General features: G+C 42.6%; 1 protein-coding gene across 34 annotated transcripts; it reads right to left on the reverse strand.

The window, feature by feature from the left end:
* Positions 1 to 14,554: 14,554 nt before the first annotated feature.
* LOC139376504 (transcription factor 7-like 2) lies at positions 14,555 to 115,636 on the reverse strand. 34 transcript variants are annotated; one of them, XM_071119186.1, is made up of 16 exons: positions 115,147 to 115,634; positions 114,933 to 114,999; positions 114,667 to 114,791; positions 78,167 to 78,268; positions 69,730 to 69,789; positions 32,758 to 32,890; positions 29,942 to 30,044; positions 28,474 to 28,560; positions 23,994 to 24,131; positions 23,666 to 23,852; positions 23,359 to 23,467; positions 22,735 to 22,797; positions 21,945 to 21,995; positions 20,479 to 20,551; positions 19,883 to 19,955; positions 16,634 to 16,833 (listed from the first exon to the last, which is right to left on the reverse strand). In XM_071119186.1, the coding sequence occupies exons 1-15, from the start codon at positions 115,333 to 115,335 to the stop codon at positions 19,913 to 19,915; spliced, it is 1,530 nt and encodes a 509-aa protein (XP_070975287.1). In that variant the 5' UTR covers positions 115,336 to 115,634; the 3' UTR covers positions 16,634 to 16,833; positions 19,883 to 19,912. The 34 variants fall into 34 exon arrangements, with proteins under 34 accessions (XP_070975270.1, XP_070975264.1, XP_070975278.1 ...); XM_071119189.1 differs by lacking the exon at positions 19,883 to 19,955 and adding an exon at positions 19,198 to 19,222 and having other exon boundaries at positions 16,719 to 16,833; XM_071119187.1 differs by lacking the exon at positions 19,883 to 19,955 and adding an exon at positions 19,198 to 19,258 and having other exon boundaries at positions 16,719 to 16,833.
* Positions 115,637 to 144,179: the final 28,543 nt, after the last annotated feature.

A 144,179-nucleotide genomic window follows, 5' to 3' on the forward strand; every position in this document is an offset into this window, starting at 1 on the left:
CTGTACTTATTAGAATAGTAACCAATATGAAGAGTAATACCCAAACAATTAAAAGAGGATATTTCATTTTTCTACCTTTGTGTACCGATTCAGGATAAATCACCATGAAGATTGTGCATAATTATGCATTTCTGTATGGGACCCATGATGTCATTCTGTTACCACCACTCTGTTACCATTAGTTAATCCACTTCACTTACTGTAGTTCAATAACCAAAATATATATTTTTCTCAATCTCAAGGTGTCATACGGTGTCATTGCTGATACCCCATTCATTCTGCAGACATCTTTTGAATTCTTAGTTCAGAGTAGATATTTAACAGAGTTTTGGGGAAAACATTGACATGTAAAATATTTTACCATCCTTCTATTACCAAACTTTATATCTGCACTGTTCTTGGAGTACATTTTTTGTTGTTGTAAAATGTTCAATAGAAATTGTTAGAGCTAGTCCATATATAGTTGTATGGTTTGTTTAACTTTGCAATCAGTGGTTTAAAGTGGAAAAAGCTGAGTCTCAGCACCATTCTGTTACCGTGGAGTTGGCCATAACTGCTGTTCTTGTGATTCTATGAAGCACAAAAATGGCCAGCCCCAGTGTCTATCTACAGTCATAGAAACAGCAAAGAATGGCATATCATTATATTTCTCCCTCCTAACTCAGGTACTGATGAACATGACCGTAGATATGACATCAAGTCATCACTATATTGCAACAGTGTATGCTTTGAAACCCGTTACAAGCCAGTACTAAGCAAGCATCAGCCCTACAGTACATGCTAATGATTTGAAAGGGAAGGTCGGTTTTTAACCAACAGACTGTTATTTTCCTTTCAGCAACAAGAAGCTCCCTTCTCCTATCCCTGTAATGTCACTGTCAGACTGTAATGTTATCAAGCCGTCCTTTCCATCCTTTCTCATTTAAACACAGTCCCATTCACCGCACCATCACAACACCGCGGACACAAATACAGCAGGAGGAGGAATAGCCCGGAGGGTCGGGGACATTAAACTCTGTAAGTAGTCAATAACGCTTAGTCCGTCACTAGCTGAGTAGCGGTGGGGGAGTGCAGGCTTTAACATGACTGAGGAGCGCAGTGGAAAACCGCAGGCCCCCAGGGAATATGTTATTGACTGCTGAACAGCCCAAATTAATTTTCAACAGCACTCTACAGTTTGACAATAGCGCTGGATTATGGTTGTAAAGCGCCCTCGCATTGTTAACTCCAGGCCCTCCTCTGTAGATAGCGCTTGCTTTCACGTCTCTGTGTGCTTTTTCCGTGAATGGAAACGGTTCTCTGTAGCGATAGCTCTCACATTGAAGCATAGTATTTGGGGTGGTGATATTTTGTATTACTTACAACTGACTTACTGGGGTGTTGTTGACAGGAAATATCGTAAATTGCTTTTTGTTTTCACTCAGCTACATCCTTATTCAGAGGACACTAATTGCATTAGATGTATTCTACGCATGATATAGATATGAATGCGTCTGTTTAGATTGTGTAATGCAGAGGCACCGGGAGGAAGTCAGGAAGCAGGAAGCAGAGTTGAACAAGCTGCATTGTTCATTTGAGCATCCTGGCTTATTAGTTCGGGTTTTGATCTGTTTCAAGTGGTTGGGTGTCATCGCAGCTCTTGTTCCCTCTCCCACTTTGAGTCGTACAAGTGACAAAGCCCCCCCCCCCCCACACACACACACACGGTGGAGTCGGTGTGATCGCTCGCACAAAGAGACACGGGAAATGTCAGCACTAATCTCCTTTAAAATGGCTCTCTTGTCTGCTCCAACACTCACCGTAGCGTGAACGCTGACTCTCTCTAATTATCTCCTCTCTGGTATACTTTCTGTTGCCATCATAGATTCATGCTACGCCTCAGTGAAATTACAGCAAATCTACCGCTCTCAACTAAAGAGGAGAGCAACAAAGTGAGAGAAAAAACCGTGTGGTTTTTAAGTAACGATAATAGGTATCAGATTATGGTTAAGAATAAAAGATATGGCTCTTGGTTAAAGTGACCTGAGCGGAGTTAAAGTGGACCTAGTAATATGACTGATATCGGTAGATGACGGAATAACAGGGAATAACATTAAAAATGGTGTAATAACAGATTCACACTGCCTCTGCTTGTTTAATGACACTTATGTGAAGTATTGGTTTTGATGTGAACCAATACTATGAAACCAGCCCAGATATAAACAAACTCCCTGAGTAAAAGCAGAATCAAACAACTTCTGATGTCTGTCATCATTATTTCTCTGTTTGAGCCGGAATATATTTGATTTTTAATCATCTCCTTTCAGCATATATGACTATTTTTTTGTTGCTTTGTCACATTCTCAGGCCCTTGCTCTATTGTACAATGTACTGTATGGTGCATGTTAAAGCCAGAACAGATGTTCCGAGGTAACAGTGAAATTACTTTGTTACAACAACAGATAGGTCAACGTCGGTGGAGTAGTACAACCTCCTGTCTGACAGAGTAAGGGGGTTGGTGAGGGTAGACAACTCCACCAGTATCTTCTAAGATGAAAATAACTCTGGCGGTGGAAAACCCTTGTAAATGTCTACTCACAATCCCTAAATGGGGAACTTTTGTTGCGTAGTTCCCAGAGAAGTTGTGACAGATAGGAGAGGAGCCGTGTCTGAGGTTTCTCAAGCTCACAGATCAGATGATGAGGAGCAGTACTGGCTCAGTACATCTGGACACTATTATATCACATTGGAATGTATTCCTCTGTCTCCCCTACTATCTTTGGGCGGTGGGAGAGACAGACCGGACGTGTCCAGATACCCGTACTTGCGTCCTCAATAGTAGGCCATTTGGGTATGTGAAAATAGAACGTTTTATAATATGTGACATTTCCAAAATGTAGTATGCTTGAAATTAAGCCTGACGACTCACACTAAATTCTTAGTCGGAGACTGCCATCATCGAAGTCGTTTGTGGTGATGAGGGGCACAAGAGGCGTTGTACAAAACAAAGCAATGTGATTGGATCGTCTCGAAAACATCAACGCCAATGACAAATTTTTGCTGCTTTACACACGTGTTCTGGCTCTGGCCCAACACAACAGTTTCTGGCCCAATCAGACGGCCCTGAATGTGTTCGCATTCGGGGAAGTGTTGGAAAGGTACTCAGATCCACGTAACCCCCAATACCCCCCCATTACCCCACGCCCCTACCATCTTCCCCATATGCCCTCATCCACCCCCCCCCCCACCTCCCCGCCTCACTCGTCTTCAATTTTGCAGATGAAATCAAAGAGACTAGTTTTCGCCTGTACGACTGAAGCTGTGCACTCGACCGTGTGGCTAAGGGGGAAATCAATGTGTCCAAAAGTATAAGATCAAACTCAACATGTACGTTTGGATTGGGCGACAGCGTCTTCGTTTACAACCAAATAAATCTGTATGTATTTGAGCGGGGGTTGTTCACGATTTATTTGTGCAGGTTTGTCTGAGATGTATCTAGACTACAACTTACAATAACAAGAAGCTATCTCTATTCCTTCCAGTCTACATTGTGTTCTAGGACACGTGGCACATTTGTTGGTGGTAAATGGCTGAGGTGATTATAGTTTGCAACACCTGATGTTACGTAATGGCTCACCGTGTCATAATTGCATCATCCACATCTGCAGGACATCGCTAGAAGTGATGGTGTCGTGTGATTATAATAACCTCCATTGACGCCAGCCTTGTACATTTGTCATTGTGTCCTTAGACTACTTACCACATTTAGTACAAATCAAAGAGAGGTCATTGGTGAAGTGTAAATGAAACATGTGCATGTAACGTATACAAAAAAAATGGAATACATTTTTTGGGGAGTGATTCGAGGTGTTATATCTGGACCTTTTATAGAGATGCACAATTTATTTATTTGTTAAAGTTGGATTTACCCTGAGAATTCTGAAGGTGACAAACAACATATCCATTTTTTTTCCCCTGCGAGACGACCATTCAAAACCACCGCGCCAAGGATTGTATTATACTGTCTCAGAATGTCACAGAGTTCCAACACCTGCTTAATGAGGTAGTGTGGCAAACTTTCAGGCAGCTATGAATTATTTGTCATTGAGAGTGTGTATGTGTTCCTGTCTTTTGAGTGGGCCGGTGTAACACAGGATGAAGGAAGGCCTTGACGGAGAGATGTGGCACTAGCCTGGGGGCTCGCTCCACTGTGAGGGTAGTTAGCTCACTATAGGCTACACACCGCCATCATTAGGGACTGTGGCAGGGAGAGGAAGGTGACACGCACACACATACACAGTCGCATGCGCACACACACACAGGCACCAATACGGCGCACAAGCGCAAGCGCACACATTCTGTTTGTGTATATGTTGTGTATGTGTGTGTGTGCGTGTTTGTGTGTCTGTTTGTCAGTCGAATACTTATCAAATAACACTTTATTGTTGTGCGTATTAACATGTCCTTGTAAAAGACAGACTGTAGGATACTCTGTGCAAGCATTGTGTACTATATTGTTCCAAATCTCCTATTGTCTTGGGCGGTCAGTATTTTCTAGATTGAAAAATAGTTTTTCAAAATGTAAAAACCTTCTACCATATTCATATTTTGTGTGCAGCGTGTTTCCCAAAGTTGTAAGATAGTTGCCTCCTTACAAAATACCATAGAATGATTTCTCTTGTCTGAATAGAAGTATCTTTGTTGAGAGAGAAATCTTCCGAAAACATTCAGACACCTCCCCACATCACCGTAACAAGAACCAGAACAGTGTAGATACATGAACGAAAACAGATTCAATTCGCACCTAATCTAACATAAGAGAAGAAAAAACAGTCCAGTAACCTTCCAATTCAAATAACTGTTCCAATGATGCTCTTCAATTACAGTTGCTCTCAAATGTTTTGGCACCCTTGCACTTTACAATGAAGTAGAAATTGCAGGTGTAAAGCACCTGCAATTTACCACAGGTCAGATCAATTACACAGTAAACAAGAATCACCTGCCTCCAACCAAATTAATTTGAATTCTTCTGAATTCTAAATATTTTAGTCCAGGATTTTTAAAGTGAGAGGGGAAGAAGAATAAATAGGGAATTATAAAAAATAAAAATGTTCAAAGGTGGCAACAGACAGTATGTGAGTGCAAATGTACAGGCCAAGCAAAAGAAAAGTCGTGAGAGAATTTCACATATTAACATCTCCAGAAATGATTATAGATTAGATGAAATATATGGAATTAAGATGGGACAGGCACTTCTAATGTTTGTACATACTAAAGCCCTCACTACCAAACATTCACCCCACCATACACGCCGCACACACTCCACTAGTGAAGAGTTCTACAGCTGTCACACGATTCCTCAATGGCACAGCAGTTGTCTCCAATCAAAGTCAAGTCGTCTAGGACTCTTGGGCTACCAGCGAAGGCATTGCTCAAATCATTAGAAAGCTACACAGCGTCTCCATGGGATTTCTACCTTGTCTCGTCCTCTCTCTCTTCCATCCTCTTGAGATTCATATTCACGCTCTCTCTCTTTCTCTTTCTCTCTCTCTCTAGCTCTCTCTCACACACACACACACACACACACACACACACACACACACACACACACACACACACACACACACACACACACACACACACACACACACACACACACACACACACACACACACACACACACACACACACACACACACACAAAGTAGGATGCAGCCATGATCATACTGTACCATCTGCCTTTCCCTTCCCCTTCGTTTCTCATCTTCTTCATTTCTGTTCCCTCTTCATGATCCAGTTGTCATTGATATGGACTAAGGTGCCACCTGTCTACCAGGAAAGCTAAGTGGGTGCAGACTAGGTGAGAAAGTTCACTTTCTCTTTACAACGGCCACAGAAACACACCACTGTCTCTTCCAAGAGTCAGTCAACCTCGATTCTACTGTAACTTTGGAATTAATTAACGATTGTAGCAATGTCACAATATGCCACACAACAAGCAACCACATTTTTTGTTGTTGAAAATATTCTGCATTGTCAGGGGGTCCAATTAGTTAGAATGAATATCAGTATTTGAGACAATCTGTGGTTATATGTGATCCATTTCTCACTTTTGCAGCCATAGATACACGCACAGCTAGCTACAAGCTTTGCCGTCCCACTTGAATAGGGGTCACACAAGACCCGATTCAGCTCGTTTTAATAACTCAGGACAGACAACAATACATTTCTCAGTCCCTGTAGGTCAGGGGATATACTTTAGTTAGATTTAAGCAGGCTCTATGCTATTTGTATATTTGCCTGCAGCATGGACCTACCCTACATTGTCAGTCAGTTCATTCCACACCAGCTTACTTTAAAAGACACAATTTTCTTTACTCGGGTACACATAGCTTTTTATCCTGTAAATCTAAGTAAACGTCTACACAGATGTGTTAAGTAACTAATTTCAACAAAAAAACATAATTCTGTCCTGTGGTTGTTTGTCGTTAACTATTACGTGGGCACCTGCAATTTACCACAGGCAAAATCAAAATGTATTTTGATAATTAATTTAGTCCAGGCCATTTGACTTTGAAGTGAAACATTTTAATTTCAGTTTAAAAATATATATATATTGGCCCTGTGCAATTGTAAATCAAAGAAATACATATATGAACATACACATTCTTTCTCTTTAGTGCATTTTAATTTATGTATTTTAAAACAGGCAAGGATGCCGGCATATTTGAACACAACTGTAATCATCTTGATCCACTGAAGTTAGACTGATATTCATATACCAAAGCAGGACAAAAGCATGAAAATAAAAAGCATTTTTTTTTTACAATATCAATACCAAGAACTGCAATAAGGCAAAATACCGATGAAATAGCAGTGAAAGGAATTGGATAAAATAATAAGAATCAAATCAAAGGTTGAATCAATGGTCCCCTCAAGGTCAAGAGTGAGTTTCAGTCAAGAGACATTCTGAATGGAATGTGAATAATATACACTGAGTGTACAAAACATTAGGAACACCTGCTCTTTCCATGACATGGACTGACCAGGTAAATCCAGGTGAAAGCTACGATCCTTTATCGATGTTACCGGTTAAATCCACTTCAATCAGGGTAGATGAAGGCGAGGAGACAGTTTATAGAAGGATTTTTAAGCCTTGAGATAATTGAGACACGGATTGTGTGTGTGTGCCATTCAGAAGGTGAATGGGAAAAAAAAAGATTTAAGTGCCTTTGAATGGGGTATGGTAGTTAGGTGCCAGGCGCACCGGTTTGAGCGTGTCAAGAACTGCGACACTGCTGGGTTTTTCAAGCTCAACAGTTTCCCGTGTGTATCAATAATGTTCCACCACCCTAAGGACATCCAGCCGACGGCAGGCCAGTGGTCGAAAATGGATTATTAATGAAGGAGGACAAAGGAGGCTGACACAAATTCGGCAGAGCAACAGACGGGCTACAGATAGTCAACTGACAGTCCAGTACAACATTCGTGCCCAAAGACCATCAAATAGTGCACAACACGGCAGCAGACAACCTTACAGAGAGTTCCACTTCTTTCAGCAAAAAACAAGAAACTGTGGTTGGAGTGGGAATAAGGAATAAAAACACTGGACACTGGAGAATTGGAAAAACATAGCCTGGTCTGATGAATCCCGGTTCATACTGTTTCACGGTGATGGGAGGACAAGGGTATGGAGAGAACCACAGGAGTACATGTACCCATTGTGCCGCGTGTCACGGTGAGGCTTGTGTTCACATGGCACACGTTGGGCCATCATTGCCAATCAGGTGCATCCCTTCATGGCAGCAGTGCATACATCTGCGAATGGCTTTCCTAATGTTCCAAATGTTTTGTACACTGTGTGTGTGTGTGTGTGTGTGTGTGTGTGTGTGTGTGTGTGTGTGTGTGTGTGTGTGTGTGTGTGTGTATGTATGTGTGTGTGTGTGTGTGTGTGTGTGTGTGTGTGTGTGTGTGTGTGTGTGTGTGTGTGTGTGTGTGTGTGTGTGTGTGTGTGTGTGTGTGTGTGTGTGTGTGTGTGTGTGTGTCTAAAGATACAGTAGTATAATGGCTAGCTAAATTCAGGACATTGTAAATCATTTCAAGGAACAGACAGACTGACAACATACACAACCCCCCCCCCCCCCCCCCCCCCAATGACAGAAGGACTGTGACTATGTTAAGTGGCCATGGATGAAGGGGCTTTGTTAACCGGCAAACAGACCACACTCCTCTGAGCCTTTACTTACTGATGAGATACACTCCCCTACGTATGTATTTGGACAGTGAAGCTAAAACTTAACTTGGCTCTATACTCCAGCATTTTGGATTTAAGATTAAATATTTCATATCAGGCGACAGAACAGAATGTCACCTTTTATTTGACGGTATTTTCATACCTTATCTTTTTTATCGTTTAGAAATTAAAAGCTCTTCATGTATCTAGTCCCCACATTTGAAGGCGTCAGAAGTATTTGGACAAATTCACTTATACAGAGCATTCGGAAAGTATTCAGACCCCTTAACTTCCTCCACATTTTGTTACGTTACAGCCTTATTCTAAAATGGATGAAATAAAAAAAATATTTGACAAATCTCCTGGCATATCCTTTACAGTCCTTGTCATATGAAGAGAACTCACAGATGAAACTTAGCGGTGCTCATCGCCCATTGAACATAAACATTACACAACACGTTGGAAATAGCTAATTCAACAATGAGTGGTTTGGAAGGAATCAGTGGCAAACCATGAATCCAGAGAATGACAGTCTTTGATGACAAAGTTTAATGACAAAATTTGCCCACAAGAAGGAACGTCACACCACCTTCCTGTCCAAAAATGTCTTGTATGCTGCTGCATGAATGATGTAACATGCCAGATAGATATGTATACTGTAGCTAAGAAAGTAATACTAAGTGTAAATTGTGTAGTGAGCTGTTAGTAGCCCATGTGCCTCACCCTCTTTCCCCCCCTCATAACTTAGCCTACTGTTCTGACTTGGTGGTGCACATGTAGCCTATACTAGCCTGTTTTAATGTTTTAATGTTTTAATGTCATCCTCAAATATTGTAAGAGCTGTCATTGTCAGTGACTCAGACCGCTGCACCACTTGGGAGACTGTAGGCCTACGCGTAACAAGTGGTTTTGGTACTGAAAGGAAGTGGAAGGTATAGAGGAAGAGTTGAATGAGAATGTACTTCAGGCGAAAGAAATAAACAAGAGAAACATAACAATATACACCGCTCTTCCTGACATGGTGTGATGTATAATTATTACTGGTACATGGGATATTGTTGTGTATGGGTGCCTAACAAATAAGTACACATACAAAAATGGACCGTCGGACAAACAGTTCAAACTTGGCTTTGTGCACGTCTTTTTAGCTATCACTGAATAAAGCCACTTCCCGAGACTTGGAGGAGAGAATACTGTCTCCGGTGAAAATGTTATTTGATCCAACTGCGCTAATTCTTTCTTGTCATTTCAAACTGAGCTCAAGGAGTTATCGCCCTTGGCCCAAGGTGTCATGGTAAGGGAAGGCAGCCATTGAGACATTTGAGGTGGTTTCATCCAATTCACAATCCATCTGTGTCTCTTTAAGATGCCTTGATGTATTTAATTGTGTCTTTCAAAACATTTCCTCACTGATATATTCTTAAAAGCATTATAAATATTTGTGTATGGCCTGTCGTTTCTCTTTGCTTATTTCAGCTGTTCCTGCCATAATAAGGACTTGGTCTTTTACCAAATATGGCTATCGTCTGTATACCACCCCAAACAAGTCACAACACAACTGATTGGCTCAAGTGCATTAAGAAGAAAATAAATTCCACCAATTAACAAGGCACACCTGTTAATTGAAATGGTGGTTGAGAGAATGCCAAGAGTGTGCAAAGTTGTCATGAAGGCCAAGGGTGGCAACTTTGAAGAATCTCAAATATAAAATATATTTAGATTTGTTTTACACTTTTTTGGTTACTGCATGATTCCACATGTGCTACTTCATAGCTTGATGTCTTCACTATTATTCTCCAATGAAGAAAATAGTAAAAATAAAGAAAAACCATGGAATGAGTAGGTGTGTCCAAACTTTCAACAGGCACTGTGTATCTTTATATATAAATAAACGTCCCTTTTTCAGGACCCTGTCTTTCATAATTAGTAAAAATCCAAATAACTTCACAGAAAATTAATTGTAAAGGATTTAAACACTGTTTCCCATGCTTGTTCAATGAACCATAAACAATTAATGAACTTGCACCTGTGGAACGGTCTTTAAGACACCAACAGCTTACAGTCGATAGGCAATTAAGGTCACAGTTATGAACATTTAGGACACTAAAGAGGCCTTTCTACTGACTGAAAAACACCAAAAGAAAGATGCCCACAGTCCCTGCTCATCTCTGTGAACGTGCCTTAGGCATACTGCAAGGAGGCATGAGGACTGCAGATGTGGCCAGGGCAATAAATTGCAATGTCCATACTGTGAGATGCCTAAGACAGCGCTACAGGGAGACAGGACGGACAGCTGATCGCCCTCGCAGTGGCAGACCATGTGTAACAACACCTACACAGGATTGGTACATCCGAACATCACACCTGCGGGACAGGTACAGGATGGCAACAACAACTGCCTGTGTTACACCAGGAATGCACAATCCCTCCATCAGTGCTCAGACTGTCTGCAATAGGCTGAGAGAGGCTGGACTGATGGCTTGTAGGCCTGTTGTAAAGGCAGGTCTTCACCAGACGTCACCGGCAACAACGTCGCCTATGGGCACAATCCCACTGTCGCTGGACCAGACAGGACTGGCAAAAAGTGCTCTTCACTGACGAGTCATGGTTTTGTCTCACCAGTGGTGATGGTCGGATTCGCGTTTATCGTTGTAGGAATGAGCATTACACCGAGGCCTGTACCCTGGAGCGGGATCGATTTGGAGATGGAGGGTCCGTCATGGTCTGGGGCAGGGTGTGTGACAGCAACACCGGACTGAGCTTGTTGTCATTGCAGGAAATCTCAACGCTGTGTGTTACAGGGAAGACATCCTCCTTCCTCATGTGGTACCCTTCCTGCAGGCTCATCCTGACATGGCCGTCTAGCATGACAATGCCACCAGTCATACTGCTCTTTCTGTGTGTGATTCCCTGCAAGACAGGAATGTCAGTGTTCTGCCATGGCCAGTGAAGACCCCGGATCTGTAAACAACAGCTGGTGCACGAAATCTAAGGAAGTCTCTAGATTTTGCTTGCCTGAAGTAGAGTATATTGTGATAAACTGCAGGCCACACTACTTTCCTAGAGAGTTCTCAGCTATACTTTTCGTGGCTGTTTATTTACCATCACAGACAGATGCTGGCACTAAGACCGCACTCAGTCAGCCCTATAAGGAAATAAGCAAACAGGAAACCACTCACCCTGAGGCGGCGCTCCTAGTGGCCGGAGACTTTGATGCAGGGAAACTTAAATCAGTTCTACCAAATCTCTATCAACATGTTAAATGTGCAGCCAGAGGGAAAAATATTTGAATTTACCAAATGGAGGGCGAGGGAGAGCTTTGTACGTGTCTCTGTGTGTGGAGTACAGGTGATCTAGAATATTTTTCCCTCTGGCTGCACATTTAACATGTTGATAGAGATTTGGTAGAACTGATTTAAGTTTCCCTGCATCAAAGTCTCCGGCCACTCAATCCTCCTGATTCCTGCTTACAAGCAAAAATTAAAGCAGGAAGCACCAGTGACTCGGTCTGTAAAGAAATGGTCAGATGAAGCAGATGCTAAACTACAGGACTGCTTTGCTATCACAGACTGGAACATGTTCCGGGATTCTTCCGATGACATTGAGGAATACACCACATCAGTCACTGGCTTTATCAATAAGTGCATTGAGGACGTCGTCCCCACAGTGACTGTACGTACATACCCCAACCAGAAGCCATGGATTACAGACAACATTTGCACTGAGTTAAAGGGTAGAGCTGCCGCTTTCAAGGTGCGGGACTATAACCCGGAAGCTTACAAGAAAGCCCGCTATGCCCTGCCACAAACCATCAAACAAGCAAAGCGTCAATACAGGGCTAAGATTGAATCATACTACACCGGCTATGACGCTCGTTGGATGTGGCAGGGCTTGCAAACTATTGCAGACTACAAAATGAAGCACAGCCGTGAGCTGCCCAGAGACACGAGCCTACCAGACGAGCTATATCACTTCTATGCTTGCTTCGAGGCAAGCAACACTGAGGCATGCATGAGAGCATCAGCTGTTACGGACGACTGTGTGATCACGCAACCCCTCTTTTTACGGTCCTGCTACTCTCTGTTCATCATATATGCATAGTCACTTTAACGATGCCTACATGTACATACTACCTCAATAAGCCTGAAGTGTCTGTATATAGCCTTGCTACTCTTTTTTTCAAATGTCTTTTTACTGTTGCTTTATTTCTTTACTTACCTACACACACACACACACACACACATACCTTTTTTCCCCGCACCATTGGTTAGAGCCTGTAAGTAAGCATTTCACTGTAAGGTCTACCTACATCTGTTGTATTCGGCGCACGTGACAAATAAACTTTGATTTGATTTGATCTCAATCCCATTGAGCACGTCTGGGACCTGTTGGATCGGAGGGTGAGGGCTAGTGCCATTCCCCTTAGAAATGTCTGGGAACTTGCCTTGGTGGAAGAGTGGGGTAACATCTCACAGCAAGAACTGGCAAATCTGGTGCAGTCCATGAGCAGTAGATGCACTGCAGTACTTAATGCAGCTGGTGGCCACACCAGATACTGACTGTTACTTTTGATTTTGACCCCCCCTTTGTTCAGGGATACATTATTCCATTTCTGTTAGTCACATGTCTGTGGAACTTGTTCAGTTTATGTCTCACTTGTTGAATCTTGTTATGTTCATACAATTATTTACACAAGTTAAGTTTTCCTCTGTCCAGTGTCTGTGTTCTTTTGCCCATCTTAATCTTTTCTTTTTATTGGTCAGTCTGTGATATGGCTTTTTCTTTGCAACTCTGCCTAGGAGGCCAGCATCCTGGAGTCGCTTCTTCACTGTTGACGTTGAGACTGGGGTTTTACGGGTACTATTTAATGAAGCTGCCAGTTGAGGACTTGTGAAGTGTCTGTTTCTCAAACTAGATACTCTAATGTACTGCGGTTGTGAGGCCAGTTGGATGTACTACCAAATTCTCTAAAACAACGTTGGAGGTAGAGAAATGAATATTAAATTCTCTGGCAAAAGCTCTGGTAGACATTCCTGCAGTCAGCATGCCAATTGCATGCTCCCTCAACACTTGAGACATCTGTGGCATTGTGTTGTGACACAACTAACATTTTAGAGTAGCCTTTTATTGTCCCCAGCGCAAGGTGCACCTGTGTAATTATCATGCTGTTTAACCTGTCAAATGGATGGATATCTTGGCAAAGGAGAAATGCTCACTAACAGGGATGTAAACAAATATGTGCACAACATTTGAGAGAAATTAACTTTTTGTGCTCTTGGAAAACGTCTGTCATTGTTTTGTTCATGAAACATACAACCAACACTACATGTTGAGTTTATATTTTTTATTCAGTGTAGTTTGGGGGTGGGGGTGCAGCAACTTTTTTGCCGACAGTGGGATGCAGACAAAAATGTTGCCCGTGCTGACGATATCTATATAGGTCCGTTTATATTGGACTAGCACACTTTGGCATTGAATGAGTAGGTTTGTCCAAATTTTGACTGGTACTGTATGTTTTTCCAGTTTCTTGAAATACTTTGCAAATGCAACTTATTTCAATGTACAACTGAAATGGTCTATTCATTCCTTTTCCCTTTTAGTAGACTCTCTTATCCAGAGCTATTTACAGTAGTGAGTGCATACATTTTCATACTGGTCACCATGTGGTTATCAAACCCACAACCCTAGCATTGCAAGCGCCATGCTTTACCAACTGAGCTACATCATCACAAACCACTTGATGTCTCAAAGTACCTTTCATGGTGATGGAAAGTCTACAGGTACAAACCTAGATGACCAGCCTATGTACAATACACTACACTAATGTACTTTGACATTAAGTGGTTTGTAAGGATGGTAAATTAAAACTGCACAAAAAGTGGTTGTTTTCCATGTTTTTTGATCAAGAAAAAGATTTAATTTGATGTGGATGTTTTGTGTGTTTGCCCATAACGTTGCACCTTTTGATGTAAATGTTTGAGGACAGGGTTTTGTTTGTTCTGGATTCCATTAAAATGACAATTGCAGAGAAAGGGACAGGGCAACAACTCTTACAATTCCAACTATTGAATCCTGCAAGTTACTGTACTTTATACTACTTTTTTATACTACTTTTTTTGCCATAACGGACATGCAAAACAATAAAAAATGGCCCACGCTACAGTAAAGGCCCAGTGCAACAAAAAAAAGGTACATTTCTTTATATATTTTCTATTATGATTTTTTAGGGGGTGCTACTGCACCCTCAGCACCCCTAATTCCCCGCGGCTATGCCTTTACACTATTGCGATCTCTCATTTTGTTGCTGCACTCACATATTCTATCACAAAAGTTAGACACAGATTTATCTGCACATACTAAGTCGCTTTTATTAATACAGAACTGCATGCTACAGAGACTGTACAGCATAAACATTTATTCATTACAAAAACATGGTTTTGGAACCATTTAAAATAACAGGGAAAAAAACAAAAAATTAAACAAAAGATAAGAGCATAAAATAGAACAGGAACATCACAGCCGTTAAGGAAACATTCAAACTATTCATCATTAGCATCTTAATAAACCAGAGAAGAAATCGACAGGTTACAGTCGCGTCATGTCAACTACAATGGTACCGAGTGGATGATTCTCTTGTAGCTTTTTTTACAGCCTCTTGCAACATCAACATGCCTATTTTTTCTATCTACCTATATGTAGCTGTGTACTTAAAAGTGGCAGTTTGTGTATTTTTTTGTAGTTATTTCATAGTTTTTTATGAACCTCCTAATATACATAATTTGGCCCTTGTGGGTTTATACAGTATGATGTCCGTCTTTTTAATCATTAAATTGTAATATTTGACAATCTGCTACCAAACACATTTGTTATAGCAACATTTATACTACATACATAGCAATCTATGTAACGTCACAGCAAAGTATGGTTTTAAAAAACAAAAAACAATCAACAACAGAAAAACCCTACAGCGTGGTTAGAGGGGGGAGAGAAAATTATCACAAAATTTGGCACGGAAAATCTGTACACAAATCTACAGTCTGGTAGAGATGAGACTGTGCAATAAAAAAGAAGGGCTTTGACACTTTCCCAAACTACTGAAGACACGGTACCCACTGTCCCTTGGTGTTTCAAGTTTCTTTTCTTCTTTTGTAAAATGGCTTATAGACGCATTTCTTGAAATGAAGTTGTGCATACCTCTGTTCGTGAAATCTGCACAGTACATTGGGTGGAATCCAGGTTGTCAACAACAACAAAAAGATTTACCTTTAAAACCTCCTTGTAAAAATGGATCATTTCATATATAAGTTGCTTACGTTAAGAAAAAATATTTATACAATGTATTAAGAAAAGAAAATATTTAAAAAGGGACAACATACAAGATACAACAAGCAATCTCTAAAGCAATAAATACTACTGGTCCTAGCGTTGTGACATTTTGTATTGAATAGCGCAACCCCCCCACCCACCTCAATAGCCCTCCCCTGTCTCCCCTCCAAGTCCAACCACCCCACCTGACTCCACCCCCAAAGGTAAACAACAACAAAAAAGACAACGTAATGGAACAATGCACATTAAAACAATACCCCCCCACACACACCAATATTTCTGTACATTTAAAGAAGAACAAGTAACATCACAATTAAAGTTGTTCCTCAGTAAGAGAGGTGTCTCCACGATCCTCATGCCCTCCAGGGTTTGTACGGGTGTCAAATGATTGGTTCGCAAGCTCGTATTTAATACAAATAATGAAGGAGAACCAACTCTTTCAAGAAAAGGGCTCATTGAATAATCATCTAACCTACCTTTTTATATCTGTCATTTAAACATGTTTAAGTGGAACTACATAACAATTTTCTGTTGCACTGTTTAACACTACAAAATAAAAAATAATACAAATAAAAAGTTAAGAAAATGTTGGCAAATTCCCAAAGCTATACTCTACAGCTCTTTGTATTATTCATTCATTATAATAATTATATATATTTTTTGATAATGATGGGTCAAATATTGACCAATGAACTTTGATAAAACAATAACTAATTTTCAAAGCCTTATGGCACAGAAATAGACAAAAAGATAGAAAAGAAAGAGGGCCCGAATAGAGGTGTGCAGAGCTAGAAAAATAGGAAGGAAGGACAGGAGTGAATAAGGAGGGAGGCTACTCTATAGACTTGGTCACGAGCGACAGAGGCTGAGGGGCCGTGGAGTTGGGGTGTAGCGAGTGGGAATGACACAGCGATGCTGCCGAGGGCCTGGCAAGGGAGGCGCCTGAGGAGCCCGGTTGCCGCGAGGACGAGACATTGCCGTGGTCATGGGCTCCATTGTGGGCTGCGCCAGGCATTTTACCCGCTGCAGCAGCAGAGTTTTCCAGCAGAACCAAAGATGGCGGAGGAGGATGCCCAGCCAGGAGGTGCGGGTGGTGGAGAGGCTGGTGGGCCGGTTTCATAGTCAGTGAGAGAGGTTGCATTTGTTCAGTCTGAGGTTTGGACTCTTTCGAGGAGGGGGAGGGAGCCACCGAGGAGGGGGAGGATGGGGGGGAGTCTAGTAAGCTTCCGTCCGAAGAGGGAGGACTGGCACAGCTGCCTTCACCTTGGATGTAGCGAATGCACTTTTTTTTTCTCCTGGAGATGGGGGACAGAGAAAGACGCTTTTTAGCATGACATCCCAGAACTGACAGCAATCTGCTGGGCAATAGCTGAGCCTTAGCAGTCAACTTAAATGCACCATCTTTTTTAATTTGCATAATATCAGTGTCTTAAAGATTCAATCTAAAACCTATTTCTGGGCCTTAAATGATTGTTGTTTTCTGGTGCATTTAAGTGGTTGCCACCACTACAGCCTAGCTGAGGAGTAAGGCTACAAGTGGCCTTCTCAGATTCCCAGGACATATACAGTACAACACAGTACACCAAACAGACAGACAGGATAATGAAATAGGAGAAGCAGCAGGATGATGAAAATGATGGATGAGAAATAGATGAAGAATAAAGAAGGATGAAGAATGGTTTTCATGGCAAATCTATAACAGCTCACTTTCCTTTCTTCTATTTTAAAAAGTATTTTAATCTTACAAAAGCTCTGACGAAGGCCTTAAGGCAGATAGGCTTATTAAAGAGCAGTGTGCGGGATTCTTCTTTTTTCTCAAACGTTTCCTCACAGACTTCTGATCTTGACTGAAACAAAGAGCTGGCCCTGGTGAAGAGCTAGCGCCAGGGATCACCCTGCTCTTCTGAAATACTAGTCCTCCCTCCCTCTCTCCTCCCTTCCCTTCACTATCCTGACCTCTCTCTCTCTCTCCTTTCCTTAGAGGGGAGAGTTTGGATGCAGAGGTAAGAGTTCAGGGGCATGAACACTACGCTGCACCTGCCCCTAAGACATATGTGTGAGTATGAAGGGTAACGGCGTCATGTTTGCATTTCTGCTCGGGTTTGGACCCTCCCCTGTCTGGCGTGCCTGCAGCGTGTGTGTGTGTGTGTGTGTGTTTGTATCTGAGATGGCAGTGTGTGTGCTATGTTCAATTGGGGTGGAGGAAGGCTGGGAGGGAGGGGAGCCTCTGCCCACCTCGTCTTACCCTGACCTCTACAACAACTCCTTATCACAAGGACTGTGCTTGCCTGAAGGGCAAATACACTGTGGTTCAGACTGTGTTGCTAGCTCACAGGGACAATGAGCAAGGAGAAAGAACAGAATTCGTAGGTGTGGAGGGAGGGAAGGAGAAGGGCAGAAGTGACTGAAATAAATGATGCTTTGGTTCAGCTAGCCTTTGAGAAATGTCAGCATCTCTGTTCTATTGTTCAATCAAGGTATGGCCTGTTTGTCAAGTCATACCCTGTCTGTACAAACAGTGTGCGAGAGAGAAAGAGATGGAAAAAAGAGAGGGAGATCGATCAGTGAGAACTGATAAAACAGAGGAATGAAGAAAAAGGGAGAATGGGGAAAGAAAAGCAGACATTTGGACAGCCACATATACCTTACACTGATAGCATGCTGAACAAAAAAGGCAAGCACTTCTGTGACTGAACAATTACACAAAGAGGACAGGCACACAACATGGACACACAAGAAAGAGTGAACCACGGAAAATGTCAACTGAAAAGCAAGGAAAGGGAGTTGGGTTGAGTTGTCTGCTTGGCTGTCAAAGACCCTGTATGAGTATTGTGTGGTATTGACTGTTAGCTACCATCGTAAAATGCTATTATTCTGCCAGTGCTAGGCTGTCTCTTCCTCTGTCAAGGCTAAACTGATAACTGCCTGTCAAACCGCTACAAATGAGCTAATATCCATTTTTTAACAGACATATCGATTGATAGTATGTGCCTGTGTAACATATTGATTTCTCAGTCTCCAGGGGAATTACGCCAGATGCATCTTTCAGGAAATGGATCCCAGTGAGGTCTGTTAACCTCTCGGCTCCTTAAACGAAGCAGGAATTATCCCTGGCTATTCCCAAGCCTGGCCCTCTGGCACCCCGTTGCTGCCTCGCTCATCATTTACCCGTTACGTTCATGGACTAGATCAGGAAATACTGTGAGAATATCATCCCTTTCTCAATGTGATCAACCGTGTACGTCTTAATTAAAATCTACAGTAAAAGTACTTGTTACTGTTAAAACTGAGTGTGGAGCATTTCTAAAAGAGTTCATCTGTATGAACGTCTTTGTGGATTACTTTAATTGAATGCCATGTGAATTCAACGTTTATAACCACTCATAAAATGTGAGGGGAAAAGTGACTCGGTAAGATCACTCAATATCCTGTTTTCTTTGAGGCAATGACAAAATGGCAGAAATCTTTCTGGAGTAATAACTCCAGATCAATATTGAAAACAAAATAAGGAAAATGAAATGCGTTGATAGGTCGCATGCCTTGGGTTGACCAGTGATACACAGTACCAAACGGCATGTCACAATGGTCAGGGTAGAGGTGGGGACACAGTGCAAGCCAGACACAGAGAGGGGTATTACTTAGCAGAAACAAATACCTACCATGAAAATATTCCCAATTCAAAGACTGCTTGTGTCAGAACAGAAAGACAACATGTAGGGACTAAGTACGGGTTATCAGAGAGGAGTTTGGAGGAAGAAGAAGAGGAGGAGGAGGAAGAGGGCATAGAAGAAAGTCACTCTGGTGCCCTCTGAGAAGCAGGGCCAAGTCTTAGCATGACAAGGTTATCAAGAGGGCCAATTCAGACAGACACTTAAGACAGTTAGAATGTCAGGCACTTACATACAGCCTGGATAGAAAATGGATTTCAACCTTTCAACTTGACACAATATTGGTATCAGAAACCATTAATGTGTTTTAAAAAATTACATTACAACAAAAATACCCAAAGGTCTCCTAAATGTGATTATTTACAATGTTGCAACCGGGACCTTTCTTTACAATGTTATTGTTATCGCTGAGGTAGTGTACAAATAACAATGCTAGTAAATCCATTTTCTGCCACTGGGCTTTTAGTTTTCAAAGAAAATAAGTAAAATGACTTGCTTAGAGAAGCTATAGCAAAAAATTCCACAATCAGGAAAAGGAACAGATAAAAGAAGGCCATCAATTAACACATTGAAGAAAACATAATACATATATTTTCGAGGGATGTCTTGAGAAGACGTAAGAGAAGGAAGTGGTTGTCTATACGGTTGTCCTCCCATAGATACTACAGGGGTATACCTGCATGGTTTGCACCATAAACTCAGCTGGTCAAGCCCGAACAAGGCACGACACTTCTTTGGGGTATTTGCATCTGTTAGCCAAAGAGGTAGACACACAAACAATACAAAAACACAGAAAATGGACACGTCATTGGACAGACAACACATGTAGGCAGGGCTTAGGTTTGGGCTGTCAACACTGGGACTTCCTCCACACAGACCAGGCCATCACGTCTCCAACTCCTCTCAGACCCAGTCTACCATCTGATGAGTCCTGCCCCTCATTGTGGCTAATTCATAAAGAGAATACCCCCTATTGGACCCGCCCAACCCCACATCTATATGTAGAGAATCTAGAGTTATATACAAACACCACTCAAACAAACACACGCACACACATTGACGCATACCCTGTTAACCCTGTTCCCAAACACCAATAAAACTAGTGGATAGAGGCAGGCCAAACTGGCAGGGCTGGGTTGGAGGAAGAATTGTGAGGTGGCGAAAGCCTGGCGAAGGAAGGAGAGAGGGAGTCGGGGAGGGAAGGAGGAAGTCCCAGCTCAGAGAACAGCCGTCACCTGGCCCTGGCGTTCATGCCACACACACCATACACACCTGCACGGGCCACACCAGTTATTCTGCTGATCGAGCCCAAAGCGCGCTCGACACTTCTTAGGAGCGCTCAGGTCTGATTCCACAACAGGGAGGGAAGCCAGCAGAGAGGAGGAAGAAAAACCAAAAAGGAGGGAAGAGAAAGAGGAGGAAAATAAAGGAGAAAAATCGTAAACCAGTGAGGCTGCGAGTCTCGAAATCGTGGCATATTTAGCTTATTTCCCAACCTAATTAAAAAGATGCAAGTAATTGTGCAGTATGCCTTTATAGAAAAGGACTGTCAGAAGACACGGTTAGTGTTTCAGACATTAGTCAAATCAAACCACAAGCAAAAAGTAAACAAATGCATAAATGTGCAAGGATTAAGTATAAAAAAGCAAATAAAAAGATAATAGGTATTTGTTTAAGGTAGAGAATACGATGGGGGAAATAATGCAGACATGATTACATTTCTGCTAAGTGCCATTCATAGTTATCTTTTTATCAGCATATTTGAAAAGGAGAGGGTATAGGTGGTAGGTGAAAGAGGCAGCAGTATCAGACTGTTAAAATAAGGGAAGGTTTGGGTTAGTCCCTGCCAGCGAAAGCATTAAAGGGTTGAACCCTACTGAATGCAGCAAGGGCACTTCTACTTAGACCTGAATTCAACCACCTGACACAATGTTTTCCTTTACCTTGACCTGTCAACAAACAATTTGTTGTGTAATCTTCTAGAACTCTACCATGGGCTCTACACAGCCAGCCCAATTCCCCCCTTCGAATTTTGACCAATCAGATCAGCACTGAATATGTGAAAAAATCTGATGTGGTCAAAAGACCAATTAGTGGGAAAAAATATCAGAATTTGGCTACCTGTGTAAATGCAGCCATAATGGCTTAATAATCATATGTAGAGCAAAGTTTACACTTGGGTCAAAGGAGGAATCCTGTGGTGAGTTGTTTGAATCCAGGCCCTAGTTTGAGCAGAGACAGCATAGAAGGGGAATAGGCCCAACTCATGCTGGCCCAGGGAAAGGAACAGGTGCAGCTACTGAAGCAAATAGATTAAGGAGGTTTACCCTGACCGACATCAAATCTCTAGGTCATAACTCAACATTAAGATTCTGTAACTTTTACAGTCACTGCTAGAAATATATACTACATATTGATTTGGCCAAATGGGGAAGATTGATCTGGAATGAATTACTTTAACATAGAAGCATCATTAAATAAATGTGTAAGTATATCAAATGAAGCATACTTTTGCTAGTATAATAAATAAAATGGTCAAATAAATAAACATAATCAACATTTTAAGAAATAAAGCAGCAAACAAAGTCAATAACATCCTTCAAAATATTGTATTTAGCTTAGTAAAACTACTTTTAAATAGAATATAATACACATACATAGATAAATAAATACATGATAAACCAAAAAGAGAAAAAAATAACAAGTTAGTAATTTAAGACTCAAAATGACATTAGCACCTGTAATCGGAGGGAGTGAAAGGCAAGGGTTTGGAAAATATTCTCTGTGTTCTGAAAAAAAGAACAGATAGAGAGGCCTTCAAGAGGGGATCCTTCACGTAAACGAGCGTAAAATACAGTTTAATATGCCGCATTTCTCCTTCTCAACTCACAATATGGATTATCAGAAGAATATGAATAATAAGAATATAAAATGAAGAAATAATAGAATTAGCAAACCTCCTTAATTTCAAGAAGTGGGTGATTTTTGTTTGTTTGTGTGCATGCATGCAGACAAGCAGGGGCAGCCCATGTTACACACACACACACACACATGCACCCACACACGCACAGACAGACATACACACAAGCACAGTCTATCTGCAGGGCACAGGCATTATAACACACAGACACACACAACACTGGCAAAGTTAATGGCTCTCACAACGCTTAAATTTCACATTCTCAAAACACACATCACAGTATCATAAATGCTGGGGGGCAAAGTGGAGAGGGGTGATGTTGGCGGGGGTGAGGAGGAGGGATGAGGCTGGTGGGGGGGTCATGCATATTCAATGTTATTAGCTTGGGAAGGCTAGGGGAGGGGATGGGGAATGGAAGGAGGGGAAGAACAAGCAAGTCTACCATTTAAATATTGCATTGGGTAGCATAACTATGTACAAAGAAACGAGCCAGGCACAACAACACAAAAATAAAAAAAAAACGGGCTAGACTTTTATCTTGTGAGATGTCACACAGTCCTGACACATGATGGGGCTCCTCTAATAGGAGGTAATTGGCGCTCACTTACCATTGCCCTCTCCTGGCTGCTTATCCCTTTTTCTCTTCTTCTTTTTGCCCTGTTGGTTACCCGCCAAAAGAAGAGAAATAGACAGGAACCTTAGTTATTATATTGCAGAAGACCCGAGACATGAAATAAAAACGGGGCCCATATTTCTGTTTATTTATTCATTCATTCTCTCGCTCTCTCTGCCCGCTGGTTTTAACTGCCACTGCAGGCCATAACAGAATTTTCCCTTCTCACTTTTTGTACTTTTTCCCCCTTCTTTTATTTTGCTGCATTTTATATAGAGGCTTTGTTGGTTTGTAGTGAGGGAGTCAGATTTGTGCACAATGCTTTGGGCAGGCTGAGAGGAGTCAGAGTTTCACTGGTCAATCTGTACTGCTGGACACACCAACGCTGGGAGAGAAACTTCCTTCAGCATCAGCATTTCAGGGCTTTTAAATAGCCCAACATGTCTACTGTAAAGTATATTGGAGATTCCATCGACTAAGGTGTTTAGGGAAACAGACAGCAGGCATTGCTAAGGAGGTGAGCTCTCAGCTCAGACAGAACAGCAAGAGCACTCATCCAGGGACATGTTCTTGTGAGGGGAGAAATACAGGATGTACATGTTGAAAACTTAAAAACTTACATAGTTATCTCGTGCTGACCAGCCTGGGTAGAGCTGCATGTGAAGCTGTCGCTCTTTCCGGGCCAGCTCGTAGTATTTCGCCTGCTCCTCTCGTGTTAGGGCATGCCACTATAGACAGACACACAGAAAAAGAGAGAGGGAGGGGAAGAGAGAGGGACAGGACATAATACAAAGAGGTGAGTGCAAGGCGAGAAGACTATAATCGTCAACAGTAAACATGACCATGTTCAGCCAAGAGCCGTGAGAGGTAAAGACAAAATAAGATATAGTGAGTGAGCCTCTGTATAGTGGTGTTGTCTCTCTCACCCTTCGTCCCAGGATCTGGTTGATGGCAGCGCTCTCTTTCAACGTGCACTCGGCCACCACCTTGGCCCTCATCTCCTTCATGTAGAGCATGAAGGCGTTCAGCGGCTTCTTTATGTGGGGCTGCTTCTTCTTCTCGTCCTCCTTTTTCGAGTCCTGGTGTTTCCTGTGGAGTGTGTACAGTATAGTACTGTATGGTTGGCAAATACCCAGAATTGGTATTAAACAGATTATTGTAATGGTAGAATTTAGAACAACAAGACCAGTGCCAATTTTGACTACACTGCTGTTTAGTTTACAATGGTGAAAACAACCAGGTATGTGTACTCACGAGCTGTTGAGGCCTATGTCGCTGTGGGAGGACTCCTGCTTGACGTTGGGCGTGACGATGGCAGGGTGGGGGATGCCGGTCTGGTGCAAACTGTGGTGAGGGGGGACCATGTGGTGAGGGAACCTGGAGGACAGAAAACTGTGTAAATCGTCAGAGTGGACACGTGTGAAATGGAAGATGGACACATATTAGACACAAACAGAGACAGAATATGCTCACTCGACATTAATACAGATGTGCATATATACAGGGCCGAATCCTACCTTGAGGTCCGAGCATGAAAGTCAGATTGTCACGCAAATCTCTCATTGACGTCCAATGCATGACTTAACACAAAAGCTTGAGTTTCGCACGGGTATATCAAGAAAGGATTCGGCCCATAAGTATCACAAAATTTAGATCTCACAATCACATCGAAACTGTTACACAGCAAACACACGCTACACATCATAATGAGTCATATTTCATACAGTATATTCATTTTAAAAAGAGAGTCCGTTTGTGTTGGAGTGGGAAGAGTGTTAAATAGAAAGACAGGGCAGCCATTGCACTGAAGGTTTATCTTTGACAAGCCAAAATGGTCCATACAGACACTTCAACTACACGTGTCCTTGTAATGGATTCTATAAAATCCTCACTTGCTTCCATAACCGAGACAAAATAGTGACTTGGCTCCCCTTTTCTCCAAGGTGAATTCAGTGTTTAGTGCTACCACCCCTCTCTCCGGACTGTGGATGACAAATACAGGTCCAAGGATGTCTTGCCCCACTTTACAATGTGACAAACTACAGGTCTATGGAGTCTTGTGCCAAACCGCTGTGTGAGCTGATGTCAAATCCCAGTCCCAGTGCACCACTTTATCTTTAACCATTGGCAAGGCACCTTTTTCTGTGCATCACTGTGTTAGGCCTATTCTATCTGTCCTCATGCTTGATCCAAATTATTAATGGTGTTACCATTCTTTATCTCCCCCCTCTACATCTTCATAATACTGGTAGAATAATTTCATCATCTCCCACAGCTACAGTGATTGAGGGCAATAGCCAGCATCTATTGAGCAGTGTGTGTGTGTGTGAGAGTGAGAGAGAGAGAGAGAGAGAGAGAGAGAGAGAGAGAGTAAATGTGTGTGTGTGCAAGATTATTTGTATGAGTGTGTCTGTGTCTGTGTGTGCACAGTATATATCTCAGCTATGCATGACTGTTCACAAATCATAGAAAAAGAGTGGAGGATGAAGAAGGGCAAAAAAGGAGGAATATTATATATATTTTTTAAACAGCTCATTATCTGGCTATGTCTGGCTGCATGGCTCGGAGCCAGAATATAATGATGAGCATAAACTCGCCAGGAACAACTCGTTTCTGTTGCAGGCGATCTCTGGGGAGTGTTCCCTCTCTCCCTCCTCCCTCTCTCTTGCTCTCTCTTCTCCTCCACTGCTCTTCTCTCTTCCCTTTATCATTGACACGTTTGTGTTTGCGCCATGTCATATGCTGAGGCGACCGTGGCAGTGGCTGCGGATCACTCATCATTAGCCCGCCACACTTCCTCTTCTCTCTCTCTTCCTCTTTCTCTCTCTTTTTCCTTCCTTCTCGCCTTCTTTCTCTCTCTCTTGGTGCTCTTGTTAAGTTCTCTGTTCCAGCATCCAATTTTTTTCTCTTCTTCCTTCTCTACACTCCTCCTCCTCCTGCTCCCTGTCCCCTTACCACATCCACATTCCCCCTCCCTCGCCCCAGCTGCCACCGCGCGGCCCAGGTTATGGTTTAAACATGACGGCCATCCCTTTGATGTGCGGGGGCATCATCATCTTGCCTCATCAGCACAGAACAGAACAGCGCCTTGGACCAATTTAGCCAACCCCCAGGCTCCTATGTCTCAATCTGAAAGGCAAGGATGGGGGGTGGGTCATTGGCTGCAACGCAGGCCCAGTGTTAGCCAGTGCCATTTAATTGCCAATGTGAGGAAGTACCCCTGTGCCTGGTTAATGTACAGGATAACGAACTCGGCCGGCGCGCTTTCCCTTCCGGCAGGAAAAAAGAGGGGTAGCGAGGGAGGAAGGGAGAGAGAGCGATGAGGGGGGAACATATCAAAGCGCAGGCGTTGGGGAGGGGGGCGAGGGGTTTACACTTCTCCCCACCTGTCACATACAGGGCCCGTCAGAGATAATGGACCTGTACGGTTCCAATCCCATTATCAAAATAATGTCTCTCATTTGCTCCGTTCGACTGACTCTGCTCTCTCTTGCCTGCCTTTTTTCCCCCTTCCAGAGAATGTATTTTTTAAACAGGACCTAGGTGTAAGGTGCTCATTGAGTGGGTGCAAGGTACGAGAGCCAGACTTGCTCTCGCCATTCTAATTGGGCCGGTATGTGGCACTAGGGGCTAGTACTGAAGCACTAGTTCTCTTGTTAAGATCTGGCTAGCCAGTAAAATACAGGATCAGGACATCTCAATGTAATTATTAGACACAGACTGGATGTCCGTGTCTAACTACTGGATGTCTTGTGCCATATTTAAGCAAGAAAATACCTTTTAAAGACGAGACAATGTTTTGCTTCCGAAACCCTGTCATATACACGATTATCCAAACCTTCCCACTCTGTGCCATTTCTCTACGCCGTTGAAAACCCAATCGGACGTCTTTTATTTTTTTGTCAATTCCCCAGTGGAAGTTATAACAAGGACATGCTAAAGCCCCTTTCTCCAGAGAGATGGAGACCTCCACCTATTCAGCTATGCTAATTCAATTAGGGCTCATCAGAACGCATTAGCTCTCCCCAGCCCCACAGCCCAGCCAATCCCCCATCCAGTAGATTCAATTAGCCTTGCTGGAAATAAGATGATCACAATGTAGAGGCCGTCATTAGGGGTGAATTAGCTGTCACTTAAAACACAGGTCCACTAGATGCTGCCAGGTCCTGCTTAGTCTGGCTGCCTGTGCTCTACCAGACACCAGACGCACCCTGCCTGTACCTGAGAGCAAGGCAACCAGGGCTAGGATTGGGAGAGGGGGTAGGGCAAGGTCTGCTTCATGGGGGTTGCTATGGGTGGAAGAGGGACACAATAGGGATAGAGAGGAGAAATTAGCGGCATCTTAACCCTGCTACATAGATGACACCCACATATGGAAAACAAGACTGTGCTACAGTGAACTGTGAAGATGGTTGGGTCTGTTCCTAAAGCCACAAGGGAGTCTGGGTCAAGGGGTGGCCAACAATGATATAAACTATCAACCTAAGTATATAGGTAATGTGTATTAATGAAGAATACACGTGAAGGTATATCGTTTCAATGTAAGGCTAACCAAGAAAAAGGACAAACAAAGAGCTATTGGCTCACCTAGCCTCTCTTTTTAACAGAAAGTGTGAAGTCAATCTGCTTTTCTGCTTTTAATTAAAAGAAGTGTACCAAGAGGCCATGTCAGAGTGTGTGTGCGTGTATGTGTGTGTGTGAGGGAGAGAGAGAGAGGGTGGGGATAAGGAACCCGAGTGCACACGTGTTCAATGTCAAAGTTCTGAGGGTGTCAGGTACTATTTCACAACATTAACCTTTCCATATCCCATTCGAGGCCTCCCTCTCTCTTCTTCCCTTCTTTTGCATTCTCTCTCCTTTCCTCCCTCGCTCACACTTATCCATCAACGTCACAGAGGTCTGAACTGTCGAATCTCAGGAGCTGCTTTTCCAATCAGCACGTAATTAAACTGAAGTTTGGCCTGTTCCCCATACTCCCTAGGCCTCTGCCTCTCCCCCCCTCCCCTCAAAACTATAAACCATCCCCGTTCCAAACTCTCCAGCTGCCTGCAATGAAATGCCTGTTAATACTGTTCTGGGCTCAGGGAGAGGGACAGGGGAAAAGGGAAAGGGAGGGGCGGCCATATGGAATTGTTTGTTTTTGTTGTTGTCGTTTTTCGAAAAGACTCTGAACCTACAAATCATAGGGTACTTGTCATCCACAGTTAACTCTTCCCTCTTCCCACACAATGCAGAGAATTATAGCACAGCCCCCAGGGGAGCCATGCCCAGTTAAAGACACATAATACAACAACAACAAACATATGTGCCCCCCTGGGTCCACTTGAGTCCAGAACTCTCCTCTTGAGCTGGACCCTAATGGACCCAACAAAGCATTAGCCAAGTGTCAAGCCCGAGTCTACATCATTCTCTCCTTTTAAGTGTCTATATGTTTATTTATCAATGTGTCTGGTGGCTAAAAACTAGGACATACCCCGTCCATTACAGATGTGGCTGACATACAGCTAGGGTAAATGTTCTTCAGGGGCCTCATTAGAAAGTGATAAATATAATTAATATTTCAACACATAGTGGGGACACTGGAGGATTGGCCTTTTGAGCACGGAGACGAGAGTGTGCACTTTCCTTAAGGGATAAGTTTACGCAGACTGTGTGTGACGCCTGTGTGTGCACCCGCGCCATGGCCTCCTCCTGTGTGTGTGTATGCCTGTTTATCTCCCAAGGCTCAACTCACCTTTGCATGGATGCATTGACAGTGAGTGCAGTCGGGTAGGGGTGTCTAAAACCCCCTGTTGTGATTGGGTAAACAGGTTGACCTTGCCTAGGAGAAGGAAAAAGAACAAAGGGAAGAGAGGGAGGTAAAGAAACAGGGTTGATGGAAGGAGAGGAGGTAAAGCCCTCTCCCTCTCTCCCCGATCGCAGGTCTCTTTATTCTCATTTGATCAGGACTAAAATCTAGGGGATTGCAGAGTGCGGATCAAAGGAGAGGCAAACTCCGAACAATTTGAATACCACAAATTTGATAGGAATGGCTAATTAAATTTCATAACCCTTCGCTCGGTGTCGACGGAGAGGGAGCCCCTTCCTCCCCGAGCTGGAACTAGGTGTTTTGTTGTGATAATTAAAGACGAAGCGCGGGACTCTTTAATGGAGCCATCACGCTAATTGAGGTCTACACATCCAAAGACAACCAATAATGAATGTAAATTTATACCAAAATAAAGTGCAGCAAATCAAAGGGTGCCGTGGCTGCGCTCGGGGCCTCTTCCGGTATTTACATCGCGGTGAGAAAACATTAAATTAACAGAGCTTAATTTGTAGCCTTTTGTCATATTAACAAGTGTTGACAAGAGTTACCAGGGGAGAGCCCCCGTGTGGAATTCTGGGTAAAATACGGGCAATCACGGTTCATTAATCTAATTGGACAATACAGAGAAATGCAAAAATGCATTTGCCACAAAGAAGCAAGTTGGGGCTGGAGCAAAGGGGGGGGTTAGGAAACCGCAGTGTGCTTCTAAGGCCCAGTAGTTGGTCCATTGCCAGAATGTATGAACTGGAGACAGTGGTCAGCCAGGAGTCAAATCAGTGCTTGATCAAAACTGAGAGGGCCCAGTTTGAGATAAGTGGATACCGAGCTTTCCCTATGTGCTCTGCTTATGATGTTACCAGTCAGGAAAATACAGAAACCAAGCTCTTAGAAAACCCAACAAAACCAGAAGACATTGCCTCTGACGGAGAACCATTTGACATTATAAACTGGGTGGTTCTAACCCTGAATGCTGATTGGCTGATAGCCGTGGTATATATACCACGGGTATGACAAAACATGTATTTTTAATACTCTAATTACGTTGTTAGCCAGTTTATAATAGCAATAAGGTACCTCAGGGGGTTTGTGATATATGGCCAATATACCACGGCTAAGGGCTGTATCCAGGCACTCGGCGTTGCGTCGTGAATAAGAACAGCTGTTAGCCGTGGTATATTGGCCATATACCACACCTCCTCGGGCCTTATTGCTAAATTACATCATCTACATTAGGGATGCTGATTTTATACCGTAACGATATACTTAATGATCCAAACCGCTAAATAGATCTACATATAGACATAGTTATCAACATTGTAGCCAGCACATGCGTGGAGCAATAAAAAACATGCTTGATGACAGTGGAGAAAGAGGATAATAAAATGTTGCTTACTGTGGTACTAACCAGCCTAGCGGATGGGGGAGCTGCCCTACAGAGCCAGGCGATAGAGGGTAATAGGGAGATATGTCTGGGTGTTGTGGAGGCCTTGGAATTCCTGGAGAGAAAGAGAGAGAAAGGGTAGAGAGAGAAAGGGTAGAGGGACAAATAAAGAGGGAGAGAGAGATGGACCCCGAAACATCAGTCAGTGTTAAATTCCTCCTTTGTGTGTTTCATAATGAACAGAGTCGACATCACAGGAAGCTGGGTGGGTGGAGAGGAGGAGGAGGAGGAGGAAGAGCGGTTGCGCTCACATGTACACAGTGCTAAATCACACGTCCTGATCAAAGCTGTTTGAGTCTGGCGGTACGGTGTCATAACGTGCTGAGAGAAAGGGGGGGGATAAACAGGGTTCGACTTCATATAAACCTAATAAGTTCTCTTACTGTCATAAGCATGAATGAAGGGATGTTATAAACCGTCTCTGCAAGTTATTAATGGCCAGCTTGTTTCATAGCTAATATACTGGATGACACTACAGTGTTGTATTTGCCTAGCAGTCTTTATCTGACATAGGCTCTTACAAGCATTTCGCTACACCCACAATAACATCTGCTAAATATGTGTATGTGACCAATACAATGTGATTTGATTTATGACTTTCGATAACATCTATGACATGCTTATGACATTGTAAAGTAGGCCTTATAAATAGGGTCCCTTGGGTTTCCAGCTTCTTTTAACCAGAATTAGTTCATCCTATTCCTCCTAACGTTTTTAACAGAGACAGAAATAATGTAGTTTTCTCATCTGATACAGTGACAGAGATGTCCTACAGAGGACACTGCGAAACAATCACACATTTGCCAATGTCGCAATCACTTGCTGTGGCAGTTGACAGGCAAATAAAACATGCAGACAAGCCACCCAAAACATTAGGCCTCCAAAGGTCGTAAAAAAAGGAGGAATGGCGAAAGCGAGGAAATGATGGCTTTTCCATTTTTCTGGTGTTGAGCGTTAAAACATGACAAGGAAGTGTTTGAGTTCCACTGGCAGACAGCACAGCGGAGGGACTTTTATTTGCTCTGGTGCATTATTTTACATTGGTCCTGCCTGGCCTGCATATCAGTGCAGCTGTGGAGCAGTTTTTGTTTGGCTGGTGCCAATATGGCCACAGTGGACCCAGATGAAGAGTACTGCAGAACTAACCCTGGCCCCATGAATCTGTCCACAGCCGGTGTGTTGCTGGTGTGTGTCATACCCAAAAAGCCACAGGGCCAAGCCAGGTATCTGAAAATCGGCCCCATGGGAAGGTTTCCATAGACATTGTTCAGTGACAGGTGCCTAAGGAACATTGTGTGCATCCAAGAAGTAGACACACCCTCACTGAGGTTTGTCTCTCAAAACTGATGCTGAACTAATTGAGATTTTTTTAAATAAAAAGTTATAGATCGTTAAGGGTTCCAGAGTGGCGCAGCTTTCTAAGGCATTGCATCCAAGTGCTAGAGGTGTCACTACAGACCCTGGTTCGTTTTCAGGCTGTATCACAACCGGCCGTGATTGGGAGTCCCTTAGGGTGGCGCACAATTGGCACATCGTCAACCGGGTTAGGGTTTGGTCAGGGTAAGCTGTCATTGTAAAGAAGAATTTGTTCTTAACTGACTTGCCTCATTAAATATATATTTTTTTAAATTCCACATTTGTAGTTGAGGAGTGTTTCAAAAATGTTGTATGCCCTAGTTCTATAGACATAGCGGCACTGACTGACGCACTCCTCAGAGGAAAGAGTTCCTAACGTTGCTCTCCATTGCCATCCAGTGCTGAAGTCTTAATATAACTTGTTAATTAATTCAACAACACTAAGCTCAATTAAGCAGACCATTAACTGGCACATTAAACAGCAGCTGGGTCATTATCACCCTTTTGTGAGGAAAATCATAATAAGAGACCATTATTACCTCAAAACCCTAACAAAACAACCAGAGACCCTTCAAAGCTATTCAACACTAACTCAATATTATGTACAACATATTGAAAGTGAGTTGACCTGCTAGGTCAAAATGTTTATTGCTGGTGGACATTTAACATGAAGGAATGCTACATTTAAATTCAGTCAGATGGATGGGGAACATGCTGTGGTGTGTGTGTGTGTGTGTGTGTGTGTGTGTGTGTGTGTGTGTGTGAGAGAGAGGAGCATTCAGGCATGTGAAGTTACACACACACCCACCTCCTCCTGTAGTGTCAGAGGAGAGAGGAAATAGTGACCCTCCCCTCCCTGCCAGAGCCAAATCAACAGGCTTACTTCTGCAGGACCAGAGACACAATAGCACAGCCATAAGGAGAGAGAAGCTTTCTGTCTGAGTAGCCCTGACTGTTGTCTGCCCTCAAATACCTCACACCTGGTCAGAGAAAGCAGGCCCTGCAATGCTGTGCTTTGTAAGGGCTATATCTTCCATAAATAAAACTACATTTGATCAGCCAGTCGTGTGTGTGTGTGTGTGTGTGTGTGTGTGTGTGTGTGTGTGTGTGTGTGTGTTTGTGGTGGTTGCATAGGCAGCAGTGGTAGCCTTTGTATGTGGACAACAATAAGAATTCTTCTGTGTTCTGTTGAGGAATTCAAAATAAAAATAAAAATTATTCTCTTTTGTTGACCTTCGGAGAAGATCTCGTGGCTATTGTATATCACTCTTTGGATTTGAGGACTGTGTGTCTTTGGAACATTGGCTGGAGTGTTAACTATTTCCCAACCATTTTTACCATTCCCCAACGGGGCATCAATGTAGTGTAGTGTAGTGTAGTGTAGTGTAGTGTGTGTATGTTCTCTGTCTTACCTGTTTTGGGGTCCACGTCTCCCTGTAGGTGCGGAGGGGGGTTGCCCGGTGTGAAGTGCTCATTGCTGTAGGTGATCAGAGGCGTGAGCGGGTGCACGTGGTGAGGGTGCTGTACCACTGGGACTTTATTAGACTATAAAGAGAGGGAGAGAGAGGAGGAGGGAAAAGGGGGAGAAAATAAAACAAAAGAAGAGTGTATTAATATTTGGGTTAGGGGTAGAGATGGTAGGCGCCTGCAGTAGAGTTACAACATGGCTCAGAAAGCTCTAGAAAATTGAGAGCCATCAAACGATCAACCCCCTCGGAGCGCCAAACCGCCAGAGCAGAGTGAAAATAGTGTGCTTGGTAATTAAGAACACTTTTGCGGCGACACTCCGCGACTCAGTAATGCTATCTCAGATGCAGGGCTGTCATTTTAGTTTTGGACTGGGGCTGCATGACAAGGGGGCCTCTTACTGGGGGTAGATCGATCATGTGCAGACCACCAAATGTGTAAAATCCACACCCATTATAACAACAGTCAGCAATCCTCTACCATCCAACCCCTCACTTAGTGCTTCACCCTACTGATTCCCTCTCCTCCCTCTGCTATACACCCCTCTACCCCTGCCCTCGCTGTCCCCCCAGGGTCTGGTTTTGGAGGGGGGTAGAGGAGGAGGGGAGGTAAAGAGGACAGGGGGGCATTGTAATAATAGAGGGGAGAAAATCCATTTCTACATTTTTGCCAAATTAGTTTTAGCTATGTAATCTGCTCTTTGTGCTCCTAAGTGGCCCAGGCCCCTTTTTCAATTACCCAAAGATTACAGTTAAGCTGAGGGGTGCTCCGCCATGGGCCATGTTAACCAGAGCTCAGCCCTCTTCTCCAGGCGCACACACACACACACACACACACACACACACACACACACACACACACACACACACACACACACACACACACACACACACACACACACACACACACACACACACACACACACACACACACACACACACACACACACACACACACACACACACAGTAACCAGATTAGTGTTCTGGTTTAAACCACTGGCGGTGAGCTGGTCTTGCTCTTCAACTCATATTCTGTCCCTCGGCAGTCAAAGAGGCATCACTAATCAGGCTTGTGGTAACATGGCTGATGTATGCTGGGGAAAAGGAGAATGAGCTAGCTGGTGTGTGTCTCTGTGTGTGTAGAGAGAGGGAGGGAGGGAGTAGGAGCAATGGGGGTGTGGGTAATGTTCCCTTCACAAGTTCAATTTGCACTCTTGCAGTCCAAACACACTCATTAGCAGCCCTAACCATGGCGAGGCACCAACCCAAAACCTGACTGTGGCAATTTTCCAATAGACTTTGAAATGCATTAAAGTAGGAGAGGGAGGGAGGGATAATGTATGGACTCTATGCTCATTTAACTATACAAATGCAAAGCTGAGGGCCCTAGGAAAGACACGTGTGCAGAGCTTAATGCTGAAAATCCATCATCTCCATAGGCTGAACCAACTGTGAGCAATTTATGAGATACATTTCTGTGTAACTGACAACCAGATTGGTCTGAACTGAACTGTACCAGGCTGGAGTGGGTAAAGTTCCCTTCCAGTGGAGCTGTGAGAGGGGTAGAGAGGAGAGGGGAGGGGGAAGGGTAGCGCCAGGCGAGAGAGGGAGGGGTGGCATTCCACACCGCATGGTCCCAATGAAAGATTAATGAACCCAGTAGAACTACTGGGAAACATGGAGAGACTCTGGGGACTCATTCACAGCCCTGAGCTCAAAAGACTGGAGAGTGAGAGGAGAGAGGGAGGAAAGAGAGTGAGAGAAGAAGAGGGGAGGGTGTTGGTTGTGGTACACGACTCGTTAAAATGAATACAAGACACAAATCAACATGTTTCTTCCCCACAGTCCCCATATCTAATCTAAAAATATTGAACAGAGGGATAAAAAAAGATGGGGAGATGACAGCTGCCAAACACAGCTGACGAGGTAGCCATTGAGCAAAACGCACTGGCTGCCCCAAACAGCCTTCTCTCCTCTACCCCCTTCAGTAATGATGTGAAAGAATGTTGCCAATTCTCCCTCTGCTGAAAGGCTTTAGAGGCCATTTAAATGAGTTATTTTGTCTCCATTGAGAGACTGTTTAAAATGCCCATCCACCAAGTGTGCATTAAGAGCGAGAGACAGCGAGAGAGACAGCAAGAGATGACAGAGAGAGAAGGACAGAGAGCGAAAGGGGGAGAGAGAGAGACTGTTTGAGCATGATAGAGAGAGTGAAGCTGTGAGAGAGAAACTGTGTGTGTGAGAGAGAAACTGTGTGTGTGTGAGAGAGAGAGAGAGAGAGAGAGAGAGAGAGAGAGAGAGAGAGAGAAAGAAAGAGAGAGAGAGATTAAAAGAGATGTAGAGAGGGATTTACATGGGGCTAACAGGCCTCCATTTCAGAAGCCCCGAGCAGAGCCAGGCAAATAATAGACAACGCAAGTGCTCCAGTTTATATGGCTTCTGGGCCATGCGGACAATACTGCTGTTTGGCTACTGTAGCGGCCACCTCTCTCTGTGTGACTGAGGGGAGGATTAGAACCACCCCATGAAGGGGGGAGGAAAGAGGGAGGTGTAATGTCGCCCATAGAGATAAACATTCATCAGCAATGGAGGTTTGCTGCCTTACAGAGAAGGCTAGTCTGTATCAAGACGAAAGAATAAATGCATTCTGAAGTATTTTTCAGTGCAGTTATTTTAAAACAACTCTGGGGAATGCCTCAATTCTATGCTCACATGCAGCAAGAGGGGTGTGAGAGTGAAACATTCTGTGCAGCTTCCATTTGGGTCAAGTTGACTCACACACACACACACCTCTACATGCCCTAGAGTCCAGACGTCACTGACAAGTCCATGAGTTAAGCTTTTGCACTTTCACAGAGAGAACAGGTGAGTCATACCAGATTCCAACACCTACAGTGCAGAGCCCATATGGACTGTAACACACGCAGAGAACTTAAGTAGAACAGCCATGGAGAGAGGCGGGATGATTTTTTGTTTTACTGATATGAGCCCAATCACACCTGAAGTTCAGGCCTTTGCAGAAAACACAGACTAGGTTCACACCATATCAACAACACAGTTTAGTCCCCCCCCCCCCCAAAAAAAACAAGATATAGCCTACACTGCGTGCACACACACACACACACACACACACACACACACAGTCCATTAAAATGAAGCCTCGGTGCAGCACCTGCTTTTTTTCCCATTAAAATGAAAGTAGGCCTAGGTGCAGCACCTGCTTTTAACACCCTCGGACAACAGGCGCTGACGGAATCACACCACAGCTACTCAAACAAGTGGAGCATTATACAAAGCACACATGCTAAACAAAGGAACTACGTGGGAGTATTTTCTGTTTCTCTACAAAGGAAGGAGCAAAGCCGACTTCCTGGCCCTGTTGCCATCACTCCCACCACTTTCAGTATTACTATAGACAGAAATATACCAGGAGACTAATCACGAGAGAGCTGTTCAAGAAAGTGCACACACGCTCAAACGGGCACACACGCTCAAACGGGTACACAATCAACACACAATTGTATGAATTTGTATACACTACTGTTCCTTGACCTTGATTAACCATTTCAAAGAAAGTGTCCCGCAGAAATTCCAACTGCTGAAAGGCTAAACCCTTTACAGAAGCTCTGTAGTACTACGGCATGTGCATACACCTCTGCACACACACTGTAGCGCACTTTATAAATATATATACATAAAAAGACTCACACTGCCAAGAAAGACAACTGTTTTTTCTCGAGAGAGTGTGTCTGTGAGAGCGTACATGTTCACATGAGTGTATGCGTGCGTACGCTGAACCCCCTTGGTGTGAGTGACAGTCGCAGTATCAGGGTCTTGACCCCTGGTGGTGATCTCACTAGTGTCTGGGCTGTGTGGATGGAGAGAGGGCCTGTGTGTTTGTGTGCAGGCCCTCTGGTTGCCACGGAGAGGCTGTGTCACACTCACTCAGCATCATTGTCCGACCCCTGACCCCTAGGCATTCCCATCAGCCACTCATGCAATGGGGCTGATGTAGGGCGGACACAACTTGTCCGAGTTTGTTAGGTATCCTCTTTCTTTATGGTTCAACTGACCATGGTTTTGGATCTGAAAATAATGCGTGACCTTTATCAAGTGGTATTTCACATTCCAATGGTACATTTGAGTAAATAACTTGGTTTTTACAATATTGTTTATCATTCAGTCTACGAAACAAATCAAACTTTGTCAAATCACTTTTTGAGCTGCTTCACCACAGGCATGTGGTAATGACAGTTACAAGAGGATACCCTGTGAGAGACAGAAACAAAGAGGAGGGGGACAGAGAGAGAGAGAAAAGCAGGACAGGGAAAAGCTGTTGGCCTTGCATTTCCGCCTGGTGGTACCTTGCAGGGCAATTTCAAGACTAAATGTGAAGGTGGCGACCTTGTGGCCCCTGGGGGGCCCTACACGTCTCTCCATGCTTTTTCTCATGATATGATGAGTTGTCACAACGCCTTGCAGGCTCTAATGAGCTGTAGTGGGGTTGAGTGAGGGGGGCAGGGGGACCAGGGGGGCAGACAGCGTAGTGATGGATAGGGGTCCTCGCAGGCCCACAAATTCCAGAGCAAGCATAAAAAGCTGCCAGGGCACTGATCCCCTCCCAAAACGTGCCTGTGGCCCGCATCCAAGCACACACACAGAGACACCCATGCAGAAAACACACACTGTGCAAGAGGAGTGGGAGGGAGGGAGGGAGAGAAAGAAAGAAAGAGAGAAAGAGAGAGAGGGAGGGAATGATTGGAGCTTGTGTGTGTGTTTGTGTGTGTAGACTTTTACATTATCTGATAAGTGCAAAAACAAAACACATGGCAACATCAAAATTACTGTCCACGATCACAATAGGTCTTATTGGCGTGATAGGATTTATTTTCATAAAACATTCAAGTTTACCTCTAAGGCGTTAAGAGTGCCCGCTCCAGGCAAAATATTATCGTCTCCAAGAGACACCCATATCACATCTCTGTTGCCAGTAACTACATTTTCCCTCTCACTGTAGCAGTGATGGAGATCAAAGTGAACATTCACAAAGATACAGATCGCAGGCTACACATCAAATCCTAGTAACGATGCCATATTTTCATTAATGCAACACCTTGGGGCCAAACGAGCAGAGAAACACATTACATACCATGTTGTGTTGGTTTCTTTACCAATCCAATATCTTAAAGCGTAATCTTCTATGAACATACTGTATATACACTCTTAGAAAAAAGTGTTCCAAAAGGGTTATTTGGCTGTACCCATAGGAGAAGCCTTTTTGTTTCCAGGTAGAACCTTTTTGGTTTCAGGTGGAACCCAAAAGGGTTCTACCTGGAACCAAAAAGGGTTCTTCAAAGGGTTATCCTGTGGGGACAACTGAAGAACCCTTTTAGGTTCTAGATAGCACCTTTATTTTCTAAGAGTGTACAGTGTCAGAATAAAAATACACACACTAACTTAGATCACCATATTTTATTTAAAACTGGACAATTTCTGCAGCATTAAATACATCAATATTTTCCATATTTAGATGTGGAAACAACCCTCACTGTTGTGTTTGCACTAAAATACTATCTCAGTAATATCTCAATGCTGTGTTGGAAAAAAATGAAAGAATTTAGGAAAGTGCCAGGCGATCAGTATTGCTATTCCAGACAGGGAGAAAAAAATCAGCCCACTCCAAGGGCATCTTGCTCTAGAGACCGAGTCAGTATATTTAAAAGTTAATCTATTCACTTTGCTTCTGTGACATGCTTGCTGCTGATCACAGGCCCTAACAAAAAATGTATCTGGGCCAAAGCCTTTGCTCTCACTCTCCATCTCCATTCATTCATACATATTGAAGTCTGTCATTTGTCAAATTTACATTTTGCAATATATCTTCCATATAACTTTGTCAATGTGATTTTAATAAATAATTGTCTAAAGTTATATACAAGAGCAATGTGCTATGTGTTTTTACACTTCCCCATTAGAATGTAATCATCTCTTGAGCTTTCCAACCCGAGTTGAAGTGGTGTCTAGAAGCAGTGATACTACAGTGCAGTAGCTACACTGAGTTCTGTCATCAGCTTTTGAAATGCAATCAGCGTTTTACATTTTCAGTTGAAAGAGGAGGCAATTATAATTTTGAATTAGACGGCAAAATTAAGAGAGGAATATGTTAATTTGTGGGTTATTTCAATTATATTTTCCATTTCATGGTTAGACGCGAGCATGATCAAATAATGCTTTGTCTAGGAATTACTATTCAGTTGGATAATAAGGTATGATCTTTTGATAAATAATACAAAGTAATACTGAACTAACTATTTTCATTTTAATTCATTAGTAAATAACGGTTTATACATTTGAATAGCAATTTAAAACAAAATGGCAAATTCTGCTTTCTTTGGCCTGTTTCTGTAAATGTACACTGCTCATTAGCATATCCCCACACACACCTCCCAAACACAGGCCAAGATCAAGAACACCCCCTCCCCGCACATAAACATACACAGCCACCTAAAAAATAAATAGAAGCAGAAAGGAATATTTGAAAGGAAAAAGCTTTAAAGCAGATGACCACCAGCCTGCACTTACAGGAGAGGGAATACCCGTCTGGGTCCCCCTTAATCACAACAACCATCATCTGAACCTCAAAGTTCAACGGTAACATAATCAAAAAGTGATGGAGAACAGGAATTGAGAGAAAGGGAGATGAAGAGAGACAGAGAAAGGAGATAGGGGAGTGTGGTTTACTCACCCAGCCACTGAGATTCAGATGCCAGCAGCCGATCTGCTGGAGGAGGGGGAGCCCGGAGGCAAGGACTCCTCCTTTGGCTCCCCTCTCCTCCGGCCCCGCTAAAACGCCCTCACTCGGGTACATGACCCCCCGCTTACTATTCACCTGCCCCCCACTTCTCCTCCCTCACTACGGAGTTCAAAACCACTGGCCTTCCCTTTCTTCTTCACACTCTTTTTCCTCCACTTCTTCTTCTTTGTCTTTTCTTAGCCCTCACTTCTTCTTCTCCCAAAGTGCTGAAGTGTGTGCGGCTGGGCATGTGTGTGTCCCTCAAACCGAGGCATCCTCATTGCGACACGAGTGGCCCATTGTTCCCAGGATTTTATGATTGGAGGATCCACAGACATTTGTGTCTGAGGATCCACAGATGTGGTTCAGGGTCTGGGGCCTAGCCTGCCCCCCTACCTCCCCCAAAACAGCATGAGGATCTCCCAGCTTCCTCCACCACTCTCAGCACCTCCTCACAGCTTCCTCTCTCAGGAAAGTTTGTGCCGGTCACAAGAAATGAAAGCGAAAAAACGAACCGAGAAAAAAAAAATAAAGTGCTGCTTCTCAGTGCAGAGAAATCTTCCCATAAGCAACAATCGAGAAAAAAATACACAACAATATAGACAACAAAAATATTGTTATTACAAAACTCCCAGATTGCACACTTGTATATGTGTGTGTATGTGTGTGGGGGCTCTGCAGTCCCTCCAGGATGCCCAGAGTCGAACTGGCAGCTTGAAAAGCTTTGGCTACAACAAGGTAAAGTGAGCAAGGAAAGAGACAAAGAGAGAGGGGGAGAAAAAAGAACAAGACACAACATCCACAAAGGGAGGGCAGGCTCAGCAAAGTGTAGCGAACAGTCACTTATCCATGTGATACTGACAGTCCCCTCTCCAACCCAACTTTCCAGGGGGGTAGGAGGAAACGAGAAAGAAATGTATTTGTCTTCATTTTGACATGGACGTGACATCTACGTGGGGTCTTCTTTCTGTTTTTCCTTTTCTGTTATTTTTATGACCAATAATACTGAAGATGGGAGGGTGGTGGATTCCACTGTTAAATCCTCCTGACCTCTCTGTGTGAGAAGATCAACTACGCAAGGCCTAAAGCCTCCATACCCCCTACTGCTCTCTCTGTCCTCCGCCTCTGAAACATTATTATCTTGAGATCATTTCCTCTGAATATTCGGGCCCCACAACCATGCTCCTGTCACTAGCGCTTTCCAGGCTCTTACCACTTCCAGGGCCTTAGAGCAGGGCAAGCAAATGCAGGACATGTGCCTTTCACCAATTAACAAGTAGGGTGATTAACTAATTGCACAAGAACTTGCTTCACCAAGGTTTAATTTTATATTTTGAATGTAAAGGAAATATACAATTGTGGTTTTTAATAAATCTATCGTTTCAATATGATTTAGTGACAAAAAAAGTAGGTAGAGTTGACCGATGGTATATTCCAAACACATTGTCACCTAATTTTACCTGGTGACAATGAATCAAAAATATATTTGCAAAAAAGGGGTGGCAGGTAGCCTAGTGGTTAGAGCATTGGGCCAGTAACTGAAGGGTTGCCTGATCGAATCCCCGAGCTGACAAGGTAAAAATGTGTCGTTCTGCCCCTGAACAAGGCAGTTAACCCACTGTTCCACGGTAGGCCGTCATTGTAAATAAGAATTTGTTTTTAACTGACTTACCTAATTAAATACAAAAATATATTTAAAAAATGGGCAACTGAAAAGGCGGAGCAGCATATTTAATATCTGAGCAACAATAAGATGACAACAACGGAAGCAACAAAAACCTAACGCATGGCTTTTTCTCCAATATTTTATTTCAATCTTCTTTTTTATGCCCTGCTCTTCTCTGGCGTTCGCCAGAGGCCCTTAATGCCAAAACAAAGCCCTGGGAATGTCCTTTACATGGCTCCCACAAAAGCAATGAGGCTCCGGCTTGACAAGTAAAAGAGCCCCAACAACGTGGCGGCTAATTGCCTTCCCTCCCTCCATTCAGCTCGGCCGCCACACTCCCGCGACCTCCTTTGTCCCACGTGCACTTTCTTAAGTAAACTGACAGTTCGCCCGCAAATGATGGACAGCTCCCAATCAGCCGGCCACAATGGCAACAGTGCGACCAACAGGAGAGACGACCCCTCTGAAAAAAGAGAGAAATAAAAGACCCTCTATCCCACTCCACTGTCTCCGGTGCACACACTAGACCAAAAAGTGTGCAAGAAAAGAAACGAAAGAGAGGAAACCGGAATGGACAACAATGGATGGCGACCGTTACAAATCCTGCTCATTTGGAATTAACTTTGAGGAATACAAGACTGGACACAAAATGTAAATGATTGGCATACACTCAAAGAGATGCCCCTAATCCAGGCACATTGTTTTGTGATAACATACCATGATAATTGATTTAATAGAATATTTACAGATAATACAAATTGAGTTTCATGATTTAAAATTCAATTAAAAAAAAAACGATTTAAAAATTATTTGAGAATAACAACAATTAAAATGTATTAAAAAAACAATACATTAGATGAAACTGAATAAAAAATACCTGATATTTAGTTATTAATAGTACAATGCACTTCACTATTTTCATTACCTTAATCATAATTGATATGATTTATGATCAATATATTATTACAAAATAATACATATAATTTTAAATTAACTGTTGACCATGTCAGACTGTCAGACAAAGCAATCAAACACTGCCTTTCAACCTGTCACTTAGCAACTAAACTATTAGAAATTGCCAAATGGAAGTCATACAATAATGTCAACAAACTCCAATAAAAAAATCATATTTACAGCCAGACAAACCAACTTACATTAGTTGAACAATAAAGCACAGGAGGTAATAAATAATGTTGAAGTCTTACCATTTAAAAGAGCTGTATTTGGGATGCTGCTCGGTTCCTGGTTAAAACAAGCATGCTGGCGCTCATGGTAGCGCACAGACTTCAACAAGACGCCCATCACCATGTCATCCACTAATCCACTGGGGGGCAGCACCTCATCTACGGCAGCCCCTCGCAAACCAAACGCCTGATCGGCTGAGTCGATAACACACCAGCCCAAAGAAGAGGGAAAGGACCGGTGGAGCACCAGCCAGCGATGGCAAGCCCATCCAGGTCCGACAGAGGAGAGCGAGCGAGCGGCCAAACTGGGCTGTTCACACTCAGCCCCCTCATTCATTCACACACACTCTCTCAGGCAGCGTTGCTCTCCTCCACGTCTGACCAGGAGTCCCTCTCTCTCCCCCTCGCCCATCTTCATATCCCCCCTAATAAGCTCCTTTGTGTCTATCTCTCTTTCTTTGATAAGTTGAAAGGACAACAAAAAGAATTGAGAGAAAGAAGTGAGGGAGAGGGAGAGAGAGGCTATCCTTCCGCGGCTTGGTAGACATAAAGGTACTCGAGTCTTCTATAGGAGTTTCCCTAACTTGGCTAAACTCAAGCAGTGGGGTGTCCCTCGTCATGTCATTAATCCTCAATGCTAGCTACGCTCCATTCACTAGGAGTAGGACGGAATAAAACGCAAAATCAAAAAACACAACACAGGGCAAAAATACATGTTTTTAAAAAGCCAAAGAAAGTAATCCGATCGGGCAGCGAGTGTGTGGTGTCATGGCCAAATTGCCCCCTGGTCCTGCCTGACGGTAGCCACAGATTTTGATGAAAGGACCCCGTAAAATACGATACCAAAAAGACCAACCAGACATTTATTAACAAAAGAGCCAGCCACACTGTTAAAGCTTTGCAAACTCCACTAATCTCTAAAGACAACAGAAAAGAAAAATCAGCCCCGACTCCAAAGTCAAACAAAGCCAGAAGACAAGCCAACAACAGCAGTTAACAATAACAAAAATACTAATAAATTGAAACAAGCCGGTATGGTTCCTACCGAACTTGCAATAGGAAATTAAGCCCGGACAACTGGTGGCTTGAAGAGAGGAAGCCCACTCTTAAAGCCGTGATCCGACCATCCACCATACCACCGCTGTGAGCCTTTTAACCATAGCAGAAAAAAATTACTATTGATCTTCAAATGGCGATAATTTAAAAGATCAAAAAGATTAAACAAAATCAAGAATGTGCTGACTTACCATGTTACTCTTTTTTTTTTGGTTGCAACTTTTATTAAAAAATATATATATATTTGCTCAAAGATGAGGCATCGGAGGTGTCAAATTTTTGTAGCCGTCTCTTGATCGTATTACTTCTGCAGTCCTGGTTTCCAATGCGTGTGAACTTTTTCCGTTTCTCTTTTATTTTGTTTGTGGTACCTAGCTTTTTTTCCTTCCTTAAGACTTTAAAAGCCTTCAGCTCAGTAAATCAGCACAAATTATCTTGCCACCTTGCGCAGCTCTGATGCTTTGGCCGCTAACTTTGGAAGGCCCTTTACTACTGCATCAAAATTAGCATTGTCAAAGCAGTTAATGAATATTAATATTGTATTTGTCATTGGAGCTGGCCCATTGCTGAACTCCAAGTCATCCATCAGGGACAAGATTAAGCACACAATTATTTCTGACTGACAGGGACCAAATCTGGGAGATTTTTTTTCTCCAACAATTTAAAGAAAAAGACAAAACATCATCTTAAGGTGCCTCCCTGGAGACAAGAGACAAGATTAATACACTTTTAATGAAGCAAGATTTCATTGTGCGTGAGCTGGAGGAACGTCAGAAAAAAAGGACGTAAGAAATATTCTGACTCACGATTTTAACCGTTTTTACTAAAAGGACTGAAACCACAAATTACTAATATTTTCTGTGACAGCAGTCAAAAATTATGATTCAAGTACTATTATCATTTTTTTGATAGAATCTGAATTCTAATTAACGTTTCTCCCTCCTTCTGGAATACTTTTTCCTTAGGGCTTTCTAACATGAGTTGGAATGAAGAGGAATGAGAGATATAAACACGGAATAGTAAATAATTCCTGCACAAATTTGACATGAAATGTTAATCAGAAACCTGGACCTCCAGCGCTCTACGTGGAGCCCGACACAGTGCCGATCACCGAGGACCACACAGGCAGCCTTCCACTACCACCCGCTACCACCATTTCAACTAAAACCTGTGAAACCCTTTCCCTACACCATCAGAACAACCCGCTTACACCATTACAGTTCAAACTAAGGAACCTTTTCCCAATAATCTGAAATACAGTACCTACAACCCGGGACGAATATCAAACAACATGTCTGAAAAATCACATATTTTCTAATCGAGACTGTATTTTTAAATACAGTGCCTTAATCAACAGCATTCTTACCTGCACCTGACTCGCTGAGAAATTAGCCAGGTAACATGCCATTTAGTTTGCTTTTGCATGTTTTTGAAGAGCTTAAAAGCACAGATCACACATTTTTTTTTTTTTTTTGTCTTCTCACGCTTGAGGCTTAAGATTTTGAACAAACTCTACAGTGCGATACCGGTTCTTTTCACCATTCTTTGAGGTGCTTTCACCGCTTTCCCTTTTCCTTTCCCGTTATCCGTCAGGGGTCGACCCAAATAGGAACCTTTTTTAGGGCACGTTTGGAATTTCTTTCGATCTTTTCATGGAAAATACCACTTTGAAATATAGTAAAAAGGCGCCAAGGGGGTGTACGAAAAATGACAGATGTGGGGCATTAATGCCACCGGCCCTGTGAATTGGTGCAGGTCGGGGGTCAAGCTATGGGCACACCTTGGGGTGTCGGGCCCCTGTCGACCACCCTGCAGGACCCCTAATACCATTAGCAACCCTTAGATGAACATAAAAAATTGGGCTTTTGTTCTCAAGGTGCTGATCCGACTCAAACAGCCCAGCGGCACTACCACCCCAAAATACAGATCGTAGTGTCTTCTATTGAACTGAAGAAAGCAGCATAGGACCGCTCAATATCAACATTTTACGGCGCCTCAAAAAGCCGCAGGCATCGATGTGATTGTTTTCGGGTGTTTTTATTTTTTTAGATAACTTTGCAGTATATACCTTTAATTTTTATAAGAGCTTGATTATATTTGACCTCACAATGAGTTTAAAATATCATATTTTGATATTGTAAGCTTTAAAAATGTATGATCATGGTCAATAAAAAAATGCTTTACCAAAATACCAAATGCTATATTTAGAGTTTTAATTTACCTTGGGTTGTAATTGAGTTGTAAAATATAACCAATTTAGCAATATTAAATGAAGATATGGTTAATATTACAAATACAATTGTGTGTTCCTCACAATGCATTTGGCAATTTGAAATTGACAAATGCTGGTCTATATGTCTACTTGAGCATACATTCATAATAATAATAATAATAATAGTAATAATAATAGCAATTATAATTATAATTTTAGCAATTGCACGAACACAGACACACAGCCCAATTAATTAGGTGTTCACTGGAGCCTGTCTTTAAGAGTAAACAGCAAGTAGAAAACCCCTCCATGTCTTAATGCATGTTGAGAGTCTATAACAGGTCCAATCTAGGTGAGTAGAAGGAAAGAGGAAAGGAGGAGAGCAGGCAGCTCTGTGGCCCAGCGTGATCACATCAGCACTAGTATCAAATTAACTCTCCGACTTTGAAACTTATTGATCTGCTATTAAGACACTAGTGAACTTGATGAAGTGAGTGCTGTAGGTGACTCGGGGACTTCAAAGTCTCACGCGAGCCACATAAAACAAGCCACTTTGATCCCCCCTTGCCTCGGATCTGGAGAGGGGCTTCTGAGGAACCCCCAATTCGTCTCCTCTCTCTTCTACTCTCCTCTCTCCCACTCACCCGAGGCCCGGGCTTCAGTACCGGCTCTCTCTTTCTCTCCATCCCTCTCTGGCAGCCTGGAGAACTGGCACAGCACTACTGTACAACCACACACTGTTAATTGCACATATTCAAGGGAATGATTAACATGGAGAATACAGTAGCTTTTTACAGTGGTGCAGATCTCCTGTCTGATTCAAACAAACACTTACATGAAAACACACACACAGTTTGACTGCATGATACGATGCATCAAAAATACACATTTACGTCGGCTACACTGCCGGTTCTAAAGATGTCACCATTAAAATTCACTGCTGATAAAGAGGGGAGTCTCCTGACCGAATTTACAGTATTTAATATTGTAAGGATAAGAGGAACAATGCAGAGTGCTAGATAAAGCATTGCTATTGTGGCGAACCCCCCCCCCCCCAAGGAAAATATTCACTTCCATATTAGAAACTGCAGAATGCCAATCATACCTGGGATTTTCTTTTCTCCTTTTGTGCCACTGGGTGGAGGTAGTAGTTAATGTTTTCAGTTCATGCTAAATCACAATTACATTTTGAGATATAAACAAATCCAGACATGCCCACGGAACACCATATTTTCCGGGCCAACCCTCTATAGAGCCTACTTTAAATAACATAACACAAAAAGCAGTGTCTAACTCACTCACTAGAAGCTCTATCTGCTGTCTCTCTCCATTCCACTATTAGAACGGCTGGAAAATGGTTTTAAAAAACCCCACTGGTTCTGCCTCCACTCCTCCACTAACCCACAAGGGCCGATTAAAGTAAATATGAATGGCTAAATGAAGGACCGGACAGTGTTTGCGCTTAGGCTCCGGTGCTCAAAAGGTGTGTGTGTGTGTATAAGTGTGTGTGTGGCTGCGCTTGGAGTGCCAGGGCTAAGCTGTGTCTGTTTAATTAAGAGGTGTAAACAGATGACAAATGTGAGACAGTTAAACATTTCATGTGTGTTTATCTCTCCCCTCTCGCACTCATTTATTTAGTTCAGAGAAGATTCTAGAGTGGGTGGTGTTAAAGACTGATGGGAGAGACGGCGTCGGATTAAAACGCAGCCGCCACGCTACCGTGACAGTCAGCAGGCAACAGAGAGAAATTTCCTGACAATTGTTTTGACATTTTTTACTGCTCAACTAAATTCTGTTTGATAAAAAAAAAGCTAGGGATTATACAATTAATTGAATAAATTCAAATACTTATGCTGCTATGCAGCTGTTGTTAGAGGCAATAATTACATTGGTTTCAATTTTGATGACAATATGACATTGAAAGACAAAACATTGGAATTAGATTTTCCATTTCAAATAGTATCAAGTGAATTGACAATATAAAAGTGCAATTAATATTGCTATAACGTTCATGACCGCATTCTCCTTGCAAGTAAGATCACCTGACAATGTTTTTATGCTTCCTATCTCGCATTGATGTATATTGCCAAGAGTCAATGTCAAATCGGAGCTGCGCAACACCCGCAGTAAATGCAGAACGAACAACGCCTGCGGCACACGCATCCTTTTCTTAACCCACTTGCAATATATAGCTCAAAGTTATCATTTCCATTGTGACAATGTTAAAGTCAAAAAAAATATGTTTGGGGGGTGGATAGGGGAAGGAGAGGCATGAGAGGCAGGAGAGAAAAAGCAAAAGAAGAAGGAGAGGGAGAAAAAGAAGAAGAGGAGCAGGAGGAGGAGGGGAAAAAAGAGCCCTGTGCCACGAGCATATATAAGAGAACTTTCACCAATTAGTGGGGAGAAACGGGAGAGGGAGCTGCCGCAGAGCCGGCACTCAAAGAGCCAGGCCTCGCGGCGGAGCTGTCATGTCGGCAGGATTGATCAACAGGCCTGCTATTTCTAATGGCATGTTGTCATGAAGCCGCAGCCATGGGGAGCCACCTGCCTCAGTCCTCCTAGACAGCAAAGTGTGTGTGTGTGTGTACGTGTGTGTGTGTGTGTGTGTGTGTGTGTGTGTGTGTGTGTGTGTGTGTGTGTGTGTGTGTGTATGTGGATTTGAGATTGGGTTGGGGGGTATTGCAGCAACCATATATACCTATTCCGTGCCAGTATATCTTTAACTAACAATTTGAGAAGGGCCTCAATTCCTCCTCCCCTCTCTTCCTTCCTACCTTACCCATCCCTGAAGTGTTCAAATGTGACAGGTGCACCTGTACTGTTTTAATCTCACCTAGTCCAGCCAGACAAAGCGTGTGTCAGTGCAATGACTGCAAACATGAAAATGTATAATATTGTTTTAATTTCTATTTCCATTGATAATAATAATACATTAAATCAATTTAAACCTCTCAGCTGTTCAACTTGTACTGTTAATAGGAGTGAAATTAAAATACAATAAATAGAAGATGAATTTCTGCTAAGAAGCAATTTTTTATTCCATTTTCATGACAAATCAGAAGTACCCATTTCATTGAGCTATAAATGATTGTCTCAATCAAGAGGCTAAGCTGCATTAAGTATGCAAAAATGTACTATATACTATAAAGCATCTTATTTGATTAAAGCTCATTTACTGAAAATCTAGCCGATTTTAAAACATTTTTGTATAATTTAAAACAGTTCTGGGAGAAACTACGCAATCAAACAAAGGATAAAAAATAAATAAAAAATGTGTCACGTTGCTCCGTTTTTCAGTAATGCGGCAACAGTAACTAGAAGCCTTGCTTAATTTCTAGCCTCCACTGCAACACAAGTGTGGCCTCACTAACGATAAAAAGTCAAATAAAAGTTACAGAACTTTCGAGTTCAAGGTAGCGCTAGCTACTTGGAGTGTATGTCACGTACAGGTAACCTTTTTATCGGGCCTGCCTCTGGTCTCATCAGTCGATTAAATTCTCTGCCGGCGGCAGTGGCTTAGCCGAGGGACACGGACCAATAGAAAAATATTTCATTGTGTTAGCATTTCAAATGGCGAGTTGAGGGAGGGGGGGTGGGTTGGAGAGGTGGGGGGAAGAAGCGCAAACCGATCATTGCCAGTGGAATTAATTGGCTATTCCGAGAATAATGTCCCTTACCCATGATCCTCGGAGGGCCGAACGCCAGCGGAGGCCACTTTTTTTGTTCGGTGTCTTCAAAAAGAGGACTGCTTGGGGGTACTGACCGTATTAGGGTTTTAGCTCAGACCCCTAAAGGCCGGGTGAAATAATCAGAGGCGCTGAACCAAACTCGGCTAATCCGCACCCTAATTAAAAACTCAGAACCCCATTACACCTCACCGTAATGCCAATCGAAAAATAAATACTTTTAAAGAAATAAAATGGAGTGAAAATAAAATTCGGAACATAAAGAGAAAGAATAAAAACACGATATATGCAGAGAGAATTTTAGAACAATGGACTGCACTAGGCTGTCAGCCAACGCTCAATAAATGGCTCAAGATGGAGCTACCATGGTGGTGCTTCTATCCTTTTATTCAAGGGGATTTGGGTTTGAGCTCTGTTACACATCGCCCAAGCATTTGCAATGACCCTAACTGATATCGGTGCATCTTTTAACCATATCTTAATCTAACCTTTTTAAAGCTCTGTGGCTTTTCAGACTCAAAACAGCATTAAGAATGAGCATTGTTTGGAGCATGGGGGAGGCAGCCCTAGGAGACGATTCCACAGAATTGTTGGGCCTGGTCCGGGGCAGGAGCCCTCTGGATAAACAGCTGCTTATGCGCACGAATCATCAACTCTATAGAGCAAAGTGGGAAAACAACCCCCCCCCCCCCCCACCCCAAAAAAAATATCCAGATTAGGGGGGGGGGGATCATCCCAAATGCTCCATCTCTCCATATCGACCACTTTGGGTCTATAGTACGCAGTTTGTCGATTTTATCCCCCCCAAAGACGGACGGGCGAATTCGCAGTGGTCCCCATTACACGCCTCTCCTTCGCTCATTGTGAATTCAGTCAACGAAGTCAATCTTATTAACTTCCGCACTGGTTCACACATGACATTTTCTTCAATTTTCTCGGCAACATCAAAAACATCAATTAGCAGCTGGAAAATGGGAAGGAGCGAATGACAGAGTCCGATAACAGACTTATTTGAAGCTGAGGGTAAATCTATTCTCCGGTTTCTGAATGTGTTCATTACAATTGCATTTTCAAAGAAGACCTCCAAATAGCAAAGAAATTAAACGTATCTTCTAGAAATGTCCAGAAATTGTTTTTTGTGTGTTTTTTTAATCCTGTGTCTATCTCCCGGCCTCAGCGGGCAACACAAAGCATAGTGGTGCCGCATTTTCCGTCTCTCATTATAACAGCTCACAACTTCCTCCACAGAACTTGAAACCCTGTAATGCCAAATCCAACCCGGAAAATAACAATTTTAAAGAAATGTAACATTTTCCTATGATGGATGGAGACCCAGATAAAAATAACCCTTTAACCGACCTATTGTCAACAAAAAAAAATAGACCGACTGTATGATGATTTAACACCTACTTTTATTTTAAAATAGTGATTAAACACACCAGATATCATATCACATGGCAAATCTGAGGGAAAAATATGTTTATTGAGTATTATTTAGTTGGTTTTTACCCTTATCCTATCTTTAATTAAAGTCTAAATAAGTGAAGACTTCAATATCCAAAATCCACTGTACTGAGAAATAGTCTTGCAATGTATGTGGCATGGTATCACACCCCCTCATAGTTTAACCTTGCTTTTAAATGCAATATTTCCTTCCCCTTACTGGATCCTGGATACTTGAAATGCTATAAAAAAAGATAAAAAATAACATATTAAATATCATACATCAACTCATTTCAATTGATAATTTCCTGCTTTTTACATCACATCACAGTGTGTCGAAATATGAACCTGCATATTAAAAAAAAAAACATTTCTTTGCTCAACTTTTCCTCTTTCGCAACATTGATGAACATGTAACCCAGTAAACTAAGTAAAAGGCTATTTTTGTGCTGATATCCAAACATCGTCAGACGGCTTCCTCATGCTTGAGTTACATCTCCGAGGGGGTGAACAAAAGCAACTTTAGTGGCTGCGGAAAGACACTCGTAATGCTATGGGGGAGAGGGCCGATCACATACAGAGATGCGCGGATCAGGTTCCTCCGGGCCATTGATTTCTGATCTTTTGACATTATTTAGTTGCTTTTTATTTTCTTGCCCGTCTTTCTTCCACGTCACAAAAGACAGGGATGTCCAAACAAGCGACGGTGGGGATATCTACTATCTGTCAAAAGAGCAGGCTTTTCCCGGCACTGAAGCAGTGGAGTGCTCTGACAGTGCCGAGAACCATTGGGATGAAAATATCACTCTTTATAATGGGGCTAATCAGATTTCGGATGCTATTTGCCTTCTAGCCAAGGGGAGACGGGTGGCGTAGAGCAAAAGGGCTGTAACCAATACACTTCCCCTAGTCCATCAGAGTCACTATCTGTCCGCACCTCAAAAAGAAGGCCTTTAATGAGGTTAGATCCATTTGAGGTGTAGCTATAGGCTATAAATCACACCAATACGGAAGAACACAACTTTAAATGTATGGTGACACATCTACCTGAATTTCTATGTACAACATTGTAAATATGGCTAAAACAAACAAGCTGGCTAAATGCAGAATGAAATGAGTAGAGGTGCATTTGTAATACCTCTGCTCGATGAATGCTGAACATACAGAAGTGATCATTTCCATTAAGCAGGGATTAGATCATCTTTCCCATGTGCTTTCACAGGCCTGTTGCAGATTAGATCACTGTGAAAATGGTCAAATGGTTCTGTTTATCTCCCTGTAATTATTTTGATGCAGATGACAGAGATTGTTTGTGCGGCTGTGTGTAAGGCTTGATGACGTGCACAACCACACACACACACAGACACACAGACAGTGAGATAAAGACCTCGGCATGGACAAAGCTGAGTGGCGCCTCTAAACACCATTAACCCATTAGATTGTTTTAATAAAAACCTTACAAAAGGACCCATATAGTAAGTGATTTGAAATACTGTTTTAGGTGAATGAGCAGGTCCAAGCACACACAATGACTATATTCAAGTCAAGTAATGACTGACAGTAATGTTCTTGTGACGTGACACAAATTGACTTTCAATGAGGTAGAAAAACAGACAAACTGGGCGACCACGGCATGGCGTTTGCTATGCTAGCAGACAGTGCTTCAATCAGGGCCACCCGCACATCTCCCACAGCATCAATTGTAAGGGAGAATTCATATTGGTTGTTCTTCACAAAACATGACTATCAACCACTATCAAGTCAAACTATTTTTTGAAGAGATCTCCATCATATTTTTCCCATTACCTGTACATTGACAGTTTAAAAGAGCAATTACAAGGTTAAAATAATCACTGTCCTTCGCCAGGGCAAGGCATTGTCAGTAACCCAGATGTAAATAATGCTGTCTTTTTATACTAACATATTTTATTAGCCTAAGGAATTATTAAAACATGTTGCAATAATAGAGGACCATGGCATTCTGTTATATTCATTCAATTCCATGCATTTTACAAGCAAGCAATTCAGCTTTCTTTTGTGTGGCGCAATTGGTGATACTGTACCTTAAACAGTACACTCCCATCATGTCAATTGCTTTGTAAATAAGGATGCATTATGAAAGGAAAATGACACAGGCAAGAGACTGTAGTAATAGTTTTCCTCTTCGGGACTATAATACATGGCATCCAGGTCAGGATAACCAATAATATACACAAAGCACTAACCCTGACTCTCGTTTTTAAGTGTTCATAGGTCTAGGTCTATATATTCCTGGTGTTTTTTTAACAAACATTGCTTATTTTAGTTAAATGCTCTCCACAGACTGTGCTTATTTGAGACCAAAACTAGCGATCAATTGTAGAGTCGTGACTCTTTATAATCACTTCTATTTCCAGTCCATTAAAGTTTGGCCGTGTCACTTGATTACTACCTTTTGTATCTACCTTTCCAATTACTTTTAGAGTTTGGGATTTACAAATGTGCACTTTCATGTCCCGTGTTAGCAGATAAGTTGCTGCTCCTTGCCATGAAAGAAGCGTTTTAATGAGCTGCACTAGGGTTAATTGGTTCGCTAAGATCCCAGAGTCATGTGTCTCAATATGAAATTAAGCCATTTCTTGGAGTTTCCACAACTTATTTAATTACAAACACTTCAGCCCAATTTCTAGTTGAAAAAACGGCGGTGTTGATCTGACCGTGTCTGCTTGTTTGTTTATGCTGGTTGGTCTTACCCTGCCTTCCCATGATTCCTGACACCGTCATATGTTCTTCATAGATAGCCCATGGTGTACTTTCAGATAGGCAAATAAACATGATCCAGTGTAATGCGTAGGTGCATAAGTGTGGTGGTCAGAAAATGGCACGAGTCACCAATATGATTGGTCGATTTAGTATTTGTCCTAGAATTTGGTAGCTACTGTTTATAATTATGCTTACTTTTTGGAAGAAAAAAATGACTTCTCTCACACCTTTCCACTCTCTCCATCTTACCACACACACAGAGTCCCCCCCCCCCCCCCTCACACACACAACCAGCGAATCCCCCCTAAAAGACTGTTCCAGTCACTTGCTATTAGGAACTACATGAGGTGAATCCGCCTGTATAAAATGCCTTGTAATTAACACTGGTGCAAACGTGTTAAGGTTACCCTCTGGTAGAAGGGGTTCAGTACTCTTGGCAGTGTAATTACGGGTTCCCCACAACGCACCAACCATCTCACTTAACATCGCTAATTCAATCCATCTTCATTTCCCCAGCACCACCCATCTCATTGATGGATAGCTATCATTAGAGGGTGACAAAGCACTGAAATGACTGAGGCGTGTGTGTGTGTGTTGGGCCTAATGTCGGGGTGCCGTGCAGGAGGACGCATCCTCTCAGACACACACTATTGCCTTCTAACAGTGGACCTACACATTACCAAGGGGTGTGGAGAGATGGGACAGAGCGAATGCTTTTGGGTCAGAGAGCAGGACGCATACTGGAAACACATACATAAAAAGCACACATATATTTGAGTATACGCACACCACTTGGCTGCCAGTGACCCCAACACACAGAGAGGCTATGGTTCTGCTCGGCACCCTTTTATAACATGCTGCTCAGACAGCAGACACACAGACACACGTCTCGTGTTCGAAGCAGTCCAACACTAACCACAGGCCCTGATTGAGGGAGACTGGTCTGGTGGTACTCTATATTTTCAGTCTATATATTCAGCCCCAGCCTGGCTGTATATCTTAATTATGTGCTCTGTTTCTTTGTGGAGTGGCGGAGAACAGTCTCCTAGTCATCCCAGTGCAGCAGAAGGTCTCTGTCATGAGGCTATGTTAGACTTTATGGGCTCTGTCATACCCACTGCATCATTACACAACTCACAACCAGCCGGCCCGAATGCCTCTCTAAACAGTGTGTCGCACTCAAACAGGCAATTGCGCGCACACTGTACAAGGCCAACAGCTTCACATGAAGCGACGCTTGTTTGTAAAATCTTTAAAATAATAATTCATTTGAACATAATTAAGGTCCTACATACTTGTTTAATGACCCGCAGTAGGCCTATCTCTTATTACACATGGGCATCTGAAAATCAACAACCCATTCGGGCTACAATGTGGGATAAAAGAGAATAAACAACTGAGAAGGAGGTGAAGAGGAACAAATGCCCAGAAGAGCGAGCCCAGCTGACGTGTGGCTATAGCAGCCAGGCAGCCCTGCGCTCAGCTCAATGTGATTATCTCCTTTCTGGCTGCAGGTTTCGGGGTCAACGGTGCCACACACACAAGCCTGGCCTTGCCATTTCAATGATTGAATTGAATCCGGAGCGCTCAATCAATTGTGTTCAGTGACCCCAGAGACGCCACTGTGGAGAAGGCCCACCACTGTCTCACCGTCCTGGGGAGGGAGCCTAGGCCTACAACAAGCCCCTATCCATTAACCAGGATCCGGTGCCACCGGGTTGAGTAGCTCAAAATGGCTGCCACACCAGGCAGTGGCGCTTCATGTTTTTACCCGGAGACGTGGGGTCTACTGTGGGAGGTTTGTTTCGTTTTTTATATTAGCAGGGATTTAAAAGGCATTTTGACACCTGGAGTTGTAGGCACTTCCACAAAAGACGCAGACACTCTGTTTTACTGTCAAACTCTATTTAACAGTGAAGAGGACACAGAGGTTCACATTCAGGTGATGCTGCCTGGCTGAATGTGGGAGATTCTCAGGCTTGTGCTCTCTTGTTTTGTTGGCTTGTTGTGAGGGAGGAATGTGTTGCTACAGTCTCCAAACTCAGCATTCACACAAATACAGCACAGACACACACACAACCTATTGCTCACACTCACATACGCACTCAGACACACCTTGCATCCATACACTCCCACTATTAAATCACCCTCAGACAACTCTGATAATCATGCAAATACACACTAGTACATCAACGAAACCCATGCAGGCACTCATATACTCACAGCAACACACTTACAGACACACCACACACACCACACACAACACACACACACACACACACACACACACACACACACACACACACACACACACACACACACACACACACACACACACACACACACACACACACACACACACACACACACACACACACACACACACACACACACACACACACACACACACACACACACACACACACACACACATACACACACACACACACACATAGATGTAGGCCTATGTACTGTATTCCAGTGCAGGCTGCTGAGAGGAGGATTACTCATAACAATGACTGGAATGGAGTGAATGGAATGGTATCAAACACGTGGTTTTCATGTGTTTGATACCATTCCATTCAGTCTATTCCAGCCATTATACTCCATTCCAGACATTATTATGAGCCGTCCTCCCCTCAGCAGCCTCCACTGCTGTATTCCCTGATACACTCCCATAGACTTCAGTGCTGGCCTGCCTGCAGATCCTGCAGTTTGTTTAGCAACACTCCATTTGACGACACCCAAAGGGTGCAATTAAGTCCAATTAGAGCCTGTCGGTTTTATTAAGAGGCTAAAGCTAGCCAGGCTTGGGGGCAGCGAGGGGAGCAGGGGGAGCTACAACAGCACCAAACTGCTGCACTGCACACAGCCAGGCTGGCTGAGAATAGAGCCATTACTCCGAGGAGAAGGGCAAATGCCAGTATATGTCAGGAAAAAAAAACAGACAACTGAAAGACGACTAAACGACTCGGCTGCCAATGTAAACAGTGGAGGTGTGGAATAACAAAAAAGGTTCATGTTCACCAGGTTCAAAGATATTCGCTGTCAGTCAAGACTCGTCTTTAACCAGCCCGGGGTCAGCGGGTGAGCTGACCTCAGATGCTCTGGTGATTACATCATCAGGGTAAGACCCCATTTGGCACATTGAGAGAGATTAGTACTGTAAACATCTGCTCTATCCTTGAGGTGAGATAGGTCGGACTAGCAGTCAGGCTGTGCGCCAGGCTAAGCTATACTGTAATGCTGAGTTATCAAACTATAAATAACTTAAAATTGAATAATTAAACTGTATTTCTACGACAGATGATTTATCAAATCGATCAATACATGATAAAAGTAGTAGTCTGTAAATGCTGAAATCTGACAGCAAAAACGCCTGAAATGCAGATGTCACAAGCCAAATTGGGAGGGGGTCCATACAGGACTTATGTGGCCATGCCCTGGGACACTTGTGTTTAAATAGCTAAATACTACAGCTGTGATGGAACAAAACACTGGCGCAGCTTTCATCGGATCAAAAACATTTTCCACGTTTACGTTCGACCCCTCCTCAGGGATGTTTACAGATCGCTATCGTTCCGTCTTCGTCACGTTTTTCTTCTTGGACCTGTTTCAAAAGACGAGGGCTTTTTATCTCGCCTCTTGCTGTGAGGAAATCTGCTCTTAATGGCTTTCAAAACAGGAAGCCCAACAACAAAAACTGGAAAGTGAGCATGCTTCCCTACCAGCCCCTTCAGTAGGCATCCTTCCCAGTGTTGGGGTATAGTATTCTGATAGTGCACCACAGTGTTGCCAAATGTGTCAGTCACAATGACCTTCACCTGACAGCACAACTTAATAATCCTGATCGATATCAAATTAAAGTCTGTAGTATACTGTTTATGGCATTCTTAGGCATTTACTGTTGTGTATCCACAACCCAATCCCGTGCCTCCTCTATGGAATCCATGCCCACTGAGTGCCCTGAATATGCCATGAGTAGATTTTCTGTGGCCCAACAAAAAGAGACCTGAAAGACAGCTAGCTACACACGCTTCCTCGCACAACTCAACCTCACCAAATAACTGATTTTTATATCCTGAAGTTGTTTTTACTACTCTCCTCTCTCTCTCTCTGGGTAAAAAAAAGTAGATAATTTTCAGGAAAAAAATAAGAAAAAAATATATCCTTTCTCACTCCCTGTGTGCTGTTTCCGTGTGTGGAAGTGTTCCCTTCCATTGATTTTTCCCAGCCGGGGCCCTTCCCAACACTAGGCGCTTCCTTGACGGTGTCATCTTCAGCACCATTCTTCCTTTTAACTGTGCTTTACTCAAGTGGTGTAGTGTACTATACCGCCAGAGAGGAGGGGGGGAAGAAAGGAGGAGAAAAACTACATACATGCGCTTCAAAGTTTCATCTATTGATTTCTGTTTGATGCAGATTGGGGGGGGGGGGGGGGGAAAGAAAGAAAGAACAGTTCACAGCTGAGGAGATTATTTTTTGATCACCTCTACAGTGGTGGTGTTTGGTAGTAGGAGTAGGAGTAGTAGTTATAGTAGACAGGGATGTGCGTCTGTCTGGGAATTCCTTTGTTCTGCGCTGTGTAGAGTTCATACCTAGATTCCATGCGGACAGTGGGCTCATTAAACGTAGTGACCAACGGCAAGTAGCGTAATTACACGCTGATAGGAGATCATCAGAATGTGCCAGCACGTGACCTACGCTGCCTATCCCTATGGAGTTTAACGGTAGACAAAGGTGAATACATTCACACGCTGGATGGTACAAAACTGCAGACACACGGAAAAGCATAAAAGAAGAGCACAACTATTCAACAAATCATGAGTGCTGGGAGCTGGAGATGATAAGATATGGAGAGACAGGGAGAGAAAGATTGACAGCAGAGGGAGAAAGAGAGGAACGGAGGGAGTCTTTGCAGCGTCCATTTATTTTCCCCCATCATGAAGCAAGATACAGAGAGCCATGGAAACAGAGAAAAAAGACAGCATGGGCAGAACGATGGGTAAGGTAGAGACTAGAGAGAGAGAGAGGGGAAAAGAGAGATGGTGGGTGTCTGCCGTCTCCATTCATTCCCATGATTAGCAGAGCTGTAGACTCTTATCCAGTGCTCCCCACTCTGCCAGTCCTCTCTGTGATGTGCATCTGTGTCCACTGGGGGCTACAATTAGCCCATCAAACTCATTCCAGCCGGGACTCGGTGCCGCCTCTCAAACCCCCTCACTCTCAGGAGCCTACTCCTCCAAAGAGACGGGCAACTTGTAAGACTGGGGGAGGTAGCCTTTGAAGTCCCAGGCGTTGCCGAGGCCTCCCTTTTTGCTCATATCAAGGGTGAGGAGATATAACAATTAAAACAGCAAGAGAGGCAGGCCCACACCACGGCACGCATGCATGCACAGCACACAGGCTTGTGCAGATGCAGGAGAGCTCGTGGGCATCAAGCACATTCTCTCAGAAGAAGGTGGGCCACAATAGAGGAGACAAGCGAGCCGTTGGCATGGCGGCTAACGGATCACCACCGCCCATGGTACAAATGATGGAGGAATTTGACACATATTTCCTAGCGTCTTTTCCAACCTTCTATCCATCCCAATTTCCTCTCCTTTACTTCTCTGTCATTATCTCCCTTTCTTCAACTGGTACGAAACAGGAGTTATCGGTCTTACTGCTAGTTACTCAAGCTCAGATGGGCATTAGTGTAAGTGACCCCACGTTGCATAAGACACAGCTTCCATTACCTTCCAGGTAATTACACAGGTAATTACACAGCCCTGACTACCAGCCCAGATAGATAGCCTACACACACACACACACACACACACACACACACACACACACACACACACACACACACACACACACACACACACACACACACACACACACACACACACACACACACACACACACACACACACACACACACACACACACACACACACACACACACAGGTAGAATCAGTCTCACACACAGCCAGACACAAACTCACATCATTTTAAGGAGGATTACAATGACTTCAATCTGAGCCTGTTCTTCAAGCCCCCTATATACGGCGATACTCCCCTGTCAACTCCTTCGCCTTTAGCGTATTGTACTATATGTATAGTAGGACTGGCTCTGTACGGTGCAGGGTCATCTGTAGTTGAAACATGTGTGCGTATGCAGATGCAACGGAGCATGTGGTCCGCATTAGCTACAGCAAGGAGCAGTAGCCAAAAAGAGCTATACCAGCGTTTTAGCAGCCGTCTAGTCTAGCATGTCAAAAGGGTCTCTTATTATTTATTCGGAGTCTGCCCTTTTAGCAGTTTATCAACAAACTGTATCATAGTGATAGAGGAAAAAAATGTGCTAATGCATACCTTTGCATTTAATTGCAAACATAAATTGGATACCAGTTTTGAGTACATTGCACTGCAAAACAAAACAAAAGAAAGAGTCATGCTTAATAAAACTAAGAAGCGTTCTTTCTTTTGTCTGTTATTTTAGACTCTTCTCTAAAGACAGAATCCCATAAAAACAAAACACAAAACGGCTATGGTCTCAATGAATACCAGTGAGAATCAAATGAGCTATTCAGGCTGCCAGTTGATTTATCCATGCCTCGCTACACACCAATCAGCTCGCCCGCCGGCCACACCAACAGCCAGTCACTTGTCTGCCATTTCAACGCAAGATGGAGACAGTGCCAAAAGTTCCAATTAAAATCTCTGTTCACCATGACGTGTGAGGGGAAAAAGCCCAAACGCTGGGCTTTCCAACAAAGTCGAGGAAAACACAAAAAAAGCTGCCGAATGCTACGGACAAGCCGCATCTTCTCGGTTTCTGCCGAGCACAAAATAAATAAGCATGAAGAGGAGGAGGAAGAGGGGGGGACGTCTTGTTACGGAGGAACAGAGCATGTAACAGATAACAGAGCGACAGTGTTCAAAGAAGAAGGCAGGCCCGTAAAACTTGCGCAGATTCGACATCATCGCCTCACTGTCCCTTAATGAGCCAGTAAAGAAGAGCCTGTCGTGTGTCCGCAAAACCACGCCTGTCTCACTCCAATCACAATGCCTCAGATTCAAATCTCACACACACACACACACACAACTGTCACACAGCCACTCTACATCTGTGCTGTTTATTTTGCTCAGAAAGAATGTTAACAAGACAAATGAATGAATAAATGCACAAATAATGCATTTAGATCATGTTAATAATGTATGAAAAGTAAGCTGCTTTTTGACAGCTATCCCAATGCTGAGGACTTTGCAGACTTTGGTGGTGGGTTCATTATTTTGATCTATTTCCCGAGTTGCAACTCTTGTGCTTTTGTGCTTTTATTGACAGTCTGGCCAGTGCCTGGTGCACATGGCAGATCTGTTGATCCATCACCAGACATAATAGTGTATCCACTAACTATATTATCTAACAGATTTTTCATAACAACGTGCCCATATTTCAATGAAATTGGGCAATGTTTCCCAGACATGTATAGCAAAATAAAAAATGTTTCTCCTTCACCTTGATTGATTTAAATGGTATGTTAGTAGGCCATTTAATCAGAGATGATTTTTAGAGGGCTGGAAAAACAACTAAATAAAAAAGCATGTGCACGCACACCTGCAGAGGTATGCACGTACATGCAAATACAAATCACCTGCCTCAGTGTGAGCTGTTCCAGATTTTCACAACTATTAGAAAAAAAACACCTAAGAGAGAAACTGACTTGGAAGAAAAATTGTCTCAAGTCTAATTGTATCGCTTTTTTTGAGACGAGACAAAAGAAGAGCCCGGGACTCAGTCATCATTGACTACACTGACTGTGGAAGAAAGCATAAGAAACACAGCCAAACAAATAAAGAAAGTTCAGAGATGTCTTCACTGAAACCGCTGAGAAGAACAAAATAAAATAAATTGGGGGTTAGTCTCGCTCAGGTTGAGCTGACACATGTGAAAACAATATAAAAGAGGTTTGAGGAAAGAGAAGGAGGAGGACAATGCAAAACTATTCAGGAATTAGATACCGAGTGTTCTTAACTAATCCCCGCGACCCGCTCTCCTGCCGTACGAGCAGGGAAACTAAACCTAATTCAGGGCAGCTTAAGGGCTCCCTGGAAACAGTCAGCATTACACACACACACACACACACACACACACACACACACACACACACACACACACACACACACACACACACACACACACACACACACACGGAGAAGGAGGTGTTATACTTTAACTGCCACAGTGCATTCAACTGTAGCAATAAATTGCTCTTTGGGGATGTGGGGTTCATCGCCTCTCCATACACTCCCAGTGCGCCCTACCCCTCTCCAAAATCCACCCAAAAATCTCTCACCCCAAAGTGTGGCCACCGCAGTCAGGCAAACAACCAGCCAGGGGATGGGTGCTCCAACACAAGGGGCGCTGTGCCAGTCCAAACAGTGGATTAGCAGGCGAGAGCGTGCTGAGGGTCTGACGGTGATTCAAGAGGACAGCAGACTGTAGCACTATATACGCAGGCCTGTGTGATGGGCTTTGCAGTAGAATGTTAGAGTTGTGCAGCCAGGGGCTCCACTGCTATTTGACCCTAACCTACGGATTACTCATTGGATATTACTGCATTGTCGGAACTAGAAGCACAAGCATTCTGCTACACTCGCATTAACATCTGCTAACCATGGCCTGTTCCTTGGCCTGTAAGCAGTATATGGACAAGGTGTGACAGCAATCCATGCTTTGGTTTAGTTTCCCTGGCACGGTTTCCAAATGCTAAGGTTTTAGCATTTGTGACACATTTCCCCTGCAAGTCATCGAACCAATATCAGCGTTCTTCACGCATCATGTTCAAATCATCTATAAGTGACTTTGTTGAGCTTCACAATCAATTTTAGATACTTTTGGATGACTTGAATATGATGAACGAAATATGCTAATATCGGTCCCATGACTCGAATGGGATTTGTGACACAAATGCTAATATGGAAACAGTGCCAGGGAAGCCAAAACATGGATTGCAGTCATACCTTGTCCATTGATTGCTTTCAGGGTAAGGAAACCAATATGTGATTTTGTCATTTGGGTGAACAATCCCTTCAATGAGTGCGGTTACATGCACACAATAAAGCGTTTATTGTGGATAGTCAGATTGATATAATCGATTAAAACGTTTGTATGCTTTGCAAAAATAACAATTTCCCTAATAATCATGTTTATTAGGGGGCGGCAGGGTAGCCTAGTGGTTAGAGCGTTGGACTAGTAACCGGAAGGTTGCGAGTTCAAACCCCCGAGCTGACAAGGTACAAATCTGTCGTTCTGCCCCTGAACAGGCAGTTAACCCACTGTTCCCAGGCCGTCATTGAAAATAAGAATTTGTTCTTAACTGACTTGCCTGGTTAAATAAAGGTAAAAAAAAAATAAAAAAAAAAAAAAAAAATGGACACATCTGAAATCAGGCTACCTGATGGCACTCTGATAAATGTAGAAAATCGGCATTCTACCACAGCGAACATGTTATTTTTGGGAAACATATTTGATTCTGAGTACGGACATAAAGTGTGAAAACTACTTCTAAGACACATTCATTCAGTTGTTTCCGAACACACTTCACTCGCACTAAAGAGGGAGGCTCGATCGGCTGGTGCTGGCACATGCACAGATCAAAAACACCGCTGGAGATCGATTAAGGTGTTTACATGTCCTAATAGTATGAAAGATGTTTTAATTGGAATATGCTTACTTAGATTTTGACCTTACACCAATTAAGAAAAATAGAGTAAGGTGACTTTTGTATAACCTGCCCACTGCCATAATCAGTTTAATATAGAAGTATTAGTGTGCATGTCAATGTACTCAATGAGAAATCTTTACGACCTTATTTCTAGAGGGTTCATCACTTTTGTTTTTATTTACGTTTTTTTCCCTTTAACTTTCTGACCAAGTAAGCACCCGCAGTGATTTCATAGAGCGCTAACACCAGAGTCATAATGGACACACAAACACATACTGTACTCTGGAGCCAAACAGTGCTCTAAATTCTACTGGCGACTCTAGGGATATTCTCTAAATCACTTCACCCTACTCTCCAAAGTTCATGTAAAAACTTCCTGGAAAAGGGGCAGGCTGTTCTGAAGGTAAAACAAAGAGTTTCAGAAAGTTACACCTCTGTCTATAATCCTACACAATTCAGCCTAGTAAGAAAGTGAGAACAGAGGAGGAAGCAAGGATTTCTATAAAAACTAATCATTGGTTCGGGAGCGTATGTGTGTAAAAACACTCTCCAAAGATTGGGATCTGCTGAGTCAATACATTGTGTACTGAGGCCCACTTGTGTTAGCGTAAATCAAATCATCTCAATTTTGCAGTAACATTGACAAAAACTAACTGACAGAGCAAAATAAGAAAAAATGCCATCCTTTTTTGGCAGTATCAGGCTGGACTATAGGCCACTTGTTAAGTTAAAGCCTAAGCCTCCTTTTCCTCCTCCTCCTCATTTGCCTCCTTCACACCGCCCATCCTATTTCTTCTCCTCTTTGTCACTCAGCTGAACCTGTCATTCCATTCCTCCGCTGGGAAAAGGAGGTCACGTATCGACTTGCTCAGCGTCCCTCTCTCTCTCCAGCCACAAGACCCTCCAAAAGACCCCCCTTTCTTCTTCCTCCTCCTCCCCCATCTCAGTCCATCACTCTACCCAACCCGGAACATCCCATCCCACCTCTCCATTTCAATTCTTCCATACTTACCCTTCCCTCTGCTCCCGGTCCCCCCTTCCCACCCCAACCATGCCCTCAGCCCAATACTAATTGGTAAATCTGTTTAACCATAGCAGTTCCAACAATGAGACACCTGGAGTTCTGTCAAAACAAATTTCCCTGTGAAACGGCCTCAAGTACTAATACAGTACACGCTCACAGCCCAGCCACAGAATCAGATGTGGGACTTGGGCAGAGGAGGCGGGAGAGAGGATTGGTCAAGCAGGGGGATATAGAAAATATAGTAAATTATCATTATTTGGAAAATAAATAGTGGGATGAGGTGGTTTCTTAAAAACCAATATGACAAATGAACTCTGTCTGCACATTGTACCATGATTTAGGGTCACATTTTGATGAGACATTTTTGCATCCAACTGCAAAACTAAGCTGCTATTTTTAAAAGATCAGTGCGACCATCACTGTCTTTCATTTTATATTTTCCTCTCAAGTGCGCGCACATACACACACACACACACACACACACACACTTGTTTTACTATCCTTATGGGGACAAAACAATTGATTCCCATTCAAAATCATATTTTCCCTAACCTTAACCCTAAAGGCTCGCACACATCGCACCGGTTGTGGGTCTAGCATTCGCCTGTCTATCGTTCAGTGCGCTGCTTTAGGCACCACCCGCTGTAGACGTCTGACTGACTAAATGTTTTACTCGATTCTACATGTAAAATCAATGTGCACTCAGTTCGCAAATTACGTTCAGGGGTGCTAAGTAGTCTTGGCCAGCAAACACTATTGGTGTGACTGAGCCCTAACCCTAACCCTAACCGTAACCCTAATTGTAACCCTAAACGTAACCCCTAAGCCTAAAATAGCTTTTTTTCTTGTGGGGACCCGCGAAATGTCCCCACTTGTCCAAATTCACCTTGTTTTACTATATTTGTGAGGACTGCTGGTCCCCACAAGGATAGTAAAACCAAAAACACACACACGCACAACTGTGCTTGACAACCTTTCTTGACCTGACTGAGACTGCTTATCTAGCACACAAACATACACACACACCTACATTGGATTTGGCACACATACATCTACACCTTCGAGAGACACGGACACTAAAGAATATGCAGACAAACACATATTTAAGACGCACTCACACAGAAACACAGACATAGACACACCCAACAGAGCTCCTGCCCTACCTAGTCAAACAGGTTCTAGCAGACACCTTTTAGAGAAAGGAGGGAGGGAGGGAAAACTAGAAGGAGGAAAATCTCTCTCCACTTGACATTTAAGGTTGTTGTTTCCGAAAGTGTTTTTTCCAAGTGCAACGACTTTATTACCAAAACGGTCTTGATGGAGCATGGAAATTCAACAAGCAATTGATAAGCCGCATCGATTCAAGCAGGCAACTCAAGAGTCCGGAGGTCCATTCAAAGGATACAAAAATGTGTTTTCTTCTTGGCTCCTCAATGACAACCCATGTCCCGCCATTCCTGTCACTCCCTTCATCAGGCTAACCATGCAACCGTGAGCTATAATCTAGCCTAACACCCACTGATCTGGCAGTAGTCATCTCTGCAGACCAAGGCTAACCATTATGTCCCCATCCATTCAAACCCTGAATGTTTGGGTTCGTCAAGTAGGACACCATAGTTAAATGAGACACTGGGTAGTAATATAAAAATACGAAACAAAGCATTCATGGTCCTTGGATGGCTCTAAGCACCTTCTGACTACAGCAGAACAATTCAGAAAAGCTAGACAGCCTTGTCTCGTCCGAGTCCCTTGTCTTCAACATCGACCTCCCCCCTCCAACATAAATACATAGGCAGACACACACAGTCACTCACTTAGACCACACACACAGACACACACACACTGCATTTTCTAGTTAACTTCTTGCTGGCTCACATTCAACCACAGATGTCGATAATATAGAGAATCCTCTTCAAGACAACTGTAGATAAAAATAGAACAGAAAGATTATCTCTCCTGGATGGTAATTCAAACACAAAAACAAATGTGTATGTAAACAGAGTACAGTCCTCCAGTAAAAGACTGTAAAACGATTCACATCTCATAATGTGTGACAAATGTTTACCAAGAACCTCAGAACTGATGGAGATTTAGATCAACAAATACATTATCCATTAGAATTCAATCACTTTTTCACAGCACTCCTTTTGATTTGAACCAAACCTTCAATACATGTTTGCCCATTGAAGAAGTGCTCAGAAAATGATGTTTTGGACCTGAATGCCAAGACAAAGGTGCTCAAAGTTGAGCTATTTTGCATACCATGAGACAATGTCCATCCCTGGAAAAGATATTTATATTTATTGCTAATTATTGATATAATTTAAAGCTTACAAACAGGGTTGTCAAAACATTTCATAATTAGTTTTTTATAACCTTTTTTTTGGTACTTTTTTCGTCAATTATCTAAAAATGTGTAGATGCCAATTTTTATCATATTCACATGTTGTAGCTTAGACCCTACTTTACATTATCTGAGGTTTTTGTGATGTGCCGCCATCGGTTGAGACACAACATGCTCTTGGATGCAGGGTAGGTGTCATGTTTTCGCTGAAAAATATACTAAAATGGGAATAAAACTGAAATGTCAAATTTCAAACATTACCACAAAGATGGTTGGATTCAGCCACAATGTTGACTTAAACGGGAATATCTGTTGTTTTAATTATACTGTCAATCCTCCATAGGAAACCTATTGAAATCATATAAATATAGATAATAGAATAGACATGACCATGAAAGTTAACATTCAATGGTGGGTAGACCGGCGGCCATCTTTGTGATAGCAATTAGAATCTAAATTGTCAGTTAAATGGAAATGGTGTACCAGCTAAATTGCAGTGGTCTGAAGGGATAAGTCCATTCTATGAATTCTAGTTCTGTGTTTGAAATGACACCCACCCTGTATTCAAGAGCATTTTGTGTCTCAACCAATTATGTAAAGTAGGGTCTAAGCTACAACATATGCCAGGAATAGGCAGATTTTTTTGAACACTGCAAATTGACCAACAATCAAGCCCAAAAATAGATTGGATTTGAAAATAATAATAATTTCACACTTTCATTACATTGAGACACGGTCACATGTCTCTTTTTTAATTTGTGGGACTACTTGGTGAACAGATTTCCTAAATAAAATTCATTTTTAGCTGAATTCCTGGTGATGCTTGTCTCGCTTGCGGGCCGGTTTTGGCCCCTGTTGCCGACCCCTGACATACAGTACCAGTCAAACGTTTGGACACACCTACTCATTCAAGGGTTTTCTTATTTTACTATGAAGACATCAAAGGAGCTCCCACATATGCTGAACACTTGTTGGCTGCTTTTCCTTCACTCTGCGGTCCAACTCATCCCAAACCATCTCAATTGGGTTGAGGTCGTGTGATTGTGGAGGCCAGGTCATCTGCTGCAGCACTCCATCACTCTCATTCTTGGTCAAACAGCCCTTACACAGCCTGGAGGTGTGTAGGGTCATTGTCCTGTTGAAAAACAAATGATAGTCCCACTAAGCGCAAACCAGATGGGATGGCGTATGGCTGCAGAATGCTGTAGTAGCCATGCTGGTTAAGTGTGCCTTGAATTCTAAATAAATCACAGACAGTGTCACCAGCAAAACACCCCCACACCAACACACCTCCTCCTCCATGCTTCACAGTGGGAATCACACATGCGGAGATCATCCGTTCACCTACTCTGTGTCTCACAAAGGCATGGCGGTTGGAACCAAAAATCTCAAATTTGGACTCATCAAACCGAAGGACAGATTTCCCCCGGTCTAATGTCAATTGCTCATGTTTCTTGGCCCAAGCAAGTCTCTTCTTCTGATTGGTGTCCTTCAGTTTCTTTGCAGCAAGTCGACCATGAAGGCCTGACTCACGCAGTCTCCTCTGAACAGTTGATGTTGAGATGTGACTGTTACTTGAACTCTGTGAAGCATTTATTTGGGCTGCAATCTGAGGTGCAGTTAACTGTAATGAAACTTATCCTCTGCAGCAGGGGTAACTCTGGGTCTTCCTTTCCTGTGGCGGTCCAGTTTCATCATTGTGCTTGATGATTTGTGCGACTGCAATTGAACAAAATGTTTAAGTTCTTGACATTTTCCGTATTGAATAATTTTCATGTCTTAAAGTAATGATGGACTCTTGTTTCTCTTTGCTTATTTGAGCTGTTCTTGTCATAATATGGACTTGGTCTTTAACCAAATAGGGCTTTCTTCTGTATAACACCCCTACCTTGTCACAACACAATTGATTGGCTCAAATGCATTAAGAAGGAAATCAATTCCACAAATTAACTTTTAACAAGACAACCTGTTAATTTAATTGCATTTCAGGTGACTACCTCATGAAGCTAGTTGAGAGGGTGGCTACTTTGAAGAATCAAAACAATATATTGTGTTTTGTTTAACACTTTTTTGGTTACTACACGAATGCATATATGGTATTATTCTACAATGTAGAAAATAGTACAAATAAAGAACAACCCTTGAATGAGTAGGTGTGTCCATACATTTGACTGGTAGTGTATGAAATTATTAGTTTTTCTCGTTTATGCGTTCTTAGATAATCAACCTTAAAAGTTTTTAAAAGTATTATATTTTAATTTAAAAAATAAATAGCTAAATGTTTTGGCATTCAGGTCCAAAAAGTCCCTTTCTGACCACTTCTTTCATGGGCAAAATGTATGCAAAGTTTTGTTTAAATCAAAAAGGATGCTGTTAAAAGTGATTGAATTCAAATGAATTTAACCTATACTGTTTGACAGAAACCTTTTGGACCTGAAAGCATCATTATATACCATGTTCAAACAGCAGAGACTTAAATCAATAGACACTTTGGCACTGTTGTAAAGCCAAAGGGCACAATCCCTATCGATGGAGACCGTAATGCTACCTTAAGAATAAACATTCTAAACCATCTGATGTTAGCTACACCAGAGACAAAGCACAGTCAGCAACCTGAGCTGGGCTACACCAAGTATCACACTAGTGGGTTACAAGCCAATTACTTACAGACCACAGTTCACAGTCTTTTAAAAGCATCTCGGGAAATCAGGATTGTCAGAGAACTAGGAATGTATGTGTTGCACAAGACATGAGTACATATTTAGTGTGAAAACCATGGCTAAAAGGTCAGTAGGTTAAGGCTGTCAAAAGTATCCAAGACATATCTGCACCAGCTGCCATTTCAGAGCAACAAAGCAAGTCAACAACACAGCAGTAGCAGCACTGAATCAGTAGCAAACACAACAACATAGCATGATTAGGCTATCATTAGGATTATGGTTGTTATTATTACTTTTTATTTAATTTTTTATCAACATCATCATAATTTGTCAGTTGTTATTTTGGCATCATCAACCAGCTAACAAGATACTTGGAATTCAAAGTTCTCACCAACTGAAATTGGTGAAGGCTCAGATCTGACTGTCCGGGGAATTCCAAGCAGAAGGGCCCCTGAAAGGCAAAGACGGACGTTCCCGAGTCACACAATTATATCAGCTCACACACACATCATCCTAGCCTACCAGGAATATGAATGTAAAGCAGTGTGTATTCACTTCCCAAAAGAAATAGGCCTAATGCTTTTTTTTCACTAGCTAGGCTATTCATTTATTTAACCTTCTATTTCCTTTCCTTATGGCTACCTCAGCTTTCTCCAGGGTGCCATGCCTATCCGTATACACACACGTTACACAGAGAATATGAGAACATGGGTTGGCTTTGGGTTGGTTACATGGCAGTTATACTGTTATACACTGGAGTTTCTCAGCTGTTCTCGCTGCTGGTTCAAAGACATCGCCTTCTTTGGCTCTTAAGTAAATGCAGCTTGCACTAGGGTGAACATGGGGAGATGTATTCCTGTATTCCTGTGCATTAGGTAGGTGTGCAGCTATCATGTTTTACATCACTCTAAAATCAGGAGAGGAAGGGCATGGAAAGAAAGAGGGAGGAAAAAAGAGGAAAAGGGAAAAGAAACAGGGAAGGAGATGAAGAGTTCATGTATCATTATACAAAAAAACTCACACGCACAATCATTCAGACACACACAGACCCCAAAAAACTACTGAACCACATAAGTTAGTTATCACAAAGTGTTTTCACCATATACAGTACTGAAACCTCACACATAACGTTACTGTACTGTACAGGTTAGCCTACTCGGCACAAAAGTCAATAAGTCTTGTGTGCTTGACCCTATGACTGCTTGACCCTGTGGGAGACAGATTTCTCTCAACAGGATTACAGTATATACAGTGGTTATCGGTGTGATTGCTTGCACGCACACAAACACAGTCTAGATCTGCCCATTACCCAGGGTGGCCTAAGTCTACAGGGGTTAGCCTACATAATGGCTAAATACCACCCAAAGGTAAAAAGGACAAATTATCTCTCAACTATTCATGTGCGTATAAAAGCCGCTATTCACATTTCTTCCTGCAATCAGATGACAACTAATGGTGGCGTGCGCTAGGCCTAGAGTGCATTCCTGAGGAAAAAATATCGAACAATAAAGGAAAAGGTACAACAAAATAGGCTACGCACTATTACAGGTCAGAATCTGGATGGAATTTTTCCTCTATAAATCCCTATAAATTCCACTATCGCTTGCTCAGTCATTCCTTTGTTGGCTGCTCAGCAGACACTGACTGTCATTGGGAAGTCTGTAAACAACTGGACATTCAGTGTTGTAGAGAAACAAGGACTTTGTCTAGATTGGGTTTCACTGAGTGAAACAGCAAACCCCTATTACCCACTCTTGTCACAGTTCCCATGATTGACACACGTCTCAGCTGGTCTCACATTTGGCCCCCAAGATGGTCATGATGTCAGCATGACAGTGCAACGTCTGGTTTGAGACAATGGACAGGGCCAAGGCCTGTTGGGTGGCCAGAAGAGGCACAAAGCCCCCTGTCTAAGGGTGAGGCCATGTCTCCTACCAACAGAAGAGCCGAAGGGGCTCTGGTCTAGAGCACTACTGCCATAACAACAGACAGCATTGCATTCTTCTGTGATAATGCTACCGACTTTGCTCAGTCTACCCAGAGCTTGCAGACTGAAGTAAGGATGATTATCTGAGCAAGGTAGAGGAACAGAGAGAGAGTGAGGGGGAGAGGGAGAGAGATAGAGAGAGCGAGGGGGAGAAGGAGAGAGATAGAGAGAGCGAGGGGGAGAAGGAGAGAGACAGAGGGAGAGAGAGAGGTCTCCCCTCGTAAACAGTGAGGGCAGTGTGTCTCCAGTCTGTGACCCTGGGGGCACTCATTAACAGTGAGGCCAGGCTCTCCCACCAGGGCTTCCAACCCACAGAGCTATTGTCTGTACAGCCCAGGTGGACTGCAATTCATAGGGAGGAGACTTGTCTTTATTTAACGTTTCTCAACATACAAAGATGTACGTGGAGTGGACAAGAGACCACTGGCCATGAATTTCTAAGGATGACCGGCCAAGCTGTTTAGCCACAGTGGGGGACTGAGAAGTCATTGTGGGCATTTCCTGAACAAATCTATTCTTTTTCAAAAAATTGGGAAGGAGACTTAATTTCAAGCCAACTCCCACTCCCACTCCCATTCCGTAGCTCTTGTTCTAGTGCACTCTTCAATGGAGAGACAAATTGGCCTAAAACGTGAAAGCCAAGTGTTCATTGGTTCAGGTGGGAGGTCTTGCCACACATAGATGTAATGCTCAGATTCCATCACTTACTCAACGCTCATTATCATACACTTGGAGTAGGCACACAACAGGACACTATACTCCCTCAAGTTTCATTCTTCACTGCTCCTGACACACACACACGGACACACACTACACTGAGGCCTGGTTGGGAAATGGTTAACACTCCAGCCGTCCCCTGCTGCCAGTGAAAGCCCAGAAAACAATGGAGACATTGTCCAGCCTGAACAGACTCTGAGGAAAGGACTAGTGTGGTGTGGAGTGTGTGTGTATGTGTATTTGTTTGTGTGTGTGTATGCGCACACTCTCTCGCTCTCAAACATATTTCTGCCCCAGTTCCCAGCATGTCAATTTAAGAAACATTGTCAAAAATGTTTGACTTGCACCACAATAGTAACTCTAAAGTGGCCTCTAATTTAGGTTATTCATCACTTAACCCAGAAATTATGGCTCGAGGGCCACATTGGGATTTCAAAATTCTGAACTGATTTGTTCATCAAAAGCTATTTGCGAGCCAGAAGAAGGACAGTTATTTGAAAATGTAAAGGTCCAGTATAATTACTACATACATTCTATCTAGTTTTAGACCTCAAGAGTGGCCTGGAGTGTTTTTTTAACCCCCCCCCCCCCCCCCCCCCAGTCCGATGACTGAGTTAGACGATGACTCAATATTTTAAAGCCAACAACAAGTGACGTACCCTTTCTTACATTCCCTTATACAATTCTTGCCTTACAGAGTTGAAATGTAAAGTACTTTTCTCAACTTGAATGTGTAAATAAATGGCATGACCAGAACACCACCATGTTATGCTACTGGGACACAGCTATGTCCTGTTTGAGTAGCAGCAGTTGCCAGCTGTGATGTGGGGGCACACACACACAAAACAGATCCCGTAACAAATCAAAAATCTGTCAAGTGGCTCAAAACAAATCCTATTTCGAGCACCTCTAAGCTACTAGGAAAATGGCATAATACATCAGCCGATGTAGGCCTACTGTATTTGGTGCACCAACAATTTAACAAGAAAGGATAACCTTCAGGTTTTTTTATAGATGACTGTCAGCTCATTGTGTTTTGAGAATTGACTGTGTTAATGTGTGTATGAAAATGAGTCAAATGAAGATACTGTAGCATACGACTCTACGAACTGAGTGCTATTCTATACAAAATTCTCTCAGACTGTTGACTATGTGAAGCACAAGACAAAAATGTCTCTCCCTGGGTTTCTTTCTGAAAAAATACACATCAATAGACATAAATAAATAATAACTTTCAGCCAATGGTCTAAAAGTTCAGCGGCAGCGGTTTGGAGGCTGCCCCGCGGCGCGGTCAGACACATCAAAGGGCCAGGCGTGCCCCCTTTGCGGGCATGGAGGAGAGGGCCACGCCCTCGTAACGGCAAGCCCCTGTGAGGTCACTTCCTCCTTTCCCTTCATGGCTGACCCTCAAGAGTTCCACCTACTTCTGCCCCTGAAACTGACCTATCCATAGATTCTACACAAGACAGTATGTTTTTGTTTGATTCTATGTGTATCTGCCCATATGTCTTTTTCCATCTCTTTGTCTATCTGTCCATCAGTCTTTGTCCTTCTCCATATCTCATTGCTCAATTTAGCATTTGTATGTATGTCTCAAACTTGATATTTTTGTCTTATTTAGTATTTCACTCTCTCTGACTTTCTGAAGTTGCTGAAGGGTTACTTAAACTTCGGATCGCTCTCTCCATATCGCTTGTGCCTATCGGCTGGTTTTTATCGCTACGGTGCAGATGGCACATTTCAAGCCAAAGATCGGTCAATGTGCCCAGGTGTTTTTCCCATTTGAAAGCAAAAAGAAACGATTGTTTACGGACACATTTTTTTATAAGGGGATTACGTAAAGCGGGGATCATCGACTAGATTCAGCCAAAGGTCGATGTGTAGAATGAAAATTGACCGCAAGAAGCCCAAACAGATACAGTGAAAAAATTGTTTTTATCCCCTGCTGATTTTGTACATTTGCCCACTGACATAGAAATGATCAGTCTACAATTTTAATGGTAGGTTTATTTGAACAGTGAGAGACAGAATAACAACAACAAAATCCAGAGAAACGCATGTCAAAAATGTTATAAATTGAATTGCATTTTAATGAGGGAAATAAGTATTTGACCCCTCTGCAAAACATGACTTAGTACTTGGTGGCAAAACCCTTGTTGGCAATCCAAGAGGTCAGACATTTCTTGTAGCTGGCCACCAGGTTTGCACACATCTCAGGAGGGATTTTGTCCCACTCCTCTTTGCAGATCTTCTCCAAGTCATTAAGGTTGAGGCTGAGGTTTGGCAACTCGAACCTTCAGCTCCCTCCACAGATTTTCTATGGGATTAAGGTCTGGAGACTGGCTAGGCCATTCCAGGACCTTAATGTGCTTCTTCTTGAGACACTCCTTTGTTGCCTTGGCTGTGTGTTTTGGGTCATTGTCATGCTGGAATAACCATCCACGACCCATTTTCAATGCCCTGGCTGAGGGAAGGAGGTTCTCACCCAAGATTTGACGGTATATGGCCCCGTCCATCGTCTCTTTGATGCGGTGAAGTTGTCCTGTCCCCTTAGCAGAAAAACACCCCCAAAGCATAATGTTTCCACCTCCATATTTGACGGTGGGGATGGTGTTCTTGGGGTCATAGGCAGCATTCCTCCTCCTCCAAACACGGCGAGTTGAGTTGATGCCAAAGAGCTCCATTTTGGTTTCATCTGACCACAACACTTTCACCCAGTTGTCCTCTGAATCATTCAGATCTTAATTTGCAAACTTCAGACGGGCATGTATATGTGCTTTCTTGAGCAGGGGGACCTTGCGGGCGCTGCAGGATTTCAGTCCTTCACGGCGTAGTGTGTTACCAATTGTTTTCTTGGTGACTATGGTCCCAGCTGCCTTGAGATCATTGACAAGATCCTCCCGTGTAGTTCAGGGCTGATTCTTCACCGTTCTCATGATCATTGCAACCCCACAAGGTCAGAGTTTGGAATCTGATTGATTGATTGCTTCTGTGGACAGGTGTCTTTTATACAGGTAACAAGATGAGATTATGAGCACTCCCTTTAAGAGTGTGCTCCTAATCTCAGCTCGTTACCTGTATAAAAGACACCTGGGAGCCAGAAATCTTTCTAATTGAGAGGGGGTCAAATACTGATTTCCCTCATTAAAATGCAAATCAATTCATAACATTTTTGAGATGCGTTTTTCTGGATTTTTTGTTGTTATTCTGTCTCTCACTGTTCAAATAAACCTAGCATTAAAATGATAGATGGATCATTTCTTTGTCAGTGGGCAAATGTACAAAATCAGCAGGGGATCAAATACCTTTTTCCCTCACTGTATGATATTTGACTAAAACATACTAATTTCAAACCTTGCTTACATTTGTATACGATCACATATACAGGTAACTGCCAAAATAATGGAAACACTTGAGTAAATGAGGGATACAAAGTACTGTATATTGAAAGCAGGTGCTTCCACACAGGTGTGGTTCCTGAGTTAATTAAACAATTAACATCCCATCATGCTTAGGGTCATGTATAAAAATGCTGGGCAGGTTAATATTTTGGTCATTATTTTGGCTATCATGGCTATAGGATAACAATGCCTTCATCCATAGGGCACGAGTGGTCACTGAATCGTTTGATGAGCATGAGAACAATGTAAACCATATGCCATGGTCGTCTCAGTCAACAGATCTCAATCTTAACACTTATGGGAGATTCTGGAGCGGCGCCTGAAACAGCGTTTTCCACCACCATCAACAAAACACCAAATTATGGAATTTCCAGTGGAAGAATGGTGTCGCATCCCTCCTCCAGTAGAGTTCCAGACACTTGTAGAATCTATGCCAAGGTGCATTGAAGCTGTTCTGGCCATGGTGGCCCAACGCCCTATTAAGACACTTTATGTTGGTGTTTCCTTTATTTTAGATTTGGCAGTTACCTGTATCTCTATTATGGTTGGGAATACTTTGGAACAGATTTCCATGATTCAAATCACTTGGAGTTGATTTGTTGGTGGTTTTACAGTATTTTATGTCCAACAATAATAATAATATTTATTTATTTTTACTTTGGATGGCTGATGTAAAGGAACATATAAACCAGTGGCATTGAAACTTTTTCACCTGGGACCCCATTTCTTCCCGCAAGAATTTCTATGGACAATTTTTTTTGCAAGAATTTCTCATGACCCCAACCAACCAAATCCAAATCTAATGACAACCATGAAACACATTTTTCTAATAAAACTTCCCTCATTTGGAGATAAATGGAGGAGGGCAGGAGGGAGAAGACAATACAAGCTTCATTTCACATTCAATTTGATCACTTACACTAACAGCAAGTGCATTCAGGTGCAGCAACACCTCTGATCTTACAAACTCCCGTGGTTTTTATCAAACAAATAAATAAATAAACAATGAAGATAGACGCGTTTTCTGGAGTAACAAGATGCTAATGCATTCTGACTACAAAGCATTTTAACTGTAACCGTGTTTTGGATGTCAAACTCCTCCTAAAGCCCACGGTACGAAGGAGCAATGGAAGATATGAGGTGATAAGTATTTAAAGCCGTATGACTCATGGAGGAATAAAAACTGAAGCATTTACCTGCAGCTTAACTGCCTCCTACCAGCTTAATGATTTCAGAGGAAATGGTGTCTCTTAAAATAACCACGCAAGTTGGGCCTCCTGAACTTTACGGTATAAAAATAACACTGGCGTCGCTCTGAGGATAACGAGGGCCTGTCCTACTGAGTTTGCTTGTTGTGTTCGTTAGAGCACTGTCATCGCCATCTCTTTGTCTTAAGCATAACTTTTGACAGGGTTTCTGCTTTAAAAAACAGACTATTTTAAGCTGTACTTAGAGAAAATAGGCAAAAGACCAAGAGGGCTGGTTTTCCAACTTTTTCTTACTGTTGAACTGGAAACCATTGATGATAGTATTTTTTTATTGTAGCTCATAAAAACTAGCTCTACTTATCAAATACCAACAGTGACTCATGTGGAGATAGTTCCTTAACATCGTTTAAGCCACAAATTATTCACATCCTTGTGTAAAACTCATGACCTAAACAAATGTTGACTACACATATTCGCTCCATGGGTCAACACGGGGTCAGCTATGTGGTTAAGTCTAAATCAATCAGACACTCATATGCACAATGGGTCTATAGTGTAGCCCTAACTAAGTGTATGTCCAATATTATGTCATAGAGACCATGTATGAACTTTAACGTTGGCAATATCTCAACTATCCTAATTACAACTCTAGAAACAATGCTACCCACCATGCCAATACTGGCTCACTTTTAGTCATCTTACTAACACCAACTTTATTCCACACCTTTTTATATTCTTCACTATATACCACTTTTACATTGGCCAAACATGGACAAATCTGTTAATAATAGAGAACTAGCTTTTAAAATATTGACATGGTCCCTATTAGACTATCACTGTCCAGTCACGTAGCCAGCCCGGACGCAGGGCGGTCATGCTCTTTGGAAAGTGAACCGTGTGGGTTAGTTAACAATATGGCTATAGCTCTTCCTTACTGTGCTCATAAAGTCAGAAGAGTATCTGCAAACTCTACTGTACAGCAAGCACTGGGTTGGGCCTTGTGTCGCCACACACACTGCGTCGGGAGCGGCGTGGCTGTCCAAAGAGCAATGGCCATCTGCCACTTTGGCAACTCCACTACAGCTGCCAGCTTATCCCTTTCACAGAGTGAGCTTTCCCTTACAATTGGCTTTACGCAATCAATACAGTCAATATAATGCTTATAATAGGGTTGGGCTCAATTCAGGCTCAATAAGGCAGTCAACTCAGGAAGTGATTCGAATTTAACATTCGGACATTTTTTCAGTTTATTGAAGTCATTGAAAATATATTTTTTCGATTATTGAATTGTAATTTTCGTTTACTTCCTGATTTGACTGCCTTCAATTCGAATTGATCCCAACCCTGGTCTCTAGGTATTTCAGTTAGTCACTGACATCCATTCAACAGATTTTGTGTTAGAAAAAGAGGGTATACAGAGGTATACAATACAGGATACAGGAGAAGGGTTGTATTTCTGTTTTAGGGGCAAAAGGAGGTAGGGAAATGTAAAGGAATAAAGAGGGGGTTACTTACAACAATGTGTGCTGGTGACGGGGACCGGGCATCTTTAAGTGCTTGTCTACTTTGAAGACTTCCGTGGTTAACATCTAGCAAGGGCCATTTCATCTGTAGGTACTGTATGGTGAGAAAGAAACAAAATGGACAAAAAAAGAAATACATGTTACCAATGCATAATGTTAAAAACCAAAACATTAACACAAAGGAATCAGCATTCTAAATGTGATCACATGATTTAGAAAGTAAAAACAAACTCAAAAGCAAGCAGATGGGGATCCCAAAGCGGGTGACACACATGATGGGTTTTGCCTCATAACATTATGTTTTCGGTGTCATATTAGTCAGAAAAAACTACTACAGTAGATTACATTTATTACAGATATGTTACATAAACATTAAAAAAGAGAACTACATGTCCTAGTAGTTTGAACGGGATACAGTAGTTGTGTTGTAGGGCATCCATTCAAGAATTAGAACCGTTCCAAATCTTAGGTAAGCTAAATCACTGCTTATATGCCTGAGAAGGCTACTGTACGTGGATTATGGGTTTAGAATGATTTGATGCCATAAATGTGACCACTCTGAGATTCCAGGTGACTTGAATGACTTTTATTGGTCAGCCTCATAAAACCGTGCACTGTGGATCCACTGGCCGCTATTATGGGTCTGAATCCACCTAGTGACTGTCCCAGTGAATGATTGATTTGGCTTTATTAGGCCTGAGTGACACATACACAGAGAGCGAGATTGCGAGAGCTAGAGAGAGAGAGAGAGAGAGAGAGAGAGAGAGAGAGAGAGAGAGAGAGAGAGAGAGAGAGAGAGAGAGAGAGAGGGAGTGGGGGGTGAGAGAGCGAGAGCGAGAGCGGGAGAGAAAGAGGGGGAGCGAGAGAGCATGAGATGAAGAGAGAGAGAGAGAGACTTACACGAGACATAGAGCATTTTCTCATAAATTGGGTAGAGCCCTTTAAATCAGATGACATGCCAATTGCTTTGGCGACATAGTCTACCATATTTAGTTTCCTGACGAGGAAGGAAGGAGGAGAAAGAACATTCCTCCATAAGTGTTAAGAATTATGAGCTAAGCCATCAGGGAGAGCAAAGTCTAAACCACTGTAAGACAAACTTTACAGGGGCAAGACCATCATAAAGAAGAAGCCTAGCATCTTAAGTATTGTGACCAATATCTTCCTTGTCAACAGGTCATATTGACAAAAAGTACCTTAAAAGGATTCAAGGATACTAATATAATGCAATAACATTATAATGCAAAGCATAATTTCCCCCCGCTCATTCCACAACCCACAGCTGAATGTTTTCCCTTCTAGACATCTATTTGCTGTGCCTGCCCTTTGCTATAGCTATAGCTCCTACTCCATTCTGACCCAGTGATCCTAGGGGATGACCCTGCTATCGGCTGTGACATAGTCTCCCTAACAAATGTCAAGGCCACCTAGTCGGAGGGGGTACAAACTGAGGTCACCTCAGCTGCCTGCGCTCAGAGAGGGCCCCCAACATTAGTTAAGTTACTGGGGGGTCAACAGGGTGAAACAGGCACTTATTGTACAGTGTGAAAAATAGAACTACTAAATATCAAAGCAGGGCACACTGTGTAAGACCTTTCCATACCACTTACTGAAAGAGAGTACATTCAAATAGGTAAGCAAACAATATGTCCAAAAGTGACAGGAGTTCCCTGAATTTGCAGGTAGGGCTGTGCACACACTGATGGGAATGCGGACAGTCCAAATATTGAGGGCAAAATACACTGTCACAAAGAACTATAAAACCCTGTACAGTTGATGTACATGTAACATGAACAACAACTAAATATACACAGGGAGAGCAACAGAAAACGAGCGCAACAAGGTCAGATAGGAAAACAGACTCCAAGCCAATAAGACAAAATGAAGAGAGGAAAGAGAAAAGGAGTGAAAGAAATATGGGGTCATTAGTAGAGCCGGGACGATCATTAGTATCATGGCAAGGAAACAAAACACAAAGCAGATTTAACTTCTTAAGGAAAACAGCCCTAATGTTGGAAACAAACATCACTATGTGTCATCCAGAGTCACATTTATTTATTTATTTATTTATAGCACATACATACAACAGGTTTTTAAAGGACCAAAGAGTTTGGTCTGCTTCGTGTTTTCACTTTTGCCATGGATTTTTATTTTTTTACAATACTGGTATCGTCACAGCCCTAGTCATTAGAGTTGGCTAGTAGAAACACAAGAGGGTTACGGACTTGTTTCTTAACCTTGAGACCACAGGCACTGCTCTCTCTAGCGTCAAGGCCGGCGCATCCGTAAAGTATGCCGCCTCATAGCACACTGGGTCCCCCCCAAAGGAAAATTCTGACAAGTCAAGTTGGCCTTGTATCTTGGCCTCTGATGCAATCGGAACATCAACCGCTGGGCTAGCTAGGATTCTGGCCAAAGAACTCATCCAGAGCTAGAATTGGAATGTTGTCATTCCATCTACGTCTGTGTTCCTATCCTCCTATCCTCTAAATAAAACAATCACAATGGCCCTCCTGCTGCCCTGATATCCGATGACAACAGCTCCTTTCTTGTAGCCTATTCAACTACCTAATCAGAGCAAGTCTCTGTCCTCTAAGTATGGGCCTGTGCTAGAAGAAATATGTACACTTCAACACTGTTGCTGTGTGCATCTGCCTGTCTGTGGTTGTTACTACATCAGCAAGAGTTTGTGTTTGCGAGCATGTGGCACGTGTGTATTTGTGTGTGTGCTTGTGTGTGTCACGACCTTTCCTGAGACCGTGGCTAAATCAGTGGTAATTAGCGGAGAGTTCACCATGGGGTGCATTGCTGTGGCTTGTGCTGGAGGGAGTTATTGACTCCCGTCCTCTGGCTGGCTCCACAACCACTCATTTATGACCCCCACAAGGCTTTTACTGCAACTGTCTTTGTTTGTGTTTGTTTGTGCGTCGAAGGGTGGAAAGTACGACTTGTAAAGCTCCAGTGTTGTGGTCTTGTGATTTTTACAGACCACCCATATTGGGTATTAATTGCCATGAAGGGGGGTGGAGTGTTGAGAGTGATGGTACCACTGTTATCTATGAGGTAACTCAAGACAGCCTATACTGGTGCAAGAGGGGCTGGTGGATGGCAGGTTTACAAATTCTGATTCCAGTCATGGGAAGGTCTTATCATATACTAGACTTGCCAAATTATTGTCCAAGTTGAGCACACAGATGCACACAAATATTCAGACACAACCGCAGGGAGGCCTTCAGTGAGGGGACATCCCTTAAGCCTCTGTCTTGAGGTGGTGGGTGAAAGGTGACACTCCAGAGTGTGGCGCTGAAGCGGAGAGAGGAAGAGAGCACATGCCCTAACAGGCGGCTCCACTTCAGCCTGCTATTGCAAATGCTCTCACACGCTAATCCCTCCTGTAGGTTTTACAAGCATGCCAAGGAGAACGGAGCCCCGGGGAGTGCCAAGCTTTCCGACCACACCTCCACCTCCTCCCCATTTACCCTCCTCCTTCCCTCCAACTCCTACTGACGGATGCGTCGCCTGGGTTTGAGTAGGCCGTGACCCCTGACCCCCCTTGGCCGCCCGGCTCCTCCTCCCACCCATAAAAAACTCTCCCACTATTAGGGCCACCTTGGTAACTCAAGAGCCATTCCAATGTGACAAATTGCTTCGGTGTTCCAGGATAACTCTCTCGCCCCCCACCTCTTCTTCCTCCCTTTACACCCATCCCCCCATCTCTCGCCCATAAGAGCCACCCAGAGTACACACTGTACATCAGGGGCTTCCCCCTTCCCTCCCTCTCGCTCCCCCTCTAACCCTCTGCCCCTCCTCGCCTCGCCGGGCCCCACAATGGGAGCTGAATGACTCAATTGTCTCTGATGAAGTAAAAGACAAGGGAGTCCTCTAAATCCTTACAGAGGGATGAACTCTCCCTCTCTCGCCTGGAGATTTCCCATAGTGACAAGCAAACTGGCTAGAAAGGGGGTGAGAGTGAATGATAGAGGGAAAGAGGGTGGTCTTAAAAAATAGCCCCAAGCCCCCACATTTCACTACCAAGGTCCAACTGCTGGACTGTCTGCTCGCCATATTTGAGTGACTGATGCAAAAGTTCAGCTTGGCATGGTATGAGCTGCTGAATGTGACCCAGACACACTAACTTTCATCACAATGCAAAGAAGCTGAGGCTAACCCAGTGCCATCCGTTATACAGAAGGACACAGAGGGAGACAACAGAGTGCATTGTGAGTGCTCACACATCCTCCTCACATGTCCACACCATAAGTTGGGTGATAGAACTGAATATTTGATTTGGAATATGAGAGGACTCTTATTTCAAATATATAACAAATAGACTACAAGAACATTTTAACCTGAAATAGTTTGATACATATGTCATTAACACTAGTCTAACGCATAATGTTACTAAAGCACTCCCAAAATGTATTTATTGAAAAATAAGCTAAGCAAATCAAATCCATTAAAATATTCTGATGCACAATTATTAGCTATAAACTATGTATACTGAGTCAGCTACCCTGAATTCTGGAGGTGGTCAATGCTGTGAAACCTGTTCTTGTTGAAACCCCATCTGACGTATTTATTACAAGCAACCCGAGCCTCGGCACATACCGACTTGTTCATATTGTTTTGGATTAACAGCAGAGGCTTTTCCCCAATCGGACAAATAGGGCTCCTAACGTGCCAAAGTGGCTCGGAACCCCGGGAATATTCCCAGCGGGACTGCGAGAGAGGATGAAGTGAATCTCGGTCTCAGGCCGAACGGGGTCCAGAGGCATTCCTGACACATAAACAATGTTAGGGGGAGATTGACGGAAGAGAGAGAGAGCGGGAAAGAGGGGCGAGCAGCTCGAATTTACAGCCAACATATGGAGCCTGGGTCTTGCTCTGGAGACCTCGGCAGATCCCCGGCCCATCTGTGGCCGTGTGGGCTGCTGCCTCATAGTGTAGCCATGACACAGCCACCACCATCCAGACATACAGTAGTAGCAGTGGGCGTGTACCACACACACTGACATGTAGGCTACAAGGAGCAATACACTCAAATAAAAAATAAATAAAAAAATGGTTCATGCTTTGAAAACAACAGGTTTAGACTAACAATGAAATGCTTACTTACGGGTTATTTTCCAACAATGCAGAGTTAAAGATAATGATAAAGCTACCTGCATGCACAAAGAGACACACATGTTCACCGCACACACACACACACACACACACACACACACACACACACACACATTACTGAACACATGCTCACACACAGGAACACACTGTGACTAACTGTTCATCATGTTCAATGACACCCTGGGGACAGGGGCCCGGGATCAGAATAACAGCTTGCAGATTACACCAAATCAAACAACACATTTAAAAGAGCTTTATTTGTGTTTGCTGTGCCCAAAACAAGTGAGAGACCGAATCGAAACAGAGTAAATCCCACTATCCCAGTGCCCCAGTGTCAAGTCCTATTGGGGTTGAGTTAGATTAAAGGTCTGAGAAAGAGTATTGTTTAGTTCATGTTCATGTTCTTCTAAGGACAGCTGCTACATTCAAATAATACTTGAAAATGATGCGCAAATGTGTTTCCTTCTTGACATTTGTGGGTTCCTTTGTCTAGGCCACAGGTGCAGGGGTTAAACATACACCCAATTGTTGGGGCGGGAACAGTAATTTTCTGTAATTGGGGGGGATAATGCAATCCAGATCCTTTGAAATCCCCCAGGTCAAAAGAGAGACCTTTTCCCAATCTATAGGATACACCACACATTTGAGAAGGAAGAAGAGCGATATAAGCAGGCAGAAAGTGAGGGGAGTAGAGGGAAGAAAGTCCAAACAAAACTGAGAGAAGGTTAGTCGACGAGAGAGGGCTCTTCATGACTGATTTAGTTCTTCTAATACACATTTTATGAGTAAATAAAAAAAGTCCCGCCAGCTCTGATAGCCAGAGGCGTTTTTCAAGCAGGAAAATAAAAGTGGAATGTGGGAAGGCCTGGGGTTTGTGTGCCCTGGGGCGGGGAAAGGGGTCCGCTGGGCCTGTATTTACTCCAAAGCCCGAACCGTTAGGGGATTCCACAAGGCCCTGACAGCGCGGGGCCGTCGACCCACTCCAACCCCCCCACCCCCCCTTCTCGCGCAAGATAAACTCAACCTGACACTTTTATATGGATGTTTTTTTAGGCCCCCGGTCCCGCCTCCTGCATCCTCTAAACATATTCTACGGACTGTCTTAAAACAACGTGGCCAAAGCCAAGCTGGTTTCAAAAGAGTTTGAGACATTGTACTCTTCAATAAAAAATGTTTATTTTGGAATAGATTATTTTCTTTGTTTTCTCAAAATGTGTCCCTGAACCCTTTCCTTATCTGTCCTGTTCTGGACGTTAACTCTGGTCTCAAACACGGGTTCATGAGATATGTGCAGTCTTGCTCCTACACTGTTTACTTAACAGGTGTGGACAAAATGCGCTATTCAAACACCAGCTGATTTGCTGGAAAGTTTCTAAAGATTGCGCAACACATATTCAACTAAACTAAGGAATTAACAAAAATCAATAACAGCAGTAAAATGCTCCATTTGAAAGACAAAAAGCATCTGAACCAATGAGAAACCAAACTGATTGGCTGATGGAGCTGGAGTAATCCAATCCCACTTGGAAGAAGAAAGACCAGTCACAGACATACTGGGGCACTCACATCTTCTCCAAGGATGTGACATCACCCCAGACTCCAAATTCTTGGTGGATTTACGGCATACAGACTCAGAAAGTAAACAGTGTTGTATTTCTCTGACTCCCCCTGTCTCTGCCTCCATGTCATTAAGGGCATCTCTGGGCCAGTCTATAAATAGAGCTGGGAGGCTAAGGACTGCAGGGCCTGCTGTTCCTCCGACAGACCCGGGACACTAATGAACAGCACAGGCATCTTTAACATCAGGCCTTCCTGGCTGGCTCTGCTCTCAGGTACTGCTTCGATCTCAGCTTCTGTCTCCAGTTCTCTGACTGTTACTTCTCACGTTTCTCCACCGCCCATCTCTCAATGTCAATGTCTATGTCTGGGCCTCTTCCCAGACATATTCCAGCAAATAGTAAATACACATAATTTGTAAACTGTATGTCGCTTTGGATGAAAGCATCTGCTTGATGACTGTACTATTATTCTTGCAACACTAGTCTACAGAAGCCCAGAGCAACATAGTGAGTGTGGGCAGTGAGAGAGTGAGATCAGGGCTGAGATGAGAAGTTCAGGTCAGATCCAAGTCCTGCTGCCCGGTGGATTCTCGTACATACTGACCTACTTAGCGGCTACGTGAGCTCAGCAAGCTAGCACAGCAGGTGTGTCTGAGCCCCTTGTGCAAGGAGCTCGCTCTGTGGTAGGAAAAGTTTGGGTAATAGGTGCACATTGTGTGTACATGCTTGCCTTTGTTTAGGACAAGTGGTAATATTAAAAGTATAAAATAAGAAGTTGAAGGTTAAGCCAGAGCCTTGGAACCTCTACTTGCAGCCACCTTGAGTAGGATGATGATGATGATTGGCTTTGTGATGTTGGATGGATATCACCCTGACACAACAAGAAGGTTACCTGTTTATTTAGTTTACTATTTAGGTATCTATATAATTATATTGAAACATAAAGGGAAGAATGCAGGTTCCTTTAGAAGAAGCCTACACTCACCTTGTAAAGAAATAACATCCTTCAGATAGAGAACATGCGTACACACACACAAACACACACACACACACACAGTACAGTCGTGGCCAATGACACGTGAGAATGACACAAATATTAATTTTCACAAAGTTTGCTGCTTCAGTTTCTAGATATTTTTGTCAGATGTTACTATGGAATACTGAAGTATAATTACAAGCATTTCATAAGTGTCAAAGGCTTTTATTGACAATTACATGAAGTTGATGCAAAGAGTCAATATTTGCAGTGTTGACCCTTCTTTTTCAAGACCTCTGCAATCCATCCTGGTATGCTGTCAATTAACTTCTGGGCCACATCCTGACTGATGGCAGCCCATTCTTGCATAATCAATGCTTGGAGTTTGTCAGAATGTGTGGGTTTTTGTTTGTCCACCCGCCTCTTGAGGATTGACCACAAGTTCTCAATGGGATTAAGGTCTGGGGAGTTACCTGGCCATGGACCCAAAATATCAATGTTTTGTTCCCCGAGCCACTTAGTTATCACTTTTGCCTTATGGCAAGTTGCTCCATCATGCTGTAAAAGGCATTGTTCGTCACCAAACTGTTCCTGAATGGTTGAGAGAAGTTGCTCTCGGAGGATGGGTTGGTACCATTCTTTATTCATGGCTGTGTACTTAGGCAAAATTGTGAATGGTCTCAGGATGCTTTACTGTTGGCATGACACAGGGCTAATGGTAGCTCTCACCTTGTATTCTCCGGACAAGCTTTTTTCAGGATGCCCAAAACAATCGGAAAGGGGATTCATCAGAGACTTTACCCCAGGACTCAGCAGTCCAATCCCTGTACTTTTTGCAGAATATCAGTCTGTCCCTGATGTTTTTCCTGGAGAGAAGTGGCTTCTTTGCTGCCCTTCTTGACACCAGGCCATTCTCCAAAAGTCTTCGCCTCACTGTGTGTGCAGATTCACTCACACCTGCCTGCTGCCATTCCTGAGCAAGCTCTGTACTGGTGGTGCCCCGATCCAGCAGCCAAATCAACTTTAGGAGACGGTCCTGGCGCTTGCTGGACTTTCTTGGGTGCCCTGAAGCCTTCTTCACAACAATTGAACCGCTCTCCTTGAAGTTCTTGATGATCCGATAAATGGTTGATTTAGGTGCAATCTTACTGGCAGCAATGTCCTTGCCTGTGAAGCCCTTTTTGTGCAAAGCAATGATGACGGTACGTGTTTCCTTGCAGGTAACCATGTTTGACAGAGGAAGAACAATGATTTCAAGCACCACCCTCTTTTTGAAGCTTCCAGTCTGTTATTCGTACTCAATCAGCATGACAGAGTGATCTCCAGCCTTGTCCTCGTCAACACTCACCACACACCTGTGTTAACGAGAGAATCCCTGACATGATATCAGCTGGTCCTTTTGTGGCAGGGCTGAAATGCAGTGGAAATATTTTTGGGGGATTCAGTTCATTTGCATGGCAATTCATCTGATCACTCTTCATAACATTCTGGAGTACATGCAAATTGCCATCATACAAACTGAGGCAGCAAACTTTGTGAAAATGTATATTTGTGTCATTCTCAAAACTTTTGGCCACAACTGTACCTACACACACAAACCGTCAAAGGCTTCAACATACAGTGCCTTGCGAAAGTATTCGGCCCCCTTGAACTTTGCGACCTTTTGCCACATTTCAGGCTTCAAACATAAAGATATAAAACTGTATTTTTTTGTGAAGAATCAACAACAAGTGGGACACAATCATGAAGTGGAACAACATTTATTGGATATTTCAAACTTTTTTAACAAATCAAAAACTGAAAAATTGGGCGTGCAAAATTATTCAGCCCCCTTAAGTTAATACTTTGTAGCGCCACCTTTTGCTGCGATTAGAGCTGTAAGTCGCTTGGGGTATGTCTCTATCAGTTTTGCACATTGAGAGACTGAAATTTTTTCCTATTCCTCCTTGCAAAACAGCTCGAGCTCAGTGAGGTTGGATGGAGAGCATTTGTGAACAGCAGTTTTCAGTTCTTTCCACAGATTCTCGATTGGATTCAGGTCTGGACTTTGACTTGGCCATTCTAGCACCTGGATATGTTTATTTTTGAACCATTCCATTGTAGATTTTGCTTTATGTTTTGGATCATTGTCTTGTTGGAAGACAAATCTCCGTCCCAGTCTCAGGTCTTTTGCAGACTCCATCAGGTTTTCTTCCAGAATGGTCCTGTATTTGGCTCCATCCATCTTCCCATCAATTTTACCATCTTCCCTGTCCCCGCTGAAGAAAAGCAGGCCCAAACCATGATGCTGCCACCACCATGTTTGACAGTGGGGATGGTGTGTTCAGGGTGATGAGCTGTGTTGCTTTTACGCCAAACATAACGTTTTGCATTGTTGCCAAAAAGTTAAATTTTGGTTTCATCTGACCAGAGCACCTTCTTCCACATGTTTGGGGTGTCTCCCAGGTGGCTTGTGGCAAACTTTAAACAACACTTTTTATGGATATCTTTAAGAAATGGCTTTCTTCTTGCCACTCTTCCATAAAGGCCAGATTTGTGCAATATACGACTGATTGTTGTCCTATGGACAGAGTCTCCCACCTCAGCTGTAGATCTCTGCAGTTCATCCAGAGTGATCATGGGCCTCTTGGCTGCATCTCTGATCAGTCTTCTCCTTGTATGAGCTGAAAGTTTAGAGGGACGGCCAGGTCTTGGTAGATTTGCAGTGGTCTGATACTCCTTCCATTTCAATATTATCGCTTGCACAGTGCTCCTTGGGATGTTTAAAGCTTGGGAAATCTTTTTGTATCCAAATCCGGCTTTAAACTTCTTCACAACAGTATCTCGGACCTGCCTGGTGTGTTCCTTGTTCTTCATGATGCTCTCTGCGCTTTTAACGGATCTCTGAGACTATCACAGTGCAGGTGCATTATACGGAGACTTGATTACACACAGGTGGATTGTATTTATCATCATTAGTCATTTAGGTCAACATTGGATCATTCAGAGATCCTCACTGAACTTCTGGAGAGAGTTTGCTGCACTGAAAGTAAAGGGGCTGAATAATTTTGCACGCCCAATTTTTCAGTTTTTGATTTGTTAAAAAAGTTTGAAATATCCAATAAATGTCGTTCCACTTCATGATTGTGTCCCACTTGTTGTTGATTCTTCACAAAAAAATACAGTTTTATATCTTTATGTTTGAAGCCTGAAATGTGGCAAAAGGTCGCAAAGTTCAAGGGGGCCGAATACTTTCGCAAGGCACTGTACATACTGTACATACAGTACACACACACACACACACACACACACACACACACGCACACACGCACACACGCACACACGCACACACGCACACACGCACACACGCACACACACACACACGCACACACACACACACACACACACACACCTTGGAGCAGTTTAGACTCTATATTCATGAGGCCCATTCCCTATGCAGGCCAGAGACCCATTACCAGGGCTCCAGCTCAAAATCCAGAATGGTTCCAGGACACATGAATGGTTTCAGGACACAGGCATGGAGCCCTACACCTCCAAAACTGCAGCTGCAATACTCTGTACTACAGTTTTTAACAATCACTTTGGCACTAATTTCAGAACCGTGTGTTCATTTTTCAAAACTCTAGACACAAAACTCAAAACGGTCATCACACGGTCATCACTTCAAAACATTGCATTGTGCATTCATATCTTTAAAGAAACCTTGCACTTGCAGAATCATGGGTTCAAATAACTAATTTATCATGAAATACCATAGGAACATTCATTTAGATCACCCACACACAAGATCCCAATAGTTTCACTGTGTAGTTGTTCGTACAATCATTAAATATTGTAGTACAAAATATGTGATACATGTTTCATTATGCACGTAAATGCACGTAAATACACGTAAATGCATCACTGTAAAAGGACTAGAAGAGAGAATACTACAGACACAGTGGAATCATTGAAAAAAATATGAAATTTAGTGATGAAATACAATAAAATCACAACATAGGTTTCTTTGAATCAAAGCAAAAATAATTAGCTACAAAAAAAATCAAAAACAGTTCGAGGTCAACTGCAGTATTCCTCACCTGGCTTACTGTAAAAAGCAAAACAAAATATTTTTTACTGTACTTTTATATTTCCATCAACCCTGTCTTGTGGATTTGGCCACAGGTTCTCATCCACATCACAATGGATGTTTTCATTAGCCAAACATCTTGGGACGAATCTTCGGTCATGGCGAATCCAGGCCTGACACTGGTCTGCCGTGATGTCATTGCATGCGTCATCCATGGCCTGGAGAAGGGTGGCTTGTTCATGAGGGCACCTAACTTCCACCTCCTTGTGGAAAAAAAATTCCTCAATCGGGTTAAGGAAAGGAGAGTATGGGGGTAAGTACAGGGTGGTAAATTGCGGATGGGCCTGAAACCATGCTTGCACCATTTGAGCATGGTGGAACCTGACATTATCCCACACAATGACATAGGTCATGCCATCAGCTCTACAGACCTGATTTAGCTCATCAAGGAAGGTTACATTTGAACAGCGAATCATGTGGCTGCCTGCAACTCAATATGTAGAGTATATAGAGTAGAGAGCTTTAGATGTTGTTCGACCAAACATTAGAACGGGCAAGATGAGTAATCTAAGCAACTTTGACCATGGTATGATTGTTGATGCCACACATGGTGATTCCATCATTTCAGAAACAGCTGCCTTCCTGGGATTTTTACGCAGTACAGTCTCTAGAGTTTACAGAGAATGGTGCGATAAACAAAACACATTCAGTGAGCGGCAGTTCTGTGGGCAAAACACCTTGTGAGAGAGGTCAGAAGAGAATGTCCAGACTCATTCAAGATAACAGAAAGGCCACAAATGCTCAAATAACAGCTGTTTAAAACAGTGGTGTGTAGAAGGGCATCTCTTAACGTACAACACTGTGAATAATTCTGGCAGTTGTAGAGGCAAAAGGGGGTCCTACCCAGTACTAGATAGGTGTACCTAATAAGGTAACACACCTAAGGTGAGTGTACAGTAATGTCAAACCTGAAAACATGGTCTGGAAAAGTGGTACATGGGACCATAGAAACAGTGTCTAATAAAGAATGATGATGAAATATTACATCCATAGATAATGTAGTCCAATTGGTTCAAGTTCCACGGTAATTGGTGTCAATGGATCTCGTTATCATGAAACTTTCATGATCTAAACATGGAATATTGTTTGTCAGTTTCCATAAAACTATGCGTACACATAAAGCTAAGATCATTTGTTCATTGAACTAAAATCACCTGTTCAAAATGACACAACTTAACATCAAAGTATTACCATTTCAAAATGCAATTCACACACTACATCTGAAATGACTGTCTATTCATTTCATTACAATGATCTAACTATCAATTGATACAACTGCTCAAAATGATAAGTAACTGTTGGGTATCCAAGCAATTGGAAAAAGTGTTATAGTTTTGAAAAATTGGCATTTTGATCATTGGTTGTGAGTTTTGTGTCTAGAGTTTTGAAAAACGACATCAAGGTTCCGAAATTAGTGCCAAAGTGATTGTAAAAAACTGTAATACAGTATACTACAGAAAACATCCTCATACCTCCATTGACTGAGTCAGATTAACCCTAGTTTAAACACATCGACTAATCTGCCGTTCCTGAGGGCCATTTGATCTTACTGACTGTGATACAGGAATAATTATTTTTCATCCATTCAACACACACACACACTATAGCAGTAGGAAACTAGCTCTTCACTGTCGCAGCTTAATAAATAAATAAGTAATAAGGATGTGGTTATTGGAGCTCATTAAAATGGAGGAGGCTGCCGTGACAACAGGACCCCGGGAGGGTCAGGGAGGCTGCTACTTGGGCCGGGCTGTGTCTGCGTGGGTGTTTCTCCTTCCCGTCTCCTGTCCCTCGGTACCCCACCCAGGCGCCCCCGCCCCTCACCTCCAAATCAACTGCCAATGACTCCCCCCCTTGCACACACACCCCTCTCTGCCTTGTGCACACACACACACACGGCTAATTACAGCCTTGCTTAATCACTGGGTGATCTGTCTGACTCTGAAGACATTCTCCTTCACCACCGACACAAACATGGGCACAAAAGCCAATTATTGATGAATCTTTAATAAGGTATTTTACCAACTCCCTGTTTGGCTTTGCTACAAATGTCCCTGTTTGGTTTTCCTAGGAGTTATCTCCCCCAGCCAAGGGAAATGTAGTGGAAAGGGAGAAAGATTACAGAGGACAGTGTGAGAAAGCCTGCTGTTTGTGACTGCCCTGTATAATTTAAAATAAATAAATCATCTTAAAAAATAAAAATAAATTCATTTTTGTCACCAATGAGCTGATATGCTGTACATCTGAAAACACTTTGTTAATCCCTTCTTCATACCTCTTCTACGAGCCCCTTAAAAACGGACAGAAATCCCACACCATGATAATACGTCGATAACGAGCTGAGGCCATCTATTGATCAGTTTCATTTTGCATCTATTAGCTGGGGAGGTGCGGCTCCGGGCCAAAGCGGGCGTTACACACACTGACAGCCAGGCTGGATGGAGATCCTTACACTGATGTTCACACGCTGTGATTGACATGGAGATAAGGTAGAGCTCAGCCCAACCGCCCATGTTACAGCAGGCGGGCTAATGACACGTGTGAGTGTGTGTGTGCATGTGTGAGAGAGAGAGGAGAGAGAGCAGTCCACAAGTCTTTACTAATTGGTGCAATGAGACAGAGATTTTTTTTAAAGAGAGGAAAAAATATTTTCCCGTAGCACCAGAGTCTCACTATATTATACCATTTAGCCCCTATATATCCTATATTCTCACTAGTTTTGTGGTATTTCACATGGCCACATCCAGAATTAGCTAAATTCTGAAATTGTTTTCTCCCTTCGAAGGGATCATTTTTGAGATACTGATGCTGATAATAAGCTAAGCGTTCATCATTAGATCAGTTATGTGTGGTTTACCAGTGAGTGAACACAATAGTGTGCCTCGCACGCCCATGTAAACACAAGACCTGAAAGGCTGGATGTTCTCCTCCCCTTAACACATTCTGACAGTTCTCAGATAAAAAAAGATTAAAAAAACAACAGGCAGATGAATACATCTGAACATGCGTGTAGAAAACAATATGGAGCATTATCCTCTCTTCTGGACCCATCCGCCAACGAGGCCCAGCATTGACGCAACCCACTGCAATATTGGGAGCTGCATGTCATCCACGCATTAAGAAGAAAATGCTTGGTCCTGGCATGGGCAATAATTTACACTGCACACCTTAATACAGAGGCTATGAATAAACCTATATATAAACCTATAGAGATGTAGATACAGATTCATGAGGTGCTTTTTGGTTATTGTTGTGTTCCAGATAGGTTCCATAAAGGTTAACATGGACTAGAAAAAACCTTGACTACAAACTGTGTGTTTTTGTCAGCTGAGGGAAGCAGTGCAGCGGCGGGAGGAGGAGAGAAAAAAAGCCCTCAGCCAAGCCATCAAGTTGAACATTGAACTTCACAGTAGTAGCTGCCTTTCTATGCCTCTCCTTTTGATGTTACCTCCAAAGCAAAGGATCAAAGGCTTGGAGTGTGGCGTGGGGAAGTCCCAGGCTCTTAGTCTGCCAGCCTGTGATATATGCAAAAGTCTACGCCAAAAAAGAGAGAGCAAGCTAGGCAGAGATAGATAGGGGAGAGAGAGTGCGAGAGTGCGAGAGAGAGAGGGAGAGAGAGAGAGAGAGAGAGAGAGAGAGAGAGGGAGGGAGGGAGACGGACAGAGAAAGGGGGAGAGGGAGAGACAAAGAGTGGTGTGAGTGAGAGAGCAAGAGAGAGCAAGCTTGCAAGGAATGTGGCTAAATAGTATTTTTCGCTTTTAATGAACGGCGGGAGATGATGCAATCGGCTGCTTTCTCTTATGTTGTTTTAGCTACAATGAGAGGTGAAAATAATGTGTGTATGAATCAGAGAATAGGCATTTGTTTGATACTAAGGGGGGGTGGGGGGGTACTGGCAGTGTTTGTTACCCTGCCCCCAATCCCCCAACCAGCCGTGCAGTACCTACCCCCAACCCCCATCGCCTTTCGAACATCAAGGGGGTGAGGCTGTGTCGTCTCTACATAAATATACAGTGTGCTGTTAAAGTGAGGACTACAGCAAACACAGTGGAGATGAAATGCACAGACACACACAGTACGGGACATGGACAAACACACACACACAAAATGTAGGCTCAGCTGGGCCAAATACTGTAGCAGGTGTGCTGAAATTGTCAAACCTTTACTAGACACATACACACACCCTTTCCCCAAGGCTATAGGATTAAGAGGTCCAGCTGGCTGACAGCAAACCCTTCGTTCCCACGTATCCCGTCGATCTCCCCGCACAGCCCCTCCACCCCTGGTCTGCCAGCTAGCCAAGTCTGCGAGGAGGACACACCTGAACTTGACATCGATCGGCCCCAAGCTTTTGCTGCACACAGACACACACACTTGCGTGCTCAGACACACACAAAATCTAACCAAAGAAAAATAGTGGCGAAAGGCAGAGGACACCTCAGGGAGGTGTATGGTTGAGGATGGATGAAAAGCAGGGCTGGGAATCACCAGGGACCTCATGATACAATATTATCATGATATTTTGGTGCCGATACAATATGTATTGCAATACCCACGATTCTCACAATTCTATATATATTATGATTCGATACTCAATTTTTGTTGCGATTCGATGTTGGAAACATCTTGCTCACCATATGTCTTCCGCAGAGGGACAAGAGCGAGCCATGAGAAAACTCGTTTTGATCAGTCATGGAAATAAAAGTGCTGAAAACAAATTGTCTCCTTATTTTTTTTAAAAAGATGGAGAATGATCTATTAAGGAAAAATACTGGAGTTTTTGTGCAGGTACAGCCAACTAGCACAAAAATGATAATGCGATATTGCCAAAACGATATGATACGATATATCTTCCAACATAATATCCTGATCCTTTAGTAAATATTTTCTTAACTCTATTTCTTGAACTGCACTGTTGGTTAAGGGTTTGTAAGCAAGCATTTCACGGTAAGGTCTACACCTGTTGTATTTGGCACGTGACTAATAAAATGTGATTTGATTTTTGATCTGGTTTGATATGAAACTGTATCAATCTTTTCCCCCCATCACTTTTTCCCTCCTTGATTGGGAGAACAAGGAACCATCCTTGAGAGAAGTCTGAGAACCTACTATCCCTGCCATCCATGAACCAACTAGAACACTGCATAGCATACAAACAAACACATCAACAAGCAGTCTTACGCCCAACACACACATCTAAATGCCCAGCCAATATCAATGTCAGTTGTGTTTGTCCATCTGCCCTTGGGTCACCGCCACAGCCCTATTTTTCAAGTTACAGATTCCTTAAGAGTCAAGGCCTTGAGAGAGAGAGTGGAGAAAAAAGACTGGAGGTACAGCATAATGAGCCTGTTGTTGGAGGAATAGGAGAATGTGAGACTGAAAAGAGGGAGAGAGAGAGAGAGAGAGAGAGAGAGAGACAGAGAGAGAGAGAGAGACAGAGAGAGAGAGACAGACAGAGAGAGAGAGCGAGAAGGGGAGAGGGAGGAATATATAACATGGCTGGATCTTGTTTCGCAACAGCTGCCAGGTCAATCTGGACTTTTTGCATTTCCATGTCTTTGTGTGTGTCTGAGTACGAGTAGGCCTAGGCAATGTGAGTGGCTGAATGTATAGGTTATGATAGAACTACAAATTATTCCCTCGCATCAAGTGCTAAGGTATTGTATGTAAACACAAAACAGATGGGGCACTACCCATTGAAAATGAGCAGTTGAAGGATAAGGCCTTTTTTGCTATTCATTCACATGCAGAACCATTACGTCCAATCTACAGTATAAGACATTCAGGCTTTCATTGACCTTTAAAAAAAATAGTTAGGTTACGTCATTGAATTTCTTTGGGAAATAGTGCATACAGCAAGAGAGAAATGAAGCACACAAAAGTTAGGCTAGTGCTCAGGCTCTGTAGCCATACTAGAGCATATCTGAGTGATGGCTGAACTGTGGAGAAAATACAGAAATAGGTAGATGCACTAAAACAAAAAAAAACAAAAAAATAAGGGGACACGTTTGGGGTGTGATCAGGGCTTGTGTTGCTAAAGCTCGGCTTCAGTCTGCCTTGCCGTGATGGATAGCTAATGAGCGAGAGAAAAATCCATCTGATGATACAACAGAATACCATCGACAGGGCAGATCGCTAGCTCCCTCCTTATCAACGACGGGTTAGGGGGAAGAAAAGACAGGAGGATAGACGAGGACAGAGGGGGGAGGGAGAGAATAAGAAAGAGAGAGTGTGAGAGAAAAAAAAAATCCCAATGATGACATTAAGGATTTACTTTCAAAAGGACTCCCATTGATCTTTTTTGATAGACCTGCAATAAATCAAACCAGATTGACTCACATGAGGACGAAGCCTAATCCTTTAGTCAGATCCAGAAGAACTCCAACCAAACCAGCTGTTAATTTAGGCTTTACAAGATAAAGCAGGAGAAATCCAACCTGATGTACCCTAGGGCATGGGCTTACATCATCTCTGTAAAGCAATCAACTTATTGCCAGTTTCGAGAGGTAATCAGAGCACATACTGTGTGAGATAGGAGGGGGAGAGGGAGGAGAGGGAGAGAGTGAAGCAGAGAGAAAGAGAGAGCAGAGAGAAAGAGAAACAGATAGCCTGAGAGGCTAGAATAAATAAGCACGGAGTACAACAAAACACTGAAATGGGATAAAAAAATAAAAAAAGAAGGACCTCAAATTGAGAAACTTAGCCCAAATATTGCTACACTAGAAAGTATGGAGGGTTATTTCCAAATTGTGAATGTCTAGGCCTACCGCTACATAGGTCTATTGACTGAAACGCTGACTACGTGAAACAAAGTAACTTTGAAAAGATACCTTGAAGGAAGACGCTGTGTATGTGTGAGTACCTTTCTCCAATTATCTCTGGAGCAACAATATGAAACAGTAAGCGGAAAGTGGTAGGAGATGGCAACAGTAGCACTTGGGGATGATAGCTGAAGTGGAGCAGGCGGACTGCTGAAGTGGTAGCAGGCAGTGGAGGCCGCCGGCTCTATTTCTTGCCCTGAGCACCCTGTAATTTCCCTGGAGCCTCGCCCAGTCTCGGTCATGGTCCCCTATGGCTGGTGCCACCTCACCCGAGCCTTGCCAGGCACACTGTGGCTGCGCCATAGCAATTAAAACAGTTATTTTTGTTTCAGCCTTATTTTTCTCTCTCCCCCCTGACCGCTCCCAGCGGAAGTATTGCAAGACGCCATCCAGCCCACACTGGTAACATCGTCTAATGTCTTTTTCAGCCATGCATCCTGTGTTTGTACGTGAATGTGTGTGTATGTGTAATCATGATATAGTTGTTAAGTTCCTTTTCTGACCTAGGCGTGTTACCACAATGGGGATGCAAAGAATATGCATACCATACACACACACACACACACACACACACACACACACACACACACACACACACACACACACACGCAGAGTTCACCCCTTGTCTCCTTGTCCTGTTTACTACATGCAACAAGATAAAATCTAAAATCCAATTCCGGGCCTTACAGGACCCTTCACTCTGGGATTTCAGAGGGGTGAAAAAAGCAGGCTCTGTAGTCTCTGGACACTGTCCAAGGGAAACTGATCCTCAGGAGTCAAAACAAAACCAGACGTGAAATCAGAGTTAAAACAGCTCCACCCTCGGCCCCCCTCAGCCCCCACTTCACCTCCCTATCTCTCCGCCCTCTTGTGGTTACACTGGATGCACACAGGGATCACCATGACTTTGTGGGGCTCCTCTCGCCCCTCCAAATTGAAGGAGGTTTTGGGGCTTTGACACGGACCAGTACTTGTGTGTATTAGTGGTGCGCGGGCCAGCTGTTTGTTCACCCGCACCCGCCCGCAACTGCTAATAACCCATCCGCAACTACCTGACTATATGTGATAAATTGAAAATCTGAGGCCCGCACCCGACCCTAACCCGCAAATATAGACAATGCGCTGTAGGCTAAAGTCAGAGAGGGCAGAATGTTATTTTGACAGGAGGTGCAGGATTTTTAAATATATTTTTCTGCTTATAATTTCAGACATTTTGGAAGGCTAGGTTAGTCAACTTGTCTATAATTATATACATGCAGCTTCTCTTCTGTCAGTATATGTTGTCCTAGAAGACTAAATAAACCCTTGCTCACTACCCATTCCCAAAAGCATTTGGCGATTGGCGTGTAGGCCATTTGGCGCTCGTACAGTTAGGCCCGAAAGCTTAGGCTTATGCACTAATGCCGGATAGCCTAAAATAAATAAAGAAAAACCTCAGTGTAGCCTATAGATAAAAATTGCACAAGAATGATATATATATGGATTTTTAAGGTATTGTTTTCTCTTTATTCAACCAGCCTGCACACCCACCCGCCCTTGATCCACACAATATTCCATAACCCTAAACCTGCGGATATAACTGCAGGGATTGCAGATTATGAGTAAACCCGCACATCACTAGTGTGTATACAGGACACATCCGCCCCCCAGCCTGGGCCTGTGGTTCTGACAGCCCACTGGCCCATCCTACCACGGCCTCAAGGTCACACTTTTAATTACACAGAAACAGTAATCTCACGAGACAGATGGCAAGCAGGCCGCCTCTCAATTACTTTATGCCCAATTGAATCATTACTGATGTTATTTGCTAAATCATGGCACACAAAACACCACAAAACAGGATTTGTGCTACAAGTGTGGGGTGGGAGGGAGAAAGCAGATGTGCCTCTTGCCAAGCATCTGTGACGGAGATCAAAAAGGAATGAAGAATACAAGCACAGGACAGTGTTAGTTAAAAAAAAAAACTATAATAGTGGCAGTGAAAATAGACCCTTATTTTTCATGAAGAAAATAATACATGGGCCTATGCAAAACAATTCGGCTCCGAACAGCCTAGTTTGGTAAACCACATAACAAGGGCAATTTAAAAGTGAGGAAAAGTGTTTCTCTTAAAAGGAGAGAGGGAAGAAAGTTTGGTTTACGGGTTCTCTCTGGGCCCGGCAGTTTGTCTTTGGGGAGCATCCCGGGACTCGGCTCCTTTCCTGAAAACTCAGCTGTGAGAGAGCTCCGCTCAGTGTCCGCCCTGCTGATGCTTCGCTCTTCCTGCCAATGGCTTCTGTGAACAATTAGAGGTCGGCTTTCCCAGCATCTCTGACCACAGCTCCCCAAGCATGTCAATCTCTAGCCCATCATTTCGAAGTGTTGGCTACTCAGATGTGCTTCAAACCAACACTGATGCCAACCGATATTGATTCGATATTGACACTATTACAAATGCCAAAGCCAAAACCAATGAAGAAAAACACATCCTGGTTAGTTTAGGCAAGAACTTAATAGCACAAATATTGCTGCACCGATGCTCATAAATACTTGAACTTGAGAGATAAATGCTTGGGTCTGACTGGTTGTAAATCCCCAGGCTGATTGGCTGCTCGTTTGGTCGTTGGGTATATATCTTGTCCTGATTGGTTGCACCCTGGTGTGTCATGTTCTACAACATTTATTTGGAGCCTCGTGCTAGTGGGGGTGCTGCCCAATAGGCCAGAGGAGGGCTATAAATCTGCCCTAACCATCGGAGGGACAGAGAAGACATCAATGCAACAGAACATTTCCCCTACCAACAAGAACACTATGGGGACTCCCACCTCTTCTCCTCGATTAGAACAGAGCACCATGGGCTAAATCAGCACAGGAACTTTCAGGGGGATATATGAGACTGACTCGCCAAGTTGAGTCATTTAGACTGGGCCAAGTCTGAATCCATATACAGTTTAATGGTTGTGAAAAATATCTGTCCCTCTAATGACCCTAATAAGACTGGCAGCTCCCCACTAAATGAGAACAGTTGCGTCTAGTGGCACGTCCTATGTTGTAAAACGATCCTTAGCATATATAGAACACTTCCAAGCTGTTGTTTTTTTTAGTCGGGGTGAGGAATTCTGTTGGCCTACAGAGCGCGGCCAGCAGTTGTTCTCCCAAGAGAGTGGTGAGCGACTTGGAAGTAGGGAGGAGGGGGGATTCTGGAAGATGGTTGGATGTTACCAACCACATGGCATGTTGAGAAATTGAGGGATTCTTCCAGAGGGATACGTAAAATGTGGGGGTCCGCAAAGCGATGCCACAGGCCAAGTTACAGGATGAGGAGATGTGGGGGTGGTGGGCGGAGGAGGAGAATACAGACAGCATCCCAGGCAAACATAAGGCTGAGAGGAAGTAGTGTGTATGGCCCAATACATCACTGGGGCCAAGCTTTCTGCCATCCAGGACCTATATACTAGGCAGTGTCAGAGGAAAGACCAAAAATTGTCAGAGACCCCAGTCACCCAAGTCATAGACTGTTTTCTCTGCTACCACAAGGCAAGCGGTACCGGAGCGCCAAGTCTAGGACCAAAAGCTCCTTAACAGCTTCTACCCCCAAGCCATAAGACTGCTGAACAATTAATCAAATGGCCACCGGACTATTTACATTGACCTCCCCCATTTGTTTTTTTACACTGCTGCTACGCTGTTAATTATCTATGCATAGTGACTTCAGCCCTACCAACATATACAAATTACCTCAACTAACTTGCACCCCTGCACAGTGATTTGGTACAGGTACCCCTTAGATATATAGCCTCGTTATTGTTATTTTGTTGTGTTACTTTTTATCATTTTTTCCTTTCTGTTGGTTAAGGGCTTGTAAGTAAGCATTTCACGGTAAGGTCATATTCGACGCATTTGACTAATAAAGTTTCATTTGATTTTTTGATCTCATGCACATCCACTCCATGGCCCTGACAATAAAGGTTTCCTGTTGCAATCTCCAACTCTGCCATAGTTCTGGGGCTAAGGGTTTGGGGAATAGCAGATAGGTTGAGTACGGAAGATTCTGCTCTGGCAAGCTGGAAGGACAGGAGTCTACAGCTCCAATCACTAGGCCTATAATGCAAACTAACCCACATCCTTGGATTAAGTAATGAAATGCCAATATTGGTCCACAGTAGTAGCATCTAGCGGCCTGCTAACAACACTAATCCCTGCTGAGATTAGGGCGAAGAATTCCACCCAATACCTTCTCCTAACCCCACACCACAGCCATGGACTCCTGCCCTCCCAGCTGCTGTGTGTGTAGCAGGGTGGGCGCCATGGCAGGCAGCTCTGACACCTGTCTCGAACAAGTGCCAGCATTCACACAGTGACTCTGGTTTCCTGAAGCTTGCTGCCTGGCAGTCAGGTGACAAACACTAACCCACAACTCCTCTGACAGTGCACACACACACAGTAGGCACACACACAGCAACATCTTAACCAAGAGGCACTTAAGTGTGATCAAGACCACTTACAAAGCCTCAATACCATGGCTAGAGAGGCCATACCCTCTCATGTTTCTCAGATATCAAACCCCTGATTCAATCTGTGGCTTGGAGCTATAAACCAACGCTTCCCCCAGTCTCTCGCCCGCCCTGCTGTAACCACCATTTTTGCATACCGCTCGACTTGCGTAACTGTTGAGTGGTTTCTCTCCCGGGAGACAATGACTGTGTACAGAGCAGGCCAAATCTTTCAACTTTAAATAGGCTACAGATTGTGAGGGAGACAAAAAGACGTTCGGTCCACTGTATAAAAATAAACATTTCTATGAGTGTTGAGTAATGTTGCTTCTTTAAAGGGGTGCTGAACTTCCTGATTTGGCCTTGGAACTTCCTGATTTCGCCAATTACCATCAGCCGAATGGTGTGCGACTGTGGCAAAGTTGGTTTGACATTTGATAGCCTACCTCTGGGGCTAGATAGGGACTCTGGGGATAGATAGGGACTGTCAATAAATTACACAATTAAATTAAATCTCATTAAAATCTTTCAATATACACTACCGTTCAAAAGTTTGGGGTCACTTAGAAATGTCCTTGTTTTTTAAAGAAAAGCACATTTATGGTCCATTAAAATAACATCACTATGATCAAAAATACAGCGTAGACATTGTTAATGTTGGAAATGACTATTGTAGCTGGAAACGGCTGACTTTTGGGGGGAATATCTACATAGGCGTACAGAGGCCCATTATCAGCAACCATCACTCCTGTGTTCCAATGGCACGTTGTGTTAGCTAATCCAAGTTTATCATTTTAAAAGGATCATTAGAAAACCCTTTTGCAATTATGTTAGCACAGCTGAAAACTGTTGTCCTGGTTAAAGAAGCAATACAACTGGCCTTCTAACCTCCTATGGCTGTGATCCCTGTACAGGGATCAACATCAGGGGAAATAGAATCTTGGTAATCAAACTACGTCTTCCAATTTAAAATAGCTATTACAGAGAACAAATACCATGCTTTTGTTTGAGAAGAGCAATCAACAACATAAACATTTTCCGCCATGACAATTTTTACACATTCACATCTGAAGGTAAAATTATGATTTACATTCTGATATCTTGCTCTTATTTCTCTTCCTGAGGGTCCCAGTGATAAAATGAAGTGCCGTTTTCTTTGATAAAATCAATTTTTATAGCTTAAATCGAAACATTTTGTAACCCGTTTGTGCCGTGAATTCCATCTCTATCAATTTTTTTACGGAGCATTTGACGTAATTACACACGGTAAACCATTGTTTATCTAGTCATGGTTGGTTTCAGTGCATTCCTCTGGATGTTTGCAACACAGCCAAACGCCATTGTTTTTTTGCGGGGAGTATTGACCGAAGTGAACTGATTTGAAGACAACGAGCAATGACTACCTTGCGCACCAATCATTTTAGCGAAGCTTCGTTGATGGACTATTTCTGCCCAATGACCACTGATCTTCTTGAAATCTAGCTGGGTAGATAGCCAATGAGCTGAGGTAAACGCAGTATGTAATGGTTTTGGGTTGGACCACCATTCCTTGTTTGTAATCTCACGCGTAACGAACTCCATTCTCGCCTTGACGATCAGAGGAGTTGCTGTGAGGCTTGTTACGCGCAGCTGTATTTCGGAAAGTTGTATTTTCAACGATTTCATTGAAGATATCCTGGCGAATAAATCAGGAAAAGCGAAGTCAAAGTCTAAAGTGAAAGTGAAAAAGTGAAAGTGAGACAGATTTTTTGATTGAGGAATCTTTGAGTGTTGTGATTCAAACTGTTGAGAAGCTGTTTCTGCAAGGACAGGACGTACTTCTGGACGGGTAAGTGCTAATGCCGTTTTATGAAATATAAATATATATATATATATATATTTTGCAAAAAAATGATTTAAAGAAGAAATACAACTGGCCTTCTTAAGACTAGTTGAGTATCTGGAGCATCAGCATTTGTGGGTTAGATTACAGGCTCAAAATGGCCAGAAAGTCTATTCTTGTTCTGAGAAATGAAGGCTATTCCATGCGAGAAATTGCCAAGAAACTGAAGATCTCGCACAACGCTGTGTACTTCTCCCTTCACAGAACAGCACAAACTGGCTCTAACCAGAATAGAAAGAGGAGTGGGAGGCCACGGTGCACAACTGGGCAAGAAGACAAGTACATTAGTGTCTAGTTCCAGAAACAGATGCCTCACAAGTCGTCAACTGGCATAGTACCTACAAAACACCAGTCTCAACGTCAACAGTACTTGTCATCTTGCTCAGTTGTGCACCGGGGCCTCCCACTCCTCCAACTCCAGACTGACGAGTTTCAGAAGAAAGTTATTTGTTTCTGGCCATTTTGAGCCTGTAATTTAACCCACAAATGCTGATGCTCCAGATACTCAACTAGTCTTAAGAAGGCCAGTTGTATTTCTTCTTTAAATCAGGACAACAGTTTTCAGCTGTGCTAACATAATTGCAAAAGGGTTTTCTAATGATCAATTAGCCTTTTAAAATGATAAACTTTTAACGTGCCGTTGGAACACAGGAGTGATGGTTGCTGATAATGGGCCTCTGTACGCCCATGTAGATATTCCGTAAAAAAATCTGCCATTTCGAGCTACAATAGTCCTTTACAACACGAATAATGTCTACACTGTATTTCTGATCAATTTGATGTTATTTTAATGGACAAAAAATGTGCTTTTCTTTCAAAAACAAGGACATTTCTAAGTGGCCCAAAACTTTTGAACAGTAGTGTATAGTTGGTTTGAAGGTTTTTAGTCATTGAAATATTGAGTTATTATTGTTTAAAAATAACGTCCCATGTACATTGTGTAATTTACTGCTGGTCCCTAACTAGCCCCATAGGGATATCGATTATCAAAACAAATTGACCAAGTGCATTACGATCGGTTCACGTGCAGCTGAGCTCCGAATTGATGATTACTTGGGTGCTGCCAGCTGTGGTCATGATTGAAATAAACCCAACCCAAGGAAAACTCTTACGGTACCCTTCATTCCGCAACATAATTTTTTCCCTTTCATCTAGCAAATCCCTGTTTTTTGGACAAGACTGACTTTATGACCAAAATTATCAATGATTAAATTCAAAATGAGAAGTTGGTTTTGAAGGGCAATCGCCCGTGAAGAGAACAGTGAGAAGGAGATAGCGTGCCTGGAGTAAACATCGGAATCCATGTTGTAGTTGTAACTTAATTGTAAACTCCCCTGAGAGTATCAGAGTCAAGCTGGGTCAGGGGGGGGGGGGGGGGGGGGGTAATTGAGTTGTAGTCCAACAACAGCTAGGCCTACAACTGACACCACTGTAGCCACTTTGAAACATTCTACTATTACTACTACTAGTGCTAGCACTTCTTTATCCATAATATATTTACGCTATATAGTGAGCTTGTCACCACTGTTGCTTGTATGAAAAGTACTCCAGTAGTACACCACTAGTAATGGGGGGGATGTGAGGTCAGGGGTCCAGGCTGGGTGCTGGGGCAGTGGACTGGACCTGATTCAGCGCTGCAGTCACTGGTATGGAGATGCTGCCGGTGCTCATTCTACCGCCCAGCAGACCACAGCCTCTTTCCCCGCCTCATTTGCACAGCAATCCCGCTTTTCTGCACTCAGTGTATCTTTTTGTCATTTCCCTGCTGAGGGTCCATTTGTATTATCTGCAGAAATGGCAGGCAGAGGGAGAAGGAGGTAGGGAGGAGAAAGGGGGGTCTGGTCCCAAGGAGACTGTGTTTCTTTACAGCAGTGAATCTCAATGGCAACCTCCCCCTGCACACACACAGACTGACACTCAGGCCCAACTCCCCTCCATGACTAATGTGCCCCGACACTCATACATCACCCGTAAATTGGCCAAATGAATTAACCACGGCCCCTGTGTAGTGTTACAGACTTTAAATGGATTTTCCCCTCTCCAGGTCTGCCCAATAATTGCATTTATCCATCTTGTTGAAGCGCAGTTTACACACTTGCTAACATCATGCCAATCCCGGCTACATTTTCCACTCCAATGGTGGGAGATTTGTCATTGGATCATAACAGGTAATTCAAACAACAATTAGTTTGATGACTCAACCATATGTCAATGTCTGGCTGCCCAGTAGGCAAGGCCTTGGTGGAGCAAAGGGCCCTTCTATCAGTCTGTCTGTCTCAACCCCACCCTTTCTCAACTCTCCCCTGTTTTCTGAGATAAATACAGTCTTGTATTTATTTAATATCAATCATGCAAACCTCCAGGTTGAAGTAACCCATGGCTGTGGTACCTAGGAACTAAATGAGGCCTGTAGGCAACCATGCAAACACACAGAGACAGACAAACGAGGCTATGGCTGTGAACACTGGTGTGGGTGGGGGTCATCGCTACACTTGTGTAGTGTTTGAACAGTAGTGCATTAGACACTCTGGGGCCCACAGGACAATTCAGCTATGTAAACACAGAGGAACTTCCTTCCCTCCGGTCCTTCAGGCCTGCACTAAGACGACCCACTGTTTAAACAGCAGAGAATTCCTCCGCCCGCCTGGCCCTACCAGAGCAGCTGCTCTCCACTGAGGCCTCAGTGCAGGACAGACCAGAGACAGGCTCAGTGTTTAGTCAAAGTGCTCAGGGTAATCCTCCAAAGACAAATAAATATGTACAGACAGACAGAATCTGGACTGAATTGACAATAAAGACTTAGCATGGCCATAAAAGGTGTATTATATTTTTTACCTCGACTGTAATGTCTGAATGGGTTTTATTTGTTTACAGAAATTTTAGACTAGTCACCTTGGCAAAGGCAGATTAGCTAACCAGAAGATCAAGAGTTAAAACTGGGAAAATATTCCATCCTGAAATCTTGCCACTCAACATCACCTGTTATGACAACGCCAGTAATATATCTTTATTGATATTTGAAGAATGCTCGACGCATAAAGATAACGGGGCAGTAAATGGTAAGATAAAAAATAAGATGCGGGGGTAAAGAAACTCCTCGTTCTAAAGGGCACCGTGACAGACGTCACAGAAGCCGGTCACATGATCTTCACCTGTCACCCTCGCAAGATGACAGGATGACAATCCAGACCCCTTAGTATACTTTCAATATTTTATTAATCACTTAAGTTCAAAGATCTTCATATTTGTTTTCTATAATTATTATGTATAAATCGTTTCAGTTGACTGTCAATCAAACCTGTTATAATACTATACTAGGCCTAATCTAGAAAATCATCTTTTACTTTCATCTTTTTCCCTGTAGATATTTATCTTAGTACTATATGACTTGCTAACACCATGAACAACAGGTCATTATTTCAACCCATACCTTGGGATGCTGAATTCAATTGTTTTCTACTTCAACAGTGCTACATTTCTTCTTCTTGTCAGTTGATTTGGTCCTCATTCCACATCAGTCCCCTCTGGCTGACAGCGAAGGCCACTCATCCCACCTCGGGCCAGTTGTCCAAACAGACACTCAATTCACTTTGACCCCTTGGGGAGCCAATTGACAATTCACTCAGTACTGGGAGTCAATTTCTTCACTTTTGGAATTGACCCCAAACACTGCTGACACCATTCCTCAGTGGAGAGTAGAATGCATTAGGGGCATTTAAACCTATGCTTTTCATACAAACAGACCCCCCCACCCACTCACACACACACAGACCACAACATACAATATCCCACAACAGTGTCAGATGTGGTATTCAATCTACTCTACTGCCTACTAAGAACACAACATAGCATGTGCCCATGTGACCAGCAATTCTCATGAAATGTTATCTACTGTACACAAAGTGACAGCTGTCTATTTTAAGGGGTAGGGTAATATTATTTTATGTAAATAGATTTCTAACGGGCAGCTAAAGAGCTGACACTGGAAATGTTCTCTTAATCTATTTTTTCCGGACATTGTTGCACAGACCCGTAAAATCTCTCACTATTCCACAGTGTGTGCAAAGGGCTTACATTTCATTAGCCTTGTGCATTTTTACATACAGTAATCTCTGAAACATTTTGTTCTAAATCCTACAATAATCTGGAGATTAGTAGATACATTTCTTCTGCTTTGGCTCTAAAGCTCCCTCACCTTTTCAAGCAGTTATAAATCCAGCACTTTTAACGGCAAACAAGCAGACAATCACCTCATTAGTGCGCTCCCACACACACACAAACCACTCCGCAGAGCTTATCCTCCTGCAATTAAAAGTTGAATTAGAAGATTTAAAAAAGACATGGTTCTCCATGATGTGTTTGACATATTACAAAACGGTCCCTCGCATCTGAAAGGTTTTTGTCCAGATTATTTGAACAAAGGGAAAGTTCCAGAATCCAAATGTGCATTCACAAACTAGACAGACAGGATACCAAATTATCTATGCTCCTTACAAATCCAGAAATCCTTGACATTTGTGAATATCTGAAATACAGCAGATAATCAACATAATAGGACACTCGTCAGACTGCTGCATCTTTTTATGCAGGATTTAATATTGTAATGACAATGTCTTAATATATGCCATGTATTTTCCCTTTGAAGTTAAAAATAGACGGGTAGGTTCGCTGTAGCTTATAACAATGGTGAGATGGTATAGGGAAGATTAAGTGCTAAAGGGTGGTGGTTCACATATTTTCACCAAACATTGCAGGTGATGATTCATAATCACTTCTCCCAAAAACACTAAGCTCTCCTGAGTGAGATTTCCACACAGTGGAACAATCTAGAGCAATCTGACACATCCATACAAGCCTGGCCTACTACAGGTGTTCCCTGCACATTGGCATGGCTAGTCATTATACAGTCCAACATGATCTTTAAGAGCTATGATAAAGTTACACCCCCCCCCCCCCCCCCCTCATGGAAAACTCAAGCACTTTTATCTCTCATCATAAAAGGGTTAGAGGAGCAGCTCCTTTCCCAACAGAAAGCATGTCAGCCTCCCTGCACTTTGACCCTCCCCAAACACACTCCAATCCAAACAAGCCCAGCACCACCAAATTCCTCCACCATCAAACAATCCACTCACTTGATGACGCTTTTGGGGTCGACATTTTGATAACGAGGCATGGAAACAGGTGGAGAAGTGGCCAGAATTATTAAGAGGAAAAGCCACCACACACATGGCCTGTCCACATCAACTGTGGCAATAAACTCGTCCCAACCCCCCCTTCTCTTAGTCTTGCTGTTTTTTTGGAGGGGAAGATAAATGTGAGGCCTGGGGGCACTATTGTTTAGAGATCGAACCAGGAACTGTCGCTGTTCTCATTGCCCCGGCATTCACAGAAATTATGCACCCTATTCAGACCACACACACACACACGTCGCTGGACGCATTTCCCGCTTTTCTTAAACCCCACATTCTCTCCCACTCTGCTAAACTCCTTTCGCTGCTGGAGACTCACGGCATAATGAATGAATGGGCTTACAGAAATATGCACACTCAGACGAAAAATAAATATACCTAGTCTTAAATTGAACAAATAAAAGTATCAATAATTATTTACCTAAAAAACATACAGTAACATATCTTACATATGCATTTAAAAAATGCTACATAAACAGTTTTTCACTATAAAAGGTCATTGGTCTAATTATCCTTAAACAGGCAATCAATACTACAGAGCTACATCTTATCTTTCTACTGGATGCTGTGCAAAAGCACAGCTCTATTGTAAAGGAATACAAACCCCTGCTAGCACCTGCTCTAAACTATATTGATCCCATAATTGATGGAAAGAGAAAACAACTTTGAGCTTCAGTAGAATTATAGAATAAAAGGATGACATTGTCTATCAGTATCATCTAAGGAGTCATTGCCTGCAAGGTAAACCTTGACATCTCGACTAGCAGTCCAGGGCTAACGCAACCAACACTCCCAACACGTGCGTTTGTATTGGAACACTTGACAGATATAAGGACAATAGAGCAAATAATCCTAAGAACTGCCCCTTGAAATTCAAGGAACATCCATGCATCTTACATACTTCGGATCTAGGGAGCATAGTACATGGAACATAAAACGTGAGTGTACACTGCATGCACATACTATGCCGCACACATATGGTACATAGATGCAAATGCAAACACACAAATAGGATATAATTTGATTTCCATGTTTCAGGGAGCCCCAAGCCCTGTGGGCCGGCAGTAAGACTATATTTAACAGATGACAAAAGTTGCATTCCAGATGTACAGTGAGATCTTTGTGTTGAGCTTTATGGAAATGCATGGGAGAGAGAGAAAATGAGAGAGGGGGTGAGTGGAGGGGAAGGAGAAGAGGGGGGCACCAGTGCACAGCTGCTAAGCCAATGCTGTTTTTTGAGACAGAATAGCATAAAGCAGTGTGGCCCAGTGATAGGGAATTGGAAGGTTGGGGGGGGTTAGCTGTTGCGGTATGGGGGAAAGTGTATTTGTCAGTAGTCTGACGTATGTGCCTTCCCAGCCACAGTTCTATTGAGGAAGAAAAGTTAGATATTTCAGTTATAGGCCTATTTTTATTTTAAAAAATGTGCATTCAGCACAACACACATTTGAAATTGAACATGAGATTAGTAGTTCTATTACCCAAAGCTCAATTGCATAGGTTTGATAAATAAATTAAACAAAACCAGGGTTGATTGTGCAGTTGGGCATAAACTACATCCAAACTCTGTTCACTACCACCAGGGAACTACTCCCATCACAGTATTTAAAAAACCTCATTAAAACACACCCATAAACATGTTGGATTGACTGATTTTGTTGTGTGTCGTTTCAAACGAACTGACCGAGAGCCATTTTTGTATGGGTTCACAGCTTAGCCTGCCAACATCATCAGCATAAGACAATTAAGTCCTGCCAGTGAAAGAAAAAAATATCAGTAAATATTTACATCGCAAATCTTTACCAGTCATTCACTAGGCGCTAACAAAACCTTACTGTACTCTCCCTCTCTCCCCCTCCTTCCCCTCTCTCTTTCTCTACATCTGTGATTCATTGACTTTACAATTTACCACATGTCGAGATGGGAGAGGTCGAGCCTCCATCTGAATCACGACACAAATATGCAAGTGATTTATTGTTTTAAAAACTGTGGGCCGATTTAGTGCAACTCCACTTTTCCTGAGCATTACTCCTATTGGCAGACCATGAACAATTACAGTTTGGACTAATTAAGCTTGGAGAATGTGCAGTGTGCCGCTAATGTCTAGCAGGCCTCGATTTTAGTTTAATGGTGCCAAACTTTACTTCCCAACTTTACTCCCTCAAATCCAAAACAGATTGCACTTTTTATGGGTGTTTATCAAGCTCAAGAAAAATAAAGACCTTTTATTTTCCTTGCATGGGATGAGAAAAGAATTGGAAGGGGGGTGAGAAAGAAGAGAAAAGATAGAGGGAAAAAGAGGGCATGAGGGAGAAAGAGAGCATGTCCTTCACAGCCTAAAAAAATGTGGAGTGCATTTTGCGAGGAAAGACTAAATGTGGACGCGTAGTGCCATGAACCCCCTGCGGATTGCAATTAAGCCCTATTAACATGGAAAGCCAATTTGATAAGGTGTGGGTCTATCCCCTAAATCCACATTAAGATATCTTTCCTCACCTCGCAGGGACAAGCCATTCAGAGCTGTACCAGAACACACATAATCCATATGATATACTAGTGTTATGCATATTCTGCTAACATGTTTAAAAAGATACTGTATGTGTCAATTATACAATTTTGGCCATACCAGTACATCTACATACACACAAAGGATTACACTATGTATTCAATTTGGGCTAATGTACAAATACCACTGCTGATCTGATGTTAATCTTGCCACAAATCCAACATTCCCTCCCAAAAATTTCAAAATTGTGTAAGTCATTAATTGTGAAGGCAAGCGCCATTCATTTTTAAATAGGTGGGTCTACCGCAATAGAAGAGATACTGCTGCAACAATACAAGTGAAACAAAGAAAATAGGAAAAAGGCTGTTGTTTCAATCATACAATGCCTCTTGCCAAGCTTCCTGTGGAATCGCCACGGGTTTCGAGAGTGTCTTTTTTTCACTCTAAATAGACCAGGGGATGCTGGGTGTTGCGTTCTCGCTCCCTTTCTCTTTTTTGGTTCTTTTTAAAACTACTCATAATTAGACGTTGAAACCCAAAACCCAAAACCAAAAACCCCAGCCAAAAGTCTCCAGGCCCCAGGAATTATGGGGCCAGGGGTGGCGTCAAATATCTTAACATTCATAAGTCTGAGGCAGTAAATAAACCCGGCGGATTTACGGCCCTGCAGCCCTATGCCAGAGTGCTGGCCGCCCAGCCCCCGCTCCCTCTCTTTCCTCTCTGCATACCTGTTGAGGTGTGATGTTAGCCAGCAGCACTGAAGTTAACCCGTCGCCTTTTCAGAAAGCCCCATGTTAGCATGAGCATCTGCACAATCGCAGAGAGAGAGAGGTGCAGGGAACAGCATGGCACCCGGAGTTAGCTGGCCAGGCCATTTCACCAATTCAACCTGTTCCCACTGAACCAGCAGGCCTTTGTGTGAGGTTGAGAAAGGAGGGAGAAGAAGGAATGGAAGGACGAGGGGAAGAAGAGGGCAGGAGGCCTAACACCCTGGGCATAACGTCATGTCAAATTGCTAAATTATCCCAAATTGTACAGCTTTTTAGATTTAGGTGGTTGGAAAAAACAAACTCACGCTCGTTATAGCTGTCTGAGGTCAGACAGATTATAGTAACCTCCACACATTCAAACACACACACACTCACACACACAGACTCACACAAAAAAAAGACATGCAGTAACAGAATCACAGGAAGCATGGAAAGGCATGCCCAAAATGTCAAGATCATGGCCAGTTGACAAAAAAAAGAGAAATCAAGTGGCAAGGCTGTAACATCACTAACATCACAATCATATCACATTGGGCCATTATATGTCTAAAAGTATGGAAACAACAAAAAAATATTGCACACATGCCAAATCATGAATTCCAATAGTACTGAACCATCTGTACCAATGAGACCCAAAATTGATCAAATGAGAAAATTGGATTGAGGAGAAAAAGCAACCGACAAAGCCTGCTATATCAAAGAACCACACAATAATGGAGTGAGCTAGCCATTTCTAATCACAGACACAGTACCAGTTATATTCTGTAGCCTTCCTTACTAGTTAGGGAGGAAGACAGATAATCAATGCCCAGGTGAATTATTGATGCTATACATTTATGAATACAACAGCCACACAAAAAAAGCACTAATGGGTGGACACACACGGTGCTAAATGTAACCGACCTGAGAGGAGGGTTGGGTTAGTGCACTAGGTAAACCATCATAAGCCAAAAAGGCATGATGTGATCTTGAATAAAGCTGTACTGAACATTTATAGTGCATTTGATCACGTTTGCAACGTCTCCTTGCATTGTGAACCAATTAAAAACGGATCACTGGGTTTTTCTAAAATGTTATTTTTGCAGATGATCTTATCTTGCATACAGGGAGGTGGTGGAGTATGGAGTAGACAGAATGACGGAATGACAGTGTGTAACAAAACTGATCAAATAGGCTACTATGAAAACCTTCCAAGTTTGAATTACCTCTGACAACCACTGAACTAATGGGCACAAGGAGGTAGACTGTACACAGACCTGATATCAGATTTGAGACATGTACAGCAGCATCTTCTTACACTGCAAGGGCATTCCATGACTTTGCTCATATCAGTTTGGTATATAAGCATATTCTAATGTGGAAGTTATGTGCGCAAGCACTGGACCTGGCACTATAGTGAACATGTGCAAAAAGAAAATAACCCATTGAAACAAATAGCCAGCTAAAACCCAGTGTGGGTGTGTGCACTGATGGGAATAAAGGATGACTAGTCCTGCAAATGCACCAGTATTGTGAACATGAGGGACACACTACTGCGTAATAATGGTAAAGAATGTCAAACGGTCACAAATATGCACAAGACACATTTAATAAAAACACCAAATCATAAAATATACAAATAGCAAGATAATTCGGTAAGATGTAAATAAAGTGTCATATATGTGCAATTATTTTGTAGACATGTTATAAGACATGCTTAAAATACTTACATGTGTCAGACAGAAAAGGGTGCATTACATTGTCTAGCACATGTGTGTTCATTTTGAAGGTGTGTGTGGTGCACTAAATTGAGGAAACAAATATCAGTTTCATTACCCAGAGGTATATGTGGGGGTAAGATCATATTTCCTAATGCCTGGTCTTTGCCTTAACCTTGTAAGATGAGATGACAGGTCCTAAAGCAATGACTTGTAATTGCAACCATAATTTTTTTTTTTTTTTTTTTTTAAGGTTTAGAAAATTATCCGGCCTAAGCATTGCTATTGCCCAGTGGGACTAGGAGGTGGCGAGTAAACGAGTAAGTATACATAATTATAGCTGAGCTGATTGCCTCTAATAAATAACATGAATTTATTTATAAATAACATTTTACATGGCACATGCTTTTAAGAGCGATGGTTTACCCATTACAGGCTAGCGTGGTATACATGGGCTACAACATGTAAAAATCAAACAATTTCCAGCCTATAAATAAATTATTTCAAATTTATTTAAAATGTTTGAGGTAAAAATATTAATGTCTGCATATTCAAAGTAACTGTCAATGACAGGCCTCTTTCAGCTAATGTCAATGCAGTTTGACAAATGCAAATTACATAAATAAACTAATTAACACATTGGCTTTGTTTTTATAAGGTCCTTTCTCAATGCTTTTCTGAGTTTCCTTTATGTTGATATATTTATAGAAACTTGTGTTAGGTGTTGTTATACTGCCCTAGGATTTAAAAAAAGTTTAAACGGGTCATGTGTTAAGCGTTAAAGAAAAAAACGTTTTCAATTAGGTTGTAGCGAACGTAGCGAAGGCTCAGTACAACATTATATTAGGGGGCGGTATGAAATCAAAGCCAGAGATAGCCTAACAAACACTCACATAATAATACAGTAATAATAATAATAACAATAACAATGCTAATAATAATAACAATAATAATAATAAAATCAAGAAGAGGCAGCATAATATTAATAATTTTCAATTGTCCACTATAAACTGCTATGTTATTATTGAGATTAATGTTCATATTTTGTACTATAATTTGATCACAGGTGTACAAAAAAATAGATTATTCATCATGTGCGCATGACCTTGCATACCATTTGTTTTATTTGAGGTGATGGAAATGAATTGATTATCCCTATTCCTAGAATGCTACAGAGAAACATGCAGGCACACTGTTGCAAGCGACATGCATGCCATTGTACAGTTCATGAAAAGTTGCGAAACTTCTGTCTACATTTAACAGCTAAACACACCTAGCTGGGTGTCAATGCGCGTTTGTTCAAGGCTACGTGGGTCGTGTGTGTCCATTAATGTACGCACATCGGTGTAAATAAATGAACTTACTGTGCGAGCTGTTGGAGAAAGTGATCCATTCGGAAGGTACGGGCTTGTAAGATCGGGGATCATTATAAATGGATAGCCCGGGTACGGTGGGCTCTTGAACAGCCCTCCATCTTGCCTTTTCGCAGCTAACATGGCGGGGGGAAAGAAGAAAAACTTTTATAAGTGCCTTGACAACTTTTATACATCTGAGATTTTAGAAGAAACCCACTCGGCACGCTCATATGCCATTGTGTACAAATCTAAGAGACAGACAAGCAGAAACTCACCCTCCTCTAAACTTTCTCTTGTTTTGTCTCTGAAAGTTTCAGACCTAGGCGGAGGCCGTCTTTCCGCCTTGAAAAACAACGAAACACAGGGGTTGCATTAAAGAAAAACATAGGGAAATCATTACTTTTATATACCGTGGTTGCTCATTTCGCGCACAATAAGTAAATGTTTGTAAACTACGAATGCCCAATCGATTCCGATTATTTCACTTACCTCCGAATCTGACGAGCTGTTTTGATTTGTTTCTGATTCATTTACAAGAGAAGATTTGACATCTGCTAAATCCCTTTCTGCCGATAAGTTCTCCGAAATTTTTTCATCCTGCTCCCCTTCGTCTTTGAAGGAAATCATTTCATCGTTCGCACCCAAATCGTCCCCTCCACCGCCGTTGAGCTGCGGCATTTTCCCGAGCAATTTTGGGGGGCAAAAACACAAAGTTTTAAACCCTTGATCTTGGTGATCTAGAATCCGAGTTAAAGTTTAGAGTCTGTATTGGCGTTTTCCAAGCACTGGCGGTTTATACAAACTAAAAAGAGGGGAACCTTGGCAGAAAAAGAAGCCGGAGATGGAGCTGAGCCGCTCGGATTGAGTGAGTTGAAGTTGGTCGGAGTGGTTTTCAGTTCAAAGGCGGCGCTGATTGACAGATAGAGAGGGATGGAAATAGAGAGAGTCTGGATTCAGGATTATTGACAGGGAGAAACACACAAGAAACTAATGAGATTCAAAAAAGGGAGGGACTTGAAGTGACGTTTTCATAAATAGGGAGAGAGAAAAAGGCTGGAGGAAGACGACGGACGAGTGTGCAGTTCGAAAAGCGGGTGAGGAAAAGGCAGTTTTGGTGAGGAGCGCGGGACAGTGAGGCGCCCCTGTTTGCTTTTGTGCTGTTATAGCAAAATAAGCGAAAGACTGGAGTTACTTGTAAATACGGATTCAATATATGGGCGGTCTCCCGCTGAAAATGAGTAGAGAGCACTTCCTTATTTTCTACAGTTTCAATGTAGCAATTTTGAAAAGTCACGACATAGGGGCCAAAAGTTTACCGCGCATGCTTTCCAGAATGAACTTGAATAAGCCTATATCCGATCAACATTTGCTTCGGGTAGGCTATGAAGCAGTATGAATACCATTTTGATCACTATGACAGCTTGAAGCCTTTCCTTCTTTTTTCTTTAACCCTTTTAAAGCAAGCTATAATATATGTCAATTATATTGGACATTTTGTTGTACATTTCTCATATCATATTGCATAATCTTCTATTCTAGACTATATCCTCAATTAGGTTGCATCCATAGCCTATGCATTTTCATTAAAACATGTTGTTCTCCTTAATTAAGACAGGCCTATATTTGCATGGAGTGTGAAATATAAAGGACGCGACGATGAAGGTACAGACGTGCTCTAACAGTCTGCACACCGTTGGGAAGACTACAGGCAGGGAGGGTCTAATGAGGCCGGAGATTTAGGACTAACCTGTAGCCTATTCATTATAAAAGAACAGACAGGGGCTTGGTAAATGTGTGCTAGGTTCTTTTCTCCATCTGACAGATTTCCAAAGCACAGTAAAAAAAAAAAAAAAAAAGCCACAAAAAATAACTGTACAGCTCATTTGTGTCATTGGTGCAAATTCTTAACGGCACTCGAAAGAAATGTTTCATTACATTATGGAGCAGGTTTATTTATAATGGTCATCCAGTGGTTTTAATTATACGTTTGGCTAGACATTTTTAGTACAACAATTTAATGAATTCCACGCTAAAAATCTACAGTTTGTGTAAAAAAAAAAATGAAGCTCTAGGCCCACACCAGGTCACAGTCAGTTGACAGTAGTTTACTACGGTGTAGTGTAGGAATTGCCTATCGTAGTCTTCGTTGGACTTAAATTCTATTGAGTATATAATAGCCTACCGGAATATGTGACTGCAGTCCTGAAGTCCTCCATGTTTATCGCAGCTTGTTTTCACACCTTCATCTCCCAAATGTTGTTCAAAAACAGCAACCTCTGGAACTCAAAACATGTCATTTATTCTATCAACCTCTTTGGGTTTCGCGCCACAAGTTCCAATCAGGGTCACGCGGACATCAAACGGCAGATGAATCTCATTAATGCGATCAAGCGTTTGAATAAATTAAGAGGAAAAACAAAACGACCGCTTCGGATTTGATCTTTTGCACTATTTTCTTTATTTAGGCTTACCTTAATTCTCAAATTGAATTATTCAATTGTATATCTCTACTTAAGCCTAGGGTTCCTATTTTGATGACCGCCCCCCCCCCCCCCCCCCCCCAAACAAGGTGTCGGTGGTAGCCTATGAAAAAAGCATTGTGAAAATATAAGCAGTTTAATGAATAGGCTATAGCTGACCCTCACCTCTCACTTGGCTGCTCCAGAAAGACCACTGTTTGTGTGTGTGTGTGTGTGTGTGTGTGTGTGTGTGTGAGAGAGAGGGAGAGAGAGAGAGTAGTCCACTGGGGCTCCAAAAGCCTGGGAAAGCTATGTTTTATTTAATAATCATAAAAGTGATGTTTAATAAATCATAAAATGTTTTTTCCAGAAAAACAAAACAAAATATATAGCTATAGTAACACAATGTTTTTTCAAAAAATTGCATAATATGCTTGTTTTGAGTCTGTCTTCCACTCAGTTGTCAAAATACTGTGTTGACAAACATTTATTTCACATAGACCTACTGCATGACAAAGATAAGGGCTATATAATGAACCTGTAGCCTATATTGACTCACTTAGAACAGGCTTCTTTAAAAGCACATCCTTCTGCAATATGATCACTGATCTGGCATGACTGGATCAGCTGAAAGCAATATGGTGGAAACCTACACAATATTATCAAATTATTGAGTTCCTGTAGCAAAGGAAGGAAGGAAGGATGCATTGGAGGGGCTGGAGGGATTATAAGGATGCTTTTCTTAGGTAATCCTGTATGTCTGTGTAGCTGCAGAGAAGAGGCACCCCACCCCTCCCAGCTCTACAAACCTGGAGCCCACACAGACCAGACCAAAGCAGCGGAGTTCCAAGCTCGCCCCTTCCTGGATTGCCTCAGCAGGTGCCTGAGAGTTTATTGGGGTGTGTGGAGTGTTACCATAATTTTTCTATGGAGGAGTGTTATTAAATCTATAGGATTTATAAATTATCTTACATTTTCACCACTTCATACAGCAATACACGCTACTGTATTAGATCACCCACTCTTCTTTCCTAGATATTACAGTGAAAATAGTCCTAGTGGTCCTTACAGCCAACCTCGGGCAAGATATTTCTGCACACATGCTAAACTCTTTGTGCAAACGGTTAATTACCCACAATGCCTCCATATTCTCAACCATGCAGGCTGAAATGGCTCTGGTCTCAATTAGCATATTATAGGGTCTGTCTACCTCTTGTTTTCATAGTAACAATATGTGCATTTTAAAGCCCTGTTTAATAGTAACTACAGCTTGATTCATGCCATATCCCCTCTGAGCCAGATGAATAAAGCAATATAAAGATGTCTGTCTTTAACAAGTGGAACTTGGCATTTAACCTTCTTTTTTTTTGCATTTAGTCAATTGCAAATTCCCCCCATTGTATGGGGAGGCGCTGCTAACCATTTCAGCGTTTTTTCCAGTACAGTTCAGATGAATTATATCATATGAATAATGACATGGTTAACCACAATTATGTGTTTCTAATGGCTCTCCACATTGTGTAAAGGACAATAATGGGGAAATTGATTTAAAAATGTATTTGATTATGCAAAGATCCTTTTATGATGTATATTCATCATTATTGTAAAAGCAAATCTGACCACAGAAATAACTTGTTCCAAAAGCTGGTTCAGTGAATGTGGTTATTTAATGTTTCCTGCCAGTGTACAGTACAAACATACAATACAACTCACAAAGCTGAAAAAATACAGAACGTATTAGGCCTACAGAAAAGATAACATAAGTATAACGTGGGAGAGTAAGTAGCATAAATGACCACATATGTCTTATGCAATCAATACTATCGCCATGCCACAATTTCTTTAACAATCTGTTTAACCAAGCATTTGTAGTTTCATTAGATTATTGAACACTATAAATTAATTCCTCAACCTATATATGCACTCTGTACAAAGGAGAACATTATATTGGCATAAGAATGTTTCTAAGTAAAAAGCACAATATGAAGATGAGATGTCTTGTGCAAGTAACAGGTCAGACTAACACGATAAATGGCAACATTCTGGTTTATTAGTTCTACTTCTAGTTCTACTTCTACGTCGGTAGGTATTGGCTGCTGGCAACACCTGCCTGTCTCCAACCCGTCCACCGTTACAAAACAGTGCGTCGTGGGAACCGTATTAGAGGAACTAAGTGAACTGCCTCCTTCATCCAAAACAAACAGCAGGCTTTTCAAAAATGAATGTGATAGTCATTAATCAGTGGATGACGCAGACCTGGAGCTCTCTAAACATAGAACCCACCTGAGACAGGACTGCAGGGCCTGGAGCTACAGTACACAGTCAGGGCATGTGTTTGCTGTCCTCAAGCCCTGTGGTCACCTCCGATATGTCAGCCAAGGCACAGCAGCGTACTCCTGTCCGTCAGAGAAATCGTCTCGTTGGACGGCGAGCCAAGCTCTGGCTTGTAAACGTTAGGTAATGGTCAATAGTAGGTCAATAACACAGAATGTTTGTGTTGGGTGGTATTGTATTTTTATGGTACTGAATGAGAAGTGAAAACCTATGGAGGCCTACATCATAGGATTATATATGGGTTAGTGCAAAATTTGACGATTCACACCACCACATTCTGGTGGTCTTATTGTCAGCAGTCAGAATATGAGAGTATTGTCTTTGCGGGAGAGTGACTCAAGTTTATTATTAAGTTTGTTGGTTTTGTCTGGTCTTATAACAAATATGTGCAATCGTTTATAAAGATGCTGACACGGCTTGTAGCATTAGGCTTCTACTGACAGCAGGTCAGATGTGGGACTAGACATTACCACAAAGAAAACTGATGGAGAAGCAGCCTTTTTGTCTCTTCTAATCTTTTCACAAATCTCACAAACAACCACGTCCAAAGAGACGCAAAAGAGCCATGTGCAAAATAACAGTTATCCTGACCCCCACTTTGTGTTTCGGACAAAAAAGGAAATCCCTCTTGTAATAATGGGCTTGTGTTTTGGACCACACTACCGCTATGGTTTTCTGAGATGAGGACCTTATCTCAGGAGCTTCCTTAGGAAGCAACAGCAGGTCTTTGACCAGGAGGAGAAAACCAGGAACAATGTTTCAATGACATTCAGAAGAATGGCCCATAATTACAACCATACTGAGAGCAATTTTCCCTGTTTGTTGATGACAAGTGTGTACGTATGTGGTGATGGTGGAGGGGGGTCAGATAATGAGATTTCCATACAGAGGGGCTTAATTTAAGATATTTATTCATTGTCCACATCACGTGTTTGCGTTCTCCCTCTTTCGCTCTATCCCGTTCTCTCTGTCTCTCTCTCGCACTTTGTGGAATTGTTTTCCAATCACATTTGTATATAGAAACATATGATGAACAGTAATGGTGCTCTCACATGGGTAGAGGCTGTATAGCTCCCCAGTTGATTGCGTACAGCCACTCTTTGAATAGGACATTGCATGTACCAAGAAAAAACAAACGCCATATTATGGATAGGGACAGTTATTTATTACATTTTATTTTGTTGTTTTTATTTTGACTGGTATTTCCAGCATTTTCCACTAGGTTTGTTGCAGGTAGGAAATCCTAGAAAATGTTTTGTGATTTACACAACCTGTCTCCAATCAATCAATTGTGTTGCGTGAGTGTTGACCCTTTTCACGCTAACTCTTTTAACTCATCGTATATGCTGCTACTGTTTATTATCTCTCCTGTTGCCTAGTCACTTTATCCTCACCTGTATGTACATACACTGCATGACTGAAAGTATCTGGACACCTGCTTGTGCGAACATCTCATTCCAAAATCATTAATATGGAGAAGGCTGGGAAGGCTTTCCTCTAGAAACATTGCTGCAGGACATGCTTCCACAAGAGCATTAGTGAGGTTGGGCACTGATGTTGGGCGATTAGGCCTGGCTCGCAGTCGACATTCCAATTCATCCCAAGGCGTTCAATGGGGGTGAGGTCAGGGCTCTGTGCAGGCCAGTCATGTTCTTCCACACCAATCTTGACAAACCATTTCTGTTTGGACCTTGCTTTGTGCACAGGGGCATTGTCATGCTGAAACAGGAAAGGGCCTTCCCCATACTGTTACCACAAAGTTGGAATCACAGAATCGTCTAGAATGTCATTGTATGCTGTAGAATTAAGATTTCCCTTCACTGGAACTAATGGGTCTAGCCCGAACCATGAAAAACAGCCCTAGACCATTATGTCTCCTCCTTCAAACTTTACAGTTGGTACTATGCATTCAGGCAGGTAGCGTTCTCCTGGCATCCGCCAAACCCAGATTCGTCATTTGGATAACAGCAATTACAGTGGACTGGGGCAGCTCTAGCAGGGCAGAAATTTGACAAACTTGTTGGAAAGGTGGGATCCTATGACGGTGCCACATTGAAAGGTACTGAGCTCTTCAGTAAGGCCATTTTACTGCCAATATTTGTCTATGGAAATTGTATGCCTGTGTGCTTGATTTTATACACATCAGCTAAAATAGCAGAATCAACTAATCTGAAGTGGTGTCCACATAATTTTGTATATATAGTGTATCTACCTCAGTTACCTTGTACCGCTGCACATCAACTCAGTACTGGTACCCCGTGTATATAGCCAAGTTATTTTTACTCATTGTGTATTTACTCCTTGAGTTATTATTTGTCTATTATTTGTATTTTTTCCCTCTGCATTGTTGGAAAGGGCCCGTAAGCAAGCATTTCACTGTTAGTCTACAGCTGTTGTTTACAAACCATGTGACAAATTTGATTTTTTGAGTCCTGGTCGGGGATACTCCCCGAGTTCACTACAATATACTTCCTTGGTGGTTTCATTGACTCTCCCCTTAAACTGCCCGAAATTGACACATTTTTAGCTACAATGTCCAAGTCTGTTGGGAAGGATCAGCTTCAGCAAAATGAGATGTAGAATCACTGATTTACAAATGGTATTCCCTGCCTATTAATAGGCTTTGTGCAATTAAGATTCGTAGAGCTATGCCACCCCTGGCTTAGGCGATCCCCCCCACCAAACACTCAACCAGACATTGAGTGATTAATTGGAGACAGCTTGTGTAAATAAAAGAACATCTCCTAGGATTTTCTACCTGGAGCAAACCTAGTGGATAATGCTGGAAATACAGGTTTAAAAGAAACGGAATCCCATTACTATGGAAACCCATTTCCGCCATCCCAAATTTTCTGGGGGGGATACTATCAAAAAATGTCATGTTGCTATCTCAAAACTTTGAGATACTAAGTCAACATTTGGTGATACTTACAGTAAGTACAAATTTAGAGATACGCTTAAAAAAAAATTTTTAAATAAGTAAAAAATCTGAGATATGAAAGTCAAAATTTCGACATAATAACTCGAAATGTTTGGATAGTAGACAATACGTAGAGGATACGTTTCTTCATTTGTAAAACGATGTGGTGATTTCATAGGTGACACCACAGGAGTGTTTTCCTGGGGCCCAGAGTTTTCCCTGATCTGGTAGGCTACCAAACCAGGCAAACTCCAGACCCTAGTTATAAGCTGTAAAACAGTTTTATGGGCTATGATGGGACCAGATTCTTTCTAATCAGGTCATATGGTTTTAAAAAACTAGACAACAACTCCAATTTGACAATCCACCTAACAGGTCTGAGTTTGCTTTATGAAGCACTGCAACGTGGATATATGAAAATAAATCGCCACATAATGCTACAAATTAAGAAACATATCTTACATTAATGTTCTACTCTCAAAACATGTGGAGTTAGTACCTAAAAATTTCCAGTTAGTATCATTTTTTTTTTAAACTTACTTTACTGTTCAAAAGTTTGGGGTCACTTAGAAATGTCCTTGTTTTTGAAAGAAAAGTACATTTTTGGTCCAATAAAATTACATCAAATTGATCAAAAATATAGTGTAGACATTGTTAATATTGTAACTGACTATTGTAGCTGGAAACGGCAGATTTTTAATGGAATATCTGCATAGGCAGTCCAGAGGCCCATTATCAGCAACCATCACTCCTGTGTTCCAATGGCACGTTGTGTTAGCTAATCCAAGTTTATCATTTTAAAAGGCTAATTGAGCATTAGAAAACTCTTTTGAAATTATGCTAGCACAGCTAAAAACTGTTGTCCTGATTAAAGAAGCAATAAAGCTGGCCTTCTTCAGACTAGTTGAGTATCTGGAGCATCAGAATTTGTGGGTTCGATTACAGGCTCAAAATGGCCAGAAACAAAGAACTTTCTTCTGAAACTCGTCAGTCTATTCTTGTTCTGAGAAATGAAGGCTATTCCATGTGAGAAATTGCCAAGAAACTGAAGATCTCGTACAACGCTGTGTACTACTCCCTTCACAGAACAGCGCAAACTGTCTCTAACCAGAATATAAAGAGGAGTGGGAGGCCCCGGTGCACAACTGAGAAACAAGTCGTCAACTGGCAGTTTCATTAAATAGTCCCTGCAAAACACCAGTCTCAAAGTCAACAGTGGCATTCTAGGCAGAGTTGCAAAGTAAAAGCCATATCTCAGACTGGCCAATGAAAAGAAAATATTAAGATGGGCAAAAGAACACAGACACTGGACAGAGGAACTCTGCCTAGAAGGCCAGCAACCCGGAGTAGCCTCTTCACTGTTGATGTTGAGACTGGTCTTTTGCAGGTCGATTTAGTATCTCAACATTTTTCAATGGTATCTCAAAATGTTGACTTATGATTCTCAACATTTTTAGATAGTATTAACATGTAAAAAAAAAATTGTGTCGGCAATGTGCTTCCATACTACTTTGAAGCACAAAATGTTTTAATAGACTCAGGAATGTTCCCTAGAATGTTCAAGACACCGTATAGAATGAACTTGAAAAAGGTTAAGTAATAAGCCTGTATTCTCTTGGCCTTTTTTTATATAACGAATTCAAATGTAGAGGCAACAATTAAAACACCAGCAACAGGATTCAGCACTGAGGCCATGGCATTATGATTGTTGCTCTACATTTCAATTACTGCTATAGAAATGCCAAGATAATAAAGGCTTTTTAATTAACCTAAAACTTTCTATCGCCATAACACAATATTTTTGTTTTACAAAGTGATGGCTGCAGCCATCAAAAACATGTTTTTCTCTCTCTCTCTCTGTTTTTTAAATATCGGTAATTGCTTTGGCAGAGGGCACGATTGTGCATTATGCTGTACATTCACTAGGCATTCAATACCGCCACAATGGCATAGCGACTTTGGGTCAAATAAGATGCTTCACAATGCAAATGAAATCATTTTCTCATCAATTACTTGTGACTATCACCGGTTTGTGTTTGTTCAGTGTGTCTTTTCATAAACAGCAGGTGGGTGAAGAGATACAGATGAATGCAAGATCAGAGCCTATACACTGGCGGAGGCAGAGAATGGTTTCGAGGTTAAGGGCGCAGGGTTATGGTTGATGCCTTGCAAACCACAAGATGAATGCAGCAGACACATTAGCTAGTCTTTATCTACACAGTGACAGTTTGGCATAGGGATCTGATAGGTGAAATGAGGTAGCCCTCACCACCTGGGACCATTGGATCATTACCATTAGAATCACTCGCAATGGGTGAGGTGATGTATTTTTAACATCCAAATCGTGAAATACAAAATACACGGCTTTAAATTTACAGTAAATGTACTCTTTAGTCATTATACAGGCTCTCCTATCCAGATTGACTCACAGTGCATACAGTCAGGGAGCTAAAAATAAGCACAAATACAATACAGCTAAACAAAAGAACAAAACTCTTCAAAATGATGGATTATGTGACGTATGCAGAGTTTAGAGAGTTCTGGCGGGATGTAAACTGTTATCATGGGAATTAGTTTAAGGGCATGATGATTTGCAATATTGATTACTTCTGCCCTAGGTCAAAATATGTTATTTTCCTGAAAGTATATCAAAATGATCCATATCAAAATGGCCGTATATATCTATTTTAACCAGGTTTGTGGTAAACCATGGTATCCTGGTTTACTGTTTTGAATTGCTCCCCCATCCTCCAAATGCCCTCTTTTCCAAGTGTTTAAACTCAGCATCCCTCATGGTTGCCATACCAGGACTCTAATTAAGAAATTAATGCAGGAAAATCAATTGGCCTCAAGTTTGTGTCCAATATATTCATGATGGCTTCAAGCTCACACCAATCAATGCTTTTCACAAGGGTGGATGAAACTGCCTCTCTTTTGTTTTGAAAGCTATAGCTGAAGGATTTTTATGTGAATTAAACAAATAAATTAATTCTACACGTTCATGATGTTGTAAGGTGTATTGCATATATTCAAGGGCGTAAAGTATTTTTTGGTCACTACTTATCTGTATCGCTTATCCCGATTAAAATTGCCAGTAAGGTTTCTCATGTGTTTCGCTGTATGTTTGATAACTGGTTTGCTTACTGTCTACTTACACGTTGGAACGTGCCCCTATCGATTTACAGTTCAAATGTGCATTCAGTGATTTGTGATATTCTCCCTGTATTGTGTCAGTGGATGAATCGTGTTCAAGCCTAAAGAGGACAAAAGCTAATTTGGGTGGTTCGGCAAAAGCTCATTTGGGAGGATTGAGTTGTGCACTCCATCAAAATGGTTTCAATTGGCAACAACCTTGAATTTCCTTTGATGCAATTGACTTTAGCATATAGCAATTTGTTACCTGAACCAAAACAGGGCAAAAAGACAGAACAAAATCCCCACACAATCATTGTCTTTTGAAGCCACAGGTTAACGCTTTGCCCAGTGCTCACCAACTACAGTCAGGCCTCATAAACCACAGCACAGATAGTGTTATATTTTGGCCAGTGTAGTTAATGATAATGAAATGGAGACCCTTGTTCCATCAGAGTCTGTGCTTTTTATCCACTTCAGGGAAATTAGTCCCATGTTCTATTTCTGTTCATTAACCAAACTCCCAAATGCATCATAAGCCCAGAGATCAGATCACAGTATATTTGATCAATATTAATAAGGATAGGCAAACTCCTCTGGTAATTAAGAGAGTCCCTGGGCTTTGATTTAGACCATTACCAACGCCTCTGCATCTTTAGATTAAAAAACCAACCTCTTTTATTTAATAACATTAAATCCCGACATGTATCTTCTAAAAGCTTTAATAAAGACAAAGATAAGATTTGCATCCCCATACAAGTGTCTTTTTCAATTGATTATGAAGCCGCCATTGATGTGTGAGAAATGGATGTTTTCCTCTGTTCTTAAGGGGTTCTAATAGAAGAGGAGGAGACTTTGCCACTTTGATCTTCAATCAGTAAAAATTCCCACTTCTTCTTTGTCAGACTATATTTGGTAAATAACGGTGACAATCCATGTGCTTTATTAATAAGATGAAATAGAGAGAGGGGGGGGGGGGGTGGATGGCGAGAGAAAGGGGTAAAAGAAAAAGAGAGTGCACAATGGCGAGATAGCGAGGGTGAGAGGGAGATGGAAAGAGAGGGATGAAGAGAAAGAGAGATGGAGAGACGGGGTGGTAATTCACACGTTTGTATTTCAAATGCTCTATATCTGCTCTCCATGGCACGGGCACCTTATGTGGCACGTACACACACACACACACACACACACACACACACACACACACACACACACACACACACACACACACACACACACACACACACACACACACACACACACACACAGCTACCCTTTCAATGGCAATCTGGACGCTAAAAAAATAGGACAACTCTGGACTGATCTCTCACACTGGCACTGGTGTCAGAAAAAATATTCTGGGTTATTTGTTTATGGGTGAATGATATTTCACAGTACTGTCCCCATGCTTGTGTGAATTAGGCGTTGCTGTGACACATTACTTTGTTTATTCCAAACAACAATCCACATCATCACAGTCTGTCCAGTCCCTCTTTTAACGCTGTCACGCCTGGCACACACCACTCATGTTGTCTGGGTCACTCAACCCATAAAGTGAAGCTTTCTGGTAACAATGGGAGGAATACAAACCACAGGCACCACCAATGCCAATTGTAGAGCCATGTATTTGGAGTTTAGATTCAGGCAATGTCCATTGCTGTGCCATGTATACTGAAGATTTTATTCACTTAGAAGATTCACTAGAAACAAAGATTCGCAAAGCAAGTCTGCACAGCATCAGGTGGATTTGACTCACAGATAAAAACAAGGATGCCACAAGTCATGTATATTGGAACACTTCTAAAACACCGGAGCAGCTTTTATGCTCTAACATCTTCAGCTGGGCATCCCAACCTCTCTCCACATAAAAGGGACCATAGAAAGTGTGCTTTGTTAGAGCATAGCGGAGGGTAGGGGACATTAGAGGACTCATTAGCATGCCATTTAGTCCCCCCATCAAAAAGGGGAAAATGCAAGTGAAAATGTTGAAATACAGGAAGTAATGTCATCTAAGAGGCCCGAGTGGAGAAAAGGAAGCTTTTCTTTCCATTTGGTCCTGTCAACAGTTCACCAGCTGACACAAAGGGACACATAGAGAGACTGAGAGAAAACAAAAAAAGAGGTGTAGAAACATTAAGAGATAAACAAATAGGTATAGGTCAGTGCAATGGACTGAGGAGTAAGGTCAAAGGAAGAGATGGACAGGTGGCTAGAAAGGCAGAAGGATTGGTAGATGGAGCGAGAATAGGTTAAATGGAAAGAGGACAACAAAGGGAATAGGAGGAGAGACGAAAATGTATTAAAAGGGATGGCAAGAGGTAGTGGGAGATGGAGATGGAGATGGAGAGAGAGAGAGCACAGCATGGAGCTCAGAGGAGCTAGGGGCTGGCTCCAGCCGGGGGGAGAGCATGGGAGGATTTAGAGAGCAGATCAACCATAGACACACTCGATAAACCCCCACGGACTGGAGGAAACCTGATACCGCTCGACACATGTGAGCATTCATTTACAAATGTTTACATCCTTTAAAAGGAACAGAAAAAGACTTGTCAATGCCGTTCGATATCTGCAAATACTGTAGCATTGGGTCCAAATACTGTAGCATTGGGTCCAAATACTGTAGCATTGGGTCCAAATACTGTAGCATTGGGTCCAAATACTGTAGCATTGGGTCCAAATACTGTAGCATTGGGTCCAAATACTGTAGCATTGGGATAGCACATAATGCAGAGGGGGTTTGTTGGGTTGGTTTGTTTGTTTTGACCAAAGCCTCCGTTTTACAGAGGGTCTCGTGAAGTTCTAAACAGTGGAAAAGGAGACAATTATAGATATTTATAAAGAGTGTTTATGTATCCAGATCCATAGAAAAAGATAAACAGCAATTGTTTTACACAACGTTATAGTGTACTTGCAATGTGAGGCACAAAGAAATGATATTATTTATGGGCTACATTAGAACATAACACAGAACCTAAACACACATGTAACAATTAACCGGTCTGAAATGTAATCACTGAACCCTGTAGGCAAGATTTATAAACAGAAAGCAGACAGCAATATTTTTTTTTAAATCATCAGTATTTTTAAGTGAGCAAATATTAAATATATATATAAAGGGAAATATGAACCTCAGTATTGTGCTGTTTAAACAGAGGAGGTACAGTTGTGTGAGGGTAGTGGTTCAGGAGATGGGTTTTTGACCAAATACATATAATCAGGTACCAGGTAGATCCCCGGTGCATTTCTCAGGCCTAAAATAACGGCCCTAAATCTAATACAGCTTAAGTACAGTATATAACTATACATACAAACAGTATAGCAACATGACAAAAAAAGATACATTGCTACAGTACAATATATTGTGTTACTGGAATCGACTAAGTACAATCATAGTGTGTTTTTGAAATTCATGATGTACCTTACATTTTTAAGTGAAACAATTGTCATTAAAATGTTTCCTTCAATTTGGCTCTGTTTTTCTAACCAATCCAGGATAGCAAAATGTGTTTTCCTAGACAACTCAGAGCTAAGTGGGTCAGAACAGAGCCATAGTTGCTCCTAAATAGCCTATGTGAGGACTGAGGGCTCGTGTAGTGGTTACCGGCTCAGTGAAGCCTCAGTCCAGCAACCACCAGCCTCTCAAAAGTAACTCAACCCAAAAGTGAACATAAGAGGTCCTTTCTTTCACTCTTGTTAGAGACGGCCACATCCATAAAAAGATCCTCTGGTCAACTGGTCTAAAGATGGCCACCTACTCCAAACACCTCAAACCAAACTAGTAAAACCTAAGAAAAACTTGTTTGACTGAGTTTAAATATATTCAAAGTCATGTGTCTTAGGGGGACACAGGGACACAGGGGACACAGCGTAGGAGCGACTCTGACATTGGGGTGGGGGGCATTTTGCTACTGAGAGAGCATGTTGCTAATGTTTTTTGAAACACAGGTTTTAAATACTAATTTCTAATGACTTTTCAGAAAAGGATACAGACAAATCTTAACTTATAAATGGGCAAATTTACAAGGCTAAGGGGGGCTTTGCCATGGCCATTCATACTTTACTGAATACACGTGTGACTGTTAATGTGGTTATATTCAATTAAACAACCATTTTGTACTATGCTACTGTATGATTGATGTCCTTGTATTTTTCTCACTTCCCCTATGCTATGTGGTTACTTCTGCTGCTCTACATACTATATGGTTTGAAACATAACGTTATATTTTCTGCTTAAAATATAGTTTTATACTGTAATAATAACCAGCAATATACATAGTTAAAAAATGATTTAATAAAAAAAAAGGTAAAACTGAAATGAATCAAACTCCACTACATAATTACCAAAAGTAAAATCATGGTTGCCTGTCTACTGCACGAAGTCAACACATGCAATACACCCTCTAGACTTCATTTCATCAGATATCAGATCAACACAGAGGGTGTTATTTAATGGAAGCCTCTCCAACATAATCCAGGTAGAATCAGGAATTCCCCAGGGCAGCTGTCTAGGCCACTTACTTTTTTTCAATCTTTACTAACGACATGCCACTGGCTTTGAGTAAAGTCAGTGTGCCTATGTATGCAGATGACACTATACACATCAGCTACTACAGTGACTGAAATGAATGCAAAACTTAACAAAAAGCTGCAGTTAGTTTCAGAATGGGTGTCAAGGAATAAGTTAGCCGTAAATATCTAAAAAACTAAAAGCATTGTATTTGGGACAAATCATTTACTAAACCCTAAACCTCAACTAAATTTTGTAAGGAATAATATGGAAATTTAGCAAGTTGAGGTGACTAAACTGCTTGGAGTAACCTTGGATTGTAAACTGTCATCATAACATATTGATCAGTGGAGGCTCCTCAGGGAATTTCATTAAAAAAATTGGAAAACATTGGAAAAGTTGTCCCTTTTAGATAAAACTATACTAAATATATTCATGTCACCAAATAATTGATTAAAACACACAGTTTTGCAATGAAGGTCTACGGTAGCCTCAACAGCACTCTGTAGGGTAGCACCATGGTGTAGCCGGAGGACAGTTAGCTTCCGTCCTCATCTTGGTACATTGACTTAGGAGGCCTAGGAGACTCTTGGTTCTCACCCCCTTCCATAAGACTTACACAGTAAATATCTCTCTCGACATGTATGCACCTGCGTTGTAAACTTTCATTCATAGGCTAGGTTGTAGCAACCTCATGATGGGTATAGGGAAAATCTGAGTATCATGTAGAAGCCTAAACCTGTCGATGTTATGTTGAACTGGGTGAATGGAATATGAATGACAGTCATCCAATATACTGTAATAGAAATAAGACCATGCTTAAGAAAAAAAACATTTCCTCCCTCATCATAAACGGCACTGACCGCCACTGATATTCATACAACAGTGGGGAGAAGTCTGTCTATAATAAAGTGCTGCTCTGCCTTCTTAACAACTCTATCAACAAGGTAGGTTCTACAGGCCCCAGTTTTGTCGCACCCGGACTACTGTTCAGTCAGAACGGCTGGCCCTTTAATGTACACAGGGAGCTAACGTTAATGATAAGCATGTCAATCTCTCATGGCTCAAAATGGAGGACAGATGGACTTCATCACTACTTGTTTTTGTAAGAAATGTTGACAAGCAGAATGCACCGTGCAGTTTGTTTAAACTATTAGCCCACACCTCAGATGCATACCCCACAAGACATGCCACCAGAGGTCTCTTCACAATCCCCAAGCCCAGAACAGACTATGGGAGGCGCACAGCACTACATAGAGCCATGACTACATGGAACTCTATTCCACATCAGGTTACTGATGCAAGCAAAAAAACATCTTATGGAACAGCGGGGACTGTGAAGAGACACATACAAACAGGTACAGACGCATACGCACATACACGCACACTACACACAGGTACATTGTAATATTGTTGTATGGTGGTATACAGCTAATGGGGATCCCTAATAAATACACACACCATTTATTTATTCAATCTTGCGAGCTAGTTTGCCAGGGGTGGTGTTTGGGGAGTTTCCAAGAATTCTACTTTGAAAAAAAAGGTCCTCTATTTTCACTCTTCTTGACTTGTGGCACATCCATTGCTAACTTGCTGAACCTATGTTGAAGACTAAGACAGTAATTATGTAAAATTCACTATCAGTTTTTCACACAGCCAGAACTACCCAGTGTTAGAGGAAACCTGACACAGCAAAAAAAAATACTCAACTGTAAATGTAAATCTGACTACTGTAGCTACTAGCCAGGAGAAAGCATATAGTTGCTCAAAATGAACTTTGTTGTTGCCAACAATGACTTTCCTCGTTTCGGTGAGTAATGATGGTGGTGGTGCACAGTGCTTTTTCTCTGACTCACACACTGCCACACTACTTGTAACAACCAAGAGTGAGAACAAAACAGTCAGTGGGGGCGGGGGGAAGGGACACACATTGCAGCAGCCTGCCTTTTCAAAACAACATCTCTCAACGAATCTGGGGACACATTTAATATACATATATATTATATTTTTGAAATTATACTTTCTAAAAAAACATTTATTGGGGGGGACCATTTCAAGTTCTAATGTCACGTGTACAAGTTACAGTGAAATGCCTTTCTTGCACGCTCCAAACCCAATAATGCAGTAATCAATATCATGTAGAGTAGCACTAAAAATAACATAAGGTACAAGAAAAACACACAAGAAATAAAAATAAGAAATAGGAAGAGCACAAGGAAGTAAGACACTACACTGAACAAAAATATACATGCAACATGCAACAATTTCAAAGATTTTACTGAGTTATAGTTCATATAAGGAAATCAGTCAATTGAAAATTCATTAGGCCCTAATCTATGGATTTCACATGTCTGAGAATACAGATATGCATCTGTTGGTCACATATTCTTTTAAAAAAAAAGGTAGGGGCGTGGATCAGAAAATCAGTCAGTATCTGGTGTGACCACCATTTGCCTCATGCAGCATGACACATCACCTTTACAGAGTTGATCAGGCTGTTGATTGTGGCCTGTGGAATGTTGTCCCAGACTGTAAATTGCTGGATATTGGCGGGAACTGGAACATGCTGTTGAACACGTCAATCCAGAGTATCCCAAACATTCTTAATGGGTGACTGTAGGCTGTCTCATCATTGCCGGTGATCAGGCCTACCAACATCGTGTCGTCAGCCCACTTGATGATGTTGGAGTCGTGCGTAGCCATGCAGTCATGGGTGACTAGGGAGTACAGAAGGGAACTAAGCACACACCCCTGTGGGGCCCCTGTGTTGAGGCTCAGCGTGTGGAGGTGATGTTGCCTACCCTCACCACTTGGTGTTGCCCATCAGGAAGTCCAGGATCCAGTTTCAGGGTCCTAAGCTTGATGATGAGCTTGTAGTGGACAAAGGTGTTGAACGCTGAGCTGTAGTCAATGAACAGCATTCTCACAAAAGTATTCCTCTTGTCGAGGCGGGTGAGGGCAGTGTGGACTGCATTTGAGATTGCGTTGTCTATGGATCTGTTGGGGCTGTATGCAAATTGGAGTGGATCTAGGTTGTCTGGTATGATGGAGTTGATGTGTGACATAACAAGCCTTTAAAGCACTTCATGATTACATATGTGAGTGCAACAGGGTGGTAATAATTGTGGCATGAAGCCTTAGAGTTCTTGGGAAAAGGAATGATGGAAGTCATCTTACGAAATGTAGGGATTACAAACTAGGATAAGGAGAGATTGAAAATTACAGTGAATATACCTGAAAGCTGATCTGCGCATGCTCTTAGAATGTGCCCTGGAATACCATCTGGCCCCGCGTCCTTGCGAGTGTTGACCTGACCTGATCACCCAGTCCTCTAGGCGGGTGGGGGCCCTCACACATGGTACGGTGTTGTTATTGTCGAAGCGTGCATAAAATGCATTAAGCTTGTTTGGAAGAGAGGCATCGTCGGGCAGATCACGGCTAGGTCTTTCTTTGTAATCCGTAATGGACCTGCCACAGGCAGCGGACATCGGAGCCTGTGTAGTATGATTCCACTTTATTCCTATATTGTCATTTTGCTCGTTTGATGACTCTGCAGAGATCGTAGCGGGACTTCTTGTACTTGTTCCTGTCCTCAGCTGTAGCCTCAGGGTTGTCTGTGGTAGCCCCGTGTGCTGTAACCCTGTCCTTTATTTTAGTGCCAACCTCAGTGTTAATCCAGGGCTTTTGACTGGGGAAGCAGCGAACCTTCACTGTGAGGGCAACGCCGCCAATGTATTTCCTTATGAAGCCAGAGGTGGTTAACTCGTTGATGTTATCAGTGGAGTCACGGAACATATTCCAATCCACGCTAGCAAAGCAGTCCTGTAGCAGAATCTCTGATTCTGATGACCATTTCTCAACGGAGCGAGTCACATGTTGTTCCTTTTTGAGGTTCTGCTTGTAATAAGGAAGCAGAAGTATGGAGTCATGATCTGATTTGCCAAATGGCGGCCAAAGGAGGGCCTTGTATGCTTGCTTGTGGGTAGAGTAACAGTGGTCTAGGACTTAATGAGGCAGAATTAAAATCACAGCGACAAGAAAGGCATCCTCCGGATGTTCGTTTCTGCTTGTTTTTTTAGCCTTGTACAGTTTGTTATGTGCCAGATTGTTATATTTATTGTCCTGAGGTGAAATCTACAGTGCATTCAGAAAGCTTCCACACGATGTCGCCAAAAACGTCATTTTCATTGACAAAAATCCTTTGAGACATTACCAATAGATCCGTCATTCCATCCAGCCTACCTCAATCGATTTTGGAAGATTAAAAAATGGACACTGCTTTCTTGTGTAGCTGCTATTGAATACAGATCGCCCAGTGATCAATTTGATCGCTTATTAACATTTACAAATACCTAAAGTTGGGTTATAAAAGTAGGTTGAAGTGTTTTGTCAAAGAATATAGGCAACTTATATAATTTTTAAACATGACGTTGCGTGTTGGAAGAGAGCTTTTTTCCTGATGCAGACAGGCTATACAAATGGATATTTTGGGCATTCATGGACGGATTTAATTGGGAAAAAGACCAATTTGTGATGTTTATGGGACATATAGGAGTGCCAACAAAGAATATCATCAAAGGTAATGAATGTTTTATATTTTATTTCTGCGTTTTTGTGTAGCGCCGGCTACGCTAATTCTTTTGTTTACGTCGCCTTCAGGCATTTTGGGGTGTTGCATGCTATCAGATAATAGCTTCTCATGCTTTCGCCGAAAAGCATTTTAAAAATCTGACTTGTTGGCTAGATTCACAACGAGTGTAGCTTTAATTCAATACCCTGCATGTGTATTTTAATGAACGTTTGAGTTTTAACGAGTACATTTAGCATTTAGCGTAGCGCATTTGCATTTCCAGGTGCCTACTTGAGACGTCTGCGTCTCAAGTAGGAGCAAGAAGTTAATGAGAACTTTATTGATGCACCTTTGGCAGCGATTACAGCCTCGAGTCTTCTTGGGTATGACGCTACAAGCTTGGCACACCTGTATTTGGGGAGTTTCTCCCATTCTTCTTCCTCTCAAGCTGTCAGGTTGAATGGGAAGTGTCGCTGCACAGCTATTTTTAGGTCTCTCCAGAGATGTTCAATCGAGTTCAAGTCCAGGTTCTGGCTGGGCCACTCAAGGACATTCAGAGACTTACCCCAAAGCCACGCCTGTGTTGTCTTGGCTGTGTGCTTGGGGTTGTTGTCCTGTTGGAAGGTAAACATTCACCCCAGTCTGAGGTCCTGAGTGCTCTGGAAAGATCTCTCTGTACTTTGCTCTGTTCATCTTTCCCTCGATCATGACTAGTTTCCCAGTCCCTGCCGCTGAAAAACATTCCCACAGCATGATGCTGCCACCACCATGCTTCACTGTGGTGCCAGGTTTCCTCCAGACGGCATTCAGGCCAAAGAGTTCAATCTTGGTTTCATCAAACCAGGGAATCTTGTTTCTCATGTTCTGGGAGTCTTTAGGTGCCTTTTGGAAAACACCAAGCGGGCTGTCAAGTGCCTTTTACTGAAGAGTGGCTTCCGTCTGGCCACTCTACCATAAGGCCTGATTGGTGGAGTGCTGCAGAGACAGTTGTCCTTCTGGAAGGTTCTCCCATCTCCACAGAGGAACTCTGGCGCACTGTCAGTCACCTCCCTGAGAAAGGCTCTTCTCCCCAGATTGCTCAGTCTGGCCAGGAGGCCAGCTCTAGGAAGAGTCTTGGTCGTTCCAAACCTCTTCCTCTTCCTCTTCCATTTAAGATTGATGGAGGCCACTGTATTCTTGGGGACCTTCAATCCTGCAGAAATGTTTTGGTATCCTTTCCAAGATCTGTGCCTCAACAAAACCCTGTCTCGGAGCTCTACAGATAATTCCTTCAACCTCATGGCTTGGTTTTCCTCTGACATGCACTGGTAACTCTGGGACTTTATATAGACAGGTGTGTGGTTTTCCAAAACATGTCCAATAAAACAAATTTTCCACAGGTGGATTCCAATCAGGTTGTACAAAGATCTCAAGGATGGTGAATGGAAACAGGATGCACCTGAGCTCAAATTCAAAGAGTCTGAATATACTTTGTTTTTTTCTATTTGCTATAAAAAATAAAAATAAAGATTTGTCATTGTCGGGTATTGTGTGTACATTGATGAGGAAAATGTTTTGTTTAATCAATTTTAGAATAAGGCTGTAATGTTACAAAATGTGAAGAAAGTGAAGGGGTCTGAATACTTTCAAAATAACAGCTGAAAACTCCATCGGGAGGTAGAAGGGTTGATATTTGACCATCAGGTATTCCAAGACGGGTGAACAATGGGTTGAGACTACCACTGCACTTGAGTTAGTCCACCATTTGTTGTTGATGAAGTGGCTCTTCACCTCTCGATTTCCCTGACTCTACTTTCCTGTCCTCTCATTAAATGATAAATTAGTAAGTTTTCTAATTAGAACTTTTTTTGACAGGGAAGTCATACTGAGTCTAGGGTCTCTGTTTCAGATGAGCCCTGCATAAATACATCAAACATATACTGAACAAAAAAAATAAAAATCAACATTCAACAGAGTTACAGCTCATATAAGGAAATCAGTCAATTGAAATAAATTCATTAGGCCCTAATCTATGGATTTCACATGACTGGGAATACAGATATCCATCTGTTGGTCACAGATACCTTAAAAAAAGGCATGGGCGTGAATCAGAAAACCAGTCAGTATCTGGTGTGACCACCATTTTCTTCATGCTGCATGACACACCTCCTCCGAGTTGATCAGGCTGTTGATTGTGGCCTGTGGAATGTTGTCCCACTCCTCTTCAATGGCTGGAAATAGGAGATAAAGGGCTGTGAGACAGGTTTATCCTAGACACATGAAAAGTGGGATGTATACAGAGGGTAGGGGGCAACAGAAGACGAACAGCAGAATGGCTAAGAAACTTGGAGTTGGGGAAGGGCCAATAAAAAGGGGGGGAATGTTTGCGGGACTCTACCCGGAGGGGCATATCCCGAGTGAACAGCCATGCTCTCTGCCCAAGACGATAGCGGGGAGCTGGGGTCCGTTGGCGTTCCTCCTGTCGACGACACCTAGAGGTGGTCTTGAGAAGAGCGGACCGAGCTCTCTTCCAGGTATGCTGACAATGCAGATGAACATCTGGGGAGAGGGTTTGTTGATGTCTTCCTCTTTCTCCGGGAAGAGAGGAGTCTGATAACTCACGGAGCACTCGAAGTGCGAGAGCCCAGTGGCCGAACAGGGAAGGGTGTACCGGGCATACTCCACCCACACAAGTTGCTGGCTCCTGGTGGTGGGGTATGCCGAGGTGAGGCACAGAAGAGTCGTCTCCAGGTCCTGATTGGCACACTCTGACTGACCTTTGGATTGGGGATGAAACCCGGTGGACAGGCTGGCCGACGACCCAATGAGTGTGCAGAATGCCTTCCAGAACTGGGACGAGAAATGAGGACTACGATCTGAAACCATGTCCACCGGAAGTCGTTCTGGATCCGGAAGACGTGCTGCACCATGAGCTGGGCCGTCTCCTTGGTAGAAGGAACCATGGTGGGCCACCAAAAGCGTTGTCGCATAAAGGCCAGGGTTCAAACAAGAGCCAGGGAGGGAAGGCAAGCCTGGAGGAATGAGCCCATTCCAAGACCGGGGAGCGGGCAGCATCTAGTGCAAACGGCCCAGTACATCACTAGGGCACGAGCTTCATGCCATCCAGGACCTCTATACCAGGCGGTGTCAGAGGAAGGCCCTAAAAATTGTCAAAGACTTCAGTCACCCTAGTCATAGACTGTTTTCTCTGCTACCGCATGGGAAGTGGTACCGGAGCACCAAGTCTAGGTCCAAGAGGCTTCTAAAACAGCTTCTAACCCAAAGCCATAAGACTCCTGAACATCTAGTCAAATAGCTACCCAGACTATTTGCATCCCCCCCCTCCCCTCACCACTGCCACTCTCTGTTGTGATCTATAGTCACTTTAATAACTCTACCTACTACATGTATATACTACCTCAACTAACCGGTGCCCCTGCACATTGACTCTGTACCGGTGCCCCCCTGTATATATTGTTATTTTTTACTGCTGCTCTTTAATTACTTGTTACTTTTATCTCTTATTCTTATCCATACTTTTTAAAAACTGCACTGTTGGTTAGGGGCTCGTAAGTAAGCATTTCACTGTAAGGTCTTGTATTTGGCGCATGTGACTAATAAAATGTGATTTGATATCCCGGAGAACGTCATTAACCAGGGCCAGGAACACAGCAGGAGCATTGGTCAAACCGAATGGCATCACCAGGTATTCATAGTGTCCGCTAGCAGTGTTGAAGGCTGTCTTCTACTCGTGACCTTCCCGTCACCTTCCCGTATACGTACCAGGTGGTAGCCATCCCCGGGGTGGTGTAGTGCCCGGGAGAAGGTCGATCCCGCAGTTATAGGGTCGATACAGAGGAAGCGAAGTGGCCAGGGCCTTGCTGAAAACCTCCCGGAGATCCTGGTACTCCTCGGGAACGGCGGAGAGGTCTAAGACTTCTTCGAAGCCCACATGAAGACATCCCAGGGCAGGCTGTGACAACTTCAGCCAATCGGCATGGCAGAATGGGATCCAGCACACAATAGTACCAGCAGTCCAGTTGATAAGGGGATTATGGTGCTGGAGCCAAGAAAACCCCAATACCACGGGAACCTGAGGAGACTTGATGAGTATAAACTGTATAGACTCACTGTGGTTCCCTGACACACGCAGGTGGACACGAGTAGTATTGTGGTTGACCCTGCCTATAGAGCGCCCATCCAGTGCTCTAACATCCAGAGGACTGGAGAGGGGCTGAGTAGGGATGGCGTCCATGAAACTGTCATCGGCCCCAGAGTCAATGAGAACCCAGAGAGATGGATACTGGTCACCCCACAGCAGGATGGCATGGAGAGGGGTGCGAGTGAGAGGAGAATAAGAATTCTCTATATGGCCCACCAGAGTACTCTCACCAGGCATTCTCGGCAGCCAACGTGTGGAAATCAACCTCATAATCCGCCACAGTGCGGGGGTCTTGGCGAAGCTGCTTACAAGATGGCGCCGATAGAGATGGCAGCTCGCATCTAGTCTTTAGGAAACTGTGCAGTATTTAGTATTTAGACCGCACGACCCTCTGGAGAGCCTTGCGGTTGTGAGCGGGGCAGTTGCAGTACCAGGCGGTGATACAGCCCGACAGGATGCTCTCAATTTTGCACCTGTAAAAGTTAGTGAAAGTTTTCGGTGACAAACCACATTTTTTCAGCCTCCTGAGGTTGAAAAGGCTTGGCCAAGCAATGGAATTTAAAGCGGTATCATCTGCAAAAAAATGAATATTATACTTTTTTAGAGCATTACCAATGTTATTTATATAGATTTTAATCAGTAGTGGGCCGAGTATCAACCTTGGGACACCCCTTTATGTAACTAAAGGAACTCAGATTTGACGTCATCTACCTTGGCCCCATGGCCTGAGTTCTGTCATTGAGATACTGCAATTCTGAAACCATTGGCAAGCATCAGTACCCAACTCTATCGAAGACAGTTTATTCTAAAGAATGACATGGTGTATAGTATCAAAAGCTTTTGAAAAGTCTACAAACATGGCAGCACATTTCTTTCTATCGGGCATTTGCAATATAATTTACCACAAGCATGGTAGCCATAGTGGTGCTACGTTTAGGTCTGAATCCAGATTGATTAACATTAAGAATACCATTTACAGATTGTAAATAACGTAGCTGTTTGTTGAACAGTGATTCTAGGATTTTCGCAAGAGAAGGGAGCCTGGAAATGGGTCGATAATTATTGAGATGATAATGATGACTAACAACATCACTAATCTGAACTTTTTCAGTAATGATGCAGGAGTCTAAAACTACTTGCTTAGGCAGGGAAGTAGAGGAATTTCCCCCCTTCGCTGAAGTAACGGTTTTCCAGAAACTAACAGAGGATCACTAACTGTTTAAACGAGGCAGTGCACCTCCTATAGCTTCCAATCAGCTGACGAGACAGTTTGTCTAGCCTTGGCCCAGGCTTGATTTCTTTTCAAGGGGAGGTACAGGAGAGTACCATGGATTAGTTCGGCTTTTGTCTCTGAGCTGCTTGAAAGGGGCATGTTGATCAGCCAGAGGTAAAAAGGAAGGAGAAAAAAACAGTGCCAAAACAGGGTCTGGTATGCAGCTCGCAGAAAAAAGCTCTGAATAATAATATAGATCATGAACAAACGCCAGGGACGAGGGTCCGAGTTTTTCATTTTGGTATCTCTAATGCAAGCAATTGTGCAGTGATCGCTGATACAGTATCATTTGCAAAAACACCACTAGCCAAATACTTATGGGTACGGTTAGTCAGGATAAGGTCAATCAATGAGGAGTTTGCTAGTTTTTTTTTGCATTAATCCGAGTGGGTTTCATTATCAATTGAGTCAAGTTGAACTCAAGACAGATATTCTTAAACTGATTTGAGGCATGTTGGATAGCCATAGGGGGTATTTGTCCGAAAGCAATGTTTCAGAAAAGCAGTGGACATTGCAGCTACGAAAGTCTCGTTGGTAGCAAATCCGCAATTGGAGGTCATCCATCTTATTATCAAGTGATTGGCCAATAGAATGGAGGGAAGAGGTGTCCGGTTTTCCGTTCACCTGAATCTCTATAGGATTCCCCCTCTCCTGCCTCTTGCATATCCCCAAAATGGGGTTGGAATTACAGAAAGAGCCCAGGAAAGATGAGTCGAAGTTGAAGCCAGCATTGAGGTAAGTAACCGCTGATCTGATGTTCAGAAGTTCCTGTCGGTTCTAAGAAATTATAGCGGATACATTGTGAAAAAAAAGTAAAGATGAACACCAAAAGAATCACAAAATAGCAAAGTTGGGTCGGAGATTGCAAAACGGCGGCCATCGAATACGCCTCCATCTTTAAAGACCCCTTCAGGTAAGTACCCCATTTACCCGCTTCCTCTCTGTCCTGCCTGTCTCCTACGCCCTTGGGGGACAGGTGTGTGTCATTGAACTGTAAATAACCTTTGATCGTTAGAGGCCCCCTGGTTTCAATTCTCTGAACTCTCTTGCATTTTAAACACACCCAAAGTAAAGTAAGAGAAGGACAAAGAAGGGGGAAAAAAAGTGTCTCATTGTCATTTGCAGAGAACGAACATTTCAGAAGGGCTGTTGCTCCCACGCCTCACTCTGTGCACTAATATCCAGAGTCCCCGTGATCGGAGAAACCTGTGTCAAAAAGTCTGTTTTCTAACGGTGTCTCATTAGCATGTTTGAATAATACATGCCGCTTATAAGCATATTAAATGGCATATAGCTGCACGTCATTTTGAAGGATGATATTAGACCTTCCGAGTTAATTATAAAGATGTCAAATGTCAGCCGGTGAACCCGAGCCCCCGAGGTCACACCCTTTAGTTTAGTGATTATATGCCCAAACTACAGATAAAGTGTTATCATACAGGCTATTAGGGCTCTCAGTGGTGAAGAGACACTTCCCAGGCTTTATTACTATGCTGCATCAGTAAGGTACCTGGGCCACACACTCTCAGTGCTTCAACTAACTCTTATCTCCCTCCTGTATCTCCCACACTTACAGACAGAGATGAATAACAACTAAAGAAAGATCGTTAAAAAAGATTACAGTGATATGCATTGCAGTTTAGTTTAGCCCCACTTCTGTTTTTCAAGCTTATAGTCTCTATACATACTGGAAAACTTTAAATAATAGCCCGGGTGTTTATTTGCTTAAATCACTGAACAAAACAGTCAATTATTAGAGACAGACTTCTATTTTTTTAATGCACACAGTTTTTTCTTTTACATTAGCATAGTGAATTGCATTCACTGCAAGCGTTTTAATCAATTTCTTAATTTCCTGCACTAAGGTGTTATCATGTACATACTGTGTCACATTTATTTTGTGTTAGTATGCGTCTATAAAGAAAAATGTTTTAAAAACTTTTCCTTGACAGAATAATTATTCTCCTCTGACTGTGCAGTTCTTTCTTTCGTCTTTATCAAATCATGCGCCGATTACAACAGGTGTAGGTAGACCTTACAGTGAAATGCTTACTTACAAGCACTTAACCAGTTTTGAGAAAAATAAGTGTTAAGAAAGTATTCACTAAAATAAACTGAAGTAATAAATACAGAAAAAAATTAAAATAAATAAGTTAAATGTAAAAAATAAATAATTAAGGAGCAACAATAAAATAACCGTAGCGAGGCTATATACATGGGGTAACGGTACAGAGTCAATGTGTGGGGGCACCGGTTAGTCGAGGTAACTGTGATAATATGTACATGTAGGAAGAGTTAAAGTGACTATGCATGGGTAATAAACAGAGAGTAGCAGCAGCGTAAAAATGGGGGTGGGGACAATGCAAATAGTCCGGGTAGCCATTTGATTAGCTGTTTAGGAGTCTTATGGCTTGGGGTAGAAGCTGTTTTGAAGCCTTTTGGATCTAGATTTGGCGCTCTGGTACCGCTTGCCGTGCGGAAGCAGAGAGAACAGACTATGACAAGGGTGGCTGGAGTCCTTGTAAACTTTTAGGGCCTTCCTCTGACACCGCCAGGTATAGAGGTCCTGGATGGCAGGAAGCTTGGACCCAGTGATGTACTGGGCTGTACGCACTACCCTCTGTAGTGCCTTGCGGTCGGAAACCGAGCAGTTGCAACCAGTTGCTCTCGATGGTGCAGCTGTAGAATTGTTTGAGGATCTGAGAACCCATGCCAAATCTTTTCAGTCTCCTGAGGGGGAATAGATGTTGCCGTGACCCCTTCACGACTGTCTTAGTGTGTTTGGACCATGATAGTTTGTTGTTGATGTGGACACCAAGGAATTTGAAGCTCTCAACCTGCTCCACTACAGCCCCGTCGATGAGAATTGGGGCGTACTCGGTCCTCCTTTTCCTTCATCTGACCACTTCCTTATTGAGCGAGTCACTGGTACTTCCTGCTTTGGTTTTTGCTTGTAAGCAGGTATCAGGAGGATAGAGTTATGGTCAGATTTGCCAAATGGAGGGCGAGGGAGAGTTTTGTACGCGTCTCTGTGTGTGGAGATTTTATTTAAACGGGTGTAAGTTTCCCTGCATTAAAGTCACTGGCCACTAGGAGCACCGCCTCTGGATGAGCATTTTCTTGTTTGCTGCTGGCCTTATACAGCTTGTTGAATGTCATCTTAGTGCCAGCATCAGTTTGTGGTAGTAAATAGACAGCTACAGAAAATATAGATGAAAACTCTTGGTTTAAAAGTGTGGTCTACAGCTTATCATGAGATACTCTACCTCAGGCGAGCAAAACCTAGAGACTTCCTTAATATTAGATTTTGTGCACCAGCTGTTATTTACTAAAAGACACAGACCACCACCCCTTCTCTTACCGGAGGCAGCTGTTCTATCTTTCCGATGGACCGAAAACCCAGCCAGCTATGTTATCCATGTCGTCGTTCATCTATGACTCAGTGAAACATAAATTATTACAGTTTGTAATGTCCCGTTGGTAGGATAGAGGGCGATCGGACGATTTCTGGGGGTCTGTACTCCCAAAGTTGTTGACTGTTTATGTGCTTTTCCAGTTAGCTAGCAGTTCTCAGCTGTTACCAGCCAATGGCTACCAGTTTCTTACTGGCAATAAAAACGGATTATTGACATAATTTTTTCGAGTCATTACTGGATTCTTCAATGCAACAAATCAAACATACAATTCATGGTAACCTCGTTAACTTGTTTAAACTTCACTTAGACTGCATTTAATTTACATTTTACGGTATGTGCTTGTGTGTGTGTGTGTGGGGGGGGGGGACCAAGGACTGTTTGCTTCGGTCTGGTCATTACTGTACCATTAAGACCAAATCAACTCAGGGAGGCAGGGAGTGGAACTGAGTGTAGGGGAGCGCCTCTGGGTGCACTTTGACAGGGCCGCCAGTCAAACGGGCTGGCTCTCTCTGTGTTTCTGTCAATCTCCCCCCTCTGAAGTTCATTTAAAGGGAGGAGGGACGCCTCACTAGCTCCTAACAGGTAAGAGAACCCATATTATCAGCCCTCAGAGAAAGCAGTAGAAATCTGATGTGTTCTTTCAACTGTACTAAACTGAGCCAGGTTCACTGACTACAGGCATGCCACTGTCAGCTGATTAAGAACGAGGGAGAGACCGAGGGATAGACAGAGAGAGGAGGTGAGAAAGGAGATAAAGGGAGGGATATGCA

The sequence above is a fragment of the Oncorhynchus clarkii genome, chromosome 20, assembly GCF_045791955.1.
Source record: "Oncorhynchus clarkii lewisi isolate Uvic-CL-2024 chromosome 20, UVic_Ocla_1.0, whole genome shotgun sequence".
NCBI classification, from domain to species: Eukaryota; Metazoa; Chordata; class Actinopteri; order Salmoniformes; family Salmonidae; genus Oncorhynchus; species Oncorhynchus clarkii.

What these genes read in the sequence shown, in the direction of transcription:
- LOC139376504 (XM_071119157.1), bottom strand. Translation starts at nt 115,335, where the DNA reads ATGCCGCAGCTCAACGGCGGTGGAGGGGACGATTTGGGTGCGAACGAT. An exon ending in CGTCACCAGCACACATTGTT is followed by an intron (nt 69,790 to 78,166) that starts GTAAGTAACCCC and finishes TTTGCCTTTCAG; the next exon opens with GGGCCCTTCTGCTTGGAATT. An exon ending in GCAGCCAGGAGAGGGCAATG is followed by an intron (nt 21,996 to 22,734) that starts GTAAGTGAGCGC and finishes TCTTTTTTTCAG; the next exon opens with AACACAGAGAATATTTTCCA.